The 125,598-nt window shown below is 38.8% G+C and overlaps 1 protein-coding gene across 1 annotated transcript; it reads right to left on the bottom strand.

Moving 5' to 3' along the window:
* Window positions 1-4,027: 4,027 nt before the first annotated feature.
* LOC124615998 lies at window positions 4,028-105,192 on the bottom strand. Its single transcript, XM_047144209.1, has 5 exons — window positions 105,049-105,192; window positions 82,527-82,605; window positions 40,502-40,617; window positions 40,229-40,429; window positions 4,028-4,263 (listed from the first exon to the last, which is right to left on the bottom strand). The coding sequence occupies exons 1-5, from the start codon at window positions 105,107-105,109 to the stop codon at window positions 4,193-4,195; spliced, it is 528 nt and encodes a 175-aa protein (XP_047000165.1). The 5' UTR covers window positions 105,110-105,192; the 3' UTR covers window positions 4,028-4,192.
* Window positions 105,193-125,598: the final 20,406 nt, after the last annotated feature.

Below are 125,598 nucleotides of genomic sequence, written 5' to 3'. Positions count from 1 at the left end.
CATCAACATACCTTCAACCAAAATGATCATGTAATTACCAACAGTAGGCATTTCTCGAACTTACTAGATGTACATACCTACAGAGGAGTTAACATGGATTCAGACCAACACCTTGTAACTGCAAAACTAAGAGCTCAGATATCTAATGCAAGGAAAGTGAAAGGAATATCTTAAAGAAAGTACATGGTATCAAAACTGAAAAATGAAGACATTGCTAAAACATACTCTGAGAAGATTACTCAGAATCTTGCACTATACACTCCTATTGTAAGTGATACTCTGGATCAGGAATGGAGTGCTTGCAGGGACACAGACATTAAGGCAGCACAAAAAGTGCTAGGGAAAGAAGAAAAACAACCAATGAATTCCTGGTTTGATGAAAATCGCAAGAGGATAAGTCATAAGAAAAACCTGGTGTATAGGAAAATGCTTTAGAAATCATATATACGTTAGGAGTAAGAAATTATCAAGATAAAGGGAAAGAAGAGAAGAAGCTGCATAACTGCATCATAAAAAGCAAAGGGAATGGGAAAGAAAGGAGATTGAAGGACTGGAGACATTTGGAAAAACAAATAATGTCAGAAAATTCTATCAGATAATTAATAGTGAAAGAAGAACTTTTAAGCCATGTATTAATATATGTAAAAGTAAAAATGGGGAATTACTAGCTGATGACCAAGAGATATTGGAACATTGAGTAGAATATTTTAGTGAACTATCGGATGCTCCAGAGCCCCCTGTCGAAGAGGTAATAATGCACCCAGAAAAAGAGGATGAGGCCACCTCCCCTCTCACAAGGAGCAGTACACAAAGCAATTGCCTCATTGAAGAACAATAAAGCACCAGGGACTGCTAATATAACATCAGAACTATTGAAAGCCAGAGGAGCTGAGTTTAATTGCAGGATATACAAGATTTTGTGCCTTAGCTGGGGAAAAAAAAGAGTTGCCAGAAATATGGAATTTATGGACAGTGTATAAAAATGCATAGCTTCACAGTGACATATACTGATAAAATTTTCTCGGGCTTCAAGTCATGTCCAGTAGTTTAAAATACATTAGCTTTAAGCCCAGTTCTCCTCGGCCATGTTACCACTTGACAATGACCGAGGAGAACTCGGCCAAAAGCTTGTGGATTTTAAACCACTGGACGTGACTGGAAACCGGAGAAAATTTTATTAGGGACAGTGTGTTTGACACACAAGAAAGGAGATATATTCAAATGTGACATCCACAGAGGCATAACATATTGCAAATAAAGTACTGTCAAAATCTTGTTTAGCAGACTTTCACTCACAGCAAAAAACATTATTGGACATTATTAGCGTTGATTCAGAGCAGGAAAGTTAACTGTGAACCAGATATTTACTCTCCTGCAAATAGTAGAAAAGACCAACGAATGTAATGATGGTGTGCACCATCTTTTTATTGATTTCAAATCTGCATATGGCACAATAAACCAGGCTAAACTTTATGAGGCAATACAGGAATTTTGGGTGCCTGAGAAGTTGATGCATTTGAGAGGCCACCCTAAGTCATCCCCTGTGTACTGTGTGAGTGCAGTCTAGGCTATCACCCCAGTTTCCATACAAACTGGGCTAAGAAAAGGGGATGGGCTTTCCTGTCTACTCTTAAACTTGGCATTCGAGAAAGTGGTGCATGAATTGGGTGTCCAGACAAGAGGTACTATCTACTATAACTCCGTACTACTGTTGAGTACGCAGATGATTTGAACCTAACGAATAGAACATTTAGAGATCTACAAGGTGCCTTCTCAGCTCTAAAACTGAGGGCAGAGACGATGGGCCTCAAAATTAATGAAGGAAAGACCAAGTATATGTACAATGGTACAAATAAACTCTCACAGCCCACAGTAGCCCTTGATAGAATAACTTAAGAGCAAGTGGAATGTTTCACAAATCTGGCCGCAAAGATAGAAGCAAATGGCAGTACATCAACTGAAATTATGGACTGCAAAGTCCTTCTAATTGATTTTATTTTAGAATGCTGTGACATATTAAATCCAAGCTTCTATCATGAGAGACTCAGTGCCGACTCTATAAAATGCTGATACGCCCAGTACTTGTGTTTTTCCAAATGTCTCCAGTCCTTCAATCTCCTTTCTTTCCCATCGTCCACACGATTGCAAAGCAGGGTGAAAGTAGACTGAGATCAAATGAAAGAAATATACTGAGGAGAATCTCTGGCCCTGTGTATGAAAATGGGAGTTGAAGAAGATGAAGGAATGAGAGCATGTGCAAACACAACTCACACACTCATGACCACAGTCTCTCGCAGCTGAAGCCAGACTACACACACTAAAGTTGTGTAGATTGAGATAGGCTGGAGGTGTAATAAGACTCAATGAGATAGATCCCACAAGTAAAGCCTGCTGCAATGCACGTGGAGGAAGAAGAGCTAGAGCACAACTGAGGTTGGGATGGAGTGATGGGGTTGGAGAAGACACTGACAGTGTTGGTTGCTGTCAAGTCCCATCCTGGGATGCAATGTCAATGGAAGAAGAAGAAGAAGAAGAAGAAGAAGAAGAAGAAGAAGAAGAAATCATTGATGCTGTAACTAAACAACCGATGAGAATGAGAAAGATGACAATGATAATGAACCTACAGCTTGAGTATCACATACAGATTTTAAAAACACATTTGATATAGTCTTTCAATTCATCGAGCAAAGCTCATCTATTCCAGTAGACATTTTGGGGATGTCTGAGAACTGCAACACTATCACGGTTGTCATCTGCTAAGCAAAGAACATTTTAGACTTTTTTTTTCATCCTGCTTAAGAATAGAACACGTTTTACTGTGTGATGTTTCATATTGTATACAGTTCAGTTTAAATCAGTTGTCTCAATGTAGTATGGTAATAAAGTATCTACAGAAGTCACACTTTTGCTCACAGTATAAATATCTTACTGTACGATACAGGCATATTTTACAGTACTGGCAATAATATACATTACACTTTCATGTAAGATTTTTTAGTGTGTCAACATTTTCCTTTAGTTTTGTTACTATTTCAACACAGAACAATATTTCAGACAGTATTTCCAGCCGAAAATTAAAATTGTGCAGTACTGTGATGTAATGGGTCAGATCCAACCTCCTTTTTTTCCATTCTGACCATGCTCCCGGATGTGTGGAGGACAGATTAGCAAGGAGCTACTATACTCAAGTGGGGACTGAGAAAGGGATGTTCACTGAACATTAACAGGGAGGGGGGAAGGGGGAGTGAGTAGAGAAATTTAGGTATAAAATTTAGAGGAGCAGGAGAGCAGTGTACAGAAAGAAAAGAGGAAAAATCCAGTAAGGTCATAGATATGGGAAGGGCACTAGCAGATGTTTAGATCCATGGGATTGAGATAACAGAGGATATGCTGGAGAGATTGTTCTCAACTGTTACCTTCAGAGGAGCTGGTAATGTATGTAGTGGGTCCAAAGGTGTGGTAATGCAGTAATTGATGTCATGGTGGGCAGTAGATTCATCAAGTGGGTGGCTGTGTTTACAATTAGCCACAGTTTGGTGGTGGCCAGTTATGGAGGCAGGCAGCTGGTTGTCAGCCTTACATGTAATGCTGGAACACGTTTAAAAATATTGATCTCATAAATGACCTGGTTACTTGTAAATACTCTTCATAAGGTAGGAAATGCCTGTAACTGGACTACACTATGAGGCATCGGATGTATGTATGAAAGAAGTCTCTCATGTAAGTCGTTCACAGGAAAATGACTCAGGTAGTACAGGAGTGGAAGCAGGGCTGGCATAGGCATGGCCTAGAATATTGTGCACGTTGACTGAACTATCAAATACTGTTTTTGGTGGTAAGTGTAGTATTTTGGGTAGGCTAATTTCATGTAAAAATATTTGTCTATGTAACATTATTTGCAGATGTGGAATATTTCAGGTTGTGCATAATGTTTTTCCTACAGCAGTTACATTACTAACTTAGAACAGCGACGCAATGTGAACCAGGTAAAACACAGAATTTTTCTTAATTGGAATACTGTGGTTACGCTGCATAGGTACCTTTTTAATTATGTGATACACAAATAAGAACTTAATAGCTTGATGACAAAATACTGGTCACTTCAATGAATGGCACAACATATGAAAATGTTCTCCCTTCAAACAACATACCAACAATACCTATGTAAATTAAACTTGCAGTCAATAATTTATTATTTATAAAACGGTTTGTTTGGAAGTTGCATGCCACATGCTTCACTATATGATGGCGGTTGATCTTCACCTGCAAGGAATGAAAAAGAAATTATTGTAAGTGTACAGTAATTAATAATGACACAATGCTACTGAATAATCAGTATAGCATGAATGATAAAATTAGTGTATATGCAGACGACATTGGTCTGAAAACTGAAAAACCAAACAGTAGTAATTTTTCTGGAGTACATTCTACATACACTATTGTTTACAATATTTATTCATACTGATCATGACGTAGACAAAGAATAGTACAAAAGATTGGCAACTATAATTTACTGCTGACGCAATAATTGAAAAGTATCTAGGCAGTAATTATGCAGACAATGGTTGTTTAGGGCAGTATGATATCTAATTTAACTTTAGACCACTAATATTTCATTTCTGCACAGTAAGACAACAAAATGAAAAAAAAGATAGCTATTGTATAAATTATGTCACAAGCACCACAGTTTTGGGAGGGGGTGGGAGGCCACGCAAAATGGTGTAAGACGCCATGTCTAAAATGGAGAGCAACCTGTTCAGTGGCACATCAGTCTAAATTTGCACAGTCAATTCGAATTTATTTGTTGACATAACACATTTTATAAACCTTCCTATTATTGTGAATAGCTTAGAATGGTCTCCATCTAGATACCATTAAAGACTAAGCTTTGAAAATTACATTATTAACTTTTCAACAAAATGAGAGAATTATTCAAACATCAGGGAGCAATGATCCTGAGTGCAGAGAATCTAAGACTGATTTCAACATGTGAGGTGTTTCTGATACTTTATATACAACTCAATAATCTAAGAAAATTTTACCAGAAAAATGCATAAATAAATAAAGATAAAAAAGAAGAAGAAGTAGTAGTAGTAGAAGTTTGGCTGCCACAACTAGACTGCCAGTCTAACTTCATGTACTTATCAAGAACAGTTTGAGGTACACAGCAGCCAACAAGTTGGCTTCAATGAGCATAGGTTGTAGTACTCCAGTGCCAACCATTCCTCCTCCCACAGTTGCATAATTCTCTGACTCAACAGCAAGATAACCTGTAGCAGAAAGTCGCATGGTGATTAATGCAGGATTCATTAGTTTCTGTCTACTTGCCACTCCTTTCCTCAAATTCTCACAAGCTCTTGCTACCTAGTAGAATCAGAGATGTTTCCTTTGCTGCAGAAGCAAGTGAAATGTGTCCTGCATCTTGTGGGTCATTTTGTCTGTTGGGCACTAATGGAATTAAAGCAGAAAAGATTTTTTTCTGTACACTTCAAGAGTCTAAAACACTGTGAAATTGACTTTAAAAAATAATTTAAAGTACAGATTTTCTTTATTTAATAAGTCTAAAATAATTCCGCATCTATTATGAGGCAATCTCTCATATGAATACTGAAAGTCATCATTGTTCACCGGCAATTGCAGAGTTATTCTATTGGTGGAATTGCAATGATGTAGTATGACAGTATCTTTAGCATGGACAGTATTTTATAGCCATGCTGTATTATGAGGCATCACCACCTCAAACAATGAGGTGGTTTTCCTGCATCAGAAACAGGCTGTGAGTAAGACTGGTTCCAAAAGTAAAGGCAGCCAGACTAATTCCGTCAAACAGCACCAAACTCCTAATACTTTTAAATAAGATAGTGTGGTATACCAATTAACCACGCACACAGAAACAAGACTGCACAAATGTTATGTAAAACTAGAGCAGACAAGCTTGGACAAACACACTTAATATTTGAAGCTCATAGGGACTATAATTTCTGGTTGTTAAACGTGGACATCACATAAGCTTAATTAAAATCAAATGCGAGACACACAAACTTCAATATTTTTTTTTCTTTAAGTTAGAACACTGAACTTCATCCTCAGTTTGAAAATGTGAACAATAGAACACAAACATATTTTTTGTTTCAGTACTTGAAAGCTTTCTTTTCCATCCTCTCTTCAAGCTTCTTAGCTGTCAGTTGCAACTGACAGATTACTATTGTTATGCTGGTAGAAGAAAAGAAGACAAAGACATTGTCTGCAAATAACCAAAGAGGCTTCTTATTGTAGATGTTATATGATTTATGGTGATAGCAAAAAAAATCAAAAAAAGCAATGAAGGATCTCTTGTTAAAAGTGGTCAGACAATGTCACAGGGACAATATTTTAAATAATATGTGGAGGGGGCTGTATAAACTTGTAAAGACTTCCTCAGAAGCTTCATCCATGGAAATGTCTGAGATAATATGTCCTCAAATAGTATCACATGGGTTCTTACTGTGATACTTTATAAGACAGCCAGTTGTATAGCTACTGACAGGAGTGTCAGGTTATAAACTATTTTAATGAGCATGCAGCTGTGTAGTTCTTGGCCTTCAAACATGAAGTTTCTGGTTTTGTTTTCAATAGATGCAACTTTTTTCATTAAAAATTGTCATACAATATTTGTTAATCATTTAAGTTTCCTAATAAATATAGAATTTAGAAAGTTGTGTCTATCAAGAATCGAACTAATAACCTCACAAATTACAAGAGGAATGCTTAGCACACACATATGAGTGACACTATTTTAATGATGCTTAAAATGATCAAGAGTCAACAGCGCTCACATTTTCAATGTCTATTTACTTGAGTGTTTTAGAGAAATGCACCATATGTCTGGGCACTGACCTTCAAATCCTGTAAGTATGGGAATTTTACAGAGAAAATCCAGCATAGAATAACGAAAATATTAGACAATGGTAGATTTCTACTCACCTCTGTTGATCCCACTTCAGTGACCAGACAGTGGTCATGTGTATGTGAGTAGTGCTTGCCTCAATGTCTGTGTTTTGTACTTTAGAAGAAGGCCTTTTGGCCAAAAGCTTAAATGTATAGCATCTCTTTGTCGTGTCTGTCTGTGACTCAATATGTCATCTGTACTGTGAGCAGCAATCTATCCTTTTCATATATTGTCAAAATAAAGAAAGCCAGTCTGTAAGCTCCTACCCTTTTGTGAGGATGGCTCATTATTAAATATTAGGTCTTTAAAAAATAAAATTGATGATCCTAGTAGTAACTATATAAGGCATTGTAATATAAATGGTTTAAGTGCTGAATACTCATGTGACAGAAGCTCTAAGTTAGATGAGCTACAAGTTTTTTTTATCTGAATTTCTAAATGTTAAAGTAATTTGTTTAAATGAACACTGGCTTAGTAGTGATACCATAAAGATCTTAAATAAAATTGAAAATTTTAAGGTAGCTACCAGCTTTTGTACAATAAATACGTCACGAGGAGGTTCATCCATACTCATTCATTCTGATTTAGATTACCATGTAAGATGTGACTTCAATTGTTTTAATGAAGAGTGTATTTATTTCCTATGTAAATTTCAGAGTTTGTTAGAATATCTCAGTAAGAAAAGAGGAAAAAAATTGTAGTTGCTGCTGATTTCAACATCAATGTGTTGAATGAAACATGTGAGGTATCAAAATTTACAGACTTAATAAAAAAATATGGCTTTGAATTAAATTTTTCTGAATCTACAAGAGAAAATGCTCAGTCAGCTACATGCATTGACAATATTTTAACGGATTATGTATTTGAAGATGGATGTATATTTTGTCTAGATCTAGGAATTTCTGATCATTCAAAATTGTTCATTGAGCTACCCAGAGCAGGTAGAGAAGTCCTATGTAAAAAAAGTTTATGTAAAAAGGATCTTCAACCAAGAAACTTTGACTCTATTCCATGATAAGCTGAAGGAGACAGAATGGCACTTTGATAAAAATATTTCATGCACAGCAAATTTTGAAGCATTTCTAAGGGATTTTCTAAGTGTTTTCAGTGAAAAAAAAACTTATTTTATTAAAATGACAAAAAATGGATCACTAAAAGGTATAAAAGTCTCCAGTGCTAAGAAAGGAACTATGACAGAATTAAAAAATTGAATTTATTGAATATGTTAAACGATACAAAAGTACATTTAAGAAAGTTGTCAAGGCAGCAAAGCAAATGACAAATAATAAATTAATCTTAAAACATGAGAATAAATCAAAAGCAGTGTGGTCAGTTGTAAAACACGAATTAGGTATCAAAGCCTCTAGACATGGAATTAGTACAATTAAGCTTGAAGTTGAGATCATTGTAAATCCGGCTCAAATTTCAGAATGCTTCAATGAGTTCTTCATTAATGTAGTGAAACCAGAGGTTAATGTTGCAGATTATGAGAACAATTATGTCCCTTTGGACAAAATAATAATTCTGAATGCCTCACAAAATTCTAAACAGTTTCAACAATAGATGTAGAATAATTATATTAAAACTAAAAAACAAAAACTCTGCAGGTTGGGATGGAATACCAGCAAAAGTCCTTAAATTTATGTGTCAAATAATAGGATACTCACTATCTAAAATAATAAACCAATCCTTTGAACAAAGAAGCTTCCCAGAGGTGCTGAAGTATGCAGAAGTAAAACCGTTGCTAAAAAAAGGGTCAAGAGAGGATATGGGGAATTATCGTCCCATCTCCCTCCTTCCAGTCCTATCAAAAATCTCTGAAAATGCTGCTGCTATGCAGAATCAAAATTTTATGGAGAAATATGATATTATTATGGAAAACCAATTTGGTTTCCAGCATGGCAAAAGTACTATTGATGCAATTAACAAGTTTATCGACAAGATCAGCACATCATTAGACATCATAATAAAGTTGCAGGAATCTTTTGTGATCTCACAAAAGCCTTTGACTCTGTAAATCACGCACTGCTCATCTATAAGCTTGACAAGTATGGGATCAAGGGTAATGTTCTAAATTGGCTTACTTCATACTTATCAAATAGGAAACAAAGAGTGATTGTCTCATCAAATGCAGCAAATTACTATTCAAAATGGAAAACAGTAGTCCAAGGTGTCCCTCAAGGCTCGATTCTAGGACCTATTTTGTTTTTGTTCTATGTTAACGATTTACCGAAAAATATAAGTGCTCCATCGATTTTATTTGCAGATGACACATCTGTATTGATTGAAAACCAGGAGCCAGAAAACACCCCTCTCTACATAATAAACACAATGAACAAACTAGAAACATGGCTCCAACTGAATGGATTAAGACTGAACATCCCTAAAACCCACATGGTCCAATTCAGAACAAAACAGTCAAAGCCCCAAGAAATTAAAATAACTCTAAAAATCAGGATACAGAAGAAGTGGATTCTGTGAAGTTTTTAGGGTTAAATCTAGATAAAAATTTAAATTGGAATAAACATGTTGACTACCTGTTAAACAAATTATGTAGCTTTGCATTTTCTATGCAAATATCAGCTGGTGCAACAGACATGAATACAAGGAAAATTGCATACCACAGCTACTTTCAATCAGTTGTAAGGTATGGTGTTATTTTTGGGGAAATTCAAGCAATACCACTATTTGAAAAACAATAGTTATAAACAGTTCCCTCCTCATACATCTATAATAATATCATCTTTCTACAGAGCAATTTAGAGTTATTCGAGAAAAACTGTTACAAACACACGTATAACACGAGAAACAATTTTATGCTTCCCACTCATCACTTAAACCTATATGCATAGTCTCCTCAGTATATGGGAATGAAAATTCATAACAAGCTAAAAGGAAAGAATGTTCTGATTATGAACCTAGACACACTGAAAACAAAGCTATATGATATACTCGTCAAATGCTGCTACTACACTGTTGAGGAGTTCATGAAGGATGAACTGAACAAAATGGCTCTGAGCACTATGGGACTTACTTTTGAGGCCATCAGTCCCCTAGAATTTAGAACTACTTAAACCTAACTACCTAAGGACATTACACACATCCATGCCCGGGGCAGGATTCAAACCTGCGACCGTAGTGGTCGCGCGGTTCCAGACTGTAGCGCCTAGAACTGCTCGGCCACTCCGGCCGGCGATGAGCAAGATAAATTTACATATAGTCTTGTGTGTAAATGTAGCTGTCCTTCACAAAAGGGAGGAAAGAAAAATAAAAGTATATATTAATGTTAAAATTCTTTGTACCAACTAGGCCGAAGTTGTGTTATCCATTTTTTGGTGTGTCTCCTGTAACTAATCGTATGATTAGAAATTGTATGTTATGAGACGAATAAAACACTATTCACTATTAGTGAGACATGCTATCAGTTAGTCATCTGCTGGTGAGACCAGTACTATGGCAGTTATTTGGACAAGCATGGTCCTCCTAATGTTTCACAAAAGAGATTAAAATGTCTTCCTTCTATATGCGAGGCAATTACACTGCCACCCAAAAGTGAAAATGGTTACGATGGTTTCTTTATTTCTCCATGTAAGGTATCTCAACTTGCTATCATGGATGCAACAGTGATAAAATCCAACTTACACTTGGAGTTGGAATGGCTGTAAACTTTATTATTTGTAGAACAAAAATCTCTACATCCACTTTCAGTGACTACTCTGTGGTCTCCAAAAAACTGCAGCCCAGTTGGCACTGGTTGCACCATGTTTAGTATCAAAAATTAGTTCTGATGATGCTGCTATCTTTTCCACCTAACCAAAGCCAAGGAAATCTTCATTTTAATGCATTTATGATATTTATAATTCAAACATTTATGCAAATGTTTTTTTCTTTTGATGATACTGTGTTGTCACAAATCACATCTTTTACATTTGTGGAGAACCTTGGGAGTACTAGACAACACAGCCTTTTAGCCGACTGTGGATAAGTGGGAGCAGATGGTACCCACTTTGTAAAGACATTCTATGATCTTTAACATATATGTGAAATGAATGAAATCATTATTCTTTGTAAACAACTTTTTTAATGCAATATGAAGAAAATCTTCATACTCGTTTGCCTGTCAAAAGACGAGTGCAGATTTTGTATTGATACTGGTCCAGTGATAACTGAAATGATGTGTAAAGAGAAGGTGAAATGCTAATTTATCATAGTAAGGAGTGGAAACTGTTTAAATTAATACCAAATGTTAAATTTTTTTCCAAATGAAAGATGTCTATTCATTCCAAGACGTATCTTTCTTCACTATCAAGCAAAGAAAAGAAGCAAAAAATCAAGTACAAATGGAAGTATAAATTATTTCTGAAGCGAATAATCATATGTTGCAATTTCCTGCAGTGCGTAGCAGTGACTTTACTATGTATATGGTCACTTAATCTCCAGAAAACAGTAAAGTCAACCAAAGTGAACACAACAAATTTTTAAAGCAATGTCTGTGCTGAAGTGGAGCTCCCATTACGTAATACAGTAGCAACTGGGCTCTTCCTAGCTGCCAAAAACTCTCTGGGTGGGTCCCATGCAACTGTACTCCCAGTGGAATAGTTTGCAGTATTTAGAAACTATTGCTGTGATCTTTTTTTCTTCTTAACAATACAATGACATTTATCCTGGCCAATGGATAGGCTGTAAGGTTTTGTTTAACTAGATTGGTCCTGAACCTACGTCGAGCAGCCAGCTGTCACTGATTGTGGACTGGTACTTGCCACTCCACCTAGTGCTCGAGCACAGTCACTTGCATGTCCAACATCAGTCTGCATCGATAAGCACTCATTTTATCCATTTATTTGTTTCTCTGTCTGTTGTTCCATTTGTGATAAACTCACAAGGATATAGAGGGTGTCAATTTTTTTTATTGTTTTTTACATTTATATTACAATTTATGTGATTTCTCTAAACAAAGCAATACATAGATAGTAATGTTGCAAAAAGTACGTCAAGTGCAAGTAGGTCTGACACTCTGACGATTCCGTATGAACTTGATTATGTATATAGATAGATCCAAGGAATTGAGAATCTTGATGGTTTCTGCCTGTTATCAGTATTGATACTGGCAAGATATTGGTATTGGGAATTCCAAGACATTTGAGAATGTTTTAATTTTAGATTTTAGGTTTAAATTTTTGTGTAATTTCGTATTTGCTATTGTAGTTCTTGAGAAAATGGGGTTTTAACAGATGGAAAGGTGGGTAACAAATATAAATTTTTTTTTTCATGCAATGTAAGAACAAATTAAGTTTTCAGATTTTTCTCTTTATTTTTACTCTGAAACCTTCCTGCTTGCCAAATTTCATGATTCTCAGTCAAACAGAAGTAACCAATATGTACTGATGAGTGAGTTTGCAAGAATAAAATGACATAAATGACCATATCTTTTGATAAAAGTTTTTACACTGCCAAGGGACAGTAGACCCTAGTATGTGCTATAAATTTCCATTTGATATGTCTTCCCATTCCTGAGAAAAATGGCAACATAGCAATCCTATAGGGGTCCTATTTTTACCAACTGAGGTACGGAATCCTAAAAATACAAAAGTAATAAAAGATCATGTTTACAAAGTTAGACCTGCAAGTTAAAAATAATAAAAAAGTAAGTAGATTATCATTCAATCTTGCATTACATAACATCACACATACACAGGGTGTACATAAAGTCTTGGAACACTTTCAACTATTTATTGCACAAGAACTAAACATTGCACAGATGTCATACATATTGCATTTTGAAGAGAAACTCCAAATTTTTTTTTTTATACAAACATTTGATACGCGAACCATTAGTGACCCAGCAGATGTCAATAAGGTAATTAAATTCTTGCCATACCCATCCTAGTATGGCATCATTGACTGTGGCAGTCACTTCCCGTATTCTCTCCTGGAGCTCTGCTACATCAAATGGAAGAGGTGGTACATACACCAGATCTTTAATGTGTCCCCACAGAAAAGTCACACTGAATGAGATCGGGGAGGCCATTTCATGAAACAGCTGTCCCCTTCTGCAGCACGGCCGATCCATCGATGCAGCAGCTCCGTGTTCAGTTACCCACGAACTTCACAATGAAAATGGGGTGGAGCCCCATCCTGCTGAAAGATGAATGGAGAGTCGGGTTGCATTTGAAGCATCAGCCATTGCTGCAACATGTCCAAGTAGGAATATCCAGCGACTACTGATGCGAAGAAGAATGGCCCGTACAGTTTCCCACGTGACAAGGCACAAAAAACATTTATCTTTGGGGAATCACACTCACATTCAATGCATTCGTGTGGATGCTTTGTACCCCAGATTTGACAATTATGCCTGTCCACTTTCCCATTAGTGTGAAAAGTGTCTTCGTCACAAAAAGTTAAGCGATAAACAATGCCCTCCCCATCCTCATTCAATTGTTGCAGCTGCAAACAAAACTCAAAACGCTTGTCTTTGTTGTCATCATTGAACTTCTGCACTAGCTCCAATTTGAATGGTTTCATAGACAGCTTCTGTCGCAGGACTTTCCACTGTCATTGGAGCCATTTTGAGTTCATGGGATGCATGACACACCTGTTTCTTTGGACTCCTTACAGTATAAATGTGTCTCGTATGCACTCCACATTCACTTCGCTCACACTGGGACGTCTGCTTCTCTTTGCTGGGCACAAGCAACCCGTCGTAATGAATTTGTTGGGCCAATGGTAGATGGCCTTCCTTGTTGGTGGCTTCTTACTGTACTTGGTTCTAAACATCCATTGAACAGCTTTAGCACACTTGTTTTTGTCAAACTCCAACACATAGAAAGCTTGCTCTGCACCTGAGCTCGCCATGTTTGGACTAGGCTTGACTATCGCCAAATTACCAAACTAGGCTGTGGCAGTATACATGAAAAAACTTTCAGGGTTTCTCTTCAAAATGACATATATGTGATATCTGTACAATGTTCGGTTCTTGTGCAATAAGTAATTGAAAGTGTTCCCAAACTTTATGAACACCTTGTCTTTAAATGACCTTGCCAGAAGAAACTGCCTCAGAGGATCCCTAAAAATGGACTTGTTATAAAACTTACATTTAATACCCGAAGGAAGAGCATTATAAACTTTTGTGCCATAGTACTACACTCCATTCTGCATAATCATAAGATTTTTGCAATCATTTCCTCCTACTACTGTATTCATGATATTCACTGTTACTTTTACATAACTCAGAATTTTTATTGATGAAACACATAAGATAAAATACAAATTGAGAAGCAGGAATTAGAATGTTTAATTTCTGATAATGATTTGGACAAGTACATCTACTGTCTACATCACTCATTATTCTTACAACACATTTTTGGGCCAAGAATATTTTATTTACTAATGACTGGTTTCCCCAAATATAAGTCGACATGTTATTAGAGCATGGAAGTATGCGTAGTGCACCACGTATTAGTGTTCAAATTCCCAATCTAAGAGATAATATGTATGGCAAAAATTGATAAGCTGAATCTCTGGTGAAGCTTGTTAAACGATGAGACCAGTTTACTCTGGAATGAATCATAACACCCAGGAACTTCGTTGTTTCAACTCTATTGTCTGTGTGGCACACTTAACAGTTCTCTCTTCCTCAGTTTTTGCTTTAACAAGAGTCCATGACACTAAACCATTTTACTAAATTGATGAAAATATTGTTAATATTAGATTGGCATATAAGTTCGTAGGGGTTTTGTTTTGTATATTGGTATTTCAGTTGTTAAGGATTTATTTACCGATCGTTATTTTTTATTTGTAGTTCAATGCTGCAATTTGAATTTACATTTTGTCATTTTGAGATACTGAATGGAGCTGTGGGTGCTAGAAAATGGAGCCACGTGGAGAAGTCAGAACATATCCAACGTTCTTCTGTTTGAGTTCAATAGAGGGATGACAGTAGTGGAGGCAGCCAGAAGTATTTGCACTGTGTATGGGGATAATGCCATTGGATAGAACACAGCAGGCAAATTGTTTTCTTATTTTAAGAAGAATTGTTTTGACATTGTTGACTCTCCACATTCAGGAAGACCGTCGAGGTTTGAAGAAGACTGTTTATACGCATTAACAATGATTCACATCAGTGTATTCAAGAACTGGCAAATGTGATGAATGCAGTGGGAAAGTTTCAAACACTTGGTGTATAGGTTCTGCATCCAGTAAGTCAAAATCAAGAAAACCAGCAGGTGGTCATTGTTCTTCGACTGTCTGCAAGATGAATCTCTGCTTGCTCGTCATCAACTGGTTCATGATCAGTATCAACCATACCTACCCTGTATTGTTACTGATGACAAGAAATTGTGTCATTATGCTTACCTAAAGAAAAGAACAGAATGGTTGAGTCCAAACAAAGCAGCAACTCCCTGTACAGAGACCTGCTCGCATCCACAAAAGATAATGTTAAGGATCTGATGGGGCACCAATGGTGGTGTGTGCTACGAATTGCTTCCCTGAGGTGTAACGATCACTGCTGACATTTATTGTCAACAACTGAGACATCTTGCAGACACAATCCAAGAACAATGACCAGGTAGACTGTGTGAAATGATGCTGCTCCACAATACTGCCAATCCACATTGTGGTAGACTGATGAAAAATACTATACAGGAAGTGGTTTGGGAAGTCATTCCACATCCCCCTTATTCACTTGGTTTTGTGCTCTAAGATTTTCACCTTTTCCACTCAATCAAACAGTCTTTAAGGAACTTTCTTTCAGGATGAAAATGCACTCCGAATGTGGCTCAATGAGTTTTTTTCCTCAAAACCATGGGATTTTTACAGTCACAGAATCAGAAAGTTACCCATTGTTGTAAATAGCAAAGGGAAATATATTATTAATGACTAGTCTCTGTTAAGTGGTATGCTGTGTTTATTAAATGTATGTAAAATTGCCACAAACATATGCACCAACTCAACAGTTACTTGAAGACTTTCACATTTATGACCATTAATCATAACATTGGTGTCTTCTGCAAAAATGGTAAAATTGCTCTGTAATCTAGTATATTATGGTGAGACATTCACAAATATGGAACAGTAAAAGACCAAGAATGGATTGCTGTAGCAGTCCATTTGATGCCCTCCCACTCTGATGTAGCTAGACCATCACTAAAAAACCATCTATAAAGTTTAATATTACTTTCCGCTTCCAATCTTTTGGGTATGACTGTAGCTGCCTATTTGATACACCACTTATTCTAAAAGATTACTTTTCTGTAATAATACTTAATGGTTTGAAGTGTCAAATGTTTTTGATAAATCACATAATAATCCTCTTGTTGCCATTTTGTTATTTATAGATTGTAGAACCTGCCAGGCACAGTTTCTTGGTTAAGGATGCATTGAATGTGGTTAAGATCATCGCTTATAGAACCACAGCACTGTTTCAACAAATTGTTAGAAATATTATCTACTCCAGTGTAATTTTTATTCTTCAGAGTGGTGATTGTTGTTTCGATTTCAGATACAGTGACAAGGCTAACATAAATTTTACTGATATTTCTGGAAATAGTAATTTGCATAAGAGTTAAGACTTGATTAACTGAACCCTTGCAGCCTATTTGGCCTGGCACTGACAAGAAGTGTTTGTTGAAAATATTGGCCATGTTTCCAGGATTGCATACAAGATTTCCTTCATGTTTGATATTGAATACTTATAAAGTTGTTTTGTTCTTCCCCAGCGACCATCTAATCAAGTCTTCATCTTATTATTAGAGTTATCAATTTATTGTTCATACTATAATGGTTTTGATTTTTATCAACTATTCAAGGTCTTACAGTGCATTTTATAATGACAAATTTTTGTTGTACCCTTAGACAGTCTAACCCCAACAAATTTTGCTCTTTTTTGCATGAATGTGTAACTCTCTTTGTGATCCAGGGTTCATTCAGGGATGCAGAAGTATCGTTTCTAACAAACTTTTTGGAATAATCCCTTGAGGGATGAAAATGCATTTATAAATATATTAAATTTAGCTTTAACCTCATCCATCCTGTATTCCATGCTCCACTTTATATTTACCATTTTTACTCGAAACTAAGCCGCACTTTCTTTCCGATTTTTGCTATCCATAAAACCGCCTGCAGCTTAGAATAGAGTGCAAAGTAAGCAGATGTTCTAAAAAATGTTGGTAAGTGCCGCCACAACTAACTTCTGCCGTCGAACATATGTGACACAGGCATGCTTTGCAGGCACAAAGATAAATACTGACGCCAAAACCTCTGCGTCAGTAAAAACAAAAGCTATAAGACGAGCTTTTTTCTCCGCCCCAAGTTTCGAATACTGCATTTCCATACAGTATCTAACGAAGTAAATAGAAATTCCGTATTCTACATCTTCGAGTGTACCAGCCTTTCAAATATTCGTAGCAACAAAAATTTCTTTACACAAAAATACCAACAAAGCACAACACTTAGGTTTGTTGCACGAGTTGATACGCTGGGGCTCATAAAGATTTCACTTAGCGGCACCTATTGCTTCATGGAATTTTGTGAAGAACTTCCATTATAGTGCTAAATTTAAGAGGGGAGTTATTTCTTTTGCGAAACAAAGTTCTAATCGTGCTGCACGTTTGTGATACAGGATTGATGAGAGCAACGTCAGGCGATGTTGACTGCAGGGAGACAAATTATTTGAATGTTCAAGTAGCAGGAAAGCATTTCCTGGGCCAAAGTGTGGCTGATATTATGCACTAGATGTGATGTTAAATGAATTTGTCAAGGAACAGCGTGAGAAATTCCTGCCTGTGGATGCCGAAATTTTAAAAATTAAGGCACATGAAAGTGCTAGAGAGCAAAAAATCTAAAATTTTAAGGCTAGACGCAGCTAGATTGATCTGTTTAAGAAGCGCTGGGGTTTTTCACTTTGGAGGCGAACTTCAGTTGCACAGAAGCTGCCGAAAAATTATGAAGAAAAACTTGTGGAATTTTAGGGAGTTTCATAATTATGTGGTGCACAGAACAGCAATACCTTCTTGGTCAGATAGGAATGCTGACCAAACTCCCTTATATTTTGACATGCCGTCAAATTATACGGTTGACGACAAAGGAAAGAAAGATGTAGGTGTTCTTACTTCAGGGGGTGAAAAACAGCAGATGTCCGTCATGCTTGCTTGCACTGCACATGGACATAATTTACCACCATTCATAGTTTTCAAGTAAATGACTTTACCGAAATCGGACGTGTTTCTAAAAACCGTAATTGTACGAGCAAACGAAACTGGTTGGTTTTCGGATGACATGGTGCTGAAATGGATTGGGCATGTGTGGAATCGTCGTCCTGGCGCAATGCTTGGTTTACGCTGTCTGTTGGTATTAGATGCGTGTGCAGGCCATACAACACCTGCAGTAAAGCAAAAATTAGAGGAAAGCAAAACGGACTTGGCAGCAATTCCAGACGGGATGACTTCAATTCTGCAATCACTTGACGACTGTTTGAATAATTGAATAATTTAAGGGCCAGCTAAAATGCATGTACACAAACCGGCTTTCGAAAAGCAACAGACAACTGACACAAGCAGGACGTGTAAAACGTGCAAATTTGTCGCAAGTGTGTCAATGGATTTATGATCCATGGAAGTGTGTTCCAAATCAGACTGTGCAACAAGCATTTAAAAAATGTTCGATATCCAATGCACTAGATAGTGCGGGGGACGATGCTCTGTATGAAGAAATGAACAACAAAGAATCGAGTGATACTGATTCACAACCATGACTGATATTTTAAACATTTCGTATAAGATGTATTCCAAACCTACTAAAATTTTGTTTTAAATTTCAGCGTTTCATTTCTAAGTTATTTTCATTCTTATTTTATAAGGATAGAAACGCGTGGAGAGCTGCATCAAACCAGTCTATGGACTGAAGGCAACAACACACTCTGCATTTGAATTCATCATCAAAAACCTACTACGAAAATCCTACTGGCAAGACTGTGTGGGATGTATGTCAATATGACCAACTGTACGTTCTGAATTTTACCTGTTGCTAATAGAAACTTTTATGAATCGTGAATCACATTCTGTATCTGTGCACCATAAGAATAATACGAATGTAAACCTTATACCATGTATTCTTTCATGTTTGCTACTATTGCATTTAAATCCTGTCTGCCTAATAAACTATGAAATTAGAGTGAGACAACAGCAAATGCGGAAGAATATACATTTCATGTCATGTTTATATTCGTATTATTCTTATGCTGAATAGTGATACCATCAGAAATGAAGCATGGCAACTGACTAGATTTCTAAATCTACGATGACTAATTTCTGTGCAGAATGTAATGTACTAAAGAGGCGTCTGCAAAGATTTTCAAACAGTAAAAATTTTCACTAAACTCCTGTTCAGAAAATCTTCTATCATACGCACTCTATTATTTGGTTCTTGTTGATCATTATCAAAGAAAGCAGCAGTGTAGGTAACCACAAATAGCAGTCTCTTGCCACTGTTTCGCTAATGAGACAATTCCTCTCTTTTTTTTATTTTGAGTGGCAGTAGCGCGCACAAAAGCAAGCCATGCCACGAGCGGCGACAGGTCATAAACACTCATTATCAGAATGCGACAAACAATGCATGACACAGTACAATAATGAGTTTTCAGCCTAGAGTGATGTAAACACCTATAACAATGAGAACGGCACTTATTAGATCAAAGCAAAATAAGCAATTGGTTCAAACCAGACGAAGCATGTGAAAAGGGAAGTGTACCCTCATAAATACAGATGAAGGGCCTGACGCATAGCAATGGCTACCTGGTAAAGCTTAACTGCTAAGCTTACGACTCAAACAAACTACTGTACCTGTATCTTCATCCATTCGACCTAAATTGTATCTCATGTTACAATGGACCAACTTTGCTTCAATTTGGATGTGCTGTCTAAAACTTTCCTCTCCCCTTGAATTTTGAGTCTCAGATTTCAGGTGTGGCTTAGATTCGGGAATTTTTTTTTCCCCTTGATTTCTAGTCTCATTTTTCAGGTGCGGCTTAGATTCGAGTAAATACGGTAAAGATTTTCAGTAAGTCTCTGGTCATTAACCTTCTAGTTTTCCAGGTGAGGGTTGCTTTCGTGACAGTTGTTCTGTCATGCCACGTGAGGAGCTGTCCATCATGGTCAGGTAAGCCATTCAGGGCAGGGGTGACAGAAGCAGTGGCACTTACTTATATCCATAAATATATTTTCTATCAAACTCTCTCAGATGTGACTTTGGTTGGAAAGTCAACTACTGATGTAAGATTATATGAATTGATTAGGTGTTCAGCTTTCAAAGAGTACAGTAAAATGTACATGGGTTCAGTAAAGTTACATAAAGTTGATTATTATTATTATTATTCTCGCATCATAAACATACATAAAACACTGTTTATACAACAGTTCACAGATCAGCACAGTTAATGTAATCTTTCACCAAAATTTGGCCACTTCCAGTGCATTTTCCATTGCCTGGTGAAGGTCATTTTCTGTGCGGGTGGCTGGACACAGTCGACACTGAAGCACTTGTTGAACAGTCTGTTCTTCTCCACAGTCACATTGAGTTTCGTTTTCTTCCATGTATCCCTATTTTGCCAGGTTAACTCATGACCTGCCCACTTCTGACCTAAGCATATTCAAGGACTCTCATCATGACCAGAGGGGAATGATTTTGGAAATCTTTTCCAACCAGGACAGCAGGATGCCTCAGCACTCCATAGTTGCAGCCTGGCTTTTTTATCAGTGGTTGTGAGTTTCTCTGATGTTGTGAGGAAACTTTTCCTTGACCTTAGTCATTGTGGATATTACTTTATTACTATACTTTATTACTAGATCTGTGTCTTTTACCAGCCATGACTGGACAGACTGCGTCAAGGTTAATTACATATATACATTTTAAAAAATATTCACAAAATTAAGACATTTATACTTAATAGAAACAATATTTGTTTGTCCATTCACTTTGGTCACTATTAAAGAATTTACCAATGAAGTACAATGGGCGTTCTTTCAGGTCCTGTGCTACTCTCCTCCTGAATGTTCCTAGCGGCAGGGATTGCACTTCTTGAGGCAGTGAGTTGAACATCTTTAGGGCAACCACTGGAAAGCTATCTTGCGTTCCCGTCAGTAGACACCTGGGTATTTCGATGCTCCTCTTGTTACGGGTATTGTGATTATGTATATCTTGCGTCATGCTGAAGACTCCTTGGTTTTCTTTTACACTGATGAGACTTAAAAACACATATTGGCTGAAGACTGTCATAATTACTAATTGCTTGAATATAGGCCTGCAGTGCTCCTATCTTTTGCTTGATATGATTATTCTGAGAGCTTTTTTCTGTAGAATTAGCACATCATTACAACCTGCAGAATATACTGTTATGAGATATTGGTCACTCAATATACCTTTTAACCTCCTCAGAAGGTATATTACATGGGAGAGCTTGGAGAACACGTACACTGTGTGTTCATTCATTGTTAGTTTCCTGTCTATCATGAAGCCCAACAGTTTGACAGTCTCCATATTATCATGGCATCCAATGTTGTTAAGGATGCATATCAGATGTTGTGTTTTTTCTTCATTCATTTTCATTTTATTTTTGATGAACCATTCTTTAATGTTTTGGAAGAGTACAACTGTTTCTTCGAATGATTCTGCAGCAGTTCTTCCTTTGGCAAAAAGGGTGGTGTCATCAGCAAACTGTAACATATTGTTGTTATAACCCATATCATTGACATAATTAAGGAACAGGAGAGGCCCTATGAGGGACCCTTGGGGTACTCCATGTTCCAGCTTTTGTTCTTGTGATGTTGCTCCATGAATTGATACCACTTGTCTTCGGTTTTCCAGTTAAGACTGAAAAGTTGCTAGAACAACACCTCCGACACCATAACACTTCAATTTATTGTGCAGTATCTTGTGGGAAATGCAGTCAAATGCCTTGCTAAGATCACAGAGTGTCAGTGCCACACTTTCTCTGTCTTCGAATCCTTGCCTTATTTTTCTGGTTAAGTCCAGTGCTGCCGTAAACGTTGACTTTCCCTTGCGAAAACCATGCTGTGTGTCCTAAAAGAGCTTATTTACTTCAAAATAATTCTGTAACTGGAGTTTCATAACAGGCTCAGGGTTGATGCCCATGCATGTGATGTGTTTTTTCCTGTTCCAGTTTCATTCTTTCCCAGTTTGTTATTATTTCTCTTCAAACAGGAGGTGGTGCTATTCCTGAAAGGTGGTAGAGCCTTTTGACTGGAGTTGACTTCAAGCAGCCTTTTATAATTCTGAATGTGCCTTTTAGGCTAAGCATTATCTCAATCATCATAAAGTTGATGACCTGCATAATTAAGAGCAGCCACTGTAAGCTTGTGTTACATTCCTCAAAGTCTTTATAGTTTACTGGTATGAGTTGTTATGTGTACGAAGTTTATTATCATGTTTATTATCAACTTGGATAGTGATAGTAAAAATGCTTAACCCTGAAAATCTACTTCAATGATGTGTAAAGTTATTTGAAGTTTGGTAAAGAGTAATCACCAACTGGACAGTAAAAGATACATGGTGGTTGGTATTTCCCATAGCATTGTTAGGAATGGTTAGAGGAGCAGTGTGACAAACTCAGTGAGAGCCTCACTCTAAATCTTCATCTGGGAATAAGTATTGGGAGCATACAGTTAAGCTATGATCCACTTTCATTGACAAAGTGACTGCACGTAATGTGGTAATGAGCAAAGGAGATATGGGTTGAGAATGCTTTGGTTAACAAAACAAGCCACTTCTTTAGCACTTTAGGTCATCCTTTTAGTGGAGTTTGTAACTCTCTAGCATAAGACATCAGAAACTAAAATATGTTTATTTGTCCAAGAATCATTTTAGTATGTTGTTTGTACATGTGATATAGGACAGATAATTTACAATACAATAGTCATCTTGACTACATTGCTGACATAATCAAAATGCATAATAATGTAGGTTGGTGTACTACATTGCTTCTACATGTGATAATAGCAGTTATTAAGTGAGCTAACATTATAAGCACAATGTAAACTATATTATGAATTGACAATTAGTAAAATTAGGTAAATGAGTTTTACTTAATACAATGTTCCATAAATTCAGACAAAGAACAGAAGCAGTGGTCAAGCAGGAACAGTTTTAACTTTAAGTGCATTTAATGTTGGTATGCATTTTAGGTAAGAAGGTATGGCCTAGTTTCATATGTGTGTGTATACCATAGTTGTGCCCAAAGAGATATTCCTTTTTTTAAGATGCTCCCTTTTGTGAAAATTTGTATTTTATATACATACAAGCAAGGCAGTTTTAAAAAGAGGTCTACAGGAATGTTTGACTTTAGCTTTTTTATCACCCTGATAATCTTTTTCTGCATTTTAAATGTTTTTGTAGAATTTGTATAATTTCCCCAAAAAATTATTCCATACATAAGTAGCGACTGTATACTACAAGGGTACATTGTCAGCATTGACGAGCAGCTTCTATTCTGAGTGAGGATCCCAACAGCATATGCTAGTGAATTCAGTCTGTTATTTAAATTGTTTAGATGCACCTCCCACTTCAGATCTGCCTGTAGATGAATGCCTAGAAATTCTGTATAACGGACCTCACACATTTTTTTCCTTTGAGAGCGAAAACAGGGTTTGCAGGATGAAGTTAACTGCCACAGTTTTTTTCAGAATTTATGATGAGCTTATTGGGCCTGAGCCAGTGCATTAAGGTATGCATAACTGATATTGCAGCCTCCTGCAGACATTCCTTATTCTATGAATTAATTAAAATATTAGTATCATCTGCAAAGAATACAGTGGTTCCATCATGTATATTTTACTAGCCAAGTCATTTATATACAGCAGGAATAGGACAGGTCCCAGAACTGACCCTTGTGGGACTCCATACTTTATTTTTCTCTTCGTCACTGTAAAAACTAGAAATTTTTTGTGTTTCACTATCTTTGTGTTTTATTTCTGTAATCTGCTGATGATTACTGAGGTATGACTGGCCTCTAATTCCATAATTACTTAATTTATGCAAGAGAATGCCATGATCAATGACATCGAAGGCTTTACTTATGTCTAGAAATATCCCAGATACAGGTTGCTTATCAACCACTACTTTTAATACAAAGGCAAAATTTGCTGTCTCGGTTGACTTTCCATGTTGGGAGTCACTTATCGGCCCCTCTTTATTTAAGAAAACCATTAATCTTCTAAAGAACATTTTTTCCATTATTTTGCTGAAGCCTGACAATACTGAAGCTGGCCTATAATTAGCTTTATCGCTTTTTGCACCCTTCTTATGCAAAGCAGTTTTCAGATTATTTTGAGGCGCACCACTCTCAAAAGATGAATTTACTAGGTCTGTTCATTAACGACTGCCTTGTTGCTGCATTTGATGACTTGCAATTTAACGTAATAAGTGTGTTGTTGCGACTTCCTTTGAGCTTATTTTTTTGTTATTTATTGGTCCATACCTATGTTTTTTCATTGGTGGTACTCTACTTTGAGACTGGCACTTTTTATCTGTTTGTCCATTTGCATATGCTTTTTCCCTGTACTGGTACTTGGTTTTTCAGTTTTCGCCATGTGTATGAAAGAAGCAAGCCTATTACAGATGTGAATCTTTCCTTGTTTGTTCAGATGTGAACTATGAGTTGTATATTCATTTCTTTTTACATATGCCTGTGGCAGTGTTGATTTTTTCTAACATAATGAGATTAACAGATCTGAGTTTTTCATTTAGACCTTGTGTGTCATGTCTAAGTGGTATTGGATGAATTATTACATTCGTTTTGCACGTGAGTTGAAGTATATATTCCAAAGAATCTATCATGTTGTTCTGAAATTCTTCCAGAGGTTTTTCAGTGTCATTTGTGTCACCAATAATAATCAATGTATCATTAAAGGAGAAGTTATCAGTCAATTTGTCCATGTGTTTCACAATTTCCTTAATTGGCACATCAGATTATATAATACTTCGTACACTGAATTTTTTACCTAATTTGCCTTGTAGTATACTCCCATAGTTTCTGCCATAACTGTTACTTAAAATAAGCACTTTTTCTCCTTTTGTAGAAGTTGTTTGCGGCCTAACAGATCGTGTGTTTTCTCATGAAAATGATAAGGATTTTTCATTGCACCTTGTTCATGTGTCCTGAATCAAATAAATGTGGGTCTCGCCTATGCTGGAAGATTCAGATACGCCAACAAATTACTTGCGGATGTTCTGAACAGGTTCACAGTAAATTTTCTATCAGTGAATCTCTGCAAAACCATTTACATTCATTTCCATTCTTATAACAAAAGACCAAGGTGATAAAGATTGTGCATGAGAGCCAGAAGGTACAGTGTTCAAAATTCTTACACATCCTTATAGTTAGCATGATTAAACTGAACACCATATCCACAAAACCCTGAAAAGGCTTAGCTCTGCAACATTTGGCACCTGGATAATCTCCATAATCAGAGACATCTGTGTCTCAAAACTATGCCTACTTCCATTCACTTGTGTGTTACAGAATATGCTGCTGGGGTGATTTGCCACTGTCAAAAATAGCGTTTGCAAGTCAGAAAAAGGTTGTCCAAATTTTGTGTAGTGTCTCCAAGATCCTCATGCTGTATCATTTTAAGCAAAAAGGCACCCACTCTCACAACATCTCTTTTCAATCACAACAATCATGACTGACTATCCTTCTCAGTGTGAAATGAATGAATCATACCATCATCATAACAAAGGAAGGAAATGTGACCTACACTGTGACCAAAAAAACTTGTCACTAGTGCAAAGATGTAAAATACACAAGCACAAAAACTTTCAATGCACTTCCAAGTTATAATAAGTGTCTAGGAGTTAATAATGTACTATTTAAAAGTAAAGTAAATAATTTGTGTTCCGTAAATCAAGATGAACATTTTTTTACTATATAAATTACTGTTTGGATAACATTTCCAAAACTGTAATTTAACCTCTATTTGTGAGTATAATTAGAACTTACCATTGTGTTTTTCATTATTATTTTCTAATTTGTATTCCCAATCTTTGTGATTCTTAATTATACAAATGTAATAAAGAATTAAATGTTTTGACTCGTTCCATGTCCACGTGTTACCATGCAAAAATTGATCTATGGAATATTTGTCATAATAAATAAATATAAATATAATAAAAGGAAACATTCCACGTGGGAAAAATTATATATAAAAACAAAGATGAGGTGACTTACCGAACGAAAGCGCTGGCAGGTCGATAGACACACAAACAAACACAAACATACACACAAAATTCAAGCTTTCGCAACAAACTGTTGCCTCATCAGGAAAGAGGGAAGGAGAGGGGAAGACGAAAGGAAGTGGGTTTTAAGGGAGAGGGTAAGGAGTCATTCCAATCCCAGGAGCGGAAAGACTTACCTTAGGGGGAAAAAAGGACAGGTATACACTCGCACACACGCACATATCCATCCACACATACAGACACAAGCAGACATATTTAAAGACAAAGAGTTTGGGCAGAGATGTCAGTCGAGGCAGAAGTGTAGAGGCAAAGAAGTTGTTGAAAGACAGGTGAGGTATGAGTGGCGGCAACTTGAAATTAGCGGAGATTGAGGCCTGGCGGATGACGAGAAGAGAGGATATACTGAAGGGCAAGTTCCCATCTCCGGAGTTCGGATAGGTTGATGTTAGTGGGAAGTATCGAGATAACCCGGACGGTGTAACACTGTGCATCCTGGAACTACCCTCCCGACCTGGTACAGAAGCAAATAACCAGAGCCACTTCCTCGTCCCCTCAAACCCAGAATCCGCCACAGAAGAACCACAAAAGTGCCCCACTTGTGACAGGATACTTTCCGGGACTAGACCAGACTCTGAATGTGGCTCTCCAGCAGGGATACAACTTCCTCAAATCCTGCCCTGAAATGAGATCCATCCTTCATGAAATCCTCCCCACTCCGCCAAGAGTGTCTTTCCGCCGTCCACCTAACCTTCGTAACCTGTTAGTTCATCCCTATGAAATCCCCAAACCACCTTCCCTACCCTCTGGCTCCTATCCTTGTAACCGCCCCCGATGCAAAACCTGTCCCATGTACCCTCCCACCACCACCTACTCCAGTCCTGTAACCCGGAAGGTGTACATGATCAAAGGCAGAGCCACGTGTGAAAGCACCCACGAGATTTACCAACTGACCTGCCTACACTGTGATGCATTCTATGTGGGAATGACCAGCAACAAACTGTCCATTCGCATGAATGGACACAGGCAGACAGTGTTTGTTGGTAATGAGGATCACCCTGTGGCTAAACATGCCTTGGTGCACAGCCAGCACATCTTGGCACAGTGTTATACCGTCCGGGTTATCTGGATACTTCCCACCAACACCAACCTATCCGAACTCTGGAGATGGGAACTTGCCCTTCAGTATATCCTCTCTTCTCATCATCCGCCAGGCCTCAATGTCCGCTAATTTCAAGTTGCCGCCACTCATACCTCACCTGTCTTTCAACAACTTCTTTGCCTCTACACTTCTGCCTCGACTGACATCTCTGCCCAAACTCTTTGTCTTTAAATATGTCTGCTTGTGTCTGTATGTGTGGATGGACATGTGCGTGTGTGCGAGTGTATACCTGTCCTTTTTTCCCCCTAAGGTAAGTCTTTCCACTCCCGGGATTGGAATGACTCCTTACCCTCTCCCTTAAAACCCACTTCCTTTCGTCTTCCCCTCTCCTTTCCTCTTTCCTGATGAGGCAACAGTTTGTTGCGAAAGCTTGAATTTTGTGTGTATGTTTGTGTTTGTTTGTGTGTCTATCGACCTGCCAGCGCTTTCGTTCGGTAAGTCACCTCATCTTTGTTTTTATATATAAATATACATAAGTGATCTTTCTTTTCTTTCTCTGTTGTTCTGTGTAGGTGACCGCCAACTGCTTGGCCTGAATATCTAACCACCCACTGGCATAGAGCAGAACTCAAGATTTAGTTTATTAATAGAAGTCTGCTCTGTCCTCACTATTTGGAAGATTAGACTAAGATTCTAGATCCTATGATACAAAACATCCATCATCAACACACATGATGATACCTTGACCATGATCAGTTATAAAGGACTCAGTCACTTTATTTGGAAAGCAAGTCTTGGGTTTCTTGGTGCATCAGTTTAGGCAAATTCTCAAGCTTTCCATGGATGCCTCAGTCTTATTCTTCAGGAATGATCAAGTACATCACACTATCTCAGAAACAGCACAAAATGTAAATGCTATATACTACAGTTTACAAACATATGTACCCACATGACTTATTGTGTTTATTTATTTGTTTAATATAGCAAGATTAGACCATCTTGCCCTGTCTTACATCCAACCAGTTATTCTACATGACATTCATAATGTAAGCATGTCATAAGTTACATCTAACATAGAATAAAACTTTTAGAAATTACTACAGTGCCAAAGAAAAAACACAGTTTAATTCATTTGAAGTACAACAATGAAGACAAATTAAAGGAAGGCAAATGTAAATTATGTGTGCTAGCAAGAATGGACATGAGAGAAAGCGTTGGAAGAGGGAGTGAAAAAGGAATGTGATAAAAAAATTAATGAAGATAGGGGGAAAAGAAAAGGACATAGCTGAGGAGTGGAAAGAGGAAATGGTACAAGATGAAAGTATTTGCTTTAGTGTTTGACAGGGGGAAACTGGCCAGGAATGTTAACTTTTAGGACATATTATGTGTGTGACAGGAAGGAAATGTTGTAGCATCTTCTTATAAGCAACAAGGCATAGTGTGCAGGGTAGCTCATTCCAGAGGCATCTGGCAGCAACAGAGGAGGAGTTTGCAAATGTTTATGTTTTACATATGAGCACAGCTAAGACACTACATAAGTGAGACCTTGGGTTTTGATCATGATGAGACATCAAGTACACAATCTCTGATGTGATGTACTGATGTAACTGAGTAACTGGGGTACTGAGTAGACATAGTGTATAGTAAGATGTCTGGCCACAGCCAAACTAACCAGGCTTATGGAACACTTATAATGGTACAAAGTAGCATTGAATCTGATCTCTGAAGTTTAATTAATGACCCAACACAAAGACTGGAATTATGTAAACTTTTTTACTAAATGAAAACTGTGGTCATCTTCCAATTTCAATTTATTATTAGTCTGAAAATCTAATTATAACAAATACTATTCCATCAGATGTTAAAATTATTATTCTGCTACCTAAAACTGATTTGTTATATTCTGGAAAATATTGGGTAACTCAAAATTAACTTTAAAATGTTTAAAAAATTTCTACCAAACGTTTGGCTGAACAAATTTGTCAGTCTTACATTAAAGACTCAGGAAGAATGTTAGCAGCAGAAAGAACTATGTGATGAAAATGTACATTAACCTTTTTGTATTAATTATTTACAAAATGAAAAAAATGTACATTAACTTTTTTGTATTAGGTATTTACAAAATGCATTTCATTAATTTTTGATTTAAAATATGTATTTTAACTAGATTCTTCTTACATGAAATTTGTAATTATGTGTATTTTACATTTACAAACCATGTATCCATCTGTCAAAAATTTACAATTGTTTACTGTAATTCCAATTATGCACCCTTCTAAACAATATTGTGTCTTACTGTCATTGTGTACATTATTTTACACCACCCAAGTGGTAGTGTCAGGCAGTAGTTGTGGCTGGGTTGTGAAGAAGTGACAAATCAGGAGTGAATTGTAATGAAATCCTATGTTTTGTAGACATCAGCACACAATGTATAAATTTAATTTTGTGAAGTTATGAAAAGTTTATTGCAATGTGAAAGTTGTTACAGTGTGGTGCTAATGCAATTAATAAATTAAATAGGAATCAAATACAGTGTCTCAGTTTATTTCCAAATTTTCAGACCCAAGCATAATCAACTCAAATTCGAAGGTTATGAATTCATTGGCTTATTCTGATCAAACCCCAGAAAATTACAAATTTAATCTCTTGTAAAATTTCAGTTAACATTCACAAGTTTGCCCCAGGGATCAGTGTTGGGGACACTTCTGTTCCCTATTTATATAAATGATATGCCCTCTAGTATTATGGGTAATTCTACAATATTTCTGTTTGCTGATGACACTAGCTTGGTAGAAAGGATGTTGTGTGCAACATTGGCCTGGTTTCAAATAGTGCAGTTCATGACCTAAAGTTCATGTTGTTGTTGTTGTTGTTGTTGTTGTTGTTGTCTTCAGTCCCGAGACTGGTTTGATGCAGCTCTCCATGCTACTCTATCCTGTGCAAGATTCTTCATCTCCCAGTACCTACTGCAACCTTCATCCTTCTGAATCTGCTTCATGTATTCATCTCTTGGTCTCCCTCTACGATTTTTACCCTCCACACTGCCCTCCAGCACTAAATTGGTGATCCCTTGATGCCTCCGAACATGTCCTACCAACCGATCCCTTCTTCTTGTCAAGTTGTGCCACAAACTCCTCTTCCCCCTAATTCTATTCAGTACGTCCTCATTAGTTATGTGATCTACCCACCTAATCTTCAGCAATCTTCTGTAGCACCACATTCTATTCTCTTCTTGTCCAAACTATTTATCGTCATGTTTCACTTCCATACATGGCTACACTCCATACAATTACTTTCAGAAACGACTTCCTGACACTTAAATCAATACTTGATGTTAACAAATTTCTCTTCTTCAGAAATGCTTTCCTTGCCATTGTCAGTCTACATTTTATATCCCCTCTACTTTGACCATCATCAGTCATTTTGCTCCCCAAATAGCAAAACTCCTTTACTACTTTAAGTGTCTCATTTCCTAATATAATTCCCTCAGCATCACCTGACTTAATTCGACTACATTGCATTACCCTCATTTTGCTTTTGTTGATGTTCATCTTATACCCTCCTTTCAAGACACTGTCCATTCCGTTCAACTGCTCTTCCAAGTCCTTTGCTGTCTCTGACAGAATTACAATGTCATCGGCGAACCTCAGAGTTATTATTTCTCCTCCATGGATTTTAATACCTACTCTGAACTTTTCTTTTGTTTCCTTTACTGCTTGCTCAATATACAGATTGAATAGCATCGGGGAGAGGCTACAACCCTGTCTCACTCTCTTCCCAACAAATGCTTCCCTTTCATGTCCCTCGACTCTTTATAGCTGCCATCTGGTTTCTGTACAAATTGAAAATAGCTTTTCGCTCCCTGTATTTTACCCCTGCCACCTTCAGAATTTGAAAGATAGTATTCCAGTCAACATTGTCAAAAGCTTTCTCTAAGTCTACAAATGCTAGAAACGTACGTTTGCCTTTCCTTTATCTTTCTTCTATGATAAGTTGTAGGGTCAGTATTGCCTCACGTGTTCCAACATTTCTACAGAATCCAAACTGATCTTCCCTGAGGTCGGCTTCTACCAGTTTTCCCATTCGTCTGTAAAGAATTCGCATTAGTATTTTGCAGCTGTGACTTATTAAACTGATAGTTCGGTAATTTTCAAATCTGTCAACGCCTGCTTTCTTTGGGATTGGAATTATTATATTCTTCTTGAAGTCTGAGGGAATTTCGCCTGTCTCATACATCTTGCTCACCAGATGGTAGAGTTTTGTCAGGACTGGCTCTCCCAAGGCTGTCAGTAGTTCTAATGGAATGTTGTCTACTCCCGGAGCCTTGTTTCAGCTTAGGTCTCTCAGTGCTCTGTCAAACTCTTCACGTAGTATCAAATCTCCCATTTCATCTTCATCTACATCCTCTTCCATTATATTGTCCTCAAGAACATCGCCCTTGTATAGACCCTCTATCTACTCCTTCCACCTTTCTGCTTTCCCTTCTTTGCTTAGAACTGGGTTTCCATCTGAGCTCTTGATATTCATGCAAGTGGTTCTCTTTTCTCCAAAGTTCTCTTTAATTTTCCTGTAGGCAGTATCTATCTTACCCCTCGTGAGATAAGCCTCTACATCCTTACATTTGTCCTCTAGCCATACCTGCTTAGCCATTTTGCACTTCCTGTCGATCTCATTTTTGAGACGTTTGTATTCCTTTTTGCCTGCTTCACTTACTGCATTTTTGTATTTTCTCCTTTCATCAATTAAATTCAGTATCTCTTCTGTTACCCAAGGATTTCTACTAGCCCTTGTCTTTTTACCTACTTGATCCTCTGCTGCCTTCACTACTTCATCCCTCAAAGCTACCCATTCTTCCTCTACTGTATTTCTTTCCCCCATTCTTGTCAATTGTTCCCTTATTCTCTCCCTGAAACTCTGTACAACCTCTGGTTCTTTCAGTTTATCTAGGTCCCATCTACTTAAATCCCCACCTTTTTGCAGTTTCTTCAGTTTTAATCTACAGTTCATAGCCAATAGATTGTGGTCAGAGCCCACATCTGCCCCTGGAAATGTCTTACAATTTAAAACCTGGTTCCTAAATTTCTCTCTTACCATTATATAATCTATCTGAAACCTTCCAGTATCTCCAGGCTTCTTCCATGTACACAACCTTCTTTCATGATTCTTGAACCAAGTGTTAGCTATGATTAAGTTATGCCCTGTGCAAAATTCTACCAAGCGGCTTCCTCTTTCATTTCTTAGCCCCAATCCATATTCACCTATTACGTTTCCTTCTCTTCCTTTTCCTACTGTTGAATTCCAGTCACCCATGACTATGAAATTTTGATCTCCCTGCACTACCTGAATAATTTCTTTTATTTCATCATACATTTCATCAATTTCTTCAATATCTGCAGAGCTAGTTGGCACATAAACTTGTATTACTGTAGTAGGCGTGGGCTTCGTGTCTATCTTGGCCACAATAATGCAACACTATGCTGTTTGTAGTAGCTCACCCGCACTCAAGTTCATGGCTTGTAGAAAATAAACCAACGCTAAGTTACGGCAAGACTCAGTTTTTACAGTTTCTAACACACAATTCAACAAAACCTGATGTTTAATTTCACAGAATGGGCATATGATTAGTGAAACTGAATTCCTAATAGTGAACTGTCATGTAAAAACCATGTTCAGGGTCTTGTTCAAGGTTACTATTAGAACGGTATCTGAAGTGAGTGACCTTTGGACACGAAAATTAGTCTACTTTGCTTATTTTCATTCGCTTATGTCTTATGGTATTATATTTTGAGGTAACTCTTCCCCTTCTAAAAGGATATTTTTGGCTCAGAAATAGCCAGTTTGGGCAATAAGTGGTGAAGTTCAAGAACCTCTTGTCAACTCCTGTTCATGGGTCTGGGTATTTTGACATTGGCCTCTCAATATAAACATTCCTTACTGTCATTTCTTGTTGACAATATTAGCTTATTCCCAAGAATAAGCAGCTTTCAGTCAGTTAATACCTGGCAGTAATCAAACCTGCATTTGGATCCGACTTCCTTATATCTTGTGCAGAAAGGTGTGCAGTATACTGCTGTATCCCCAATAAGCTACCATTCAAAATCAAAAATCTTAGCAGTAATCCATGTGCTTTCAAATCGAAACTGAAGAGATTCCTCATGGGTCACTCCTATTCTGTCGAGGAGTTTCTTGAAAAGGTAAGCTGATTCTTCTTGTATTGTTGACTGCGTTTACTTAAACTTATGGATTGACTTTTTTCGGCTTCATAAACATTTTATTTTTACCTGTTATTACTTTTATGTTGTAATTTCATGTACTGACACGTTCCATGACTTTGGAGATTTTCTCCTCAATTTGGTCCTACGGAACTTGATATGTAAATAAAATAAAATCTACACATACAACATCTTCAAGATATTATGTAATATCTGACCAGCAGTTAATGTATCTGCCCTCTGAACCACTTCTATCGCCTTAGTGCAGTGCAAACATATATTAAATATCGTGCCTCAAATTGCCAACACAGCTCCAGTACTATTTATTTATTTATTTATTTATTTATTTATTTATTCATCCATGGAACAATAAATATTGTATGGATGTTGTCAAGATTACAACACATGAGCACACATTTACATTTACAATTAAACAGGTTTCTGATATTTTGTGTAGTTTTTATACTAGTCATACACATATTTATAATTGCATAATATTTTGGTGATAATGTCATATGTTGCTAATAATCTACATCTATGTTAAATATTCTTTTACAGTATAACAACTTTTACTTACTAAAAAGGTTTTAAGCTTTTGTCTGAAAGTGAGGGGCTCATTTATTTCTTTAATTTCTTGTGGCAATTTGTTGTACAGTTTTATCCCATTGTAAAATATACTTTTTTGCGTCTTTGCCTTGTTCTTTCTATCTAGATGGAGGTGGTGACAAGCTCTTGTTTCATGGTCATGTATTAGGCTGTTTGTGTTGTACATGTTGAGATTTTTCTTAATGAACATTATGTTCTGAAAGATATACTCACAAGAAACAGTTAGAATTCCTAGCTTTCTAAATAATTCTAGACAGTGGGCCCTGTTGTTGCTATTTGTTATTATCCTTATGGCTCTTTTTTGTACTTTGAACACAGTTTGTATGTTACTGGCACTTGTTCCCCAAAACATGATCCCATAGCTGAGGACTGAGTGTAGATATCCGTAATATGATATTTTAAGACAGGTATTATTGCATACCGGTGCAAGGATTCTAAGAGCATAGCATGCTGTGGATAATTTCTTTGCCAAAATGTTGACATGGTTTGTCCATTTCAGTTGGCTGTCTACATTCATCCCTAAGAATTTGGTACTTGTTACACATTCTAATTCATTATTATTAACTTTTATTCTAGTGGCATTGTGTTTTTTGTTCAATTGGAAGTTAGTATAGTTAGTTTTATTTACATTTAGGGTTACTTTATTTTTTAATGACCAGTTGTGGACATCACTGAGAGCCTCGTTTGCTCTTTCTGACACTTGTGTTGGATTTTCACCTGTTATTACTATGTTACTGTCATCAGCAAAAAGTATTTTTTCGCCATGTCTGATACTTTGTGGGAAGTCGTTAATGTATATAAGAAACAATATTGGGCCTAATACACTTCCCTGTGGGATGCCTATATTCACATTTTCTGGGTCAGACAGGTGTTTTATAAGGGAATTGTTTGAAACTTGTGATATCTCAACTCGTTGAACTCTGTTTTCCAAGTATGATTTGAACCACTTCTTTGTCACACCTCTTATTCCTATTTGCCCTAATTTCTGAAGTAAGATTTTGTGGTCAACTGTATCAAAGGCCTTGGACAAGTCTAAAAAGATACCACTTACATTTTCATCTTTGTCCAGTGCTTCTACTTTAGTGAACTGTGCTATAGCATATTGTGTGCCTTTTCCGGGCCTAAAACCAAATTGGTCATTGGAAAGATGATTATATTTATTCAGGTAATTTAGCAGTCTCTTTTTGACTAGTATTTCTATTATTTTAGAAATGATGGACAGTATAGAGATCAGCCTGTAGTTCTCTACATTTTCCACATCTCCGTTTTTAAGGATAGGTATAACTTTTGCTTGTTTTAGGTACTCCGGAAAGTATCCAGATTCGAAAGATTCATTAATTATGTCTGTTAATGGGCCCTTTATGGAGTCTATACAATCTTTAATTACGCAGACTGGGATTTCATCAAGTCCTACTGAAGTTTTATTTTTTAGTTGGTGTACTACTAGTGCCACTTCCCTTTCTGTAGTTGGCAAGAGCACCATTGAGTTTGTTGGCTGGTTCTGAGTAGGTAAATCATACGTATCTGGAAATTTCTGCTGTAATTTTTTTGCAATACTACTGAAATATGAGTTTACAAAATCAGCTAATTTTTTAGGGTTACCTACTGGTACATCTTTGTTTTTAATATGTGAATTGAGGTCCTTTTTAGCAGAGTTAGATGTTTCCTGTTTGACGATGTTCCAGGCTCCTTTGCTCTTGTTTTCAGCTTCAAGTAATATTTTGTTGTTTGAAAGTTTTTTTGCGGCTAGCAACACCTTTCTGTAAATTTTCCTGTACTTTTTGTAGGATTGCAGAACTTCTGGGTTAGATTGATTATTTTTTATGGAGTTGAGATATCTAAGAGTTTCTGAGAATTTTTTGATACCTGTAGTCACCCACTGATTTCTCTTTGTAGTTTTAATTTGATAGAGAGTTTTGGGAAACATCTCTTCAAATCTGAGTTTAAAAATTGACATAAACTTGATAAATTTCTGATTTGTGTTGGTTTCTGCATAGACTTCCCTCCAATCTTCATATTCTAGCTGGGATTTAAACTGATGCAGGGCTGATTTGGAAAACATTCTTTTGCATGTACAAAGTTTAGGAGGAGTTTCTACATGAATGTTAGTTTTTAAGATCTGGCAGAGGTGGTCTGCTAGGCCCAGGTTTTGGACAACAATATGACATTTTTTACTATCAATATCTGTAGCTACATGATCTATAGATGAGGAGGATTCTTTCGTTATTCTAGTTGGACAATTAACAAGGGAGGATATTCCATAACAGCTTAGAATATTCACATATATGTTGCTAGCCTTATCAGGCTTCATCATATTAATGTTTAAGTCACCACAGATAATTACATTTCCTTTTGGTCCAGAAACCTTGTCTAAGCTTTGATTCAGTTTTGAGAAGAATATATCAATGTCTCCACTGGGAGAGCGGTACACACAAAATATGACTACTTTTTTTGCTATGCCAGGTCCTATTATTTCAACAGCGGAAAGTTCGAAATGTTTGTCCTCACCTAGATCTAAAAGATCATATCTTACTTTAAATGACATACCTTTTTTTACATAGATACATGAACGTCCTTCATTCATTGAGATTCTGCTATAGTAACATGCAAGGTCAAATGAGGCTAATGCAATGTGTTCAATTTGCTTCCCTTTGCACCAGTGTTCAGTGATACACAAAATTTGGCTATCAAATTTTTCCAATTCTACTTCTAGCTGTTGTGCTTTGTTCTTTATGGCTTGAATGTTTTGGTGAAACACTGTTAGGCATTTGTTTTCACTTATCTTGGTGGCGCCTTTCCCTTTAGACCTGATGCTAAAAAATCCTTTAGATGGGCTGGTGGCATGGTTATTCTTCTGTTGATGACAGTGGAGGTGAGTCTGTTGCCGGTTTGACTTGGAAGTTGGTGTATCTGAAGGTATCTGCCTTATGTTAGTCTTGTAACTGAGGCCGGGTACCAAAAATCCTGCAGAGTTGAAAGTTTCCTGGTTCTTGTGCTTCTTCTGTTTGCTTCTGTTACTGCTGATGATGGTGAAGCTGGTGAAAAGTCATTCACTGTTGAAGACTGAGGAGCGGCCAATACTGATGAAAGGTCATTGGCTGTTGGCAAATCAGGCATTATTTTTTCTTGTTAATGATGCAGTTGCGTAGTATGTAGCTGCTTCTGCTGAAGCTGCTTTGGAAACTTCTGTCCTAGTTGAATCATTTATCTCAGCTGTTTTTGAAGGAAGTGGAGATTCTAGTGCTGGACCTGTTGTCAGCGATTCAGTTTCATTTTCTTTTTGGAAATTTTCAGTTGCTGTGTTTGGTGGTGGAAGTGGTATGGTCGTGCTATTCTTGTCCTTAACTGCCTTCACTGCATTAAGGATTTCTCGACTAATGAATGATTTTCCGAGTTTATTTCTGTGAAGCCCATGCCTTGTAAAATGACTTCTCTCTGCGGATGGTACGTCCACATATGTGGCATTTGGGAGGCTTCGGCAGATTTTCTCAAATTTCCTATTAGTAACTGTGATTTCTTTGTTGACACAGGATTCTTCTATAAGATCATGTCTTTGTGGGATACTGGCAATGAAGAAGTTAACATCTGTAATTTTCTGTAATGTACTTCTTAGAGCTCTTGTGGCGAGTTTGCCCTCGTTCCTATAAACATCATTAGCACCTCCTATTATTAGACAGTTGCTTCCCAGCTTCAAAGAATGTTCACAGTCTTTTAAAACTTCGCGCAAAGGGGCACCCGGTTTCGTTATTCCACTAAACTTGAATATAGTTTGCATGTTACACAAAATGTCGGCTAAGCCCTTTCCATGACTGTCTGAAAGTATGAAAATATCTTCATTTTTCTTCTTACCTGTATTGGTAGATATCTTGTTTGCATGATAAGTATGTTCCATGTATTTTCTGGTATTTCCTTTCTTGTTATTACAGGACTTCGTAGGCCTACTGAAATGATTTGTGGTCGCTGCATTTGGTGAAAGTACTTACTTTCTTTGGCTCTTTTCACATATTTCATATTCATCACACGTTAAAAATTCAAACTTATTTGCTTGTGGGAGACGAAAGTTGTTTTCGTTACGATTAACACAACAAAACTTTTTAGGCCTAATAAAGTTACCGTTTTGTTCGTTTACAACCGTTTCACTACCCTTTGAATGGTCTATCACTTCTTCCAGCTTCTGTACACTATCTATCACTGATTCAAGCTTCTCTACATATAGTTTAGCTAACATAAGATCATATTTTAATGAAGAAGTCATGCATTCTTCTTCACATTCCGTATGTAAACACACGATATGACGATAGTTACAGTGCACATTTCCACAGTCATGTCATGTTTTTTTCCTCTAAGACATTTAAACATTGACGATGGATCCATTTCTGTGACCACGAACATAATTTAACGCCATATTTCACCTTCTTACTGCATTTTACATACACAGGATTTAAAAACTCGTAATTTTCCGCGGATCGGTTTATTAGTACGTCTACACGCGCCGCCATCATGATATAACTAAAAAGACTTATGTCCAACTTATGAACATATAAGAATTATTCCAAGAACACTGAAGCCTACTATACAGTGGCTGCACATCATAAACAATATTATCACATCTACACAACTCAGGTGACAGGAAGTCACAATTCGAGCACTGAGAAAATGACATCGTCCCAACCATGTATGAGGCCTCTCAATCCCTGGAGACTTTGAAGACCTTCTGGCAAACTAGCTTAAATATGGGACTCTGGCATTGTAATGTATGGATAAGAAGATGGACACTACAGAAGAATAATGCCAGATATGTAACTAAGCCACAACTAATTCTCAAAGTATCACATACTCTGTAACCACAATGAAGGGGTTCAAATTTAAGAGAGATGTGTGGATTAGATTTCACTTAAGATAGCTCATTTCAAATACAGTGTACTAAGGGAGACACTGCAACACTCTTACCTGCAACTGTAGACTTCATGAACAGACTGTGGAACTCCTAGTCAAAGAATATTCTCAGAAGAAATATTCTGGAATGCTCCAAGACTTCAGCATATCTTCATTTCTTACACAGAAATTGTTTGCAGCAATTAAAATAATCAGTTTTTGCAAATATAATGTAATTGAATAGATATAAAGTCTACTCGCCAAGTAGCAGCAGGAGGACACACATATAAAGGTTCGTAAATTTGCAAGCTCTTGGAGCCAATATCCAGCTCACAAATTTAAATTTGTATGTGTGTTCTCCCACCACCACCAAGTGAGCAGACTTTTTATCTATCCAGTCACAGTGTAGAAGCTGTTTTGCTGCACACACAAACAATAAAATCTAAATGGAAGATCAGAGTTAAACTCTGTGTCTGCCTTGATGTCACTAGGTGTGGAGCACAAGCTTACTCTGGACAAGAAAGGCAAAGGAAACTGGCTTTATGCCTCTGAGGACTAAAAGAAAACAGGGAAAATCAGGCTTTAGGCTTGTGTGAGGATTAAAAGAAAACATGGAAAATCTACGTCAAAATGGCCAATTGGAGAATGGAACCTGCCTCCCATCAAACGTAATTTCATTGTATTAACCACTTGGTGTTACAGCTGAAGCAGCAGTGGTATAGTGTTCTTCCAACGTTAAGCAACATTGCATGTTTGTATTTTGTTATGTATCTAGTCTCATCAAACACAGTTTCAAAGTAGTTATTAATTTACTGTTACATATTACAAATGTTTTCATTTCATCTGTGAATGTACGGGACACTTATTGTATTTGGGTATTGTAAAATAAACTCCAACACTATTCTAAGCAATAAGGGTAGTATGAACATCAAAACACTTTGTTAGGCATGTACCACTGCAGGTAATTTGTCCTAGCTTCTCTCTGTCCTGTATAAGGGAACTGAAAGAATTAAACATGGAATCTGAATGAAGGTGCATTTTTCTCACATACAAATATGTTTCACAGTTTTTTTTTAAAAAAAAAAAGGTTTACAGTCTGCAATGACCCCAGTTGCTGGTAACTGTTCAAGTTTTTGCAATAGTCCAACAGCTGATACCAAACCAAATAAAGCATGTCATTAACAGCTATATTTGTGTCGTTTGTCATAAATCTCCTACAAAGTGTGAACATCATACAAAGAGACAAGTACTTTACAACTGGCTCACCTGCAGGTTGAGTTGATGAAACATTTTTTTGTGGTGGAGGTGGTAGTGGTATAGGCTGAAATGGATTATAGAGGGACCTTGGCAATGGCTGTGGCTGCTGCTGCTGCTGTTGCTGCTGGAAGTTCTGAGGATGTGTCAAGCTTCCACTTGTTGATGGCTGTCTTGTTTCTGGTGTGACAGTGACTGTTACTTCCTCCACATCTGTCAAATGACACAAATTAGTCAAAAATGACAACTGCATAAAGGAAGCACTAAGAATATCACATCACTTACTCCTATACGGTATTGCTCCTCTTCGGCGCTTGCAGCAACAGTACAGACACCATTTACAAAGTACCACAAGAAGGCCAATTGGTATTATAATAAAAAAATGCCGCTTCCTATATACTCTGAAACAAAATAATGTATTGAAATCAGCATGGACTAATAATAGCAGTGTATTTTATACAAATTACAATAATGTTTTAAAGAGGGGATGTTAGAATGAGAGTTTTTGCTTCTAGCAAGGTATTCACTGCACTGTATAACCATTATGGGTTATAACTGTATACAGGACCTGGACTCTAACTTGGATCCATGCCTTCGGGAAAGTATTCTTCTAGTTGAGCCATCAAGGAACAACCCAGCTGACTTTATACAAGTAGTGTCACTAGGAGACAAGGTATTCAGAAGAGAGATTTGAGGTTCATTATAGTCTTGTTAAGCCATCACAAGTGTTTCACGGAAATTCCCAACAAACTTTGATTATAAACACCACTAGATATTGTGCATCATGGAAAGTATTGCTATTATAATTTTAAGAACAGATATTACAAGGCAAACGAAGAAAAACAATAAATCCACCCACAAAATATTACATAATTACACTGGGAGTAAAATTAGAGGGATTTGGGGGATGGGGATGTGTTAAACAGGTACACAGTGTTCCTTCCACTACACGCTGTTAAGTAGATTTAAGTGTAGGCACTGAAGTAAGTGTCAAATCCCTAGTGAATGAGACCAGAACTGAAACTGAGGTTAGCAAAGCAAAAGCTGAAATGCTTAACTCTGTTTTCAAAAGGTTCCTTTATGAAGGAAAACCCAGAAGAAGTGACCCGTAAAACTGCTATCTAATGTCCTTGACATCAATTTGTTGGAGAATCATAGAACATAATCTGAGCCCACAAATAATAAGATATCTTGAACTGAATGAATTCCTCAATGCCAACCAGCATGGATTCTGAAAACATCAATCATGAGAAACCCAACTCTCACTTTTCTCTCATGACTTACTGACAGCTTTGGATCAAGGTAGTCACATAGATGAAGTATTTCTTGATTTTTGAAAAGTATTTGACTCAGTACCACATATACACTTATAGTTAAAAGTGCCATCATATGGGATATCAAATGAAACTTGTTACTGGATTGAGGACTTTTTGGTAGGGATGACGCAGTGTGTTATCGTGGGTGGAGGGTCATCATCAGATGTGGAAGTAACTTAAGGTGGAGGAGCCTTGCTGTTAATGTTGTATATTAATGAGGTTGTAGATAATATTAAGAGTAGCCGCAGGCTTTTTGCAGATGATACAGTTATCTATATTGTAGTACTGTGTCAAAGAAGCTACATTAACGTTCTGTCAGATCTCAATATAATTTCAAAGTAGTGCAGATATTATTGACTTGCTTTAAATTATCAGAAATGTACAATTGTGTACTTCATCACAAAATGAAAAAAATATAGTACCCTATGACTGTAATATCAGTGAATCACTGTTGGAATTGGCCAACTCATACAAATACCAGGATGCCACACTTTCTTGGGATATGAAATGGAATGATCACAGAGGCACAGTCATGGATAAAGCAGGTGACAGACTCCGGTTTATTGGCTGAATTGCACTGGGAAAGTGCAATCAGTCTACAAAGGAGATTGCTTACAAATCACTCATGCAACCAGTTCTAGAATACAGCTCAAGTGTGTGGGACCAGTACCAAATAAGATTAACAGGCGACACTGAACATATACAAAGAAGGGCATCAAATGATCACAGATTTTTTTTGATCCATGGGGGAGTGTCACAGATATACTGAAGGAACTAAACTGGAAGACTCTTGAAGATAGACATAAGCTATCTCAAGAAAATGTATTAACAAAGTTTAAAGAACCAGCTTTAAATGGTGACTATTGGAATATACTGCAACTGGCCATGTATCATTCACATAGGTACCGTGAAGATAACATCAGAATAATTATTGCAAGCACAGAGGCATCTGAACAATCATTTTTTCTGTACTCCATACGTAAACCGGACAAGAAGAAACCCTAATATCTGGTACAATGGGATGTAGCCTCTACCATGCAATTCACAGTGGTTTGCAAAGTGTAGATGTAGATACATTCATTAGCACCTTGATTGTTCCTTCCACTACACATATTGAGGTAGGTTTTATGTGTAGATATGTTCATTAGCGTGTTGATGCTGTGAAAAATTTGATTACTGTGTAAATTCCTCTACCTTAGGCTAGCTAATCTTGCAGTGAGCAGGACAACCTATGTGGAGACTGAAATCAAAAGAGACTGGTAGGAGTGGATTTAGGTTATGAGGGGCACACACTTTTATTTTATCTTCTTTATTACAAGTTCCAAGATGACTTGATGTGAGCATACTGCTAGGATACAGAAAAAGTCAAAAAATAACAGTAAGAATCACATGTAATTAGTTTTGAAGCTTGCAGTCCAATACACAAATAAACAGTCCCATGAATAGTAAGATACCAGTGCTCAGATACTGTGTTCATATAGTAACATTTAAGTCCATCGCAAAGCACAGGTATTACCTTATTTTAAGGACTATAATAAGCCATGGACTATAAAAGACATATTAATTTTCAAGCATTTTTAAATAACATTTTTACCATTTTATTATTAGATTGCAAAGCCAGATTAAAGAAAGAATATCTTGGTTTATAAAACCTATCTGACCTTTAAAATCCCCAAAAAACTGTCTTTTTCTTCTTCTTCTTCTTCTTCTTCTTCTTCTTCTTCTCCTCCTCCTCCTTCCTCTTCATTACCATCGTTCTCTTCTTCGTATATGAGATGGTCTTCACTGCCATCGAGAGCATTACATATGTCACACTTCTTGGAAGATTTAACAATAATGTCTACTCTCAATCTACACCACGACTGACCACCACTGACACATTTGTCTGATTGTAGATCATTTTAAAGTTCCCTCCAGCAGGAATTAATGTTGAGTTTGATCCATCACCCATTTGTTCCATTCCTTCTCATATACAATTTAAACAGCTTATCAAGAAATCAAGAGGATGCAATTGTGAAGTGTCCTCCCAGAATGGCAAGCTCTGTTTTTCCCTGTCTCAATTCCTCTTTCGCAGAATTTTTCAAATGGCTACTAAACTGATCTAGCACAAGAAGAGAACTGTTCTTCAATAAAGCACCTTTCCTTCTCTTCCACATTTTGTCAATCCATAATTTCATACTAGCCATGTCCCTCCAACTCTTGCCATGTATGTGAACAACACCTGGCAGTATTTCAGAAGGTTTTGGCATTGTTTTGCACTTGAAAGTGATCACTGGATTAAGTTTGGTACTGTAAGCACTACACGAAAGGACAGCGGTGTAGTGCATTTTTTCATGTCCACTTGTTTTCGTAGTTACAGTTCTAGCATCTTTCATGGCAACACTTCTGTTAGTTGGCACATCAAATGTCAGAGGGGTTTCACCCATATCTGCTATTTGGGTTAGTTCTACACTGGTTTTCTTTCGATGCTGACTAATCAAGTGATGGAAAGATAATATTTTCTCTCCATACTCTTGTGGCATTTTCTGAGATATTTTCGTTTTGGTTCACATGCTAAGTCTCTGATGCTTCATGTATCTGTAGCAACAGCTCTACCCTTGTCAAGTTCCACAATAGTGCTAGGTTACAAGCATATGTTTGAATCATTTTTTTATTAATTACAATGTCATTTTGATGGTGTCCTTGAATCCATTTCAGTATCTCATGTTCTGGTTTTGGCCTTTTTGCATTCGCTCCTCTTTTTGCACATTTAGTCTTCCTGACTATCAGCCCACCAACTGCAAATGGTTCTTTCTATTGTTGGAGGACTGAAATGCTGCTCAGCTGTTCTGTTTCCACATTGTTTTGCGTATGCTGTTAGTTTCAATCTAGAGTTCACATCATGTGAATATCTTTTATTTTTTTCTATTATGAAACTAACTACTAACAAAGATATTGTAGTGTTACTGATAACACAAATCACTTTCAGTTCAAGAATACTGGCACCATAGACTGCAATGATATATCATCAAAGGCTAGACAGTGTTCTGGCTTTGTAATGGTGGGGTGGGAGAGAGACCGTGTTAGCAAACTTGTGAATTGTCAGAACTCATGTTCGTCACATCAGTGCTCTGCTGTATTCTTCAGTTAACTTAATATCCTCCTGTAGTCCTCTCTTTTAAGGGTCTGCAGAACAGTAGCTCCTCTTTTATAGAGTGCCCATTAATATAATGGACAAAAAGTAAATTGATGACATCAGTCGATTCATCAAGATGAATCGCAAAAGAAGAACACGCATGACCTCTTTCCAAACTTTCATTTTTGACCGAATTTGACATATTTTTAATCTATCAGTTGATCATATTGTCAGACAATGGTACCATATTGACTTTTTTTGTCAAAGATTCTCCAAGAATGCACTGTACTAGACCAATATACATGGCTACACTAAATCTTCAGCTACCAAATGAGGCTTGACAGTTTTGGCAATTCTGTAACTAACATGATAGGCACTTCAAGAGCATTCTTATTGTCACTGTTTGCAGAGGATACAAAAGTAGTTTAATCATTTTTCCATGTGTTAGTTTTCCATGTGAAAAAATTCAGCAGAGTTGTTTACATGGGTGGGGTGTTTAGTTTTTAAATGGCGTTTTGGTATAGAAGGTTTCTGAATACTGTCAGCAAGAATGTCTCCACTAATAACACACTGTTTTCATGGACACTTCTTGACACTGACCTAATGTAATTATCACCTGTCTCCCTTTCAAACTTCCGCTTTTTAAACAGTTCTCTTTTCAACCAGTTATCTAATTTAATGTGAACAGAAGTGATTCCGATACACTGACAACTTACTGCATTTGCCACAAGGAGAGAATAAGTAGGCTATTGTTGTAAAACAAAGGCCTGACTGCCATGTAGACATTCCTCAGTGGGTTGCAGTACTGTTGTTAGTATTGTTAGAACACAAAGAAGATGGCAGACTAAATTTTCATTGTAATGAAATCAAATGCATTCCCAATGTGGTTACATAACTGTAAATCAGGCAGTCAAGGTAAATATTAATTTATTATGTAAATAATGTGATAATTTCTGGAAGTTACACAAACACTATGTGATCAAGTGTATCCGGACACCCCCAAAAACATAGGTTTTTCATATTAAGTGCATTATGCTGCCACCTACTGCCAGGTACTCCATATCAGCAACCTCAGTAGTCATTAGACATCATGAGAGAACAGAATGAGGTGCTCCGTGGAACTCACGGACTTCAAACATGGCCAGGTGATTGGGTGTCACTAGTGTCATATGTCTGTATGTGAGATTTCCACACTCCTAAACATCCCTAGGTCCACGGTTTCTGATATAGTTAAATGGAAACATGAAGGGTCTCATGCCACACAATATCATACAGGCAGACCTTGTCTACTGACTGACAGAGACACCTGACAGTTGAAGAGGGTCATAACGTGTATTAGGCAGACATCCATCCAGACCATCACACAGGAATTACAAACTGCATCACAATCCACTGCAAGTACTATATGACAGCTAGTCGGGAGGTGAGAAAACTTGGATTTCATGGTCGAGTGGCTGCTCATAAGCCACACATCATGCCAGTAAATGTCAAACGACGCCTCGCTTGTTGTAAGGAGCATAAACATCGGAAGACTGAACAGTGGAAAAACGTTGTGTGGACTGACAAATGACAGTATGGGTATGGTGAATACCCAGTGAACGTCATCTGCCACTGTGTGTAGTGCCATCAGTAAAATTTGGAGGCAGTGGTGTTATAGTGTGGTTGTGTTTTTCATGGAGGGTGCTTGCACCCCTTGTTGTTTTGCTTGGCACTATCATAGCACAGGCTTACACTGAAGTTTTAAGCACCTTCTTCCTTCCAACTGTTGAAAAACAATTCAGGGAAGGCGACTGCATCTTTCAACATGATCGAGCACCTGTTCATAATGCACAGCCTGTGGTGGGGTGTTTACACAACAATAACATCCCTGTAATGGACTGGCCTGCACAGAGTCCTGACCTGAATCCTATAGAGCACCTTTGGGATGTTTTGGAACGCTAACTTCGTGCCAGGCCTCACCGACCAACATTGATGCCTCTCCTCAGTGCAGCACTCTATGAAGAATGGGCTGCCATTCCCCAAGAAATCTTCCAGCACCCGAGAGCTGAAGCTGTCATCAAGGCTAAGGGTGGGTCAACACCATATTGAATTCCAGCATTTTCAATGGAGGTTGCAATGAACTTTTAAGTCATTTGCAGCCAGGTGTCCGGATACTTTTGATCACATAGTGTATGTAAGAAGGGGCATTATAGGATTAATTTAATTCTAAACCAATAATATTAATAATAATGATGATGATAATAGTTATTATTATTATTATTATTATTATTATTATTATTATTATTAGTAGTAGTAGTAGTAGTAGTAGTAGTAGTAGTATCATCCTTACAAACCTAGGAAAGAGTAATACGCCTTACCTCAAAACCCATCATTATTGAAAAGAGTTCTGGTGAACTCCTGAAACAGTTTGCAAACTCCCTCGGGTCTCACTAACCACAGAGTGGGAAATGATGAACTAGATTATAACATTTTAGATATTAACAAAAAAGATATAAAAAATGAAAAATATCAAGTTACAATAGGCAGGGAAGTAAATTTGTTCAACCTAAAGCTGCAGAACTTGAAAGTGACAAAAAATAGCTACTACTTTATGAGAGGGAAGTTTTAATGTGCGGGGGAGTCTTAAATTTAGCCAAGAATCTTCTAGAAAGTAAAATTTTCTGATCAGAATTATTATAAACTAACATGTTTTTTAACAAATGCATGCATTTCAGAAGCAGAAAAAATGAGGCTACTACACTGTAACAATGGATTTTGAAAATAATTACATCTTAAAAGTGGAACATTCTATCATACATGGACTACTGATGAAATGAGATTAGAAAAGGAAAAAAAAAAAAAATAATATAGCTGTCAGGAGTTGTGAGATAACAAGTATGATAATCCCACCTTCCCTTGTTACAAGGCATCATTAAATTTTATTGTAATGCCCATTTTCTTATACAAAATTGTGGTCAACAGCTATTGTATTGTTGGCTAATATCTCAGATAACAACATATCCAGCGTCAGCCCATATGGCAGGCCAGCTATAGAAACCTACTATATTATGGTATGAGACTCCATCAGGAGTACTCTACAGCTACACTGGGGAGGGTTGTTGTCGGACAAATTCATTTGAGAATTTGGTGTGGTTGATGCAAATGCAACACAAGATGTTTGCTTCTTTTTAAGAGACTGGGAGTGAAGTTTGCCATCCTTTAATAATCTTTTGAATTTCCCACAGTTTGGTGGGGCATGTGGTACTTCTCCACTCATTTTCTCATTCTTTCATAATACAATGTTGCACATAGCTCCCTAGGTCAGTGTCTGGGGTTCTCAGACCTAATGAAGCCATTTTGATTCCCTCCTTAGACAGTCTGTTAGTGAGTTCACTACTTGGTGTACTATGTGGCTCAGTATCCGAAGGAAAGTAACATAAAGTTACATGTCTATGGAGATTATATAGTAGACCATAGATATTGATAACCACTGTGTTTCATGAATAGCATTGCTCTATTGCTAACAGTCTACTCAAGGAATCACTGTGCATGAGGAAGTTCTGGGTTGGAAGAGTTCTGACTCTGGCTGTCAGCTCTGGTTAATGTGCTGCATGCATTTGGTAGAGAGGACTGCTCAGGACTACCCACAGATACACTGGGGTAGATAACATGACCACTGACCTTGGAGCCATTTGTGGACCCAATTCCAAAACAAATAATCATGTTGGGCTTAGTAAAATATGGTTGAGTAAGTGGTAGGATCAGCATTACCCTTGGGACCATGAGGTGTATACAGGCAAATGGGAGAAATTGGAAGTTCACTGCTTAAATATACAAGTTGCATCTTGGCCAGTTTACTGTGTCAGGGCCAATTCATGAGCAATAAGATCCTTTAGTTTTGGAACAGAGTTGGGTAACAAAGGGAGTTCACACTCTTGGTTCATCAGATTGCATAGCTGCACACACATTGCTGATGTTGAGGCAGGATGGGAAATTCTTCAAGGAGACAACTGACTGAACTTTCACAAAGAACTCCAGTGCTTGTCTTACTTCATGTTGGAGTATGGAGTCTAGTAACGGAAGGATAGATGAGGTTGTTGAACCGTTGAACCACAAGTAACATTATCTGTAGTCTAGATGAGACAAAACTGTTTTGTAAAACCTTAGTAAAACCACCTGATTTGCTCCCCTGGAAATGTTCCTGAGGAAATAGGGAGCATTATCTTTCTTCATACTACCGGCTTTTAGTTGGCATATGTGTGGTAACTATATTCATCTGTTGTCAAATTGTAGACCTACAAAACTGAATATTGTCATCATCTTGTAGCAGTTTACGTCCTAAGTAGAGCTCAGGATGGAGATGTATAGATCAGAGTCTACAGAGAGATGTGACACAGTATTCTACCGGTGAGAAACAATAACCATGATTTTGAGCTCAACAAAGTACCTTTTCTATAGTTCTCTAAAGACGACATTCTGCAACATGCAATAACACAGAGCTGCAATGTAATCAAAATCATCAAAGTACACTGCTGTGAGACTGTAAGTTGTTACAATATCTTTTATTGCTATCACAAAGAGCATAGTTCTTTGTACCAGTTCTTGTAAGACCCTGCTTTCCTGAATATCTTGGCTGCTAAGAAATATGTCCACTTGGACCTGAAACAGTTAAAGTGAGAAAAAGTTTTCTATACAGTTGGGCAGCCTGACCCAAAAGCCTCATTTATGTAATGGGGATAAAATGTGATAATGCTATGTTGTACTGTATATCTTTTGTAGTTTCTAGGTGCAGATGATGATCACTACTGGACAAGCCTTCTCACAATGGAATTAAGAAAGAAGTTTAGCTGATTACAAGCACCAAAAGTGGCTTATTAACCATTATTTCCAACATTTTACTTAAGCTGGCTATAGGACATACTGAACTTTAATTACATGTGTTTTGTGCTCTTTTCCTTGTTTGAGTGCTTCCCCACTATGCTTCTTGCCACATTTGATTAAAAATCTCAAGGAAATCTTTTCTACTGTTAACACTGAGGTGTTGGAGCATCTGATTATGTATTTTGCACTTCCTGAAAAAATATCCTGACATAAAGGTGAGGCTCTGTCAAGTTCCCACTTGTTAAAGAAAAATTAATGAGTTTATAGGTGCTGGGAGTGGAAGGAGAATTTGCTCCATTCTGCCAGATGTCAGTGATTTACATAGGTAAGATGGTAGTTTTCGAAAGCAGAGTACTCTGCACTGTGTGCTGCTAGAAGTTCTGTAATATTCTGGGGGTCAGTGTTAAGCCTCTTTTAGCAGAGATGCCATAGATTCTCGTAAGCTGAAGACGTCCACTAATGTGGTGGAGCTTAGTCCATACTTCAGTGGATGGAGTGTAGCCTTGTACAAGTGACATATTGCTCCCAACATTCCTTTTTTTCATTTTTTAATGAAAATTATGCATTCGCCTGAAGTAACCTGAAATAAAATTAAGTTGGTCATTGACTATAGTGTTTATGACATTGGAGCACTTTTCTACCATCTCTAATGGTCTCTGCTGTTTCTTCAGACCTCTGTGGCACAGCCTTCCAGTGCTGAGAACCTAAAGGGAAGGACATTGTTGCATCTGTAGCATGTATGATAATAGCAGTTGTATCTTGAACCATACGACTGATTGCTTTGTCCTGGTTTATGTTGAGTGGTGCTTCAGAAGCTTGCACTTACGAATTGGCTTATATAAGTGACCAAAATGGAACACATTCATTATGTATTCAGTATGGTAGGAATATGACAATTGGTAAATGGTTGTTATACAGAGGTCTCCACAAACGTTCCACTGCATCCTAGGGACAAAGCTAGGGCTCCATGCTGTGAAATATACTACTGAGAAGGTTCCATGGGCCAGTACTGAAATACATTTCAACTTCTGTCTTTAGAGCATTACAAATTCAGTTTTTTCTATACTCGGGCCAATGAAACACGTCTTTTGACAGCTTGCACACAGTTGGTTATACTGCAATTGTGAGATCGCAATAGCTGCCACTGCATATGCTCACAGCTGATAATCTGAAGTATTTTTTGTAAATCTGGATTTCAGTCACCTTGTATATAAGCCATAGCATAACAAAATATACAAAAGTATAACAAAGAACATGTTTCTCATACTGGAGAAAACTACTACAGAAAAAAACACTTGATGGCACATAAAACTGTAAAATAAATAAAGAACAATCATACTTAATGACATTGTATACGAGAAGTCATTCTGAACTATTACTGTAACAGCTGCATGTAAAACATTATTGTATAATGTAAACCTCAGCATACCAAAGAGCATGCTATTGACATGTCTAGAACAAAATAAAGAAACAGTTGCATACTCTCGTGCAGAGTCAAAAAATTAATTCTGGATACATTTATGCACACCAAGCTATAATGTCAATAGCACAATTACATACAGTTCTCCATAATTATTATCATTCAAATCAGTGTCAAAACTATCATAATGATCATGACCATGATCATGATCATGATCATCATCATCAGAAGAAGAAGCAATCATTAACTATTCATTTTCATTCATAACTTTATCTTATAGTCTGTGCTTCTCTAATAACCTTACCAACGTGTTTTACTTTATTCCTTGATGAGCTGGCATCTACAGTGACAAGACCTATGCAAGTCTTAACATCAGTCTAAACCAATTCAGTTGAGTTGAAATGACAGGGATAAGATGGTAGACTAATTACTATATGATCCTGTACCCTTAATCTACAACATATGTTGGCATCAAAGGCTTATTTTGCTTAACAAGTGAATATAGGAAGCAGCTTTGTCAAACTAATGACTTCAGCAATATCTCTCACCAGTACCCACTGCACCACACTTTCTTAGCGGTCACTAGTTGCTGCAGTCTTGCTAATATTACTGAATGGTAAAGTGTATTAGCTATTACAAAAACTGTCAGAACACTAAACTGAAGCAACATATTTTTAGATCACTGCAGAAATAGTGGTTGGTCGATATCCTCATAGAAGTCACAGGTTTTTCTCGATCATAAAGCTTAACATCCTTCATGCACAAAACCATTTGAAGATCCGGCATGGGCCACAATTAATTTGGTTCCTCTTCCCTTTGCCTGATGACTGTTGCCAGGTGAAGTAGAATCTATCCAGCATTTATCAACTGCTTCTCCATTGTTGATCCATGTTTCATCTAACCATACACTTAATTGGATATCCTTTCCTATAATTTTGTTTAAGAAGATACTAAAGGCCACAACAACATGAGCTTTTTTGAGCAACACCTTTTACCCACGTAAGTTTTTAAAGTGGAAGCCCATACTTTTTAACGTCATCAAAAAAGTGATTTTTTTTTCCCCCCCTGAGGAAAGTTCACATTCCTTTAAAGAAATTAGCAACTTTGCTATTGTGCAGTATTCTTTCCTATTATAATATCCATAAATGTGCAGACTAACTGGATCAGCTCGGAATGAATTTAGATCTGTAACAGGGCGAGACTGGTTATTTTATTTCCAGGGATACCTAAAACTAACAGTTTCCTCCTTAGCATCTTTGATCCACATGGTTTACTTCAGTATCTTGCAAGTCTTGAAGAAGCATGCCTTTCCTTATTACAGTTCTTTAATTGAGTACAAAAGTTTTTGAGGTACACTCTAGAGCTGTATCAGCAGGAACTTATGGATACCCCCTGAACAGAAAAATTCTTTTCCTTGCTCATAAAACTCACATATCCTTTGCAGAAATTCTAAAGTCAGACTATTTAACGGGATTCCAAATCCCAACAGATTGTCACATGGTGAATGATGTCTCTTTGGTGACATTTTTTTTAATAAACAAAAATTGTAGTCAAAGTGAGATAGCAACACAATTATATAGAAGCAGGTGGTCACACACTTAAGTGGTGTGCATGTAAAAAATTTGGTTTCATTAGGGGTGACATAAAACAAACATGACAAATATTACGTTAGGAAGCAACAGTGATTGATTTCCGAGCATATAAATTCTGCTAGGCAGAGTCAGAAGCAGAAACAATGGCCAAGTGTAGCAGTCACCACTGTGTTGCCAGTTACCAGGATAGGAGACAGGTGGAGTGTGAAGCACGGGACTGACAGAAAGAGTACAATGGCACTGGCACAATATATTCTCTGTCTCTCTGTGCAGAATGCATCTCACTGTTGTCTTCTTATGTGCACCTCACTATAGCACACAATGTTTACATAGAAGCTCGTAACATGATAATGTCCAATTCGGAACAAGCTACTGTTGCTATGCTGTATTTGGTTCAGAAGACACAGTGCATTGTGTTCCTCATTAGCTTGTCAGACGTACTGCCAACTTTAAGGCATTTGTGGAGTGACCTTGAAGTGACACGTTTCATTGCCCCGGTATCATAGCTGTCCTCTACTGTTCTTAGTGGTTTTACCCTAAAATGGGTTAAGAGCATTAAAATCCCCAATAATATGAACTGGGGGTGGGGGTTGGGGTGGGTGGAGATAATTGTTCCACAAGGCTTGTTATCTCTTGGAGGAGATCTGGAGGTAGGGGGTAAATATTACGTACTGGTACCATGGCAGACAATTGGGCTCAGATGACTACTTCTTCTAGCATGGTCTTTAGTGGCATTAGTATGCTGAAGGTGTCTTTCAGTACGAAGACATAACCAGATGCCCTCTTGATAACTACTTGGTTTTCACAAATGGGGTGGTAACTTTTGATGTTACGAAGGTGATGGGGGCCCAGAGTGGTTATAACAGCTGGATCATATATTGGTTTAGGTTTATTATTTTTCTTTTTGTCTCTGTGGGTTTAGGCTGTTGTTGGAATTTTTCAGTTTTAGTTTCTGGAAATGATGATGATCACACTGCTCTGCAACCTGATGCTTGTAGCTCTTTCAAACACTGGCTAACGGCAGCTCTCTAACTGAGTACTAGTAGAACCTTGGTTAGTGTCCCCCACCTTTGGTACCACCTGAGAAAGTCTCGGTTTCTCCGCCTGCATCAGTGTGGAGGTCTCTGCTGGTGCCATAGGTTGGAAGCTTCTCTGTCAGGTGGGAGAGAGAGAAGGCTCAAGGCAGGAAGCTGGGAGAACCAGTCCCATGTTAATTTTCCAGTCGTGAACACAGTTTAGCAGGAAATTAAGCTAGTGCTAACAAAACAGGAATTTTATGTGAAATTAAGTGTGAAATAAAAACAGGGGTTTTATATAATTGTCCTATGTTCACACCAAATGATGAAGTTCAACCCATTGTATTCTTAAGGTCTTTTCAAAATACAGCACTAAAGTCTTAGGATAGTCAGAAAAGTGTTCGACCTATGGTGAGTCACCCAGTGGAAGGTCCTGCCCAATGGGGTATGATGAATTTAGAGGTCTTTACCTCAACTGAAATATCTCTAAACTTTTTATCTTCATGTCTTATAGGGAACAGATGAGTGATTACTGACATTTTGCAGAATATCATTTCAATGAAGCTAAGTATTTAGTTGAACTGTTTAATGAATCTGATTTGATAAAAGTACTCACCAGTCACTAGAGTGAGGGAGAGACTGGCCGGGAAAGAGTTCTACAGTACTCAATAGTTACTGCAGTTTCTAAATGACACATAATTTATCCAATTCTGGAGAAAATTAAAACCTAAAAGACAAATTTTTGTACATGCTGAGGTGAAACAAGCGCTGTCTCATTGTAAGAGGTACAGAGGTGAGTGAGTGTACTGGGGCTTACCCCGTTCACTACTACCACTGCCACTTCGTCAGAACACACCTGTGCTTAACATACAAAGGATTGAACCATAATCTAAGAGTGAAATTAAAAATTAAAATATCTTTTCCACATGTCAGAAGTGTATGCTTCAGTATATTAATACTAACATAGTAAAGTCTCAGAATGATCAAACGAATATATTAGGCAAAACATGTTACCTTAAGAAAATGATAAGTGGCACTAAATAATAAGACTACAAAGCCAAAAATGGGTCAGAATATGGAAATGTATATCACAATGAAACTTAGAAGTGTCAACTTCATCAGAAAAATATTTTGACCAAAATCAGTGCTTTTACAAAAAATTGAAGTTGCTAAATATTAGACTCAGAAAGATGAAAATTTGTATGCAGCCTCAGTTTGATATTAAAACATTAACTATGTGACACCAATCAGTTACCGCTATTAGTTTTCATGTTATTCACTAAAAAACCAAATTTGGAACAAAAAATATCCTTATACATGATAGATTTAAGTATGATTTGTATTTCTAATAGAAAGTTCTAATTACAGCACTAGATTACAATAATGCAATAATACAGCTGTACCAAGTTTCAAAAATGTATTGTAAATAACTATGAATACAAGGAATCTTAGAGAAGCAGTTCAGAGGTCATGTCCTACTGTCAGTTTTGTTCTGAAAATTTTAGCCGGCAAGGTTTAAATGCAGTTGAGCTAAACCTTTTTCAGTAACTAAAGCAAACTTAATTGTATGTATACAAAAATTAAGAAGATTGTAAATTGTTAAATGATAAAGACATTAATTAATTCATGTCCACGAAAGGGGCCATTTAGATACTGCTATCTGTGCCCAGGGCAGTTGACAGCAGATGTTCCATTTGGTGGTCTGCTGTGTCCATATAGAAATATGGCCAGGGAGGTAGTTAAGAGACACTTTGTACCGAGATATCAATCTGTCTGCATCAGTCGAACGCTTACATGTGCTGTGCCTCAGAGGACATCAGGCCAGACAGCTATCAAAAGTAATTTCAGTAAAAGTAGGAAGGGAACTAGCAAGGACTGAACACCATCCTGGATCAGTTACATTTCACACAAGTAACTGTCTGTGTGCTACCCGTAATGTTGACAAAACTGTGTGGCAAGTGGTAAGATTATTTTTCACTTTTAAGGCAATCAGTTAGCTTTTGGTGATTAGAAGTCAGGGTGACAGAACATTTTACTTGGAACATGCCATAGAAGTCGCCTCTGAGCTGTTAATAGTGCTGTTTCCGGTAGGGATATTATTACTATTATTATTATTATTATTATTATTATTATTATCATCATTAAAAACACCCTCCTGGACTGTACTATGCCACCATCTGGTGGAACAGAGTCAATTATTGCTTTGAAATGTGTTCGCTCCCACCTTATCATCCAGCATGGAAGAGAAGGATCTGTTTTATGATTTACTCAGCGACAGAATAGCCAAGATACCTAGCACCGAGACAGTGTATATTCTAGGGGACTTTAATGCTAGAGTTGGATCAGATAATAACTTATGGCCGAATTGCCTGGGACATCATGGGGTGGGAAAAATGAATGAAAATGGCCAGAGACTGCTTGAAGTTTGCTGCTTTTATGGACTCTGAATTACAAACACATATTTCCAGCTTAAGGATCAGCACAAGGTGTCTTGGAGACACCTGCGCTCTCATCACTGGCATCAGCTTGACTTAGTCATAGCTCGGCGTACTGGTCTCAAAAATGTGCTACTGACACGAAGTTATCATAGTGCTGATTGCAACACTGGCCACGCCCTGGTGGCGTGCACATCGAGGCTCCTTCCTAAGAAATGTCACCACGCTAAACCGAGAGGTCACCCCCGTATCAACACAGATCATGTTCATGACACACAAAGAAAGCAGGATTTTGCCAGTAATTTTAAAAGTGCTTTCCCAGGAAATGTGCAAGCAGAAAGGAATGTTGATAAGAAATGGGCAAAACTCTCGGGTGCAATCTACAACTCAGCAGTATTGGACTATGGAATAAAAGGAAAAAGAAATAAGGACTACGCAATGTATGATGGTATTAAGAAAGCAATTGGACCAACTGCCAGAAAAACAGCTCCTCTGAAGTCCAAGACGGGTGAAGTCATTACTGATGAAGGCAAACAAATGGAACGCTGGGTTGAACACTACCTCAAGTTGTATGCAGCCGAGAATGAAGTTAGCAAGGATGCATGTGATGCCATCAAACAAATGCCAGTTATGGAAGAACTAGATGCAATGCCTACTACGGAAGAAGTCAGTAGAGAAATAGATTCTCTTGCTAACGGAAAGGCCCCAGATGAAGATGGGATCCCTGCAGAGGTTATTAAGTATAACAAGTCTGTTCTTCTCAAACATTTATATTCACTTATCACAACCAGCTGGGAAGAAGGTTATGTCGCGATGAGTATGCAGAATTCGAGGATAGTTACTCTATATAAATAGAAGGGGAACAGAAGTGACTGTGACAATTACCGAGGCATTTCATTACTAAGTGTAGCCAGGAAAGCTTATGCAAGAGTCATCCTAATGCGATTACAAATCTTAGCTTCCAGAATCTACCCAGAATCTCAGTGTGGCTTCAGGCCCGGCCGATCAACCATAGATATGATCTTCTCCTTAAGACAGCTACAAGAGAAATGTCGTGAGCAGCAGAGGCCATTTTATATTGCTTTCATTGACCTTGTTAAAGCGTTGATTTAGTGAGCAGAAATGGGCTTTTCAAACTGTTGCGGAAGATTGGAAGCCCACCTAAATTACTACAGATAATTGTCTCTTTCCATGAGAAAACACAAGCAACAATCTGCTTCAACGGTAAAACATCAGAAGCATTCCCTGTTAATAGCAGTGTGGAACAGGGGTGTGTGTTAGCTTCTACATTATTTGGGATTTTCTTTTCGCTTCTGCTCAGATTTGCCTTTGAAGACTGTGAAGAGGGAGTGTATTTACATACGAGGTCTGATGGAAATCTTTTCAACATTGCTCGCCTCAAGGCCAAGACAAAAGTAAATACAGTTGTTATCCATGAGTTGTTATATGTGGACGATGCAGCTCTAGTAGCGAACACAGAAGATGAGCTGCAGTATAATCAACAAATTATCAAATGCCTGTGAAAAATTTGGTCTACTCATCAGCCATCAAAAGCCTAAGATCATGGCGCAAAGCACTACCAACCTTCCATCCATCAGCATTGATGGCAATCCTCTCCAGGTAGTTGATGAGTTTACCTACTTGGGATCCACAATACGTAGCAACTTGTCCATGGACACTGAAATTACTAACAGAATCGCAAAGGCATCATCTGTCAAGGCTAGATTGAAAAACAGAGTATGGAACAATGGACTGCTTACCATAAAAACTAAATTAAAAGTCTACAACGCTTGTGTTATAAGCACCCTTCTCTATAGCTGTGAGACATGGACAACTCTTTCTAGGTATGAATCTCTACTCAACGGCTTCCATCTCCACTGTCTCCGGAAGATTCTTCAGATCTCTTGGAGAGACAGAGTACCCAACACCGAAGTCCTTCATCGTGCAAGCACAACCAGCATCTTTGCACTCCTGAATCATTGACATCTAAGATGGTTGTGACATGTCAGGCGCATAGATCCTGAATGGATACCGAAACAACTGCTGTACGGAGAACTTCAGGAGGGTGTGAAGCCAGTGGGACGGCTGCATCTTCGTTTCAAGGATGTCTGCAAGAGAGACCTGACCAAGACCAGAATCAATCCAAGTTGCTGGGAAAGCATTGCAGATGGCCGTGTCTAGTGGTGAGTGACTGTGCGCAAACGGTGTCAAGCTCTCAGAGGACGAACGCATGCAGGAACACATCAGGAAGAGGACAAAGCGAAGAGACAGAGCAGCTGCTGTTCGAAGTCCCTCAAATTTCACATGTCCACACTGCAGAAGGGACTGCCACTCTCGAGTGGGACTTTTTAGCCACAGCAGACGCTGCAGACTCTGAACCAAGCCTGTTACACCATCATCCCTCAAGGATGGACGGATGCCATTATTATTATTATTATTATTATTATTATTATTAGGGATGTTACCATATTTTGTGCATGTGAACTTTTACGGACTATATCAAACAGTTAAACTCAAAATTTTCATTTATAGTCAAATTTTCTGATCCCACTGAGTAAATAGCAAGTAGGGACATTTTCTTCCAGTGAGCACAAAGAGTAATGTGGACTTGCAGACTGGAAATTATGGCCAGTATGTTCTCGATCTCTTTCTGGCTAACCACAAATGTAATTTTCAGGTTCTTGTAAACAGCAACAGTAGGTGTAAAGCACACATGCACAACTTAAGTGTCTTTTCATAACAACATAATGAAGTAACAACCATTTTATTTACCAGCTGCCCCACAATTTCCGAAGAGATGGAAACTATAACCACAACAGAAGACAGGGGTATTGAAATAATTGTAACAGAAAGAGTAACAATCAATATATGAACAGGCAGAATTATAGCAACCAAAACAATAGGGAGGGTAAGACACCACAAGCAGCAGAAAATAAGAAAAGAAAAAAGACTGCAAAATCAGGTGCTCCAATCTAGTCCTTTAAATGTCAATGAGTCATATAAAAAATCATTGTTAATGGAGGAATTGATCAAAGCAGTGTAGAAGAAATCCCTACAGTAAATAATTTGTGTGTGAGAGGAACAGTAACTGGGAAAAAGACAAATTCGGTTGTGGATACCAGGAGTAAAGCTAGTATATATTAAAGGCATTTTAAAACGAAAATCAGGAAAAATGCAAGTGTCTTCCATTCCCAGTAATCAATGTTTACCTTGCAGGAGTCACAGGTTGTGAAAGATATATGGGTTTTAGTGTTGTAGGATTGCCAAATCCAATGATGCACACTATACCACATGTAATAAGCAGTATTTTATAACTCGGAAACACACATATACAGTTATAAACATTCTTGATTCTCTGTCCACATGTGTACTCTTTGGTGCGCGGCCACAGACTGCGGCAAAGAGCTTGCTAAAACAAAGATATTACACACGACTTGGTCGATAGTCGCCACATTAGCCCCTCCTCCCCCATAGTGTGTGTGGAGCACAAAACATAAATATTGGGGCATATATGTAAAGGAAACACCCAGGGGGGGGGGGGGGGGGGGGAGGGGGAGATGATGTTTAAACCGAAACCATACCTTACATTACATTACGTTAGTAACTGAAGTCTTCAAGCAAGCGAGGGGGGCAGATGGTCCTGCCGGACCGGGTGAATCATCGTATTCTTGTACAGCTGTTGAGGGATCCGGGGAGGGGATGGTGGGTTGTGAGGAGGTGGGGTAGCGGACCTGAATGCCTAATGTGGTACATAGTACTTTTACTGTTGATGGGGTCAGTACCAACAGGCAAGGCGACTGACTGGTGAACATGAATGTGGGTTAAGTTGTCATTGGGGGAACTGGCTCGTTCATAGAAGATACACACATTATCCGGCTGCATAATAAAAAACAGTTTAGTGCTGCAAATAAAATTTGTATTGACATTCACTACCACTTATGTACACAGGTTGACAGAGTTCCACACGAATCGGCGGCGGTGTCATCACACATTCCGAGGCTGGCCCCTGATACGTCACTGAATCCTAACAGGGGAGAGGTGGCAGACTGCCTGTAGGAGGGGGGAGTCATCACACGCATCACTCTGTATGGGAATGTCGCACGCACCTGTAGCACTGTCACACGACTGGGAGTGGGTAACATCACAAGTGCGGGGATGGGCATCACTTGTCCGCAGACAGTTGGTAGATGCCTCATGCGAGGCAGTTGTAGCATGGGGTTGGGGCTGACTGGGTGGGGTGTCGGGCAGTTCTCCCAGAGACGACGCCAGTTTGAGGCGGCAGACAGATACCGTCTGACATGTGCTGTTCATGAGCACTTCGAATGTGTTGGTACGCCACGATATGACTATGCGCAGGCCCGAGTAAGGAGGTCTGAGTGCCAATCGGGCAGTGTCATCACGCACCATGACGTGAGTGCATGACGCCAAGTCCTTATGCAGAAATATGGGAGGGAGTGAGTACGGTCAAGGTGGAGGCATGCAAATGCTAGCAGTTAGCTCCTCAACATGCCCAACGAATGTCGAGTCACAGATTTGATCTGGAGGAAGTGAGGGCTCGACTACCTCTGTTGGGGTGTGAGGGGTTCTCTGTACAGTACTTCTGCCAGGGATGCACCAAGGTCCTCTTTGTATGTGGCCCGAATGCCTAACATTACCCATGGTAAGGCATCGGCTCACTCACCCCGTGGCACATCAGGGAGGTTTTAAGCGTTCAGTGCCAGTGTTCGACAAGCCCACTGCTCTGGGGATGTTATGCTGTAGTCCTAAATCGTTTCACACCATTAAACCAGTCAATGGTGGACAGTATGTAATGGAAGGGGCCCGAGGGCAGTAAGGGCCCAACGATATCAATGTGTATTTGCTGGAATCTTCTTTTTCCACATCAAACGTACCCATGGAGGGTTGTGCATGACGTCCTACTTTTGCGCGCTGACAAGCCACACATGCTCGTGCCCAGCTGCGACATTGTTTTATCACCCCTGGCCAAACGAAATGCTCAGATACCAGACGTGTGGTGGTGCGTAGGCCAGGGTGTTCCAAGTCGTGGATACTATTAAAAATGTATGGGCAGAGAGGTGCAGGAATCACCAGACGTATGCACCAGATGGGTGATGAAAACCCAGGAAGTGTCCGTAACTCTATGTGTGTCGTTCATAAACTGACATATGAGGTCCATATGCCGAAGATGTCTTGGGGATGAGTCCTTGCCTGGGTTACGGAAAGCGTATACCAATGACTCGTGATTGGTAAATACCACGAGACGGCGACCTTCGATATTGTCTTGGAAATATTTGATAGAGGCGTAAATAGCAAACAGTTCCTGGTCGAAGGTCGACCATTTACGTTGAGAAGCAGACAGTTTGTGGGAGAAAAATCTGAGCGGTTGTACAACAGAAGCCACGGATTGCTGAAGTACCGCCCCCACTGCTGTACCACTCACGTATGTAGTAAGTGAGATGGGAGCATCAGGAATGGGTCAAGTGAGCGTAACGGCCATCTGTAAGGCTGACTTTAGGTTATTGAATGCGAACCGCATATCTAGAGTCCACATGAAGGCCCGAGACCCTGAAGTGTTTCTTCCTGCGAGAGCATCTGTCAGGGGGCTTGTATGCTGGCGGTGTGGGGGATGTGTTTGTGGTAGTCATTTACCGTTCTGAGGAAGTGGCGGAGGCCCTGTAAAATCTTTGGGCAAAGGCACCGTACTAATGGCCTCGACCCATTCGTGTAGGGGGCAGATGCTGTCAGCAGAAACCCTGTGGCCCAGAAAAGTGACACTAGTGCAGCAGAGTTGTGACTTAGCAGTGTTCACTGTGACACCGTTTGCTTTTAATAGTTGGAACACTGTATTTAAATGGAGTTCATGTTCTTCAAGGGCGGAAGGAAAAATTAACTGTCGTCCAGGTAGGCATATGCAAAGTTCAGTTTCCTAACCAACGAGTCAATGAACCGTTGCCACGTCTGTGCAGCATTTTTAAGGCCGAACGGCATAAACAAATACTCAAACAACCGGAATGGGGTGATGATAGTGGTTTTTTCAACGTCCTCGGGTACCAATGGCAGTTGGTGATATGCCTTGTGACAGTCAATTACACTGAAAATTTGTTCCCCATGCAGTTAGGAAGCAAAGTATTGAATATTTTGGATGGGATAATTATCCAGAATTGTTCTAGTGTTAAACAACTGATAGTCACCGCAGAGGCGGAAAGTGTCATCTTTCTTGGGCACCAAATGAATGGGTGACGACCAACTACTAGAAGAAGGGCGAATAGTCTTACTACCTAAAAGTTCCTGAATAATAGCTTTGGTGTGTTTAAGTTTTTCCAGATTTAAACACCTAGCCTTTGCATGTACCGGTGGGCATTCTGTGGTATTGATTCTGTGGACAGTACCATTGTAGATCGCAAACACCGATGGGGATGATGGACCCACACCCAATGCGCTATGACTAACCTGTAATGCACACACTTGTGTGTCCCAGGCCAGCAGGTCAGTAGCAGTGGCAGTGATCCACTGGTAGTCCTTGTCATAGAGCTTGATGGGGTACTTGGTAGTGTCGCGGGCACAGCTTCTGTCTGGCAGTAGAAACGTCGCGCGGCGTCGGTGGCAGGTTCGAGGAGACAGTGTGGGGGTTGGGGGCATGGCCGTGTGTGACAGCTGGGTGACCTGCTTATGAGCATCCATGAGCTTGTCATGCACAGCGGCAATGTGTAAGTGGAGGGCTTCATTGCTGTCCCGAAGTTCATCGTTGTGTGATCTAAGAGAGAGCACTGCAATAGCGGTTTCAGCTAGCTCACACAATAGAGTGGCACTCTCGGATGAGAAGGAAGAGATACCTGAACCGGTGGTACGGTCTATCAAGTTAAAGGTTAGTGTACCTCGTTGTAGGCTGGGTGACAGTGCATGGGCTAAGAGAAAACCTACCCCGAGCACGGGTTCATCCACCTCCATGATATCGAAAGTCCTCTGTAAGGGAGTATTAATGTTCTGCAGTTTAAGGCTTAAATTAGTTATTCCATGAGATTGGATCAGGGACTTATTGGCGGCTCCAAGTGGGAGACAAGGCTGACAATCGAATTTAATACCTGCGACAAAGGTATCACACTAACCTTGGCCCACGTGTCGACTAGAAATGAAAGGCAAGACACTTCGTCTTTCCACATGCAAGTGTCCTGGTGCATCACGTGAATAAGTATTAAGTGATAGGCATCTGTGCAGTGCAACATGGCCCGTAGTGTCTGAATTGGGTCGTGTTATTAGTTTGGGAACACGCATGGAAAACGACATTTCTTAGCCACGTCATCAAAGTGGGAATGGAAATAACACCAACTGGGATGGTGCATGGCGTTGGCCATCGCGCTGGCTGAAGTCAAAGTGGCAGTGGAGGGGGTATTGTTTGTAGGCTCCTCTGATGGCGGCGTTGCAGTAGTGCTGGTAGGAGAGGAGTTATGGCGGCAACTGCCATGTGGCATTGGGTCCATGCGCACTCTGTAACGCACGATGTAAGCTGCCTCGCATGTGTGCCAACCCCTGAGGCCTGAGGGCCACCTGGGGGAGTAGGCGTGGTGGGCAGAATGTTGTAAACCTGGTCTGCGATCTTCAGTTTGGCATCTAGTGGGGCTCAAGTCACATGGAGAAGATGAATTTGAACTTCCCCCAGAAGTCTGAGCAACCAGTTGGATAAAAATGTAACGTCTGGCATGTGATGTGTGTCTATCATGGTGCAGAGATGACGCCAGAGCTGCGACGAGGATCTGGAACCCAGCGACTCGTGACTGATGGGGTGAATAGCTTCCTCTGTCGATGTGGATAGTCACTCAAGGATGGTGTGTCAGGTGAATGGATATTTGTCCTTAGTGGGGGGCGAAGCCACAATATGGCAGATCAGATCCAGTTCATCATGGAGGTGACATAGTAAGCAAAGGAACTTCGAATTGTAATTGGCGACGCTGTGTAGTTGCAGGACATGGTCGACCAAGGCAAACCACGTATGTGGGTGGTCCTTGCGAAGGGGTGGTAGCTTCAGCCAGCGGATGGGGAAGTGTTGACATAAATGTTTATCAGAAACTGTCACTCCCTGTCCATAGTTCTGTAGTGTAGTTGGCGTGGGTGCAGTAGCGGTGCACCAGCTTCTGACACTGTCAGTGGCAAGTGGCACAATAGGCACAGATGGCTCGACCTAGGTCGCGAAGTCAATGAGTCGTGCGTTCAATGGAGTAACGCCAACAGGCGTAGAATGGACCAGCGCGGTAGAAATGACCGTAGTCGATCGATGTGCGGAGAATGGCGGAGTACAGTTTCTGGGACCCTCCCCAATAGGTGCATTAAAATTGTTAAAATCACCTAATGTTTGTGGATCACACACGGTAGACACAGTGCGAATGGCGTGTGCCGTCAGAAAGACTCATAAAGCGGATGCTGGTAGTGTGGGTGGCGGGGTGGGGGGGTGTAGGGGGGCTGGTGCAAAATCTGGAGTTCCAGGATAAACATAAAATTTCTCGTCTTGAGCGTCCGGCTCAATTTGTACCACCTCTGATTCGGGTAGAAAGTTCACACTGGCACTTGGGAAACCTGTAAACATAGTCACTGGGGTTTGAGCACATTGTGTCACTCATTGTTGAGCACTCGGAAATATGGAAAGTTCATATTCGACGTAAAACGTTCGCATTCAAAGTTTTGTGCGCGAAAAATGTTCTGTTGGTATGGAACACTGCCACACGACTGCTGACTCACGAACGATAATGGAAAGTTATTGTTCGTACCTGATGCCAGCACACTTGGCTGTGGGAATGCAGAAGCGCTGTCCTGTTGAGTACAGTTCGTAGGTGTGTTCAGGAACTGTGTCGAACTATTGTGAACACAAGGTGGATAATTGGAAAACAATGCCAAAGCATCCTATGGGAAACTTAGTTGGCACGTGTGCGGTGTAGTGGTTAGCAAGCGATCCATTGTGTACTGTTCGATGGTACGAGAGTTCGTTGTAGCACTCGCGAACAAAATTCAGGGTCACCAGTATGGGTTTTAGTGTTGTAGGATTGCCGATTCCAATGATGCACTCTATACCACACTATAACACATGTAATAAGCACTATTTTATTACTCGGAAGCACACATATACAGTTATATACATTCTCGATTCTCTATCCACGTGTGTACTCTTTCATGAGCGGCCGCAGACTGCCGCAAAGAGCTTGCCAAAACAAAGACGTTACACGCAACCTCGTCGATAGTCGCCACAGATAGAAGGCTGACCAGGAAAGTTTACTTATCTTTGACGCTCATGGAATGCACTTTGAACAATCCATGTTCATGTCCGCGGATTTTAATCTGAAAATTTTACCATGTCTTTATTGGTTGATATCCAATGGAATAGTACTTAACCTTAACAGAGAAGTAATGGATATGGGTACTAGTGGTAAAGTTAAAAAGGGTCACATTAGAGAATGCAAAAAATAAAAGTCAGAGGGCTGGCTTAGTTTGAAACAATTTCCACAGGCAGTAACTGATAAAGGTAGGGATGACAAAAATGGAGAAATGAGCTGGCAGACTGAAAGTAATTGTGGAAGTGAAAGAAATTCTTCCAGTTGCTTAACAGGTCTTACGTAACAGTAAAAATCTGTCATCCCAAAGTGTTAATGTTAGTCAGTCTTAATTCAGGAAGAATGGAAGACTCATACAGCATACAGAATTTGAAGAAATAAGCCAACATACCTCCAGAACACAAAGACAGCATAGACAAAATAATGCCACTTCCAGTAAAAGAAACATTTAGTTCGACTTCACATGTATACTACCAAAATCAAGGTCCAGATAAACCTGCCACCACTACAGATTGGGAGTGCTTTGGAGATTGTAGTAATGCATGAATGAATAACAGATGGCACTGTCATTCATCAAGATTTTGTGTCAAACTGGGACATGGTACTGGTTGAGAACGTGAAATTAGTCACTACAAAAAGAATGGATAATACGGTAAAGCACCTAATGAAAGGTTTAGTGATAAAATGTGGGAAGTACTTTTACTGAATTATGAGGATACCATCAGCATCAGCCCTAGTGGCTATTGATGAGACTGGCCTGGGCACTTCCTGTGCTAGATCAATAGTTCACCATTCACCAACCTCCCTTCCTATGTGGACTGGTAGAAGCACTCTCCTACATTTTGCAAATCATACCTGTTGCATGTCTCTACTTTGTTTGTACCTTCAATACTCCTTTGAGTACGCGAGTGTCTCTTCATCATTGTTCCCATCTCACCTTATGGACTGTCGTCAACGTCTTTGCTGCCTCCACCACAGTTGTCTCACTGCCTCCATTATCACTGTCACTACCACCTTCATCTGTTGTTTGTCGTCATCAACACATACCCCAAAAGTCACTGCTGTCATCCCCCATCACCTCAGCAACACTTTATCAATGTTAATTATCATCTGCTAAGTGTGTCCTGTTGTCTTATCACACTATGGACACTATTACTACCTCTGTCATCTATACCATCCCACCCCCTGCTTCCACTGTCACTATATGGAGCACCTCCTTAATCCACAATCCTATGATCTCCCTTCGTCTCTCAGTCTCATCTCCATCGCAACCACTTCCTTTGTGTTCCCTACCCTCCCATGACTTCTTCTCCAACCTTCTACCATTTTCTTTGCAACCCCCCACCTCCAATCTATCCCATACTGACCACTTCCTCCGCTCAACCACCAACAAGGCTAATGTCTTGCCAGATTACCATGCCAATCCCAGGAAGGACCTGCACCATGACATATTCCACCATCTCCAGTTCCCCAAACCCCTGGTTCCACAAGTGCCCTAACTTAGACTCTACTACCAGCATTTCCCACAAAAAAAACTCAAACCAATCCTCAAACCCATTCAAAACCCCTCCCATCACGCCCATAAGGACCTCCATATTTACGAACACTCAGAACCCACCTTCCAAATGCAATTTACTCGAGCAGAGCAGGTGAGTTACTAGCAATTGATCAACTGATTTTTTTGGACATCTGCCAGCAACTTATGATGGACTGCAATGTATAGTGTTAGCTGCAAATGTATTCTCCAAAAATGTTTAATTGCACCCACTAAAAAAAAACCACAAGTAAGGGTGTAGTTAATAAACTACAAAAGGAGCATTACCTAATAATGAAGGATGTGTTCAAAGCCATGTATAAAGGCGGGATGGCTTTTAACCTGAATAAGCGAGAAATTGTGCAGCCAGAATTGTCTTTCTTAGATTATCAGGTAACATCTGATGGAATACAACATAACAAGGAGAAGATAAAGGCTATTGCTTAGTGCAAGAGACCAACAAACAGGAATCAACTGGAGTCAGTTATTGAGCTATGTACATTCCATAGAAAATTCATAAGTGATTACAATATGAATTCACCAAATCTATGTGGGTCGTTAAAAATGATTGTTACTTGGAGATGGTCTGCTAAATGTTAAGGAATTTGAAGCTGTCAAGAACAGCTTAAGTAGCAGTAAAGTATAATACTATGCTGACACGTCACTGACTTTCTGTATTGCATCTGACTGTTCAGATTATGGTGTATCATCAGTTCTGTTCCAGGAGAAAATGACAGACAGGAAAATAAATTTTGTTTTAAATTAAAAACAAAGAAAGTCAAGTTTCTTACGTATATAACCTTCCATTAATTTCACCTTAACTTTTTTTTAATTCACTGGTGATTGTCTCACCTTTATTTTGTGGTTTTGTCATCTTCAATTTATTGGTCCCGTGGCTGAAGAGCTGGTTGAAGGCGCCACTGACAGCCTGCCCCCCCACTATTATGGGGCAAGAGAGATGAAGTGACTATAATGAAGGGAAAGACAGTACTGTCAAGGAAAGTTGCTCAAAAAAATAAAAGAAAGTGACTGGATTCACAACAATGACAGCTATTTTATGATACATACTGGACGATGATGCAATGGTCATGACTATACAACTGAGGTTAGGAAGTCAAGGTTGCACAAACACAGTATGAAACAAAAGGGGGAATAACACAGAAGACTTGATCAAAAAGTCAGTAGTATCCACCAGGCCACATGAACTATTTATAGGGGTCAACTTTCAAAATTTAATTTTCATTATAAATATTTTGTCTATGGCAATACAATTTATATTATGGTGTTTGAGAAAGAGAGTAGAAGAAAAGGAAGTTCTTGTTAATATACACATCCATAACATAGATTTTTGTTTTGTTTTAACAGTGTGAGGCTTGTGATAGGGCATATTATGGGGGCCCCTATATGGATTATTAGGTAACATGTCTTTATGTATTATGAGATACACATTTCACAGCTTAGAAGATGTTAAAATACTAGTTTTAGTGCTCTGTATTGTATCAAGCAGCATTGTACATGAGATATATAAGATGTAACACACCCATTTAGTCAACTATAGCTCACCTAAATACAAGAATCTTTCATTAGAAGAAATTAACCTATTGTAATCACTAATGTTCTGAAATTTACAGAAAAACGAATTATTTCATTTGTTGTCGCTATCAGACAATAATGATGCACAAACATTAGTGTTAAAATCAGTTCAGTCATTAAATAAGAAATTAACTGACAAACTTTGATTATTCCATAAAACATGAAAATTGATTTGGGTAGATTTTGTAGTGCTTCGAGAATTTCCGCATAATTTCCAGAACCACTTGTCCTTCTACCCTCTCAAACACACGGTATTTTAAAAATAAGTGTGAAAGAACACAAGTTTGTATGTGCAGGCTGGAAAGGAGTCACAAGCATAAGGTAGAAGCGACAGTCGAATGTCATCGACAAGTGTTTGCCGCTCGTGCCACGGAAGTCGTATTGGAAGAACAAGAAGAAATCTTGTAGTATTCTTTGCTGTTTTAGTGTCTGTGATTATTGCTAAAGAAAGTGTCTTGGACTCGGAGAAGTCAAGATGAATGTTCATATTTTCTTATGGTTTTTAAACCAGCTCTTATGTCTCAATGTACTTAATTATTTCTAAAGCTCGAGATACGAGTGAGACGACAAAGATATTTATATGTATAAGAAGAGACTTTTGTTCTGCAGAGCAGTTCTAGTACATCGTTAAACAACGAGTATGTTGACACTTAAGTTCCTATATGTGATCAATAGATTACAGAAATAAGAAGATATTGTTTTCTGTCATCCAAAAAAGCATTAGAAAGTGGTGACCAATAAAAAGGACTCGAAAAAACCTGAATTTTGAGAGGAAATCGAAGCAGAAGATATGATGTGTTGCCATAGCAACCAAGTATAAAAAGACAAGAGAACTGTTTCATGGAATTAGATTCAGCCTAAAAGTTCAAATGGTTAAAAGTATTAAATGCAATAAAGGAGAAGACGTAAGAAAGATATTATGCTAAAAGAAAAGAGAGAAGATTCCGGTGTCTTCCAACTAAGAAGAAATACGATGAGAATAATTCAGTGAAGAAGATCCAGTGTGGGGAGTAAGTGGCTCTCACCCACATCGCGAGGACACAGATGTGGAAACCAGCCTAAGTCTGATGATGATGGCACCAGTCGCTGATCACCGATGCTGATTCCACATATGCTCACCGATGCCGAAACCAACATTCGATGCCATCAGCGCCAGAGTGTTCACCCGCACTGATTACGCATCCACTCACCAATGCAGCTAGAATTCTATGCCGAGTGAGTGTGAAATAAAAACTTTATTACTCTAGTAAGAAGTGTTACAAAATACTGTGGGGTGAATTTTCACTGTGTAATCGGTATAATTTAATTAGTATTAAATGCTCACAAGAGCTAAAGTCAATAGAAGCAGGGATAGTATACAACAAGTTGGAGGGAAGTCAGAACCAGCCATGACTATGAGAATTACTGAAGAAGGGCCCGACTGGTCTGAGTTAGTAAATCTGATCAAAACTTTAAATGCAAAATTAGACGCTCACTTCAATGTCCAGAGTGAAGCTTTAAGTGCTCATTTCAATGCTCAGAGTGCAGCCTTAGGCAGGAAAAAAAAACCCTAGACTTATTCTAAATTAAAGGCTTGAGGTGAGATTCTAAATACAGGACTAGATTTAATAAATTCTCAATTAAAGGCTCTAAATGAAACATATTCAAACAACAAATATAGGTTTGTTAAATGTCAAAGTAGATGCTCAAAGCCAAGAATCTAGTAATCTATGCAAAGGCACAGGTGCTTTAAAAAATGAATTCGATGCCAAATGTAATAATGTAGAATCAGAACCTATTGAAAGCTTAGACTCTTTGGAAGATGTGCACAATAGTGAATACAATAATGTAAGACAGGGAATGAATATTTTGAAATGGGGTGTAGATCAGCCTAAAGAATTAATACCAATTATTCAATCGCAAATTACAGGTGAAAGTACTTGAGTGGATAATGTCGATAAATACTTCAAACAGAATATATCTAACTTTGATATTATAAATGTATGTAGTTTGGAGGAACCATATGCACAAATTATAGACCGAGATATTACTGAGAGTATAATCTCCGGAAACGTTGTGACTGTTGCTTTTTCCGTACTTAATGATGCAAGCAAAGTTATGGACAACTTGTGTGAAAAATTCAAACTTGTCCATGACAAAGTAGAAAATAGGCTAACTTTACTGAATGTTGTGTTTCCTAGTAAAGTGGTAACTGTTTTGTTGTGGGGAGGCTTTCACACAAAATCTAACGAGAAGTATTGGACCATAAGTAATTGAGTGAGGCCAATGTCAGACCCATGGGATCTGGGCGGAGTCCCATTTGTCTCCCAGGGACGTTACCATTCTCTGTTAATGGGCGAAGTGATGACCGTTCGATCCCTAGTTGTTTTCGGTGTTTCTTCTGTTCTATTTTTCCTGCACCAAATTCCATTCAATTCTTAAACTATTCTGTAATCTATTCTTGAATTCTTAAACTATCCTATAATGTTAGTAATTAGGAAACTGGATATGACTACAAGATTAGGACCAATTTAAGAGAATCCCAGATGAACAGTGATCTCTAGACATGAAATGAAATGGATAAAATATTATTTGAGTGAAAGGTACAAAATGATGGTACTATTTACACCTAGTGGTGTCTGGAAGACATAAACTGAACAGAGTATTTTATGTGTGTATAAAATATAGTGTAAAGTGATTAACTAAACAACTATTTGATTGTAGTGTATAATTTTCTATTTTTGTAGAACATTTTATACCTTTTATGAGATGTGATGTAAAGAGAAGGGTTTGTATTGGTTTTGGAAGGGCTGGGTATTATAGATTAAAGCATGATCTACACTAACTAATAAATCATGGCTAACACAGAACACACACCACACCTTCCAGACAGCCCTTGCAGACAAGTGTTACTGATTCTTCACCATTTGCTATTCCAAAGGGGTTGCTAGGATTTTCTTTGGGGACCTCAAAGGTGATGGTGAGAATGTCTGTTCTGTAAGAGACATTTAACATCATACCTCCTCCGGCTTCTCACTCAAGTACCAGTGAAGTAGGGATCCTGGGGAAGGGGGACGGGAAGGATTTCCTGTCTTTGGGGCTATCTTCTTTCTCTTCTTTGATCGTAGCAACCATTTCTATTTTTTCCTTTCTTACTTCTCTTTTGAGTATCTGACTATTCTTTCCCTCTTTCCATATTCATCTACTTCAATTGCAGAAGTCCTTCTCATTTTACGTCGTTTCCAATAACTTGTAACTTATTTTATATAAGTAGGCCGAAGAATCAGGCTACACAAACACACATCATCATACACACAAAGATACACGAGTACGCAAACAAGAAAACTACTAACTAGAAACCTGTCGAGAGGTATGAAATGTCAGGTGTTGTAGGAGGAAGGTATGCGTACATCGGGAAATATGCATACATTGTTGTTCATTGTGATGGTCCTACCGCACATTACATACTAAAGAAGCAGTACAAAGAATTAGAATAAAGAGTAAAATACTCAAGTGTCATGAGCACCTGGAGCTTATGATTGGAAACCCAAAGGTCGAGGCCCCATGACTCCTAGATATAAAAGAATGGACTCCAACACTGAGTGAAATATTCCCGTTTTATAATCAGAGTAAAATGAAAAAAGAAAAGCTAAATAGTAAATAAATGGGTTATGCACAGTTCATAAAAAATTGTGGAATTATGAATTGTTATTCTTTGTAATAAAATGCACATTATGAGTATGTATAAAATATCACATGTTCAAGCTGAGGGGAGGGATATGTAGTGCTTCGAGAATTTCCACGTAAATTCCAGAACAATTCGTCCTTCTCCATCTCAATTACACGATATTTTAAAAATAAGTGTGAGAGAATGTACATACTGTGTGACACATGTCTGTGTGTGCAGGCTGGAAAGGAGTCACGAGCACAAGGCAGAGGCGACGGTCGAATGTCATCGACAAGTGTTTGCCACTTGCACCACAGAAGTTGTTTTGGAAGAACAAGAAATAATCATGTAGTATTCTTTGCTGTTTTAGTGTCTGTGATTATTGTTAAAGAAAAATGAACAACTGATTATACTTCATGCGTTGGACATGCTAGAAGTAAGACATGTTCATGATTATGTGGTTGCAAAAACTACACTAAAAAATATATTTAATCGAATCTAATGCTGGACGAATCGGTCGACTTGCAAACAGTCGAATATTTATGTGAGAAGTGGTAGATTTGTTCTTTAGAGAGAGAGAGAGAGAGAGAGAGAGAGAGAGAGAGAGAGAGTCTGATAAATTCCCGTAACCAGCATTATTCTTCGGAGAAGGAGGTTTTGGAGATCGACGTAGCCCACTATCCAGAGAATATCGGCTGTGGATATCAAGTAAGTCACCTGATGTGAGAGATGTGTGGATTTTGCTTGCAATCCAAAGTCACACCGCTTTCTTATTGTCACACAGCATTAGAATTTCTGGCTTACTGATGCACTGCCAATCACGTTCACTCTCAAGAGATTATGTTTCTATAAAAGCTCAAATCAGATTCATTGTAAGTAACTCTGTAATTATGAGTCCTAGAACTTTTTGTCATGAACAAACTATTGTTCTGATCACTAAATCTATTTTTGCATTATGTAAAGAACTCCAAAATATGTTAGCCTCAACATTCCTGTTGTAATTAATGAAATATTAATTATTTTGTATCAAGAATTGTTAGTCAACTTTGTCAAGCAGACTTTCGATACTAAATCTGAAAAGCAATTTTAGAAGTCATGTTTGTTATAATCAGTCATTTATTATCTTCAAGCCTGTAACTGTAATTCCTTATGAAATAACTGATTTTAATTGTAACACAATTAATGTGACTTTGTTGAGCACTACTTTGAAAGAACCTGGATTGTTAAGAAACTATACAAGCAATGAGATTAAGAATGGCAGTAGAGTAGTTGTTCTGGAGCAATATAAACATTAACACGAGATGCAAATTATGTGTTGGTGTAAATTATTTAATGTCATCGGCTTCTCATATTGACTCTTGAGATTTCCACAGTGAAGCAATTAATATTATGCACCCAAATTAACACTGTACTGGTGGAGAAAAGTCATCACAACCAATAAGATAGGTACACACTCCAAGCATTTCACTGAAGTTAACACAGACTCATAATCTACGAGTGTGTCACTCCAACATTTTTAGCTAGAACCTGGTAAAAAGTTTGTGTTAGAGGCTATATATGTAGACCACATAAATTCAGAAGGAGTATCTGGATGGGGAGGCAGTATAATAAAGAGGATGACTGATATTAATCCCAAGGGACAATAAAAAGTAATTCTGGTGTCTATGGTAACTATAGTGCTTGAAAAATGAGTCAAATGAGTGGAGATAGTGGGGGATACATTAATACCAGTTGATTTTAAGTACAGTTGTTGATTGCATAGGAAAGTTATACAAATGATGGAATGGCTTATGAATACGCAGGGTTGTCAATTAAAAATTAATGAAAGGTAAGATCACTGCACCGCATTTTTTAAAGGAGGAATAAAGAGATACAATAGATGTCCAAGGAATCATCTGAAAGTAAGGTGGATACTTTGGAGGAAAGAGGTTTTGTTCTGAATCAGGATATTGGTAATATATGATGGAAGAATTGTTGCTAAGTAATACGAAGTGGAGTTCCTGGATCTGAGGAGCTGACAATATAACTGGAGTATGTAGGTCACACTTGGAGGAACTGATTGTAACTGGGGATGCATTTTGCTGACGGAGCATCCCATAGAAAAGCTAAAGTAACCCTAAATATTCATACAGCTATATCAATCTGTTTCTCCTTGACAGCTTCTATTCTGTAGAAGAAATTCTATGTTTGTAATACGTAAAAGGTGGTGGGCAGGAATGACGATTTATTGTGTAAAATGATCCATGGAACATGAAAGTAACTAACTCATTATCATAAATTAGAGGAAGTTTAATGACTGTCACCTAATGACTGAAGTACTCAGTGTTGGTAGACTCATTAATATAGAGGACAATTCATATGAGAAGACGAATGAATGTACTGTCAAACAAAGTCATAGAAGTATGAAACACCTCTCAGTCTTGTGAAAATTCAAATGGATTTGATGAACTGGTAAAATATAATGCGCCAGAGAAAGTGACTGAAGAGTTTGGTAGAAAGTTTCAGGGTGAAAGGTCTTGATATTCCTAGACATTAAAAAAATGGAGGTGTTTGATGTTAAAGTCATGAAAGCATAAAGAAGAATCGCTTCCACAATAACAGTTGTTGCCCATATCCTTCAGCTGAGAAAACTTCTGGAAACGTTAATGATAATTTGAGAAAATATATATGTTGAACAGAGACAGAAAAGTAAAGAAGTTGCATAATTAGTTATTAACATTATTACTGAGAATATCAGTATTCATTGTATAATAATTACTGTTTTGTTGTTACAGTATCGGTGTTACTTGACATTGTGAGGATGGTAATGGGGGGATGCAATGCGAGATGCTGTATTGATATACAAATCTCAGTGGGTATTTTTCTGCACATTTTCACCCATTAGAATGTCACGCCGCTGTTTTCTCTCTTTCTCTCTCTTTCTTTTTAAGGGTGGGGGGTGAAAATGATAGGTGTGTGTTAGTTGAGATTGTAATGTTATGTTGCATGTACAGCACACAACTTAGGAGAGCTGGAGCTGGGGTGACAGCAGAGCCATCCAGAAATCAGAACCTGGGCCACAGCTGGTGTCAGACAGGAACGCCCTCACTGGGCATTGAGCTGGCCGCAAAATTTAAATGATGTTATTACAAAAATTGCAAAGAGTGGAAACATCTGTTCGTCTTGTCTGATTGAGGGTCTATGTGAGGTTTCTTAAGAGAGTTAAGCCTAAGCCAGTGCATCAAATGAAGTGATGTATAATGTTCTGGACTTTAATGTTAATATGTGGAAGGAGGAGAACTGTAAAAGTGGCGGACCCATATAGGATCAGCTCCAATTTTTTTTTATTCATTTCAAGTAGAAAATTTAAGATGGAAATGCATAGACTTCACAGGATTACCAGATTTTATCTATAATTCAACACCGCAAAAACCACTGTACAAATTTGGATGAATAAATAATAATCAGTGGTCCAGTATATACTCTGTTAATTTTTGTAACAGAGAAAATTACATTGCTTACCACCTGTCCAACTGAAAATGCTCACAATCCCAGTGTCCTAGTAAAAATGAACACTAACTCCATGGCTCTCAAGGGGATTTTGCAGCTTCAGCATCATAATAGGGCCTCTGCATTGTTAGGGGCAACACTGGGAGTCTTAATGATGATCCCTTCACAATGGACATGCAGTGGCATTGTGCTCCTGGTGCATCTGTAAGTCCATATGATTAACATGTACAGAAGGTGTTGGGTGGTTGGTTGGTTGTTGGAGTTAAAGGGACCAAACTGTGAGGTATTCAGCCCATCATCCTACATGTATCGAACTAGGAATAACCCCCAGAAGGATAATAGGAAAGGCACATCCTGGGAAACCCAATTGTAACCAAGATACAATAAGACAGAGATAAAATCAAAGAGAAGTAGGAGGGGAGTAGGATAGGGTAAGGTGGGCAAGCCGCTCTACCCAGAATGCAGTTGGAAGTCCTGGGAGCATGGTATGCTGTGGGAGACGCACCCTCTGCAGCTCACCAGCACCACCTCACTGTCTGTTACCCCAAGGAAATGAGCAACACAGATAAGATGATAAAAAGTTTATAAAATATAAAACATTAGAAACAGCAAACATTAAAGATCAAGGAGAATAAAAATATGGGAAGGATTGGGGCCAAGTCAGACTGCCGAGCAAGAGCCGCCGTGGGACCTGTGCCCCTGAGCAGGTCAGGGGTACCCTCCAACCCCTCACATAGTCCAAGAGGCCAAAGTGCTCCACCACACAGAGATGAGTAGAAACCACTTTCATGGGTGAAACGTAAAACCAGGTCAGCCGTTTTGGCATCGTCCACTACCACCAGAGGTACCATGTCAGGGAGTTAAGATATCGCCACAAAGAAGCCAAATTTGAGCATCTAGTGGGATGTGGACCACCATCAGATGGGCATGACATCAGCAGTTAAGTGGGTCCTCATGTCACACAATGTGGCTGTGGGTCAGCCAAGTGTGGCCATTGCATAGATGACAAAGGACAGTAGATTCCCTGTTAAAAGGGCAAAGGGAAGACTGTCACGTGGTCATGGTCTCCTTTATTGCCCTCAGTTTGTTTGGGGAGTTAAGAATGAATGATTCCAAGGTCCAGACATTCAACAATTTATGGCACAGAGTTGTCCAAAGGACCAGTTCTAGAACACTATTTTCACAATTGGCATCCTGGTAGCCTACTTTGGCAAGTAGTCAGCATGTTCATTCCCTGAAATCCCAACATGCCCAAGGGTCCAAATAAAATTGACTAGCCATCCAGCTTGATGGAGGTAAGAAAGAAGATCCTGGATATTTGTGATTAATGGGTGACAAGGGTAGCACTGGTCTATAGCCTGAAGGCTGCTCAGGGAGTCACTGCATGTTAGAACCATCTTGCCGGTGCAAGAACAAGCATGGCTAAGGGCTCATTTGGTGCCCACCAACTCAGCAAGGAGCGTAGTTCACTGTACCCTGCATATAAAACTGATTCATCCATGACTGATTGAGATGTCACTGTATACCACTTCCAAACCCAGAAATTCATCAAAGGCAGCCAGGAACAGGTGGCAAAAGACTATGGAGTCAACTGAAGCTTTTGGTCCAAAGGATAAATCAAGACAGATCCAAGGTCTGTGTACACATCATGGGAGCATATGCGGTCCCTGGCAAGAGGCAACAGTGGGGATGTTGGAGTTCAGAGCAGCAGAGACATTGTAGTCGAACGGCAATTGTCATCCCAGTTCTAGGTCTCTGTTATGGCAGGTGGACCTCCCTACTAGGAAAAAGGACACAGTAGTTTGGGTGCTTAGGAGAGCTGTGAACATGTATAGCATAACTGAGTACCTGCTGTTGGTTCCTGATCCGTAGTGGAGGGTCCCAGCCGTCACGAGTAGGCTGTTCACAAGGCTAGCTCAAAAGCCTCCTGCTGCAAGTTGGAGCCCCCAGTGGTGTATCAGGTCCAGTGACCACAATGCTAAGGTTGATACTGAACCATATGGCAAAAACTTATCATCAAAATGGGATAGGATCAGGGCCTTGTAAAGCTGCAGAATGGTCATGCAGTCTGCACCTTAGTTGGTGTTGTTGAGGCAGCAAAATGTATTAAGATGTAGCCAGCATCTTTGCTTAAGCTGGCTAATATGGGGAAGCCACATCAGCCAGGCATTGAAGGCCAGTCCCAAAAAGCGATAAGTCTTCATCACACTGAGTAATTGGTCAGTAAGGTAAAGCTCTGGTTGTGGATGAACAGTATGATGGTGACAAAAGTTCGAGACCCGAGTCATGGCTATGGAAAACTGAAAGCCGTGGATGAGTGCCCATGACTGCACCTATGAAAGGTGCCCTGGAGTCAGAGTTCACAAACACCCAATTAGAGGAGCAATAGCAAAAACCATTGGCATACAAGGAGGGTGATACAGAAGATCCCATGGCTGCTGCTGGATCATTGATGGACACTAAAAAGACATGGACACTTAACACAGAGCCCTGTGGGACCCCTTATGGGTATGGGGGGTGCTATGAAAAGCACCGACTCTAATGTTGAAAGTACGGTGCGACAAGAATTTCTGTACAAACATCACAAGTGGGTGCCAGAGTCTCCACTCATGTAAAGCAGCAAGAATGTGGTCAAGGAGACAGCAATTAGGTGATGATGTCAGTGAAAAGTTGTCCAGATGGCAGACTCCGGGCAAACCAAATTATAAGCAGTGGAATGGCATTGGCAAAAAGTCTCAGATAGAACCAGAAGGCCCTGAGACTCAAGAGGCCAGCACAGTCACTGGCTCACCATGCATTTGAGTAACTTACAGAGAACATTGGCGAGACTATAAGTGCAATTGCTCAACCTACTGTTTAAGGACATGAAAGACAGGTTGATAGTTTTGAGAGGCAGAGGCTCGAGCATAAAGCAGAGCAAAATGTTCAGCTACGGTGTGTGGGTCAGTAAAAACAGTACGTTTGAGAAATACCAAGTACATCTGTGGAGGACTGGTATCCATAGAGGTATATAATCTTCTCCAAAATCTGCGAAGGAGGCGTACGTGGTCCAATGGTTCAAATATACTGTTCCTTGCATTCTCCCTCCCATCGCTTTATCAACTAACAGATCTCAGCATGGAGCTGCTTAAAGGCAATGAGATGCTCTATTGATTGATGCCACTTATGGCATTGGAGAGCCGATCTCTGGTCTCTAATGGCCTTGGCAATTTCCGGGGTCCACCAAGGTACTGCCTTTCGACAGGGGGATCCCGAATAGAGAATCACTAAGTCAGCTGCTGATAGAATGGCTGCTGTTACATTCTGGACAACCTCATCAATGCCTCCAATTAGTGAGGAGCACAGAACAACAGTGGAGGTAAAAGCCTTGTGAAGAGCCCAACTAGGTAGGCATGCTGAGGAGTGACGCTGAGGGAGGGACAGAGAGATTGGGAAGTGGTCACTACCACACAGGTCACTGTGGACTCTCCAGTGGATGGATGGGAGAAGACCAGGGCTACAAATAGAAAGATTAATGGCCAAATAAGTTTGATGTGCCACACTAAAGTGTGCAGAGGCACCAGTATTCAAGAGACAGAGTTTGAGATCTGCCAATAAGTTTTCTATGTCTTTACTGCAGCCAGCGATCATGGTTCCATCCCACAAAGGGTTATGGGCACTGAAGTCATCCAAGATTAGGACAGGTGGGTGGAGATGAGAACCCAATGCAGAAAATACGTTCCGTGGCACTCCACAACTGGGAGGGAGAAACATTACAGATGGTAAAATGCTGAAATGCCCTTACCCAAACAGTCAGCCTCCAAATTTGTGTCAAGAGGAATAAGTTCTCTGTATCCAAAATTTACGGGACTGGTGCTGCCATCTGTTGAAAACATTACCTTTGGACTAACAGTCACCATCACTCTCAAAGTAGTTCCCATCCACATGTACACACTAGGCCCGCACTTCTGCCACTGGTCGAATGTTTTCAGGAAATCCTGTTCTTTGTGTTTATCACCGCCAATGATGCTTCTTGAATCCTCTTCAGAGTGTTGAATGGACGGCCTTTTAACTTGAGTTTCAGTTTTGGGAATAGCGTGAAGTCACAAGGTGCCAAATCTGACGAGTATGGTGGGTGGGATACAACCACCATGTTGCTCTTTGCCAAAAATGTCCTGGTGAGCAAGGACGTGTGACGGGGCACGTTGTCATGATGCAGCAGCCAGTTCTCTTGACGCCAAAATTCGGGTCGACATTGCAGCATGTTTTTACGGAGCCGTCACATTAGTACACAGAATTCACTGTCTGGTTGGGTGGGATGAATTCTTTGTGCACAATTCCCTTGATATCAAAGAAAACGATCATCATACTCTTCATCTGTCTCACTTTTTTGGGTCTCAGAGAGCCACTCCAACACACGTGTATGGCTCATGCTCTGCCCCCCAAACACTTGTTGAATCATTGCAAGTTCCTCCGTAGCACTTTCCCCAAGATTTGCACAGAATCTGACACACACACGCTGTTCTGTTTGCAGATCCATCGTAAAATCGCCACACACCAGAGTATTATGAAAATCACTGTGGACACGCAACACGTCCTCCCAGCCGAATGCCACTCTGCACACTGACTCATAAGATATGCAGCTCTTGCCACCTAGTGGCGCAAGATCTACTACTCCTACTTTCCAGATGGCAGCACCAGTCCCAGAAATTTTGGATTCCACCTCGTCTATAGTTCAGAATATACTGGCAAACTCCACCTGATACCTTATCACAATCAGCATGACTCTTAAAATATCCCAAGTATCCATGAAGGGCAGAGGCCCAAGTTGATGGAAACCAAGTTTACTGAAAGGCAATGCAGAAAATAGGGGGAGAAGGTTGAGATATGTTGTAGTTCAGGCAGGTAGTGGAAAAATCCACAGCAATTCTGCTGGAGAATTGTGCTGTCAGTATACTGGAAGAGCGTGACGGGACCAAGGAGGCAGGTTATGTCCCAGGATTACCTGCTGCCACTGGTTGAGAGGGTATGATATCAAGACACATAGTTTCTGAAACACATTGTATGGTGCAACCTGGAGTCTCAGAGGCCACCGGGATCACTGACATGATCACAGGAGCAGAACATATGGGATCAGTTGTCGTGGGGTGCCACGAGAATTTAATTCTTCTTGAAAGACTTCTGTTTGTCTTTCTGTTCTTTAAGGGGTTTGGATGACTGGGAGGGCTTCCCTGAAGTAGTTTCAGGGACTGAAGATCATGAAGCTCAACAACAAGCAGCCTGTGGCTCCCAGGAATGTCCTGAGGGATCCCTTCCTCGCATGAGTAACTGGACGAGGGTGATGGGGCTTTGGGTGGGGTATGGGAATCAGCATCCCCATTGGGTGGAGAGCCATTGATCCCAAAGTGTGTGTGTGGAAGAGGGCGTGGGGAGGGGGGAAGGGAGCAGCAGGAGGAAAGCCCCCAACCATCAGGGGGCAGGCATGGTCAAGCCCTGAGGGCTCGCTGTAGGATGCTTAATGGAGAAGACTACTGTTCGCAGAGACAGTGACATAACCTTAGGCGTAGCATATGACCTAGAAGCAACCTTATTGTCCTTTGGCCCCCTATGGGCACATTGGACAAAGTGTACACCCTGTCGCTCCAAGTTTGCATGTAGCCCATCATAAGACTGCGTGAGGTGATCATGATGGAAAGTGATGCCTTGTATCATGTTTAGACTATTACAGGGAGCGATAAGTCACCAGAATGTTACCCAGCCTGCCACAAGCAAGCAACACCCATGACTGGGCAAGGGATATTGTTCTACTCAAAATTGACCCATCTTCATTTTGGAGGTGGGTGCATACTCTTTGGCATACATGGGGAGGTACCAGCTGAGGCACCAACAGTGCACAAGCCCTGCTTGGTCAGGGGGCTGCTACTATGCAGGCGCTTAATATCCCCTCCCTCCCTCCCGCTGCTGCCACAATGGGAGCTACTGTGCTGGGTTTTAGGCGTAGGCGTATTACCTTACTAGAAAGGAAGGATGTTTAGGTAGAAAGGCACAAAGGTGAAACAGACACCACATTCAGCAACCTTCCATGCACGATCACACTTCTGAAAAATTTGGAAAAATGGTGACAGGTCAAACCCCATAACGGGGGACCACATGTTTTTTAATGAAAAGGTGTATAGAGTGCCGAAAGTGAAATAGAAAACCAGGGTCCTAAATCACTTACCAACTCCAAGTGGGGTCTACACCAGAAAACCATCCAATGGAAAGGCAGACGGAGAAAGGGATGGTGGAAGTATAGGCTTGTAGCAGAGAAAGGAATGTAATGGTGCAAAAGCTGGGGCCCTGTTGTAGCCAAGCATGTACTCACAAAGAGTTGTGAGCCCTCAGGGAGGAAGGGAGGGGGGGGGGGGGGCACAGAAGGTGTTGATCAATTTTCAAAGAATGGAGGTCAAACGAGGAAGCAGTGGCAAAGCATGAGTTAGCTCTAATGGCCAAGGAAAAGAAAGTTTGGAAAACGGAAATAAGTAACCATAACCAATGTCTTATACAAAAGCTAGGTTGCTAACAATGAAGCTATCCTATAGACCAAACCAAAGAACAGGATTTCAGTACAGGAAAGGAAGGAGTAGTGGCTCACAGTTCCTTGCTTGCCACACAAGTACTCACACAGCATTTGTGAAGCCGAAGGGGGAACTAAGAAAGAAATAAGTTGTGATTTAAGTTGTACCACTGCAGTTGGTTAGATTGGTTTGGAGAAACTATGGATATATAAAGCAGGATGACTTTGGGAACTCAAATTATGATAAGTTACCTAAATCCAGAGGCTCTAAATTTAAGTCTGTACCCAGTCAAAGACAAACATGGATTTGCAAGCAGGTGCACAATTATACACAGATGCACACACGTGCATATGTACAACTGTTTGAAAAGGAATGCTCAAGTGGAATAGAGAAGGGAAGAAATCATGGGGAAGGGGTGAGAGGTAAATGAACATTACTTACGGGTGTTCATTTGAATCTGTCATTGATGGCACCCCATGCTTGAAGTCACCTTTCTGGACACAATCAAAGCAGTCATCACCTGAAAAACAACACAGATATTTCTGGGGTGTGTAACTGAGAATGTGTTACAAACATGTTAAACAAGGAAACAAAGAATAAAAAATTCATTCTGCTCAAAATATAATTTACCTGGGCTGATATCATATTTGAAACATAATGTAGCCACTTTCATATTTTTTATTGTGTGCTCTTAAAGTAATTCCCTTATGCTGTCTCTGAAAACTTGGCATCTTTTTTGTTGTTCGTGCTTCTTTAAGCAAAATTTTTTCTATTACTGACAACATTTCTCACTGCACTGAAACTTTTTTATTCAGATTTAAATGACTGGCCGTAAGTAAGTGACACAGTATTTAATGAAAAAATGACTAGCGGCCTATACACCATAAAATAATGCAATACAGTGTAATTTATATATTCATATGGCTCATGGAATTGTGAATGTTTTCCAATTGCAGGCCACTTTAGCAGCTTCTGTGTCCGATATCTTACTTGTAACTGTTGTGTTAGGCGACTGAAGTGAGACAGAGAATATTAGTTTGTAACTGTATTAAATGGGAGAAGCAAGAGGGTGAAATTTGTGCCAACACATAGCTTAATCTCCTATAATACCACCAAGGGGGCTGCTGAGATTAATGTTCCCCATCTGGTGGAAGATGTAATGTACCAGTTTACTACCCAATACACTTCGATAGTGATGCACTTGCTACTAGATCATGTGAGCGACTATTTTACAAATACAGTTGATATTTTTTGTCATTTATTGTTTATTGGTTTTGTTTCATCATCAGAACTAATGTCATGTAAAATTAACATTTCAAAAAAACACAATGTAGATTCTATTTTATGCTAACTCATATTTCCAGAAAAGCAACCAACCACACTAACTTGTATAACTCCTGTTCGGCAAATTATGATCAGGAAGGCATTTGATGTACTTGCATAATTAGTATAAAATTTAACATTATTTGGAATTCATTATTTGGTAGACCATATTTGTTAAAATTTGTGTAAAACAACTAATTTTTTCAAAATTATTGTAATAATGTTTTTACATAAACGCCTGATATGGTCAGAATGGAGACAATTATCTGTAAATTTGAATGTTGTACTGAAACTTTTATTTGCCTAAGATAGAAAATTAGAATATTTTTCATTACCTAATAAAACAAATTGTTGTGTCAAAGTTTACTACCATAACGCTTTTTAAGTGGAGTTTAATGTTGTACGAATTGAAACAATGTTCCCAAAGGTATTCATTGGTATAAATGCAAAAACAATATGTGGCACTACCTGTCATGTGTTAATTGCTGAGTTGAGTAGCTTTATTTCAGTTGTTGTTTAAGTTTACATTCACATCTACATATACATCTATGTGATTACTCTGTTATTCACAATAAAGTCATTGACAGAGGGTTCAATTAACCACCTTCAAGCTGTCCCTATAACGTTCCACTCTCTAACAGCGTGCAGGAGAAACAAGAGCACTTAAATTTTTCTGTGAGAGCCCTGATTTCTCTTATTTTATCATGATGATCATTTCTTCCTATGTAGGTGGGTGCCAACAGAATGTTTATGCAATCGGAGGAGAAAACTGGTGATTGAAATTTCATGAGAAGATCCTGTCATGACGAAAAACACCTTTGTTTTAATGATTGCCACTCAAATTCACATATCACGTCTGTGGCACTATTTCCCCTATTTCACGATAATACAGAACGAGCTGCCCTTCTTTGTACTTTTTCAATGTCATGTGTCAGTCCCGACTGATGTGGATCCCACACTGCACAGCAATACTCCAGAATAGGTCAGACAAGTGTGGTGTAAGCAGTTTCTTTTTAGTAGACATGTTGCACCTTGTAAGTGTTCTGCCAATGGATCGCAGTCTTTGGTCTGCTCTACCCGCAACATTTTCTATGTGACCGTTCCAATTTAGGTTATTTGTAATTGTAATCTCTAAGTATCTAGTTGAATTTAGAGCCTTCAGATTTGTGCGACTTATAGCGTAATCGAAATGTAGCAGATCTCTTTTAGTACTCATGTGAATAACTTCACACTTTTCTTTATTCAGGGTCAATTGCCACTTTTCACACCACACAGATATCTTATCTCTGTTCTGTACAGTGTGTGTCCAATCTATAATGAACCAAGTTCATTTGGTTAAAATCATTTTCTTTAGGAAAAGGAAAACTGAATTCATCATTTTGGAGACTGCTTGTAGGAGATCCAACAAGCGAAAGCCATGTTATATTACATTTTCAAACTATTGGAAGAAGTTTGATGTGTGATAACTACAACAAATACATTTTCATACTGTAATTCTCAAAGAATTTGTTTTGTCATAATTAACAAAGTCATAACAGTTATGTAAAATGTAAAGATAAACTGTGAGGTCAGATTTAAATTTATCTATAGTCAGGAATTTAAGTGTGAAATCAGTGCTTTTGTTATTCATATGATATATCAGAAATGTTATCAGCTATGATGAGTTTCATACATACAGGAAATACCTGGTACTTACTATTTCACTTTGACTTTAAATTAATTAGTGCACACGAGAAATCAAGCAGGCTAAGTTTTGTGCAAATGAGAGCACATAGTGATGATGATGATAATGATGAATTATGGAATATTTGTCAGGAATAATGATGTACTGGAATAAGCAGAATAAGTAAGTTATTATTAGTGCTCTGCTATCACTAAATTTAAAGTATATTCATCAGATCACACAGAAATGTTGAGAAAATAAATTTCTGCATGGTGAAGAATTAGTTGTGTTTGAGGTACTTAGTGAACTTGATTGCCAGGAAAGGCAAGTGAATAATAGCAACAACTTTTTGCTAAGTCAACTGATCTCTTTATGAAGACGTGACAACATAAGCAACATCTGTAGTAAGAAACCACTGGACAATGTGAGAACATGTTATTACAGATATAATTAATACAAGTGAATGAGAAATTGCATGGAGGATTGTAAAAAGAAACTAAAGGCAATTACTCACCATTAAGATGATGATATGTGGAGTTGCAGACAAGCATAACAAAAAGACTGTTACACACTAAGCTTTTGGCCAAAGCCTTCTTCAGAAAAGAGAGGAGAAAACACACACAAACACACACACACACACACACACACACACACACACACACACACACACACACACACACACACACACGACCACCATCTCCGGCCGCTTTTGGCTTTGTTCCTGTCTGCATCTCAACGTGTGATCGTTACAGTTAGTAGCAACATATCCTTTTCAAAATCATTGATATTCCAACCTGCATTTTCTGTTGTCTGAAGGTAATACTGTAAAAATTGTGGGGAATACTGTTTAAAAGGTAGAAAATGAAAGCATTACTGTTATCACTGCCCATTTAAAAAGTCCGCCTGTCTCAGTTTGTACATAGTACCACTAAGTTGTTTAATTTTAAGAATCGATCTTGTTTATGTAGTAACCAAAGAATTTCTCCTAGTTCCATGAGTGTGTCTGTGGAGTTTACATCCACATGAATTCTGTAGTGATGTAAAAAATTTACAGGAATGTTTTCATTTTAATGTTTATGTGTGCCATTATAGTTAACTCTAGTTCACATGTGTTTTTATCTGGAACCCATGCGTCTACAGTACTACATGTTCTTATAAAAAAATCTTTTGAGTAATTACACATTTAAGATGAACAATATGCTTCTGCTTCAATACCTGTACATGATGATTAATAATATATTCAAATACAGCTGTTTGACTTGCTATATGCATTATTTTTGCCCTGATTATATTAGATTTATTCTCACAGAAAATACCGACTGTGAACTGCATCCAGTACTATGGTTCAACATGAAACTGAATGACAAAGCCAAGAACTGGGACTGGACCAGAGTGAATGATAACAGAGACACAAAAGAAAGAAATGGGCAACCAAGATGAACCTGAATGAATTGATAATCATATCAGATAATGCCAGTTCACCTAGAAAACAAAATAATTTATGAAATATGTCTTCATAACTGAATTAATAATCATTCTTATTAAAGCCTAGTATTTTCTGTGAGAAAATAATTCCTCATAAGAAATAGAAATTTGGCCATGTATTTTCTTTACAAACAGAAAGGCTATATGTTATACTGCTTTCACATCTCTTATGTATGTATCATGATTCTGTTGTGTCCAAATCATTTAATATATTTTGCATAACTAATTTAATAATGTTGTCTCATAGAAGGTAGTTATTTCCTATTCAACTGAGTTAAAGTAATTTGTAATAGAACAACTTATCATCATGTTTCTTACCATTTTGCAATTTTTTACTTACTGTATTTATTCATTAGCAAAAATCATTGTAAATTAAACATCATTCACAGCAGTTTTGTTTCATTTCCAGGACAACACAAATAACAACACTTTGTAGGAAGGTTTGTACCCAGTTATATCCATATAGAACTCTATTTGGCCAGGTGTCAATTCCTTTTAAACATATCCTCTTGCTCTGGTACATGCAGTTTCTGGCAGAATCTCATGCACAAGGTATATGATATTCTTGGGGGAGGTGGGTAATTATTTGGAATTAACTGTTTAAAAGATCATATTTCTTGAAATTTGTGTAAAAAGACTAACTTTTCCATGAGTTGAGCAATTTTATTTCAGGTGCTGTTTTTGTTCAAGTTCTGTACAGCATGTGTCCCATCTGTAATGAATGACGTTTGTTTAATTAAAATCAGAATATTGTTAACTCTCGCATTACCAAGCGGGGTATTCTGATTACCCCAGGTCGATTTTTTCCCTATAATAATGTTATCTGAAGGGCCACATGTCTGTGGTTTCATGACTTTGTACTAAAATGATTGACATTGAATTCACACTCACGACTGTCTAATTTATTTGATTTTATCATTGTTATTCAAGTCATTTATTGGTGGGATTGTGAGACTACCCTGCTTGGTATGAAACGTCTTATTTTCTTATTTGTAGAAAGAGAAGATTTTGGGAAATATATCTGTCATTCATCTTCTTTGTTGAGTTTTACCATAGATCCAATGTCTGTTATTGTTGCTGGTTACTATTGTTGAGTTGAATTTGACATTCACTGTTGAGCTAACATTACACGAGTCAGTATTTCATCTGCATGTAAGGCTGTCCAAAGGACGTTCTAATGAAGAGATCATGGATATTCTATACAATTCTGATGTCAGTGATGATGAAAATGAATGGGACATTGATCATGAACTGAATGAATATATGGAACCTCTTGAAAAAGACCATATCATAGCATCAGATGAAGCTGATGATGAAATATCAGAAGACACTACACATTCACGTGAACAAGAAGAAGAAGAAGAAGAAGAAGAGGATGAAGAAGAAGAAGAAGAAGAAGAAGAAGAGGACACTGGAGATTTGTTTGTTTCTAGAAGTGGACTACAATTTCCTAGTAAACCACCAAAAGGTGGGCGGTGTCCACGTCACAACATTTTGAATGTAATCCCTGGCCCAGCGAATGATGGAAAAACACTCAAAACAATAACAGATCCATTTTTATTATTTATCTCACCGGAAAGCGTGAGCATCATTGTAGAAGAAGCAAACAGGGAAGCCAAACGAGTAATTTCTTTGTGGAATGCAGCACATTCTTGGAACAAAATGACATGGAGAGATAAATATGCAACTGAAGTGTACGCTGTATTAGCAATTCTAATAGGAGCTGGTCAAACTCATGGACATCGCACATGTGCCTCCGATCTGTGGGGAGGTAATGTTGCCTTTCGGCAACCATTCTTTTCTGCTGCCATGTCAAGAAACTGATTTTTGTCTATACTGAAATTCTTGCGATTTGACAACAGAGACACAAGAACACAGAGAACTGAAGAAACCAAGGACAAGCTACAAGCCATCAGGGTAGTGTCGGACAAATTTCCATCTAACTTTTGCAAGAACTTCTATACTTATGAATACGTGACTATTGATGAACAATTAGCAATGTACTGAGGAAACTGCCCTTTTAGGGTTTATATGAAGAGCAAACCTAGCAAGTATGGCATTAAAATTCGAGTTTGTGCTGATTTGAAGACATCTTACTTATTACAGATCCAAATTTGTGCAGGAATGGTGGGCAATACTCGGGAAGTGAATCAAGAAGAGAGAGTTGTTTTGGATCTGATGGAACCATTTCTAAATAACGGTCATGGTGTAACAACTGATAATTTTTTCACCAGTTTTCCACTGGCTACTGAACTAGTAAAACGAAACATGACATTGGTTGGTACCTTGTGTTCCAATAAGAAAGAGATTCCAAAAGAATTCCTGCCAAACAGAAAGAGAGAAGTTCACTCTTCAATGTTTGGTTTCACAAATGACTTGACCCTAGTTTCCTATGTTCCAAAGAAGGGAAAGGCAGTAATACTACTCTCTACTCAGCATAATGAGAGACAAGTGAGTGGTGAAGAAAGTGAACACAAACCCGAATCATACTGCACTACAACAAAACCAAAGGTGCTGTAGATAATGGGGACAAAATGACAAGAGAATACAGTTGTGTTAAGAGGAATGAGGTGGTAGCCAGTAAGAATCTTCATGGAAATGATAGATATTGCAGCACTGAATGCATATATTCTGTACACTCAAGGATTTCCTGAATGGCAGAAGAATAACCGAAGCTGACATGGTAGAGACAAGCTCCTGGACGTCCTTACACAACTGAACTCCATACATCCCAACTTCCAATTCACAATGGAGACCAAAGCAGAAGGAAGATTACCTTTCCTGGACATCATGGTCAAGAGAAGAGCTGATGACTCGTTGGGTCACTGTGTTTACAGGAAGAAAACGCACACTGATCTGTATTTCCATACAGACAGCTGACACCACCCTTCTCAGAGAAATGGGGTTCTAAAAATGCTGATACAAGAAATGGAGTTCTAAAAACACTGGTACACAGGGTGCACATCATCTCAGACAGAGAGAGTCTGCCCCAGGAGCTGGAACTCCTCAGAACTGTATTCCAAAAGAACGGGCACTCAGAATGGCAGATTAGACAAACTCTCCACCCCACCACTGCAGTACAACCTTTGCAGACAGAAGACGTCACAGAGGAGGAAGTAGCCACTGCATTTATTCCGTACACTGGTGCACTGTCAGGGAAAATTGGATGCATATTAAAGAAACAGAGTTAAAATTGTCTTTTGCCCACCCAGTAAAACAAGAGTGTTATTGGGAAATGTGGAAGGCCGGCGTATACCAGATTCCCTGTCATTGTGGTAAGACTTATATTGGACAGACAGAGTGCACCATCGAAGAGCGTTGCCGGGAACATCAAAGGCACACACGACTGAAATATCATAACAAGTCGGCATTCGCAGAGCACTGTTTTTCCGAAAGGCACGAGATGGATTATGAGTGTACCAAGATCTTGGCCCAGACTTCGAAATACTGGGACAGCATTGTCAGAGAGGCCATCGAAATTCGCACCAGGGACAAACTCATCAACCGAGACTGTGTTTATAATCATAGCAAGGCACGGGAACCAGCACTGAGTATAATTAAGGAGACACTCAGCAACGAAAACGATCTGGCAAGCTGGGAGGACATAGCAGCTACACCGATGCTGCCACAGATACCGACCCCTGCATCTCTACAACTGCTGACGTGAGTACAGGGGCGCGGACCACTGAGGGAATGGCTCAGTTCATCAGCGCACCTGACGATGGCGACATGTCTGATCACCGAAATATTGTGCCCGTTGGACACTATGAATCAGCAGTACACCAGTGGTCTCTTGGGTCAACAAATAAGCCAGTAGAAACTGAATAATCACAGTAATATTCTGACAGAAGTGTTATCGCTTCCAGGGGACCACTACACTACTAAGTAAATAAAATAAAAATGGAATACATCTAAAAATGATAGAGTATGAAATTTTAGTACGAGCAAGCTACCTATTCATGGCAGGCAAATATCAAAACAACAATATCTAATCGCTGAGTCTAAGTCTTAATTGATTTACTCCAAAAAATTCACTACTGTCAACAATGCCTGCCCTCATGGCTGCCCTTAATTGCACCCTTGCGTGCTGCAGACCACGCGATTTGTGGTTTAATGAAGCACAAGTTAGTATGCTATCATCAAACCATTGCAGGACAGAGGCCTTGTAAGACAGATTAATGCATGAAATTAAGTTAGTATGTAATTATGTAAAAATATGGTGTAAAATAGATAGGTAACACTATTATGTAACACTGTTAGTCTAATTACAGACAGATTGGTTTTCATTTCTGAATTAAGTACCGGTAACATATGTGAATACAATCTGTATTTTCACAAAAGAGAAAGGTTGGCCCTCAGTTTTAAAGACTATAACACCAGATCTAATTTTGTGCTTAGATTTATGTATGTAATTGATTTGCTAATTTATTTTGACTACGTCTAGTTAGTATCTTTCATTATAGGGCAAAATCAGTAATTGTTTCGTAACTTAAATTCTACTGTTGACATATAAACAAATATAAATTCTGTACTAATTATAAACATTTGGAAGACAAAATACTAGTAATCTTAAAGTATCTATTTGGCTCTATTCGAAAACATGTTAGCAAAACCAGCCCTGAATTAATTCCAAAGTAATTAACAGTTTTGTCAAAAGTATTGTTTGCAAAATTACATTTGTTAATTTCATGATTCAAACAAATGATTCGGCTTAACCCCTGTAGTAGAAGAAACTGTTAAAAAGAACCAATTTTTTGATATATTCAGATAATTTGGTGAGTTAAGATTTAATTGTAATTTCTGTAAATTTAACTTCGAACAATGTGTAATTTCAGTACTTATTATTGTGAGGATATACGAGGGCCCAGTTTTTGGTCACGAGACAGTCAGTCCACGGCCGAGTTTCAGACAAGGAACCTGTGTTGGTTAGAATGACAACAATGCTTCAACTTAACTGTGGAATAAGTGTTAAACAAGTAGGCTGTGTGTAAAAATAACGATAGTGTCTGCTCCATACGAACCTTTCTATTCTTCAAGAACTGTGAACTTTGTGGTTAGGTGTTTACTGCTCATAGATGTTCAATAGTAAAATATTGTAGCATATGTGGAGGTTTGCATGCACACTATTAATGAGGCTTATCGAAGGTTAAACAATAATGCATTGTATTATTAGGGGTTACTGTCAAATGTAGCTGTGCACCCATTGGCTACATTATTTACAGTAGTCAGTGTCAGAATCCACAACCCATTTTTCAGCAAGTGTAGCAACGCAGTACGTCGACACCGAGGACAACAAACGAAGAAATAAATAAAAGCAGGAGGAACCACTACAAGCAAAGCTGTCAGTGAAGAAATTAACTAAACAAATTACATCAAACTTTCCAAAAATATAAAAGATGTTAGGCAAAACTAGAAATAATATTTTTTCACTCTTTAAGGTTAATTTATTACTTACTTATACATTTTTGTAAAATTTAGTAGTCCATATTAGCTTCAGTTTTAATATTTATTGTGTTTTTTAACAATGTAAATTTAAAATTATAGATAACCTGAAAGTGTTCTTTGATTCATCAATATATGGTCTTTTCTTTGATAGTTGTATGCCTGATGTTACCTTTGTCAATGTGCATTTACAGTGTATCATTGAAAACAGTCTTTTCTCACATTTTATACTCTATTTATGCTGAAAATGTATTGTGTACATGATTAGCACAAGCCTGGTATTTTGATAAAACTATTAGTTTACCAATTTTATAAAGTACCTGTTGTTCTGCTATTATCAGCACAGAAATAATGACAAGTGTTACAGGGTAAATGTACAAGGAAGAGCCAACACCTTAATACAGGTAAGTGAATGATAGACAGTAGGAATGATTATTGAGACTTACTACGAAGTTATGAAACAACTCTTGGACATTACTTACCTTCAGGAGTCAAAATTTCAGTACTGCCAACAGACATGTTTAGAAGTACATACACCATCCCAGCTTTCAGAACTAATAGTTGCTTCCTTGAGGAGGAGAGAGGGATACATTGGGGGTGGTTAAAACAAGTGCAGGTCACTCAGACCCTAAGATGAGAGGGATATACCTGCTGTAACGGTGAGGAAATACAAAGACGAAGAAGGGGGTGGGGCACTGCCTGACTGAGTAGGGGATCAATTACTACTAACTTTATTTTGAATTTCTACATTTCCCAGTTTATTGACCATTTTGCTGACAGTTGGCTGTACCTCTTTGTACTATAAAACAGAACCATACTCCCTAGACAAGAAGTATACAATGAAAATATTTTTATATTTTAAGTGTAGTTGTGTGAATCGTCTGATACCGATTTTTATTTTTAGCCACTAATATGAAAAACACATTAGGGATGAAACTGTTATTCTTAAGAAATTAATCTCTTTTTCTGGATTTCTAACATCATTGTCATCCAAAATATTTACACAGCAAAATTACGCCATAAAAAATCTTTGGTTTTACATGTTGCACTTTCATATCAATTCTCTCACGAAAGCACCTGTTTGCACTTACCTGAATGCTCCTTTCTTTAAACATAAGTCCTGTTTAAGTATGCAAAATATTTAAACTGAATATTTACTCCTTCATGTATAAGAACTCTACTACTAATTTATTATACTGAACAAAGAAACAAAATTGAAGTACAGTGTTTTTCAAGAAATTTAAACTACGGGCCCTCTGCAGTTGAATTATGTTTCTTCTGTATGTTGTTTTGGTATATCATGCCCCCAATTATCATGCCTCACTTTATGTGTAACCATTGTTATAACAAGTATGGTACAATTGGCAAGAGGTCTTCACATATTTGGCAACTATAGCTCTCTCGCAGCTCGAAGAATAAAATAAACACTGTTTGGAAGCTAATAAAATGGGGGAAAGATGAAACAAGTGTGTTATAATTCCAGAATGATAAATGAAGGGCAACTGTTGGCAATATTTTCAATAACAACTTCTTTACAGCAGCTGATCGGATTAGTTGTAAGGGATCTGTTGGTGATACCATTCATCTTCTGCAAACAATAATACACAACAATATCATCAACTAGATTTGTACACTTTCAAAAAAACTAGAAAAAATAATCAGAGACATGAAACACATAATGTATGCTTTCTGAAACACTGCTGTAAATGTACTGAGGGTTGGACGAAAATGTAGAAACACCACGAGAAATGCATGCTGCTAGCGAAAGCTACAAGTTGTTATATTTGACCACAAACGGCACCAGTGTAATGTCTTCAATATATTGCAAGTGTCAGTCATGGTCAGAACACTGTTCTGTACAGTTGTGGGTGCATTACAGTGGAGCTAAGTGATTTAAAACTTGAGCGAATTTTTGATGTTCATATGGTGGGTGGTACCATAATCAAGGTAGCTAAAAGATTTGAATTTTCAGCATGCACCACATTTAAGATTTATACCACAGACAGAAAAGCAGAAAAACATCATCCACTAAGTCACAACATGAATAAAAGTATGTGTTGAGTGGTTGTGACAGATGGTCATTGATAAGGATTGTGATGAAAAGTAAAGGGACGACAGCTGCAAAAGTCACGGCAGAACTGAATGTTGCACTTGTGACCCCTGTCAGATCCATATGATGAAAAGTAAAGGGACGACAGCTGCAAAAGTCATGGCAGAACTGAATGTTGCACTTGTGACCCCTGTCAGCTCCATAAGAATGTAATTGCATGGAAAGTTGGAATTCTAAAACATCATCTGTAACAGAAATATTCATAACACAAGAAAATGGTGCCAAAGCCATAAAACCTAGACTATGGAGAAATGGATGAAAGTCATTTGGTTGCATGAGTCTTGTTTCCTACTGTTTACAACTGCTGGCCGAGTTTACACACCAAGAGTGAAACATGATTAGGGTTCAGTGATGATTTGGGCAACCATATTGTGTTATTCCATGGGTTCCATGGTTACTCTGCAAGGTCGTGTTGCTGCTGAGAATTATGTGAGCATTCTGGTAGATGAGGTCCAGCCCATGATACAAGGTTTGCTCCCAAATGGTGACATTGCATTCCAAGATGAGAAGGCTCCTGTTCACACAGCTCACATCACCCAGGACTGGTTTTGTGAGCCCAAGAATAAATTTTTGTGTCTCTCCTGGCCACAATAAATCTCAATATTCTTGAGCCTTTGTGGTCTACTTTGCATGATCGCTGTCCATTTCGATCCTCGTCATGGGAAATTGCCACTATTTTGCAGAAAGAATGCAATAAAATTACCTTGAAATCCATAAGGGACCTGTATTTATCCATTCCAAGACAAATGGAAGCTGTTGTGAACACCAACGGCTTTCCTACACTGTGTTAGGCATGTTAACGTGTTGTGGTTTTCTTCTTCCCAGATTTTTGTCCTCCTACTACCCCTCCCCCCTAAGACAAGAACTGTGTCATACATATTAAGTCAGTCACTAGATCAAGGAATGATTCCCAACAAGCCCAAATAATAAATCATTAAACAATTTTTCAAAAAAGGTGGTAAAGAAGAGATCTCAAATTACTATTCAGCTTCACTGCTAATGAACACTGCTACAGTGCTTGAAAAGCTCAAGCTGAGTATGGATATAGGACATCTTAATAATCAAATGATCCCCAATAAAATTAGTTTTAAATCCCAAATAGGCGTTGCAAGATAAATGGTCATGTTCTCATTCACAAATCAAGTTGTAGAGTTCATCAGTTATAAGACGTCACCAGTGGAAATCTTTTGTGATTTCTCTAAGGCATTTGACATAATGGAACTATGTTGAAGCCTGAACGTTGCAACATTTGATACTCATGTGATCACATCCATTTGTGAAACTTTGAAAAAGAAGCTAACAAAGCAGTGTATAGTCAGTCTGCAAAGCGGAGGGTGAGGAGGTGAGTCCACAGTCTCTCTACCAGAGTTAGTCAGACTGTTTCACAAGGCTATATTGACAATTCTGCAGCATGCCTTTCAGAACACTAGCAACACAATGAACAGGTGTGGTCACGGAGAGTTTATTTTTGACTAAATGCAGACAGAATACAGAAATACTCATGAAACCAAAGATAGAAATGAACATAAGCACAGTCTTTGTAAATCACCATAACCTGCATTGCACCACATTGTTGGACAGAAAAATGATTCTTTATCACTATGTATGCCAGTTGTAGCATTATTCTAGGAAAGGCCACTTCACCTTCCACAACCACTGCTCTTCTGATTACCAACAGACTCTGTTACAGTAATATTCGTTAAATTATCATTCACGACATTGATTCCTGGAGTAATGTGCTTAACCATTAACCACCCCATTTTTTTTTTAAATTGAATATTTTTGTATATTTTCAGTTTATTGACTTCTTAACATCTAACTAATGCACAGTCTATTGTTTGACCTTTACCTGCCTTAGTGCATCTGTAACATTCTGTGTTCATACAGACACACTAGGCACTTAGATGCAAATTTTAAATTTGTTCTGTGACACTGAAATTCAGCTACTAATATTATTATAAATCGGATTTTACGACATATAAGGCCAAATTTGGAGGAAATAATTATCATAATCCAATTTCTAATAACAGACATAAATTAATTCACCATCTTTGATTTCCTGACATTTGTGGTATTCTTCAAAACACACTAGACACAATTCTAAGTCACATTTCCCACATTTTGTGTGAACTGCTGATGACTTCTGTTTGCTGTACAAAAGTGACACACCTTTCCTTTTTCTCAGTTTTCTTGATGTGTTTCATTCCATCGTATCTTGTATAACATGGAACACATGATTTAGATAGGACTGATAGCAAGTCTGCATGCTCCTTTTACTGTTTAGGTATACTTTTTCGGAGTAGGTATACTTGTACAATTTCTCTCCTGAATTCAAGCAGAGTAGTCCTAGCAACTGCTCCTTTCTTTGTTTCCCAGGAGTTATGTGCACATATTTATTCTGTACATGACAATGTTTTCATTCATGCTATCCATTGCCCTATATTTTTCATTATAAGTGCAATAATCTGAGGATGTTGTACTTGAACTTATTTCATCTCCTTTGCAGGGTGTTGTTTTGAAAATGATACAGGTTTCACTCCTGCACACATCAATGCTACAGCAACCACTGAATTGTCAACCTATTTTATGACAATAACACAATTACCCTCATAAAGTGAAGATTCAAAAATCCTCTTCCATTTCTGACTAGGTCTTGCTTTGAAAAAAATGGGGCAAGGTTTGGGAATCCTGTTTTCTCTAAAAGCACCTGTTCCTCTATAACCTTCTACTCTTAGGAGGCAAAACAGCATATCCTATAAAGAGGTCGGCAAAGAAGAAATAGAATGGTAATTGCTTTACTTCCTGTGTTAAATCATCTATTACCTGAATGAATGGGGCAGTAGCCTCACCAAATTGTTCTTCATATGCTGTATCTGCATTTGGTTATTTTCCTTGATGAAAGGAAACATTTACAAGATTTCCAGAAGTGGTGGATAAACAGAATGCTTTAAATCCAAATCATATTGGTTCCCCCCTGATAAATTGTCTGCAAGAATGTCTCCCAAAACATTTTATCACTGATTAATAATAAGGCAGATGTTGCTGAGGAACGAAAAGCTGATTACATTTGTTTATTCCCCTGCTGTATGCATCACCTGAATCAGCATGTGCTATATAAATTCCGTCAGCCTAAGAAGCATTTGCTTCCTCGAACAGCATGTCTTAAGAAATCCTGCACAGTCAAACCTAGTTATAAACTAAGATTCTGTGAGGACTCTGTTATGAAATAAAAGAGTAAAAGAAATTAAATAATTTCTGATCCTTTAACTCCCTAGCATCTCAATATGGACACAACTGAAATACCAACTTCATAAAAGTGAGTCGATTGATAACAACTTCTCTAAAACGAAACTTTCAATAAACATATTTAGAGTTACTGTAAACAGTTTTGCTTGGAAAAATGAAGAAGTTCTTTGTAAAACAATACTTATTTCACAGCAGTTGAAGCGAGTAAATGGTTCAGGGACAACAGTTTATTTGTGAATGAGGGGAAAACATTATGGATGAATTACAGACATGTTTCAAATAATATGAAGCCCAATATAACTGTGAAGCTAGGCCAACAGAATATACTACAAACGCCGAATACAAAATTCTTAGGAATTTGGTTAGATGAGCATCTAAAATGGGACAAGCATATAGATGTGCTCAATAAAAAGTTAAGTAAATGTTGCTATGTATTTAGAATGCTCAAAAATTGCTGCGGTGATCAAACAGTATTGTGTACATATTATGCATTTATGCATAGTCTTTTGCGATATGGTGTCATATTTTGGGGCAATTCAAGTCAGGCAAAACGCTCCTTTATTATTCAAAAATGAGCGATAAGAATCATAAAAGGAGCTGCACCTAGAGATCCATGTAGGGAAATTTTCAAGCAATATAAAATCATGACTCTTCCATCCATTTACATCTATGAAAGTATATGCTTTCTGAAGTCTCACCCCCAGTTTTCTTCTTTAAACAGTGAGTTCCATGACTATACAACAAGACAGAGTAATGAATTTCACAGAGAAGTGCATAAGAAAGCCCAATACAACAAGAGTGCAATATACCACCCAAAAATTCTCTATAGTGCTCTTCCCTTAAAAATAAAAAGGATTCAGCAGCTGAGCAGTTTTAAAAGTGAACTCAAAAGAATGTTAATCAGTAATAGTTTTTACAGTGTTAGTGAATATATGAATTCTTCAGAAAGATAGCGTGCCTTCACCTATCTTATAAGTTACTCATATACAAACTTGTGTCGTGGGGTAGACTCTTTTATGTACACACAAAAATTAATTAATCTGTCAATATAGAGTGTTATAATCATTGTTTCTTGTTGCTGTCCATTATACACAGAATATATGTAACCTATTTGTGTCCTCTATTGTTACAAATTTATATCATGTAAGCTATAATTGTTTTGCCCATATATTCAATTCAGATTATTCACGGATAGTTTTTACATAATATGTTGTTATTCATATTTTTTCTGTATGTAACATATGACAAATCCCATATCACTGTACATGATAAAACGGGTGCTCAATAAACTGAAACTGAAACTGATATGCTCCACTGTGGTGTCCAAGCATTACTTACAATATAGGCTGTAGCAAACACACTGGGAATGGCAATAATGAACTGTTAAAGCACTGACTGTAGAATTCAAGAATACGTTATTGTCAATGCATAAAATAACTGTTAAGCAGACAATGAAGAGAGAACAGAATGATTCAACAACTGTGTCCATACAGACATGTGGGCAGTTAACGGTAATCAAACAGGTGTCATCAGAATTATGAACAGAGCCCATTCAAGATGATGTAAGTGCTTTGTCCTTACACTTATTAGGTACTTCTACCAGAGATTATTTATTTTTGTATTTCTATTTTTACTCTTTCACATCAGTTGTGGCTGGTTATCTCTTTATTCATTTATTTATTTTTATATATAAAAACAAAGATGAGGTGACTTACCGAACAAAAGCGCTGGCAGGTCGATAGATACACAAACAAACACAAACATACACACAAAATTCAAGCTTTCGCAACAAACTGTTGCCTCATCAGGAAAGAGGGAAGGAGAGGGGAAGACGAAAGGAAGTGGGTTCTAAGGGAGAGGGTAAGGAGTCATTCCAATCCCGGGAGCGGAAAGACTTACCTTAGGGGGAAAAAAGGACAGGTATACACTAGCACACACGCACATATCCATCCACACATACAGACACAAGCAGACATCTTTGTTTTTATATATAATTTTTCCTACGTGGAATGTTTCCTTCCATTATATTGATATTTATTTTTATACATTTATGTATTTCAAGTCCTGTACATTCAATAAGGAGCAATTCGCTTTAATGTAGGACAAGTCATAAAATACATTTTACAAAGATTTTTTAAAATACTACAAAGTACGTGGAGTACAACATTTACAAATTAAAGATCTATTAAGTTAACAACAGTACAGAATGAGATAACAAAAGTTGTTAAAATGTTGAATGTAACATGAACAAATGAGACATATCAACAGGTATTTAAAAAAAATAGAGACTTTGTAAAAATTAAGATCTGTTCGTGCATTAGATTCTGTTTATTAGATAATATACATCTACTGCTACACAACGACTCTCCAATTCACACTTACACCCCTTGCAGAGCATTGAACGAACTACTTTCACAATATTTTTCTAACGATTGACACTCTAACAGCATGCAGGACAAAACAAACACTTAAATTTTTCCATACGAGCTCTTATTTTATTACAATGACCATTTCTCCCCACGAAGGTCAGTACCAACAAAGTGTTCTCGCATTAGGAGCAGAAAGTTGGTCACTGAAATTTTGTGAAAAGATCTAGTCTCAACAAATAACACCTTTGTTTTAATGACTGCTATTCCAGCTCGTGTATCATATCTGTGACACACTCTTCCCTATTTTGCAGTAATGTAAAATGAACTGCTCTTCTCTGACCATTTTTTGTGTCCTCCATCAATCCCATCCGGTAAGGGTGCCATACCACACGGCACTACTCTAGCACAGCATGGACCAGCTTAGTGTAGACAGTCTCTACAGTATATCTGTTGCATCTTTTAAGTGTTCTGCCAATAATAAACAGTTTTAGTTCATCTTCCCCACAGCATTTTCTATGTATGGCTCCAGTTTAAGTTACTGGAAATTGTAATCCCCAGACAGTAAGATGTATTGACTGATTTTAGAATTGTGCAATTTATCATGTAACCAAAATGTAATGGATTCCTTTTAGTACTCATGTAAATGACCTCACACTTTTCATAATTTATGGTCACAACTGCCACTTTTTGTACCATACATACACCATGTGTAAGTCATTTTACAATGGGTTTTGATCTTCTTATCACCTTATTAGACAGTAAATGACAGTCATTTGCAAACAATCTGAGAGGACTGCAACACATTGTCTAGTATATTCATATAGATTAGGAACAGCAGGACCTACTACCTTGGGGAAGGCCAGATATCACTTCAGTTTTACTCAATGACTTTCCAGTAATTACTAGGAACAAACAGTTTACACGACAATTAAAAAGAACAGTATCATAAGTCTTCTGAAAATCTAGAAATATGGAATTAATTTGAGATCCCTTGTTGATTGCCCTCATTACTTCATGAGAGTAAAGAGCAAGTAGTGTTGCACAATATTTTCTGAAGCCACACTATGTGTCAATAGATCTCATTGTTGTGTTCGGGGTAGGCCTAATTCATAATGTTCAAACACGAAATATGTTCCAAAATCCTACTGCAAATGGAAATCACTGATATGGGTCTGAAATTCAGGGTGTCCTCCAATTTCCTTTCTTGAGTGGTAGTGAGACCTATGCAACTTTCCAGTCGTTAGGTATGGATCTTTTGTTTAGTGAGCTATAGTATATGATTGCTAAGTATGGAGCTATTATATCAGAATGCTCTGAAAGGAGTTTAATTGGTGTACAATCTGGAATGGAAGACTTGTCTTTATTAAATGGTCTGAGTTGCTTTGCTACACCAAGGATACCTACTTCTAAGTTACTCTTTTCGGCAGCTGTCATTGATTCAAATTCTAGGATTCTTCTTCTTTTTTGGGAAGGAATTTTGTGAAACCATAATTTGTAACACAGCTTCACTGGCACTGTCACTGCTAACATTACCATCGCTATTACACAGCGAAAATATTGACTGGGTTTTGCTGAGGTGCACTTTACATGCGACCAGAATCTATTTGGAATTTCTGCCAGATTTTGAAACAGAGTTTCATTGTAGAAGCTATTAAAAGCAACTCACACTGAAGTCCGGGCTAAATTTTAAGCTTCCATAAAGCTTCACCAGTAGGAGCCATTTTGTGTACTTTTAAATTTGGCATGACTTTTCCGTTGCTTTTGCAACAGTGTCCTGACCTGTTTTTGAATCGTAGGGGATCAGTTCTGTCTCTCATTAATTTATTTCCTATAAATATCTCAATTGCTGTTGATACTAGCTATTTCTCTGAATTAAAGCCACATCTGGTTTATGCTTACATAGTTAATTCAGAAGGAATTGAGATTTTCTCTTAGGAAGGTTTCAAGCAATTTGTTATCTGCTTTTTCAAACAGATATATTTTGCATTTATTATTGTTGTATTTGGATGTTAGATATTCAGTCTCTCCACAATGATTGTGTGGTTAATAAAACCTATATCCATCATTATTTCCCTATTTGCTCAGGATAATTGCGTGGGTTTGCAGTCAAAAGTGTGCTAGCAGAAAGTTGTTCACATTCAATACTCCCAAATCATGAGCATCGTATTACTGTAGATATCCTAGTGCAGAGCTGCAAAATCAACAATAACAGAAATTATTACTGTTAGTTTAGATATTCATCTAAATGTAAATGGATTTTTCTACTATGAACTACTTATGAGGACGTCAAAATTTAGATAGGTCACAGACAGTAAATATAATTTGAGGAGTTAATGCACTCCTTTCTGCACCATTCCAAGGTTCTTTAATTCACTATGTAGGCCTAGCTCAAGACATCTCCTTTTATTGTGACTGTGATGGTTGAGTAATAAAGAGACTTGAGCCTTACTAATAAAATACATAAATGAGTACATATATTGATATATTATCATCAGAAGTCCCAATTTTCTACAGATTTCTACATTCACATGTAGGGTGAACCCTGCAGCAGACTAATTATTGTCTGTTGAGTAGTGAAAATATTTGTTGCCTGAGACGGTTTCCCCCGCAACGTAATGCTATAAGGCAGTAGTTAGTGGAAGTGGCTACAGTATGCAGTTTTGATAGCACCAGTATTACATATAGAAGTAATAATACAGTCAGTGTAAGAGTCAAAACTAATTTTTTTTTTTTATGGTGAAAAGGTGAAGAATATTATCGTTCCATTTAAGGTTATTGCCAATATGTACACCCAGAAACTTAAATGATTTCACAATCATTACATCTTATTCATTACTTATAATGTTAGCCTGTTCCTGCAATTTTTTGTTCACAGTGAGATGAATGAATTGCATTTTGTCTGGGTTGTGAGAGTGTCTATAGAACTCTGCAAAATACAGTATTTGCAGTTTCCTCATGATCACTGCTGCCCATCTTGTTAATAATAATGGTTGTCTCATTAGCAGACAGTGGTGCACACCTGAAAGTCATTAATAAAGATGAGAAACAAAAGGGGACCAGGCACGGAGACCTGTGGAACCTACTGTTTCCAATCATTCAGATACAATTTACACCACATTCCAGTTGACCCACTTATCCATATGCTTCCTTAAAAGAATCTTGTGCGTGACGTGGTTGAAGGCTTTAGACAGATCGCAAAAGATTGCAGTTGGAGACATTCTTACATTAATGAATTCTAAGTTTTAGCTGGTTAATGAGTATATGCCCAATTCACTTGATATATCATGATGGAAGCTAAAACAGTTTTTGTTTAGTGTGTTGCTGTTGTGGAGGTGGTTAATAACCTTCAATAAAGAAGTTTTTCTTGAATTTTTAAGATGGCAAATAGGATGGTAATTAGTTACTTCCACTTTACAGCCCTTTTTAGAAAGAGGCAGATCACTGGACATTTCAGAGCATCAAATCCTGTTGTAGACGCTTAAGATATATAGGATTAAGGGACTAATTTGTCAAATTGGAAAGACAAATAAAACATCAGCTAAATTATAGTAACAGGACATAGTTTTCAAATGCACAAAATCTTAAGGCTCCATCCTTGATTATTCACATACTGAAGTACCTATTTGGGTGTGTAATGGTTCATAATTGTGATCAGTTTTTACTACTACTCAACTATATGTAAAAATGGCTGAAACTAAAGATCTGGTTTAAGAGGAATCAATTTACAATAAAAAACACGCACAAAAAAATCATAAGTTTTACTTAAGGGTTGGCATATCCAAAACCAGAGTGGCAAATTATATCTGAACTGCACCCTCAATGGAAGTATTTTTTAATATAATTTGGCTCCAAAATTATTTCTCATAAAAAACACATATAAATAAACAAAGAATTTATTATTATTATAATTATTATCTCACACTACAAGGACAATTTTTAATTGTTCTCAATACAGAATTTATTATTATTATTATTATTATTATTATTATTATATCCTACTAGAAGTTTTCAAATTGTTTGAATTGTTTGTTTTTCTCATTTACACAGCACGAAATTATATTAGGTGGCAATGATAAATTGCCTAGGCCCATCATCATGGCTCGGAAAATGGCTGTCGTAATGATGCAACATGATCAACAAAGAGACCCTCGCACAACTGCCTTTCAAAAGTCTTCCTCCTCTTCTTCACTCCCCTGTATTTACCTCTATATACTAGAAAATTGGAAATACGAGAGAAAAAAATTTAAAGGGCAGAAGTGAAAACGAGAACATCACTGAAAATAATAAAAAGTTAAAAGTTTCATGTCCATTCAGTAATAACACCAGACATAGGTTCAGTCGTCAGTAACGCAGGTTTTACAATTCGGTTTATTGGTAGAATACTGTTCAAGTGTGTGGAACTTCTACCAGATAGGCTTAACAGCAGATATTGAACGCATAAAGAGAAGGGCAGCACGAATGGTCACAGGTTAGTTTAATCCGTGGGAGAGAGTCACAGAGATACTGAAGGAATTGAATTGGAAGACTCTTGATAGACGTATACTATCACAAGAAGGTCTATTAACAAAGTTTGAAGAACCGGATTTAAATGATTACTCCAGGGATATACTACAACCACCATGTATCGCTCACCTACGGATCGTGAAGATAAGATTAGAATAATTACTGCACGCACAGGGACACTGAAACAATCATTCTTCCGCGCTCCAAACGTGAATGGAATAGCAAGAAGCCCTAATTACTGGTACAATGGCACGTACTCTGCCTTGCACCTCACGGTGGTTTGCAAAGTATAGATGTAGATTTTAAAATTTCCACTACGGGTATAAGTTGTGCTGCCCAATTTTACAATAAATTTCCACGTAAAGCAAATCCTATTTCTTCATGTTTAATAAAACTCCAAGGGCATTTTAACTAGGACTGCTTCGATTCAGTACCGGTAGCGAAAATTTTAGATCACGTATAGTACAAGATACTTGTAAAAGGAAGAGCAAAATCTACTACCTTTACATAAGGCTAAGTTTGTACAATATGATGCTTAATTTTATTTGTTTAAGTGCGTTTGTGTGCGTGTGCGCGCGCTCCGCTTTAGTAATGCATGCTTCTAACTACAATTTGTGAGGATTTTTTTTATCCATAAAAAGTTTGCATCCTGATTAATCAACGGGGTCGTTCACGCTGAAGCACCTGAGCTATTGTTCTTCACATGCACCATACGAGAATGTAATAGGAAGAACGTAATATACTGTATGCCCCAATGAAAATTGTCATATGTAACAAACCGTTCAGTGATCATCAGAATTTGTGAGGAAACATCTTACTTACCGTAGACTGATGCTAAAATAAAAAACACCGTCAACACATTCACAATGCACGGATAAGTCATCTTTTCACGAGATGACTGCACGAAGCTGCAGATGGAACTAACTTTTCCGTGTTTGCACAACACATTTCAACTGCGCGCTGAGCTTCCCCGTATCATACAAAAAAAAAGTGTGCATTGCAGCCCACGGTTGTCATTGCAGCCAACATACGAAATAGAATTCCGAAGTGCTCTTGCCTTCGCTGCACCATGATTTCTGAAGAAGTAAATCTGACTGAAAAGCAGTGCGCTAATAGCTCATAGTTTTCTGCGTTCGTGGTGGAATCCACAAACACATGTATGTGGTAGAGTCAAACGTTTTGCTCCTGTTTACATTCTGTTCGCGCGTTCGATTGTGTTCTCTAGTTTGCTGTAAGCGAAGCGACACACACACACACACACACGATGGTTTGTTTTCAGTACGTAGTGCTTTATTAACACACTTCCGCATAGTCTGATAAAGGCATTCTTCGTAACAGAAACGCGTTTCGGGTACGCTTTGCAAAATTAAATAACATACGTTGAATGTTTATTTGTACTTCGTGGTAAACGGCTTTTTTAGTAATATTATCTAAAGTATTATTATTACTGTAACTAGTAATTGTTGTCATTATTGTTCCAGGTATTTACACGCGCAAAGTTGACACTCGGCCAGGAGGCAGATGGGATCGACCGTAAAGGTATGTCCCATTTACAGTCGCTCCATCAGCTACCGCGCCGAGTGTCAACTTTGTCTGCGCGAGTATTATCTCGTACCGTAGGCTCTACAATTCTAGAAGATATTGGTCAATTTCCAAATATTTCTGCCGGCCGGAGTGGTTGTGCGGTTCTAGGCGCTACAGTCTGGAACCGAGCGACCGCTACGGTCGCAGGTTCGAATCCTGCCTCGGGCATGGATGCGTGTGATGTCCTTAGGTTAGTTAGGTTTAACTAGTTCTAAGTTCTAGGCGACTGATGACCTCAGAAGTTAAGTCGCATAGTGCTCAGAGCCATTTCAACCATTTTGGACCAAATATTTCTAAATATATCAAGCGTCGAGTATGAAATACCAGTAAGCATAAAAAGACATATCGGAAATCGCTCATAATGAAAAAAATTGGCCACAGTGTTTTCTGAGCATTTACGCAAGCTCGCTGCCTCGCCATTTAGAAACGAGTTACACTGCCAGTTTGTATTAGCTCATATGTTTATTGTGCTACTGGCTACATTGAACATTTCTATGCTGTAGTATTTTTGAGATAATTTTTATCAAGAAAATGTGGTATTATGCGACCTGAAAACTACTTAAACAGAAGACAAACGGCATTGTTTCAAGTGGAGAAATTACTTGTAGTCTAAATTATACCCACAAAATTATAAGCAGTAAGTTATTTACCATTGTAAGACCGAAAGTAGCCTTGAAGGTTATTTGCTGGTTACTGAGTAAAATGGATCAAACTAGCTCGACAGCATTTTCATTACTTTGTTTTCAACCTGATTCAGCTTGGTATGGATCATATTACACTGAAAATTTAATACGATTAAGAGATGTACTATGGTCAGTGGCGTAGCGTGAGGGGAGACTTTGAGACTTAGTCTCCCCTGCATTCGTGCTTAAAAAAGATGAAATAGTAATTCATAACAAAAATATAAACAACTTTCTACTAAGAGCACTAAATGTGCGAAGACATCAATTTTGTTGCCCGCGCCGCCGCACTCTCAGTATTGGTGTATCTGCCTGCTTGAGACTCTGCTCTCAGTCTCTGCCTCCCTACCCATACCTGACTGTGCGCCTGAGCGGTGGCATTCTCGGCTCCCCACAACTTCCCCTCTTCCACGAAGGCCGGTGCGCTGCACTTGCTAACAGGTATCGAGACTAGTCTCTGCCGCTTATACGCTGGCTTTTAACACGGAAGTGAACAGTCGCGCGGTTCGTGTTCATAGTCATTCTTGTGTGATTTTAGTGCATATTTTCGTTGTGTCGCCAACATGAGTGAGCCACCAACTGAACACCTTATAGAATTTTTATTAAAAACGCTTTTTTATACATTAACGTACGAAAAAAGTGCGAATTGAAGGACAAAAGACCTACTCCTATACTCAGTGTAGTTTTAAGTGAAGCCAAACAAAAACGCACTTTTCAGACAGCCTGGTACGAAAAGTATGCTTGGCTGACTTCTAATGCAGTTAATAACAGATTATATTGTTATATATGTCTTCTGTTTGATGGTGAAAAGGAATGATGCAATGAGGGCATTTGTACAATAAAGAACTTTGACAGGAAAGCACAAAAGCATCAGATATCAAAACGTCACCTGCGGAACAAAGAATCATTTCAGTTATTGGGCAAAAGTAGAATGAGCACGCCCTTACTGAAGCAGCTCGTCTGAGAACAATAAAATGCAACAAGCTGCATTCAGCAGGAGAGTATTGCCCCGTCTTATTCAGGCAATTGTATTTCCTTGTAAACAAGAACTAGCCTTTCGCGACCATCTGATATCATCTTCAACCTTTGAAGGAACTTCTCCAGATATACAGAATGATGTAATAAAAATGATAACTCTAGCAGTTAATGAGAAAATAAAATCTGAAATTCATTTCGATTCAGGCTGATGAAACATTAGATGCGTCATGCGAGAGTCAAATGAGTGTAATATTCAGGTATTATATTGCAGACAAAATTGAGGAAAGATTCGTTGGATTTTACGATGTTACTGGATATAAAACTGCTGAAGGTTTGTCAAACATTATTCATACAGTACTGAGAGAATGGAATGTGGAAGGAAAAGTGATTAGTTAAACATATGATGGCGCTTCAGTAATGGCGGGCAGAGAAAGAGGGCTACAAGTATTGGTGAAGCAATTCTGTCCCTATGCGGTGTTTATTCATTGTTACGCACACCAACTGAATTTGATTCTGTTACATGCCTCCAAAATCATACGACAAGTGCGCGTGTTTTTAAAGTGAGCTTACTGTATTCCATCAGTTTTTCAGCAAATCATCAAAACGAACTATATTGCTAACTGAGAAAGGATTTAAACTGCCACATGCAAGCAACACTCGCTGGAACTTTCGTTCCAGGACAGTTTCAACAACATCTAGTCATTTCTCAGGGCTATATAGTGTTTTTAATTATATATTTGATGATGCAGACTCTCAGTGGGACCCAGAATCTTCGAGCTGTGCTGTGGAAATGAAACGACGGATGGATGATCCTACGCTTGTCTGCTTGCTTTGCTTGTACCGAGAGTGCTTTGTTTATGTTGATCATCTCTTTAATGTTCTTCAGTCAAAATCTGTCCGTATAACTGCTTGCCACAACGAAATAAGAACTGTTTTGAGAAACTTAAGAACGGAAACATTCGTTGATGAATGCATTAAATGTAGCTTGTGTTTGAATGGCAACTTATCATTCTGTGACAGTCAAAAGACATCTCTCAGGGCACTAACTTACGAGATACTGGATTTGCAAATTGTTCAGATGGAAAGAAGGTTTCAAGACTTTCCCCAAATTCAGTTTGTTGAACTTTTGAACGAAAAATGTTTTCCGAACTATCAAAAAGAATTCCCAAAGTTGAAACTGCTTCAATTATTAGAACAGTACCCTTTTTTCAAACAAGAACAACTTGAAAATGAACTGTGTAAGATACGTATCTCCAAGAATCCTCTTAAAGTACATTGTCAACAACGATTTAGACTTCGTTTATGAAGAAACAACGAAGTCCCCGCGTTTGGTTTTGACCCCACCCGCAACTACAGCAAGCTGTGAACGAAGCATGAGTACTCTTAAAACGAGTGAAGAATTAAAGGAATTCAATGTCCAACATCCGGCTGTCGTGCTTGAGCACGTTAGCAATAGAAAAGACACTACTTGGAGAGCTATCCAGTGTTCAGATCTTTGTAGACCGAGCTATAGACTCATTCGTGGGAAGAAAAGACAGGCGCATTGCACTTGTGTACAAGAAAAAAATATAAGTGCTTTTTCTCTTGCTGCTGGAGTTCTACAAATTTGTCATCGTTTCTTGAACAAGTTAGTTATTATTATTATTATTATTATTATTATTGGTGGCGGTGGTAGTGGTAGTGGTAGTAGTAGTAGTAGCCTAGTAGTAGTAGTTGTTGTATCTGATGCATTTTGTTTCATTTGTTTATTATTTATTGTACTATTTTGTCTCCCTATAATAACCGCAGAGTCTCTCCAACCTTTACAACCACGCTAGGCCACTGACTATGGTATGGGTAGAGTTGGGCTGCACCAGAACAACGGTTCGCTAGTTTTGGTTCTGTACATAAATGATGTAGTAAGTGGCAGAATTACCGGTAAAGTCTTGGTAGCATTAGCAGGGAATGAAATATGAATACGCAAGAGAGAGACTGGGAGCCGATAACTTTTCTTTGTTTCTTTCTTTGTTTGTTTGTTTTGCAAATAATTAGAACCGCATATCGTTCAGTGTTAGTCGATTGTGTATTTTATATCCTAACTGTACTGTTTCTCTGCACTCGCTAGGACGAAAGTCTTGAAGAAAATTTATTCTGATGTTGTGACAACGAAATTAATTACTACGTGTGTGGACACATCTGTCCATCCATCAGCGAGAGCATTTGAACATTTAATCTCATCAGTGACAGCATGAACACGTTGATATTCAACGTTGAGCAACGTGATGCCCATTGTGTGGTAGTTAAATTGCTCGTAACCAGGACGAATGAAGTGAAACGCTTTTCTTCGGTATTGGGTCCAATACCGATAAAGAGGCCCCTGAAGCATAAAGAGTTCTAGCGACGCTTCGTCTACGTCTTTCTGAAATTGTAGGACTGTCCGATGAAGCTGATCATGTGGCGTTCGAGAGACTAGAATACTCACCAGGTGAAGTCACAAAATGGTTCAAATGGCTCTGAGCACTATGGGACTCAACTGCTGAGGTCATTAGTCCCCTAGAACTTAGAACTAGTTAAACCTAACTAACCTAAGGACATCACAAACATCCATGCCCGAGGCAGGATTCGAACCTGCGACCGTAGCGGTCTTGCGGTTCCAGACTGCAGCGCCTTTAACCGCACGGCCACTTCGGCCGGCGTGAAGTCACAAATATACTCATAGTTGACATCGAAGTTTCATTAGTTGTTTCAGAAGTGGTCTTTAAAAATTTCCTGATCTCTGTGAAGGTACCATAGCCACACGATTGATAGTGTGTGGCAAGAGTATACACTTTGTTGTTGCATTATTAATGTTCCATAGGTTACGCGCCCAGTGATGTATTCTCACTTAGTTTCTATACTGTTCTGGTTTCGAGAGGACTCTAGTACGGTAAGGCACTATTCGCATGCGTAAACAAAAGGACGGAAATGAGATAACACCTGATAGGTTTGCATCACACTTAACGTACATGTAATGTGGGATCTTAACTGACCAAGCCTACTGGGAAAACTACTGTTTTCTACACTTACTTACACTATGTGGTCAAAAGTATCCGGACACCTGATTGAAAATGAGTTAAAAGTTCGTGGCGCCCTTCGTCAGCAATACTGGAATTCAGTATCGTGTTGGCCCAACCTTAGCCTTGATGACAGCTTCAACTCTCGCAGGCATACGTTCAATCAGGTGCTGGAAGGTTTCTTGGGGAATGGCAGCCCATTCTTCACGGAGTGCTGCACTGAAGAGAGGTATCGATGTTGGTCGGTGAGGCCTGGGCCTGTGCTGTGATACTGCCACGCAAAACAACAAGGGGTGCAAGCCCCCTCCTTGAAAAACACAACCACATCTTAACATCACCGCCTCCGAATTTTACTGTTGGCACTACAAACGCTGGCAGATGACGTTCACCGGGCTTTCACCATACTCACACCCTGCCATCGGATCGCCACATTGTGCACCGTGATTCGTCACTCCACACAACGTTTTTCCACTGTTCAGTCCTCCGATGTTTACGCTCCTTACACCGAGCGAGGTGTCGTTTGACATTTACCGGCATGATGTGTGGCTTATGAGCAGCCACTCGACCATGAAATCCAAGTTTTCTCACCTCATGCCTAACTGTCATATTACTTGCAGTGGATCCCAATGCAGTTTGGAATTCCTGTGTGGTGGTCTGCCTATTACACATTACGACCCTCTTCAACTGTCGTCATGCTCTGTCAGTCAACAGACGCGGTGGGTCTGTACGGTTTTGTGCTGTACACGTCCCTTCACGTTTCCACTTCGCCATCACATTGGAAACAGTGGACCTAGTGATGTTTAGCAGTGTGGAAATCTCGCGTACAGATGTATGACACAAGTGACATCCATCACCTGATCACGTTCGAAGTCGTGAATTCCGCGTTGTGCCCGATTCTGCTGTCTCTCGAGGTCTAATGACTACTGAGGCCGCCGATATGGTGTACCTGGCAGTAGGTGGCAGCACAATGTACCTAATATGAAAAAATATGTTTTGGGGGATGTCCGGATACTTTTGATCATATAGTGTATGATAGTGTATGGTAGCGCACGGTAGGTTTAGAGCTCTAGATACGATTGTAAAAGGGAGCTAGGACTTTGCCGAAGTGCAGTTTACAGCTCTGAAAATGTGAAAGAGTGCCTGAAAGCTGTAAGAAATGGAACGCTTGCTTGAAATGGAACACCGGCCGCTGTGGCCATGCGGTTCTCGGCGTTTCAGTCTGGAACCGCGCTGCTTTACGATCGGAGGTTCGAATCCTGCCTCGGGCATGGATGTGTGTGATGTCCTTAGGTTAGTTAGGTTTAAGTAGTTCTAAGTCCAGGGGACCGATGACCTCAGATGTTAAGTCTCATAGTGCTCAGAGCCATTTGAATTTGAAATGGAACAAAATGTTTCTAAACCAGACACTGGAATATCATCCTCTAATAACTGGAAATGACGTGTAGATAAAGATGTACTTAATCACAAGTGGGATGACATAGTGAAAGTATAAATCTCTCAAAACGGTTAAGCGAAAGAGCCATTTTCTCAATACCAGAGTTGTCGATGGTGTGAATCTGTGCAAAATATTCTTGTGGTGATGAAACATTCGCATTTTCTTTTATAACAAAACAACACTGAAATATGTGCATGTTTGTTGCTTTTTTACATCTTAAATGAAAAGAAGTTACGTTACTCTGATTCTATTTTTATTTTTGTCCCTTTAATGACTAGGAGTACTATGATCCCATAAGGTAGGACAATTTTTAAAGAGGGTAAAATAGCCCCAAGCCGTGCATTATGAGCAAGTGCTCGATCGGGTTGAAAGATGCAGTCGCCATTCCCGAATTGCTCTTCGACAGTGGGAAGCAAGAAGGTGCTTAAAACATCAATGTAGCCCTGTGCTGTGATAGTGCCACACAAAACAACAAGGGGTGCAAGCTCCCTCCATGAAAAACACAACCACACCATAACACAAAGTGTAGATCATGGACATCAAGCTGAGTGTATTTTCAGACCGTTGCAGATTACGTTAATCGTAATTATAGTCCATTAAACCACTTTTTTCCTTTTACGCATTGGCACGAGAGTTTTATTTGAGTCTTCTATAGTTTTCCATGTACTTGCGACACAAACACACTCGACAGAGTTTCTTCGCTGTACATTGTTAACAAAGCTGACTTTATCGTTTGTTCATTAGTACAGGGTGTTCCAAAACGATCCTTACGACTTTGATCACATATTTTTCAGAAACAGAGCGCGTCATCTGTAGCATATAGGATTAAGCGACATTCCACTTCCTCCCATGTCCTTATTAATGTGTATAATTGTTGCTGTAATGTGAGTTCCCAGTTCCTGCAGGTCCCGCACGTGGGTCTGGTAGACAGAACCTTCACGATGCCTGTTGCATTCATTCCTAGAACTTGTCCTGTTCGTGACAATTACGGATTCCTTGAACGCCGTGTACCATTCTCTGATGATCGGGCGAGATAGTGGTGTGCTTCTGTAACTTGGCCAGAAGTTCTGTTGGACCTGGGTGACCGTTTTGGTCTCTGTCAACCATTCCATACACTGCTATCTGCTATAGGATGTCCATTTTTGTCAATAACTCGGAGAAACACATAAAAATAACTTTAGGTGTATGTGTGAGCCGTCGGCCGCGCGGTTCTAGGCGCTTCAGTCTGGAACCGCGCGACCGCTACGGTCGCAGGTTGGAATCCTGCCTCGGGCATGGATGTGTGTGGTGTCCTTAGGTTAGTTAGGATTAACTGGTTCTAAGTTCTAGGGGACTGATGACCTAAGTGTTAAGTCCCATAGCGCTCAGAGCCATTTGACCATTTTTGTATGTGTGAACATTATGAAGCAAACCATCCCCATTTCTGAAAGTGCGTGATCAAAGTTTTAAAGATAATTTTGGAACGCTCTGTATCTCACTAAATGGCTAACCTGGTTCAAGGTTCACAATACCAGTTGCAAGATGGCAATCTAATGGCTTACGGGGGTAACAAAATTCGATTTTCATTACTTGATATAATTATTAAACATTTAAAATGCTGTCACAATGTACTTAATGGAAGGCACACACTCACATAAAGGTTGAACACAGGAAAACAAGTATTACAGTTAGAATTGTGTATATGTCTTTAGGCAGCTTTAACACAGTGCACAAATATCCAGAATATATTCACCCAATATTTGAGAATGAGCGCACTTGGTGACGTGCAATAAACTTTACATACAATTTCAAACCTTTACGAAACTTCTTCTCGTTGACACCCCCCCGCCCCTCACACACACACACACACACACATACACACACACACACACACAGGAAAAAAGTTTATCGTTTAATACATTTTCGCGGTTTATGCAGAAAAATTCCAGCTCAAGCGTGAGGTTTTAATTTATACTTCTTTACTACTAAACCTGTTCGCAAAACATTTTGCGGACGGTATCCGCACATACCACTGAATGTACCTGCAAAATTATATCGCTGCACGATTTGTACTTCAAGAGATATGACGTCATAAACATTGAAACGCGTGAAAAACTGGCTTTTGCTTAAAACGGAGGGCGGATTACTTATATTATACTTCTCCAGTGTTTGATAATGACAGCACTTGGCGATTTCCAACAAACTTTAAAGTAATTCCAGACCTTTTCTTAACTTCCTCTCCCTTGCATGCTAAACGTCAAGCAATGAACACGTTACTTCATTCGAAAGATAATCAGGCGTTTGAAGACATTTTATTCATGAGAGTTTGATTCCTTAAAAAATAGGGAGTTTACCGATATTCTTTAGTCTGAGAGCGTCTACTCATTTAAATTAGAATTACTTCTAATCTAGCTTACTCAATGGTATTTTGCGATACTGTATATTTGTCCACCATGTTTCAACGTATATCTTGTAAGTAGGCTATTTAGGTTTTTATATTGGTAACGCCATGTAGCGCTCTGTATGAAAATCACTGGCTGTGCTGTGAGCAGTCTGTGGCTGGTTGTCATTGTTGTAATATTCGTTATTGTAGTGTTGGGCAGTTGGCTGTTAACAGTGCGTAGCGTTGCGCAGTTGGAGGTGAGCCGCCAGCAGTGGTGGATGTGGGGAGTGAGATGGCGGAGTTTTGAGAGCAGATGATCTGGACATGTGTCCATCAGAGAGAGTAAATTTGTAAGACTGGATGCCATGAACTGCTATATATATTATGACTTTTGAACACTATTAAGGTAAATACATTGTTTGTTCTCTATAAAAAAACACTGAAATTTTACTGTGATGAATGATCAGGACTGTCTTTATGGACTGTGAGAAAATTTTAGCTTTTGACCAACTTCGTATCAATAAGTGTGTGCATTTGATATCTTTGTTATTGTAATTATAATTTTTTTTTCAGATCTGTATTGGCCAAGGCCCAAAACAATTGTAAATTTTTTTGTGGGGAGCATGGGGGCTATGTAAGTAGGCTGTTTAGGTTTTATATTGGTAAAGCCATGTAGCGTTCTGTATGAAAATCATTGGCTGTGCTGTGAGCAGTCTGTGGCTGGTTGGCATTGTTGTAATATTCGTTATTGTAGTGTTGGACAGTTGGCTGTTAACAGCGCGTAGCGTTGCGCAGTTGGAGGTGAACCGCCAGCAGTGGTGGATGTGGGGAGTGAGATGGCGGAGTTTTGAGAGCGGATGATCTGGACGTGTGTCCATCAGAGAGAGTAAATTTGTAAGACTGGATGCCATGAACTGCTATATATATTATGACTTTTGAACACTATTAAGGCAAATACATTGTTTTTTCTCTATCAAAATCTTTCATTTGCTAACTATGGCTATCAGTAGTTAGTGCCTTCAGTAGGTAGAATCTTTTATTTAGCTGGCAGTATTGGCGCTCGCTGTACTGCAGTAGTTCGAGTAACGAGGATTTTTGTGAGGTAATTGATTCATGAAGGGTATAGGTTAATGTTAGTCAGGGCCATTCTTTTGTAGGGATTATTGAAAGTCAGATTGTGTTGCGCTAAAAAAAAAAAGAATATTGTGTGTCAGTTTAGTGTTGTTCAGAATAAGTAAAGAGAGTAATGCCTGAGTACGTTCAGTTTTGCTCAGCTGTTTGAAAATAATGTAAGAGGTTTATCAGCACAGTAATTCATTAATTTTTTATGGGGACGTTTCAAACTGTACATGTATCGTGGATTTTTTCGTGTTTCAACTTCTTCAGATACCGTGCTTACACAGATTCGTCGAATGGCGCAGCGTTATGTTTCCAACATCCATCGCTAAGAGCAGCCTCTTGGATAACGTCGGTAGTTTCCAAGGGGCTTCTCGGGATGACGCTGTTGTACACAGACTAGTCGTAACACTAGAAAACTGCAGAGCGAATTGCAGGAAGATCTGCAGAGGACCGACACATGGTGCAGCGATTAATTTTCGGCCCTCAACATAAATGAATGTAACGAATTGCACATGAAACAACAGAAAGACGCATTATTGTATGATTACAAGGTTGTAGAGCTTAACTCTAACTGGAGAGTTACACCGACAATGAACAGAAATCTTAATTTGCACGAAATATTACGTGTATCGCGCATATGGTTTCTTATTTTCACGAGAGTGTCAGCTTCGAATCTCTCAAGTGCGCCAGTATTTTGCACTATCAAATCGGTTTTCGTAAGTTAAAAAGCAGGCAGGTTCTAAATAATTACTACAATACGTAGCAATCTCATTGGGACGTGGAAACCGCCCGCCTTCGGAGAATCAGACTCACCCGCTTTTCCATTGTAAAACCTGTCAATATCATTCCAAGGATACTGGCTGTATATAATAAAATAACATCGCACGAAGTTTAAGCAAAAATGAGTATTATTCTCACTTATGATACATACGTCTTAGCATATCGCAGTTAGAATGGGGAAAGGTGAAGAGGGAAGTGAAGTATGTGGGACAAAGGGCGGGTATTGTTTTGCAACGAAAACATTTTCTAAACTGATTACTCCAGACTTTACGCATTATGCTTGCATATCTTGCATACTTATATTTTTTCTTCATCACAAATAATACATCCATAGTCAGACTGTTACACTTTCTCTAAAATAAAATAGTTTTATTAAAACAAGGGATAAGAGAAAATTACTAATATATCGTTGTAAGACCAAACATTGGAAGCAGTCACATCCATTAAATATTTGGGAGCATGTCTACGGAACTATGTAAAGTGGAACGATCACACAAAACTAAGGCAGCTGTCAAACTGCTTCATTGAAGGGATCTTCAGGAAGTGTAGTCCACGCACGAATGAGGTTTACATAACCCTCATTCGACCAATACTTGAATACTGCTCCTGTTTCTGTGGGGCGGGAAAGGGGGGTGGGGGAGGGGCGGGGGAGAGGACGATCCCGTGTCCGGCCATCCTGATTTATGTTTTCCGTGATTTCCGTAAATCGCTTTAGGCAAATGCCGGGATGGTTCTTTTGAAAGGGCACGGCCGACTTCCCTCCCCATCCTTCCCGAACCAGATGGGGCCGATGACCTCGCTATTTGGTCCCTTCTCCCAAATCAACCACTTCTTTCTGGGATCTGTATCAGATAAGATCCAAAGAAGAGCATCACATTTCGTTACAGCTTCATTTAGAAGGCATCACAGAGATATTCAGCGAAGTTCAGTGACAGACGGTACAAGAAAGGGCATTCAGCATCATGTGTGGTGTACTGTTAAAATACTGAGAGCGTACGTTACTAGAAAGAGCAGCCAATATATTTTTTCCTACTTCGTAGATGTCGCGAAAACACAGTGAAGATGAAATTAGAGAGATACGAGCCCACCCGGAGGCTTACCAACATTTGTTCTTCCCCGCGGACCACGCGCCGCTGGATCAGGAAAGGGGGGAAGTGGCGGTGGTACATACACGTAGCACCGTCAGCTACAGATTGTGATATGGCTGGCGAAGTGTAGATGCAAAATTAGTGAAACAAAATTTTGTTATTACTACACTCGTATTTTATACAGAATTAAAATAATACAGTCACAAGAAAAATACGAGTACAGGGGCCATACAGTTCATTGGTGCTATGGACTCCGCGGGACCTTACCACAGCTCTGGCACAAGTTTGGAAGGGGGAAAGATACTTATGCAGTGAATCCCATGTTTCATAGGTCATTTGAATGGTCTTATTTATCGAAGTGTATACACTATTGGTGAACATATTATTTTTCAGTCCTGCTCAAGCAAGTAAGCTTAACAAAATTTTAGGTTATCTGTCTTTAAGTAAAAATTCAGGTACGGAATTGAAGGAGGTGTCCAGGACAATATGATTTCAGCTTAGATTTAAAACTTGCTTTGCTACCCGTCAGGTGTTTTATGTTATATTACGGCAATGATCAAAGATTTTTGTTGATGCATGTTGAACTCCTGCCTGAGCCACTGACTGCTTTAATAGTGGGTACTAAAAGTCATTTTTATTATAGTGTTGTGGCAAGGAAATAGTGTTATTTCAAAGGAACCGTCTCAGTATGTTTGGGGATATCGTGGTAAACCTATGGCCACACATTGATTCCAGGGACTGCTTCCTGGTCGGACACGACTTCTGCTCCTTATCATTGCGCCAAATCAGTCAGCTGTCACACACACTTCCGTAAACTGTAACACTGAGTACAGAGAGATAAATCATATTAAGCTGCGTAAGGAAACAAGGAAGTAAACAAAACAAAACTAAACTAAACTAAATACAGTCCAGCATTAATTACAACAATAGCGCAAAAACGAGCCTCATAGCTTCATTGGTAACGGAGTTATTCTCACTTTTACCAGGAGCGATTTTAGAAAGTTAAAGGAAACATACATTGACATATTTCATGAAGAGGAGAACGTCCCGGATCGAATCGTCACGCTGCGTAAATGGCCTCTGGCACGGTAAGTCTTGCGTCATGTCCAATATCTCTCGTTGCGTCATATTGCGTCATTTCCAATATTTCTCATGGATATAGCACTCGAACCAAAAATAACCTCTACAAAGGCTCCCAGAGGTTAACAGTAGTACAGAAAAGAGTCAGAAACATGGCTACACATGTATTCAACACCCTAATAATTGTCATTTAGCAACTGTAGTGGAGCTTCAGACCGAATTAAAGAACTTTCTGTTGGTTCTGTGACAGGCCAAAGTAAAAGACGTGAAAATTAGCGCAAATGGAGACGCGGGAGAATAACATCGGAGCGAAAAATCCCTGGTTGGCAGTCGTCACCTAATGATTAAAAGGTCTAAAACGCTGTTCTTTTGCTATCTGAAAATGGTTCCATGGCGTTTTTTTAACGGCTGCGAGACAGATCTTTGGTCCCGAACTCAAAAGTAATTTTTTGAGGTGAGATATCGAAACGGATCGTACAGAAGCCACCAACATCTGAAGGTTGAGTCGACTGCAAAGAATTCTTTTAAGTGTGACAATGATAGATTCTGGTCTGCATAAGATTTTTAGTTTCGGTTTAACACACTTCGTCTGGGAGCAAATCATGGTTAAATTTTTTGAAGAGCAAAGAAACAAAACGTATTAAATAGCTGGCTGAATGATTGGGTTCCTTCCCTAGAGGCTAGTGTTTTTGATTCATCTGACTTCTGTTAAGGTACGGTACCATTTCAGTCGTTTGGTACCGATGTTGAATCGTGTTTACACAACACTTGTATACAAACGAGTGGGATAAGTCAGATCGATAGAAGCCAACCCCCCAAAGAATGTGAAATTTCATAAATGAATTAATGGGCAGGGAGAATGTGGCGGTGGCGATTTTTTTTTTTCTTTTTTGTTTGTTTGTTAGAACAGGTTAAGTTCTAGGATTAAGGGGATATCACACTTAAATGCCTGGCAGAGGATTCATCGTTCATCACACCTCCTTCAAAATAATTCTCTATTATTTCACTCTCGAACAGCACGCGGAAAGAATGATCACCTATATCTTTCCATGCAACCTCTGATTTCCCTTATTTTATTATCATTATCGTTTCTCCCTATGTAGATCGGCGTCAGCAAAATATTTTCGCGTTCGGAGGACAAAGTCGCTGATTGAACCTCCATGGAAGATACCGCCGCAACGGGAAACTCCTTTGTTTTAATGGTGTGCACCTCAAATCCTATATCATGTCCCTGACATTCTCTCCCCTGTTGTTTATCGATAATACGAAACGTGCTGCACTTCTTAGAATTTTCACGATGTACTCCGTTAACCCTATCTGGTGAGGGTCACACACCGCGCAGCAGTACTCCGAAAGATGACAGACAAGTGTAGTGTAGAGATCTATTGCATTTTCGAAGTGTTATACTAATAAAACGCAGTCTTTGGTTCGCCTTCCCCACAACATTTTTCTATGTGCTTTTTTCCAATTTAAATTGTTAGTAATTGTAATTCCTACGTATTTAGTTGAATTTAAAGCCTTTAATGGGTTCCCTTTAGCAATCATGTGGATGTCCTCAGACGTCTCATTATTTAGGGTCAATTTCCAAATTTCGCACCATACAGATACTTTTTCTAAATTGTTTTGCAATCTGTTTTGATCTTCTGATAACTTTACTACGCAGTAAACGACAGCATCATCTGCAAACAACCTAATACTGCTACTAATATTGTCTCCTAAATATCAGCAGGGAGCCTGTAACACTATCTTGGGGAACGGCAGAAATCGCTTATGCTTTACTCGATGACCTTCCGTTAATTACAACGTACTGTGACCTCTCTGACAGGAAATCACGAATTCAATCGCGTAACGACGATGTTTCATAAGCACGCGTTTGATTTCAAGCCGCTTGTGAGGTACAGTGCGGAAACCAGGAAATCTAGAAATGCGGAATCAATTTGAAATCCCTTGTAGATAGCACTCAACATTTCGTATGGGCGAAGATCTAGCTGTGTTTCCTAGGAATGAAGTTTTCTAAATCCGTGTTGACTGTGTGTCAATAGATGGTTCTCTTCGAAGTAATCCACAATGGTTGAACAAAATATATGAGTATGCCCGAAATCCTACTGCATATCGACGTTAATGATACGACCTGGAATTTGGTTGATAACTACTACAGTCTTTCTTGAATATTGGTGTGAACTGACAACTTTCCTTCCCGGCGGGGTCAGGGATTTTCTCTGCCTCGTGATGGCTGGGTGTTGTGTGGTGTCCTTAGGTTAGTTAGGTTTAAGTAGTTGTAAGTTCTAGGGGACTGATGACCATAGATGTTAAGTCCCATAGTGCTCAGAGCCATTTGAACCATTTTTGACAACTTTCCATTCTTTGGGTACGGATCTTTCGCCGAGCGAGCGGTTGCATATGATTGTTAAGTAGGAAGCTATTGTATCAGCATATCATGAAAGGAAAAAATGAAATGATCGTACGGCATTGTTGGCCGGGAGACCCCATGCGGGGACCTAAGTCGTACACAGTCTGGACCGGAAGACTTTCTTTTATTAAGTGATTTAAGTTGCGTAATTACACCCGGGATATCTACTTTTAAGTTGCTCATGTTGGCAGCTGTTCTTGATTCAAGTTCTGGAATATTTACTTCGTCTTCTTTGGTGGATCATTAAAATAATGAATTCGAAAGACGGGAAGACGAAGTAATACAACGTAAAACAAATATAAAGACAGGAACAGGAAAACGAAAATATTTTGTAAAGAACAATGCAATATAATTTCATCGTTTTTATGCTTTATTTCAGCTCCAACTGTTTTGATCAGAACTTTAGTAACACATTTTCATCATTACTGCAAATCAATCAATGACTTAATGCTTTCTGAATTTGCAGATATGCTGGAATCTGTGAAACGTCTCGCTGCACGCCGTAAGAAAATTGTGCATTTATTTGTGTTACAGTATAACGGATATGTATTATAAAAAATGTTTCTGTTGAAGTGCTTCTACGTTCTAGGTAACAATCAGTGGGGCGTAAATTATTCCTCTTTTGCATGTGCCTTTGTCCTGCATCGAGCATAGCTATTAACGGATGTGGCATGGTTAGTTTAAGGGCTGGCCGAAAGTCTTTCCTATCGTCTGATGGTACCGACCGACCGCCGTATTCTCCTCCGCTAACCACGTCATTTGACACGGTACGGAGGACTATGGAATCAGCACACTGATCTCCCGGCCGTTGTCAGTTTCCGGGACCCGGAGCCGCTACTGCTCGGGCAAGCAGCTCCTCAATTGCCATCACGAGGCTGAATGCACCCGGGTTCCAATCCTCCCAGCAAGGAATAATCGCTGGCAGTACCGTGAACCGAACACAGGTCCACCGCACGTAAGTCAGCCGTACCGACCACTCACAAGGGAACATTCCCAAGTGTCAGTAAACAATCTGGATTACACTCGGCGGGTGTGTAGAGGAGGCAAAATAGTGCAATAATCATTTTTTTTTTTTTTTGTTTTCGACCACATTCACTTTTAAGGTGTAAAACACACCCCAAAAGGTAGTTTGACATTTTGGGTTTAGAGGGAATGTCTTCGAAACGATGATATATAAAAAAGTAAGTTGAGATGCAATTAATGTTCTTGAGAAATATATAATCAACTTTTGAAATAACCTGAAATTTGAGAAAATACCCCACCACCATTAATTAATTTTGAAAAATGATAACTTTTGTTTACAAAATAAATTAAAGAATCTTTCAAGCCACATACATACCTGTGTAAAAAGCTGGTTTCAGAAATACAATTTTCGTAAAACAAGGTGTACACAATGTACTGTCGGAGTATTTTCAGTAGACCTAGTTAAAGTATTTGAACATTCATTACTATAATTACTAATTATATTTGTATTTGCTTTATGTTATCAATTGTATTATTATGTTTCACATGCATGTATTTTCGTTTTTTAGTTTATCTTTTCAAATACGCGTATATTGTTTATTTAAAATTATAGGTAACTCTTTATTATGATAGAAAATAATTACAATACTGATAATCTGCAAGGAAATGCTTAAAACATAACTTTTTTTCCACCATGCATACAAGATGAACGAAATTTCTTCACGTAAGATGCACAACCGAGAAGATTATATGAAAATAAAGTTCAGCAGGATTTCAGATTGTCGCTGGTGATCCTCTAAATATCCCTACGTGTATTCAGTACATTGATAAGCCTTAGCGAAGAGAATTGATCATTTATTAAGGACTGCAGATTGATTGTTTTGGTTCTCAAGTGGAGACTGACATCATGATCATTCAGCAGAACTCGTCTTCTCACCAACAGCGAAAGCTGTACACGTCCCATGGTCGTACCTGCGCCTTCAAGCTCTTTGGGCTTTTCCATATTTCTAGATTTCCGGAAAGCATTTGACACCGTGCCCCACTGCAGGCTGTTAACAAAAGTACGAGCATATGCAATAAGTTCACAGATATGTGAGTGGCTCGAAGACTTCTTAAACAATAGAACCCGGTATGTTGTCCTCGATGGCGAGTGTCCTTCAGAGACAAGGGTATCGTCAGGGGTACCCCAGGGAAGTGTGATAGGACCGCTGGAAATGACTTAGCGGACCCCCCGGTAGCTGAGTGGTCAGCCGGCACGGTAGCTCAGAGTGTTGGGTCAGAGGGTTGCTCGCCCTCTGTAACAAAAAACTGAGTAAAGGAATCAACGACCAACTTGAACGGATGTCTTGTGACGTCCGCCCAGACCAAACGCAACGAATAATACCGAAAAAAAGTGCTCAGCGCGACAGAATGTCAATCCTAAAGGCCCGGGTTCGATTCCCGGCTGGGTCGGAGATTTTGACCGCTCAGGGACTCGGTGTTGCGTTGTCCTAATCATCATCATTTCATCCCCATCGACGCGCAAGTCGCCAAAGTGGCGTCAAATCGAAAGACGTGCACCCGGCGAAAGGTCTACCAGACGGGAGGCCCAAGTACACCACATTTACTTCGCGGACAGGGAGGGCAGCAATCTGCGGTTGTTTGCTGATGATGCCGTGGTGTACGGTAAGGTGCTGAAGTTGAGTGACTGTAGGAAGGTACAAGACGACTTAGACAAAATTTCCAGTTGGTGTTGTGAATGGCAGCTAGTCTTAAATGTGGAAAAAATGTAAGTTAATACGGATGAGTAGGAATATCAAACCTGTAATGTTCGGATACAGTATTAGTAGTGCCCTGCTTGGCACAGTCAAATCGTTTAAATACCTGGGCGTAATGTTGCAGAGCGATATGAGGTGGAACGAACATGTGAGAACTGTGGTAGGGAAGGCAAGTGACCGGCTTCAGATTATTGGGAGGATTATAGGAAAGAATGGTTCACCTGTAAAGGTGACCGCATATAGGACTCTGTGGACCTGTTCTTGAGTACTGCTCGGGTGTCTGGGATCCGTACCAGGTCGGATTGAAGGAAGAATTCGAAGCAATTCAGGGGCAGGCATCTAGCTTTGAACCGGTATGTTCGAACAACACGTGTTACGGAGATGCTTCGAGAACTCAGATGGGAATCCCTGGAGGGGACGCGACGTTCTTTTCGAGAAACACTATTGCGAAAATTTAGAGAATCGACATTTGAAGCTGACTGCCGAACGATTCTATTGTCGCCATCAGACATTGTGCGAAAGGTCCTCTAATAATAGATACGAGAAGTTAGGTCTCATACGGAGGCGTACAGACGATCGTTTTCCCTTCACTCGCGAGTGGAACAGGAGGGGGAAAGACAAGTACTGTTACAGGTTACCCTCCGCCAAGCATCGTGCGGTGCCTTGCGGAGTATCTATGTAGATGTCGTTGTAGATGAACATCTTTGTTTCCCCCCGTCGGAGGTTCGAGTCCTCCCTGGGGCATGGGTGTGTGTGTTGTCCTTAGTGTAGGTTAGTTTAAGTTAGATTAAGTAGTGCGTAAGTCTAGGGACCGATGACCTTCGCAGTTTGGCCCCATAGGAACTTACCACCACCACGTCCCTTGTCGTCAGGCACGATACTCTAAACGGTTCTATTGCACTGACCACCCAAGCTCTAACAATAATACAGATATTTCTCCCTCACTGGGAAAGAAAACATCTTTCAAATAGCTTTTGATCTGGTAAGTCATTTTTATCAGATTTCGATGCCGGCACAAGGAAATTTGGGGCTTCAAAAAAAGCCTCTCGAATTCTCTGTGCCAGCTCAACATTTGTTTCTTTTAAAACTATGAAAAGGTGGATGTCAGTAAAAAAAAAAAAAAAGGAAAAGAAACGTTTTGAGCGTCATACTCGAAGACAAGAAGCATTTGTAGATCCCAAAGGGCTCGAAGGCACATGTACAGCCATGGAATATATACGGTTTTCGATGTCGGAAGTACTTTCTGAGAAGATTCTAAGGTCTAGTTCTCTTGAATGATTATGTCAACCGCACTTGAGAAACGCTACAGTCATCAAACTGCGCTGGGCGTAGTGGCCGAGCGGTTCTAGGCGCTACAGTCCGGAACCGCGCGACCGCTACGGTCGCAGGTTCGAATCCTGCCTCGGGAATGGATGAGTGTGATGTCCTTAGGTTAGTTAGGTTTAAGTAGTTCTAAGTTCTAGTGGACTGATGACCTTAGAAGTTAAGTCCCATAGTGCTCAGAGCCATTTGAACCATTTTTGAGCTCATTGTGTACGGCTTATTTTCCAAAAACCAGTTTTATTACACACTGATGTATGTGGCTTGAAAGCTTCTTTAATTTATGTTGTAAAAAAAGTTCCCATTTTTCAAAATTAATTAATAGTGGTTGCGTATTTTTCAAGATTTCAGATTACTACAGAAATTGATTATACAGTTTTGAAGAACATTAATTACATATCAACATTTATATGAAAAACATTTTTATGTATCATCGTTTCGAAGATATTCCCTCTAAACATGAAACGCCAAATTACCTTTTGGGGTGTGTTTTACTCCCTAAAAAGTGAAATTGGGCAGAAACCCGGCCATGGTGACCGAGCGGTTCTAGGCGCTTCAGTCTAGAACCGCGCGACCGCTACGGTCGCAGGTTCGAATCCTGCCACGGGAATAGATGTATGTGATGTCCTTAGGTTAGTTAGGTTTAAGTAGTTCTAAGTTCTAGGGGACTGATGACCTCGGAAGTTAAGTCCCATAGTGCTCAGAACCATTTGAACAATTTTTTTGGGCAGAAACAAAAAAAATCGTATTGCAGTATTTTGCGACCTCTACACTCCCGCCAAGT

Source organism: Schistocerca americana, chromosome 5 (genome assembly GCF_021461395.2).
Source record: "Schistocerca americana isolate TAMUIC-IGC-003095 chromosome 5, iqSchAmer2.1, whole genome shotgun sequence".
Classification (NCBI taxonomy): Eukaryota; Metazoa; Arthropoda; class Insecta; order Orthoptera; family Acrididae; genus Schistocerca; species Schistocerca americana.
The sequence above is the reverse complement of the archived record's forward strand: the minus strand, read 5'-3'. Positions and strand labels throughout refer to the sequence as shown.

What these genes read in the sequence shown, in the direction of transcription:
- LOC124615998 (XM_047144209.1), bottom strand. Translation starts at nt 105,109, where the DNA reads ATGACTTATCCGTGCATTGTGAATGTGTTGACGGTGTTTTTTATTTTA. An exon ending in TATTTTAGCATCAGTCTACG is followed by an intron (nt 82,606 to 105,048) that starts GTAAGTAAGATG and finishes GTTGTTTTTCAG; the next exon opens with GTGATGACTGCTTTGATTGT. An exon ending in AGGAGCAATACCGTATAGGA is followed by an intron (nt 40,430 to 40,501) that starts GTAAGTGATGTG and finishes GTCATTTGACAG; the next exon opens with ATGTGGAGGAAGTAACAGTC.